Source organism: Pelophylax lessonae, assembly GCF_965119305.1.
Source record: "Pelophylax lessonae genome assembly, contig: HAP1_SCAFFOLD_258, whole genome shotgun sequence".
In the NCBI taxonomy this organism is placed as follows: domain Eukaryota; kingdom Metazoa; phylum Chordata; class Amphibia; order Anura; family Ranidae; genus Pelophylax; species Pelophylax lessonae.
In genome coordinates this window covers 110,698-254,477 of record NW_028120082.1, presented here as the reverse complement: position 1 = coordinate 254,477, position 143,780 = coordinate 110,698, and the positions used below count along the sequence as shown (strand labels likewise).

The 143,780-nt window shown below is 48.9% G+C and overlaps 2 protein-coding genes across 2 annotated transcripts; both read left to right on the top strand.

Moving 5' to 3' along the window:
• Positions 1 to 44,767: 44,767 nt before the first annotated feature.
• On the top strand, positions 44,768 to 54,879 carry LOC309543589 (uncharacterized protein; the record flags this gene model as incomplete). Its single annotated transcript, XM_082276051.1, has 4 exons — positions 44,768 to 45,008; positions 49,248 to 49,348; positions 50,064 to 50,207; positions 53,602 to 54,879. The coding sequence occupies 4 exons, from the start codon at positions 44,768 to 44,770 to the stop codon at positions 54,877 to 54,879; spliced, it is 1,764 nt and encodes a 587-aa protein (XP_082132177.1).
• A 748-nt stretch (positions 54,880 to 55,627) lies between these two features.
• LOC309543590 (ATP-dependent DNA helicase Q4-like) lies at positions 55,628 to 129,402 on the top strand. The gene is made up of 19 exons (XM_082276052.1): positions 55,628 to 55,723; positions 59,029 to 59,158; positions 60,162 to 60,272; positions 63,642 to 63,761; positions 69,318 to 69,410; positions 69,574 to 69,710; positions 71,040 to 71,123; positions 71,618 to 71,806; positions 71,891 to 72,073; positions 73,089 to 73,272; positions 73,360 to 73,637; positions 81,048 to 81,185; positions 82,605 to 82,779; positions 96,007 to 96,136; positions 99,119 to 99,291; positions 99,666 to 99,852; positions 121,694 to 121,847; positions 128,351 to 128,459; positions 129,237 to 129,402. Exons 2-19 carry the CDS (start codon positions 59,029 to 59,031, stop codon positions 129,356 to 129,358), a joined length of 2,697 nt encoding a protein of 898 aa, XP_082132178.1. The 5' UTR covers positions 55,628 to 55,723; the 3' UTR covers positions 129,359 to 129,402.
• The last annotated feature ends 14,378 nt before the right edge of the window (positions 129,403 to 143,780 follow it).

Below are 143,780 nucleotides of genomic sequence, written 5' to 3'. Positions count from 1 at the left end.
ATGTTGGGTCCATCTTACTGTAGAGGGTTTCGGGTGTCTGGTAGAAAGGTGACAATACCTCAATGTTGGGTCCATCTTCCTGTAGAGGGTTTCGGGTGTCTGGTAGAAAGGTGACAATACCTCAATGTTGGGTCCATCTTCCTGTGGAGGGTTTCGGGTGTCTTGTAGAAGGGTGAAAATCCCTCAATGTTGGGTCCATCTTACTGTAGAGGGTTTCGGGTGTCTGGTAGAAGGGTGACAATACCTCAATGTTGGGTCCATCTTCCTGTAGAGGGTTTCGGGTGTCTGGTAGAAGGGTGACAATACCTCAATGTTGGGTCCATCTTCCTGTGGAGGGTGTCGGGTGTCTGGTAGAAGGGTGACAATACCTCAATGTTGGGTCCATCTTCCTGTGGAGGGTGTCTGGTAGAAGGGTGACAATGCCTCAATGTTGGGTCCATCTTCCTGTGGAGGGTTTCGGGTGTCTGGTAGAAGTGTGACAATACCTCAATGTTGGGTCCATCTTCCTCTGGAGAGTCTCGGGTGTCTGGTAGAAGGGTGGCAATACCTCAATGTTGGGTCCATCTTCCTGTGGAGGGTGTCTGGTAGAAGGGTGACAATACCTCAATGTTGGGTCCATCTTCCTGAAGAGGGTTTCAGGTGTCTGGTAGAAGGGTGACAATACCTCAATGTTGGGTCCATCTTCCTGTAGAGGGTTTTGGGTGTCTGGTAGAAGGGTTACAATACCTCAATGTTGGGTCCATCTTCCTGTAGAGGGTTTTGGGTGTCTGGTAGAAGGGTGACAATACCTCAATGTTGGGTCCATCTTCCTGTGGAGGGTGTCTGGTAGAAAGGTGACAATACCTCAATGTTGGGTCCATCTTCCTGTAGAAGGTTTCTGGTGTCTGGTAGAAGGGTGACAATACCTCAATGTTGGGTCCATCTTCCTGTGGAGGGTGTCTGGTAGAAAGGTGACAATACCTCAATGTTGGGTCCATCTTCCTGAGGAGGGTGTCTGGTAGAAAGGTGACAATACCTCAATGTTGGGTCCATCTTCCTGTGGAGGGTTTTGGGTGTCTGGTAGAAGGGTGACAATACCTCAATGTTGGGTCCATCTTCCTGTGGAGGGTTTCGGGTGTCTGGTAGAAGGGTGACAATACCTCAATGTTGGGTCCATCTTCCTCTGGAGAGTCTCGGGTGTCTGGTAGAAGGGTGGCAATACCTCAATGTTGGGTCCATCTTCCTGTGGAGGGTGTCTGGTAGAAGGGTGACAATACCTCAATGTTGGGTCCATCTTCCTGAAGAGGGTTTCAGGTGTCTGGTAGAAGGGTGACAATACCTCAATGTTGGGTCCATCTTCCTGTAGAGGGTTTTGGGTGTCTGGTAGAAGGGTGACAATACCTCAATGTTGGGTCCATCTTCCTGTAGAGGGTTTCAGGTGTCTGGTAGAAAGGTGACAATACCTCAATGTTGGGTCCATCTTCCTGTAGAGGGTTTCGGGTGTCTGGTAGAAGGGTGACAATACCTCAATGTTGGGTCCATCTTCCTGTGGAGGGTGTCTGGTAGAAAGGTGACAATACCTCAATGTTGGGTCCATCTTCCTGAGGAGGGTGTCTGGTAGAAAGGTGACAATACCTCAATGTTGGGTCCATCTTCCTGTGGAGGGTTTCGGGTGTCTGGTAGAAGGGTGACAATACCTCAATGTTGGGTCCATCTTCCTGTGGAGGGTGTCTGGTAGAAAGGTGACAATACCTCAATGTTGGGTCCATCTTCCTGTGGAGGGTGTCTGGTAGAAAGGTGACAATACCTCAATGTTGGGTCCATCTTCCTGTGGAGGGTTTCGGGTGTCTGGTAGAAGGGTGACAATACCTCAATGTTGGGTCCATCTTCCTGTAGAGGATTTCGGGTGTCTGGTAGAAGGGTGACAATACCTCAATGTTGGGTCCATCTTCCTGTGGAGGGTGTCTGGTAGAAGGGTGACAATACCTCAATGTTGGGTCCATCTTCCTGTAGAGGGTTTTGGGTGTCTGGTAGAAGGGTGACAATACCCCAATGTTGGGTCCATCTTCCTGTGGAGGGTGTCTGGTAGAAGGGTGACAATACCTCAATGTTGGGTCCATCTTCCTGTAGAGGGTTTTGGGTGTCTGGTAGAAGGGTGACAATACCTCAATGTTGGGTCCATCTTCCTGTGGAGGGTGTCTGGTAGAAGGGTGACAATACCTCAATGTTGGGTCCATCTTCCTGTAGAGGGTTTTGGGTGTCTGGTAGAAGGGTGACAATACCTCAATGTTGGGTCCATCTTCCTGTGGAGGGTGTCTGGTAGAAGGGTGACAATACCTCAATGTTGGGTCCATCTTCCTGTAGAGGGTTTTGGGTGTCTGGTAGAAGGGTGACAATACCTCAATGTTGGGTCCATCTTCCTGTGGAGGGTGTCTGGTAGAAGGGTGACAATACCTCAATGTTGGGTCCATCTTCCTGTAGAGGGTTTTGGGTGTCTGGTAGAAGGGTGACAATACCTCAATGTTGGGTCCATCTTCCTGTGGAGGGTGTCTGGTAGAAGGGTGACAATACCTCAATGTTGGGTCCATCTTCCTGTAGAGGGTTTTGGGTGTCTGGTAGAAGGGTGACAATACCTCAATGTTGGGTCCATCTTCCTGTGGAGGGTGTCTGGTAGAAGGGTGACAATACCTCAATGTTGGGTCCATCTTCCTGTAGAGGGTTTTGGGTGTCTGGTAGAAGGGTGACAATACCTCAATGTTGGGTCCATCTTCCTGTGGAGGGTGTCTGGTAGAAGGGTGACAATACCTCAATGTTGGGTCCATCTTCCTGTAGAGGGTTTTGGGTGTCTGGTAGAAGGGTGACAATACCTCAATGTTGGGTCCATCTTCCTGTGGAGGGTGTCTGGTAGAAAGGTGACAATACCTCAATGTTGGGTCCATCTTCCTGTGGAGGGTTTCGGGTGTCTGGTAGAAGGGTGACAATACCTCAATGTTGGGTCCATCTTCCTGTAGAGGATTTCGGGTGTCTGGTAGAAGGGTAACAATACCTCAATGTTGGGTCCATCTTCCTGTGGAGGGTGTCTGGTAGAAGGGTGACAATGCCTCAATGTTGGGTCCATCTTCCTGTGGAGGGTTTTGGGTGTCTGGTAGAAGGGTGACAATGCCTCAATGTTGGGTCCATCTTCCTGTGGATGGTTCTGGGTGTCTGGTAGAAGGGTGACAATACCTCAATGTTGGGTCCATCTTCCTGTGGAGGGTTTCGGGTGTCTGGTAGAAGGGTGTCAACACCTCAATGTTGGGTCCATCTTCCTGTGGAGGGTTTCGGGTGTCTGGTAGAAGGGTGACAATACCTCAATGTCGGGTCCATCTTCCTGTAGAGGGTTTTGGGTGTCTGGTAGAAGGGTGACAATACCTCAATGTTGGGTCCATCTTCCTGTAGAGGGTTTTGGGTGTCTGGTAGAAGGGTGACAATACCTCAATGTTGGGTCCATCTTCCTGTGGAGGGTGTCTGGTAGAAAGGTGACAATACCTCAATGTTGGGTCCATCTTCCTGTAGAGGGTTTCGGGTGTCTGGTAGAAGGGTGACAATACCTCAATGTTGGGTCCATCTTCCTGTGGAGGGTGTCTGGTAGAAGGGTGACAATACCTCAATGTTGGGTCCATCTTCCTGTGGAGGGTTTCGGGTGTCTGGTAGAAGGGTGACAATAGCTCAATGTTGGGTCCATCCTACTGTAGAGGGTTCTGGGTGTCTGGTAGAAGGGTGACAATGCCTCAATGTTGGGTCCATCTTCCTGTAGAGGGTTTCGGGTGTCTGGTAGAAGGGTGACAATAGCTCAATGTTGGGTCCATCTTCCTGTAGAGGGTGTCTGGTTGAAGGGTGACAATACCTCAATGTTGGGTCCATCTTCCTTTGGAGGGTGTCTGGTAGAAGGGTGAAAATGCCTCAATGTTGGGTCCATCTTCCTGTGGAGGGTTCTGAGTTTCTGGTAGAAGGGTGACAATACCTCAATGTTGGGTCCATCTTCCTGTGGAGGGTTCTGGGTGTCTGGTAGAAGGGTGACAATACCTCAATGTTGGGTCCATCTTCCTGTAGAAGGTTTCTGGTGTCTGGTAGAAGGGTGACAATACCTCAATGTTGGGTCCATCTTCCTGTGGAGGGTGTCTGGTAGAAGGGTGACAATACCTCAATGTTGGGTCCATCTTCCTGTAGAGGGTGTCTGGTAGAAGGGTGACAATACCTCAATGTTGGGTCCATCTTCCTGTAGAGGGTTTCGGGTGTCTGGTAGAAGGGTGACAATACCTCAATGTTGGGTCCATCTTCCTGTAGAGGGTGTCTGGTTGAAGGGTGACAATACCTCAATGTTGGGTCCATCTTCCTGTGGAGGGTGTCTGGTAGAAGGGTGACAATACCTCAATGTTTGGTCCATCTTCCTGTGGAGGGTTTCGGGTGTGTGGTACAAGGGTGACAATACCTCAATGTTTGGTCCATCTTCCTGTGGAGGGTTTCGGGTGTGTGGTACAAGGGTGACAATACCTCAATGTTGGGTCCATCTTCCTGTAGAGGGTTTCGGGTGTCTGGTAGAAAGGTGACAATACCTCAATGTTGGGTCCATCTTCCTGTGGAGGGTTTCGGGTGTCTTGTAGAAGGGTGACAATACCTCAATGTTGGGTCCATCTTACTGTAGAGGGTTTCGGGTGTCTGGTAGAAAGGTGACAATACCTCAATGTTGGGTCCATCTTCCTGTAGAGGGTTTCGGGTGTCTGGTAGAAAGGTGACAATACCTCAATGTTGGGTCCATCTTCCTGTGGAGGGTTTCGGGTGTCTTGTAGAAGGGTGACAATACCTCAATGTTGGGTCCATCTTACTGTAGAGGGTTTCGGGTGTCTGGTAGAAGGGTGACAATACCTCAATGTTGGGTCCATCTTCCTGTAGAGGGTTTCGGGTGTCTGGTAGAAGGGTGACAATACCTCAATGTTGGGTCCATCTTCCTGTGGAGGGTGTCGGGTGTCTGGTAGAAGGGTGACAATACCTCAATGTTGGGTCCATCTTCCTGTGGAGGGTGTCTGGTAGAAGGGTATCAATGCCTCAATGTTGGGTCCATCTTCCTGTGGAGGGTTTCGGGTGTCTGGTAGAAGTGTGACAATACCTCAATGTTGGGTCCATCTTCCTGTAGAGGGTTTCGGGTGTCTGGTAGAAGGGTGACAATACCTCAATGTTGGGTCCATCTTCCTGTAGAGGGTTTCGGGTGTCTGGTAGAAGGGTGACAATACCTCAATGTTGGGTCCATCTTCCTGTGGAGGGTGTCTGGTAGAAGGGTGACAATACCTCAATATTGGGTCCATCTTCCTGTGGAGGGTGTCTGGTAGAAGGGTGACAATGCCTCAATGTTGGGTCCATCTTCCTGTGGAGGGTTTCGGGTGTCTGGTAGAAGTGTGACAATACCTCAATGTTGGGTCCATCTTCCTCTGGAGAGTCTCGGGTGTCTGGTAGAAGGGTGGCAATACCTCAATGTTGGGTCCATCTTCCTGTGGAGGGTGTCTGGTAGAAGGGTGACAATACCTCAATGTTGGGTCCATCTTCCTGAAGAGGGTTTCAGGTGTCTGGTAGAAGGGTGACAATACCTCAATGTTGGGTCCATCTTCCTGTAGAGGGTTTTGGGTGTCTGGTAGAAGGGTTACAATACCTCAATGTTGGGTCCATCTTCCTGTAGAGGGTTTTGGGTGTCTGGTAGAAGGGTGACAATACCTCAATGTTGGGTCCATCTTCCTGTGGAGGGTGTCTGGTAGAAAGGTGACAATACCTCAATGTTGGGTCCATCTTCCTGTAGAGGGTTTCGGGTGTCTGGTAGAAGGGTGACAATACCTCAATGTTGGGTCCATCTTCCTGTGGAGGGTGTCTGGTAGAAAGGTGACAATACCTCAATGTTGGGTCCATCTTCCTGAGGAGGGTGTCTGGTAGAAAGGTGACAATACCTCAATGTTGGGTCCATCTTCCTGTGGAGGGTTTTGGGTGTCTGGTAGAAGGGTGACAATACCTCAATGTTGGGTCCATCTTCCTGTGGAGGGTTTCGGGTGTCTGGTAGAAGGGTGACAATACCTCAATGTTGGGTCCATCTTCCTCTGGAGAGTCTCGGGTGTCTGGTAGAAGGGTGGCAATACCTCAATGTTGGGTCCATCTTCCTGTGGAGGGTGTCTGGTAGAAGGGTGACAATACCTCAATGTTGGGTCCATCTTCCTGAAGAGGGTTTCAGGTGTCTGGTAGAAGGGTGACAATACCTCAATGTTGGGTCCATCTTCCTGTAGAGGGTTTTGGGTGTCTGGTAGAAGGGTGACAATACCTCAATGTTGGGTCCATCTTCCTGTAGAGGGTTTCAGGTGTCTGGTAGAAAGGTGACAATACCTCAATGTTGGGTCCATCTTCCTGTAGAGGGTTTCGGGTGTCTGGTAGAAGGGTGACAATACCTCAATGTTGGGTCCATCTTCCTGTGGAGGGTGTCTGGTAGAAAGGTGACAATACCTCAATGTTGGGTCCATCTTCCTGTGGAGGGTGTCTGGTAGAAAGGTGACAATACCTCAATGTTGGGTCCATCTTCCTGTGGAGGGTTTCGGGTGTCTGGTAGAAGGGTGACAATACCTCAATGTTGGGTCCATCTTCCTGTAGAGGATTTCGGGTGTCTGGTAGAAGGGTGACAATACCTCAATGTTGGGTCCATCTTCCTGTGGAGGGTGTCTGGTAGAAGGGTGACAATACCTCAATGTTGGGTCCATCTTCCTGTAGAGGGTTTTGGGTGTCTGGTAGAAGGGTGACAATACCCCAATGTTGGGTCCATCTTCCTGTGGAGGGTGTCTGGTAGAAGGGTGACAATACCTCAATGTTGGGTCCATCTTCCTGTAGAGGGTTTTGGGTGTCTGGTAGAAGGGTGACAATACCTCAATGTTGGGTCCATCTTCCTGTGGAGGGTGTCTGGTAGAAGGGTGACAATACCTCAATGTTGGGTCCATCTTCCTGTAGAGGGTTTTGGGTGTCTGGTAGAAGGGTGACAATACCTCAATGTTGGGTCCATCTTCCTGTGGAGGGTGTCTGGTAGAAGGGTGACAATACCTCAATGTTGGGTCCATCTTCCTGTAGAGGGTTTTGGGTGTCTGGTAGAAGGGTGACAATACCTCAATGTTGGGTCCATCTTCCTGTGGAGGGTGTCTGGTAGAAGGGTGACAATACCTCAATGTTGGGTCCATCTTCCTGTAGAGGGTTTTGGGTGTCTGGTAGAAGGGTGACAATACCTCAATGTTGGGTCCATCTTCCTGTAGAGGGTTTTGGGTGTCTGGTAGAAGGGTGACAATACCTCAATGTTGGGTCCATCTTCCTGTGGAGGGTGTCTGGTAGAAGGGTGACAATACCTCAATGTTGGGTCCATCTTCCTGTAGAGGGTTTTGGGTGTCTGGTAGAAGGGTGACAATACCTCAATGTTGGGTCCATCTTCCTGTGGAGGGTGTCTGGTAGAAGGGTGACAATACCTCAATGTTGGGTCCATCTTCCTGTAGAGGGTTTTGGGTGTCTGGTAGAAGGGTGACAATACCTCAATGTTGGGTCCATCTTCCTGTGGAGGGTGTCTGGTAGAAAGGTGACAATACCTCAATGTTGGGTCCATCTTCCTGTGGAGGGTTTCGGGTGTCTGGTAGAAGGGTGACAATACCTCAATGTTGGGTCCATCTTCCTGTGGAGGGTGTCTGGTAGAAGGGTGACAATGCCTCAATGTTGGGTCCATCTTCCTGTGGAGGGTTTTGGGTGTCTGGTAGAAGGGTGACAATGCCTCAATGTTGGGTCCATCTTCCTGTGGATGGTTCTGGGTGTCTGGTAGAAGGGTGACAATACCTCAATGTTGGGTCCATCTTCCTGTGGAGGGTTTCGGGTGTCTGGTAGAAGGGTGTCAACACCTCAATGTTGGGTCCATCTTCCTGTGGAGGGTTTCGGGTGTCTGGTAGAAGGGTGACAATACCTCAATGTCGGGTCCATCTTCCTGTAGAGGGTTTTGGGTGTCTGGTAGAAGGGTGACAATACCTCAATGTTGGGTCCATCTTCCTGTAGAGGGTTTTGGGTGTCTGGTAGAAGGGTGACAATACCTCAATGTTGGGTCCATCTTCCTGTGGAGGGTGTCTGGTAGAAAGGTGACAATACCTCAATGTTGGGTCCATCTTCCTGTAGAGGGTTTCGGGTGTCTGGTAGAAGGGTGACAATACCTCAATGTTGGGTCCATCTTCCTGTGGAGGGTGTCTGGTAGAAGGGTGACAATACCTCAATGTTGGGTCCATCTTCCTGTGGAGGGTTTCGGGTGTCTGGTAGAAGGGTGACAATAGCTCAATGTTGGGTCCATCCTACTGTAGAGGGTTCTGGGTGTCTGGTAGAAGGGTGACAATGCCTCAATGTTGGGTCCATCTTCCTGTAGAGGGTTTCGGGTGTCTGGTAGAAGGGTGACAATAGCTCAATGTTGGGTCCATCTTCCTGTAGAGGGTGTCTGGTTGAAGGGTGACAATACCTCAATGTTGGGTCCATCTTCCTTTGGAGGGTGTCTGGTAGAAGGGTGAAAATGCCTCAATGTTGGGTCCATCTTCCTGTGGAGGGTTCTGAGTTTCTGGTAGAAGGGTGACAATACCTCAATGTTGGGTCCATCTTCCTGTGGAGGGTTCTGGGTGTCTGGTAGAAGGGTGACAATACCTCAATGTTGGGTCCATCTTCCTGTAGAAGGTTTCTGGTGTCTGGTAGAAGGGTGACAATACCTCAATGTTGGGTCCATCTTCCTGTGGATGGTGTCTGGTAGAAGGGTGACAATACCTCAATGTTGGGTCCATCTTCCTGTAGAGGGTGTCTGGTAGAAGGGTGACAATACCTCAATGTTGGGTCCATCTTCCTGTAGAGGGTTTCGGGTGTCTGGTAGAAGGGTGACAATACCTCAATGTTGGGTCCATCTTCCTGTAGAGGGTGTCTGGTTGAAGGGTGACAATACCTCAATGTTGGGTCCATCTTCCTGTGGAGGGTGTCTGGTAGAAGGGTGACAATACCTCAATGTTTGGTCCATCTTCCTGTGGAGGGTTTCGGGTGTGTGGTACAAGGGTGACAATACCTCAATGTTTGGTCCATCTTCCTGTGGAGGGTTTCGGGTGTGTGGTACAAGGGTGACAATACCTCAATGTTGGGTCCATCTTCCTGTAGAGGGTTTCGGGTGTCTGGTAGAAAGGTGACAATACCTCAATGTTGGGTCCATCTTCCTGTGGAGGGTTTCGGGTGTCTTGTAGAAGGGTGACAATACCTCAATGTTGGGTCCATCTTACTGTAGAGGGTTTCGGGTGTCTGGTAGAAAGGTGACAATACCTCAATGTTGGGTCCATCTTCCTGTAGAGGGTTTCGGGTGTCTGGTAGAAAGGTGACAATACCTCAATGTTGGGTCCATCTTCCTGTGGAGGGTTTCGGGTGTCTTGTAGAAGGGTGACAATACCTCAATGTTGGGTCCATCTTCCTGTAGAGGGTTTCGGGTGTCTGGTAGAAGGGTGACAATACCTCAATGTTGGGTCCATCTTCCTGTGGAGGGTGTCGGGTGTCTGGTAGAAGGGTGACAATACCTCAATATTGGGTCCATCTTCCTGTGGAGGGTGTCTGGTAGAAGGGTGACAATGCCTCAATGTTGGGTCCATCTTCCTGTGGAGGGTTTCGGGTGTCTGGTAGAAGTGTGACAATACCTCAATGTTGGGTCCATCTTCCTCTGGAGAGTCTCGGGTGTCTGGTAGAAGGGTGGTAATACCTCAATGTTGGGTCCATCTTCCTGTGGAGGGTGTCTGGTAGAAGGGTGACAATACCTCAATGTTGGGTCCATCTTCCTGAAGAGGGTTTCAGGTGTCTGGTAGAAGGGTGACAATACCTCAATGTTGGGTCCATCTTCCTGTAGAGGGTTTTGGGTGTCTGGTAGAAGGGTTACAATACCTCAATGTTGGGTCCATCTTCCTGTAGAGGGTTTTGGGTGTCTGGTAGAAGGGTGACAATACCTCAATGTTGGGTCCATCTTCCTGTGGAGGGTGTCTGGTAGAAAGGTGACAATACCTCAATGTTGGGTCCATCTTCCTGTAGAGGGTTTCGGGTGTCTGGTAGAAGGGTGACAATACCTCAATGTTGGGTCCATCTTCCTGTGGAGGGTGTCTGGTAGAAAGGTGACAATACCTCAATGTTGGGTCCATCTTCCTGAGGAGGGTGTCTGGTAGAAAGGTGACAATACCTCAATGTTGGGTCCATCTTCCTGTGGAGGGTTTTGGGTGTCTGGTAGAAGGGTGACAATACCTCAATGTTGGGTCCATCTTCCTGTGGAGGGTTTCGGGTGTCTGGTAGAAGGGTGACAATACCTCAATGTTGGGTCCATCTTCCTCTGGAGAGTCTCGGGTGTCTGGTAGAAGGGTGGCAATACCTCAATGTTGGGTCCATCTTCCTGTGGAGGGTGTCTGGTAGAAGGGTGACAATACCTCAATGTTGGGTCCATCTTCCTGAAGAGGGTTTCAGGTGTCTGGTAGAAGGGTGACAATACCTCAATGTTGGGTCCATCTTCCTGTAGAGGGTTTTGGGTGTCTGGTAGAAGGGTGACAATACCTCAATGTTGGGTCCATCTTCCTGTAGAGGGTTTCAGGTGTCTGGTAGAAAGGTGACAATACCTCAATGTTGGGTCCATCTTCCTGTAGAGGGTTTCGGGTGTCTGGTAGAAAGGTGACAATACCTCAATGTTGGGTCCATCTTCCTGTGGAGGGTGTCTGGTAGAAAGGTGACAATACCTCAATGTTGGGTCCATCTTCCTGAGGAGGGTGTCTGGTAGAAAGGTGACAATACCTCAATGTTGGGTCCATCTTCCTGTGGAGGGTTTCGGGTGTCTGGTAGAAGGGTGACAATACCTCAATGTTGGGTCCATCTTCCTGTGGAGGGTGTCTGGTAGAAAGGTGACAATACCTCAATGTTGGGTCCATCTTCCTGTGGAGGGTGTCTGGTAGAAAGGTGACAATACCTCAATGTTGGGTCCATCTTCCTGTGGAGGGTTTCGGGTGTCTGGTAGAAGGGTGACAATACCTCAATGTTGGGTCCATCTTCCTGTAGAGGATTTCGGGTGTCTGGTAGAAGGGTGACAATACCTCAATGTTGGGTCCATCTTCCTGTGGAGGGTGTCTGGTAGAAGGGTGACAATACCTCAATGTTGGGTCCATCTTCCTGTAGAGGGTTTTGGGTGTCTGGTAGAAGGGTGACAATACCCCAATGTTGGGTCCATCTTCCTGTGGAGGGTGTCTGGTAGAAGGGTGACAATACCTCAATGTTGGGTCCATCTTCCTGTAGAGGGTTTTGGGTGTCTGGTAGAAGGGTGACAATACCTCAATGTTGGGTCCATCTTCCTGTGGAGGGTGTCTGGTAGAAGGGTGACAATACCTCAATGTTGGGTCCATCTTCCTGTAGAGGGTTTTGGGTGTCTGGTAGAAGGGTGACAATACCTCAATGTTGGGTCCATCTTCCTGTGGAGGGTGTCTGGTAGAAGGGTGACAATACCTCAATGTTGGGTCCATCTTCCTGTAGAGGGTTTTGGGTGTCTGGTAGAAGGGTGACAATACCTCAATGTTGGGTCCATCTTCCTGTGGAGGGTGTCTGGTAGAAGGGTGACAATACCTCAATGTTGGGTCCATCTTCCTGTAGAGGGTTTTGGGTGTCTGGTAGAAGGGTGACAATACCTCAATGTTGGGTCCATCTTCCTGTGGAGGGTTTTGGGTGTCTGGTAGAGGGGTGACAATACCTCAATGTTGGGTCCATCTTCCTGTAGAGGGTTTTGGGTGTCTGGTAGAAGGGTGACAATACCTCAATGTTGGGTCCATCTTCCTGTGGAGGGTGTCTGGTAGAAGGGTGACAATACCTCAATGTTGGGTCCATCTTCCTGTAGAGGGTTTTGGGTGTCTGGTAGAAGGGTGACAATACCTCAATGTTGGGTCCATCTTCCTGTGGAGGGTGTCTGGTAGAAAGGTGACAATACCTCAATGTTGGGTCCATCTTCCTGTGGAGGGTTTCGGGTGTCTGGTAGAAGGGTGACAATACCTCAATGTTGGGTCCATCTTCCTGTAGAGGATTTCGGGTGTCTGGTAGAAGGGTGACAATACCTCAATGTTGGGTCCATCTTCCTGTGGAGGGTGTCTGGTAGAAGGGTGACAATGCCTCAATGTTGGGTCCATCTTCCTGTGGAGGGTTTTGGGTGTCTGGTAGAAGGGTGACAATGCCTCAATGTTGGGTCCATCTTCCTGTGGATGGTTCTGGGTGTCTGGTAGAAGGGTGACAATACCTCAATGTTGGGTCCATCTTCCTGTGGAGGGTTTCGGGTGTCTGGTAGAAGGGTGTCAACACCTCAATGTTGGGTCCATCTTCCTGTGGAGGGTTTCGGGTGTCTGGTAGAAGGGTGACAATACCTCAATGTCGGGTCCATCTTCCTGTAGAGGGTTTTGGGTGTCTGGTAGAAGGGTGACAATACCTCAATGTTGGGTCCATCTTCCTGTAGAGGGTTTTGGGTGTCTGGTAGAAGGGTGACAATACCTCAATGTTGGGTCCATCTTCCTGTAGAGGGTGTCTGGTTGAAGGGTGACAATACCTCAATGTTGGGTCCATCTTCCTGTGGAGGGTGTCTGGTAGAAGGGTGACAATACCTCAATGTTTGGTCCATCTTCCTGTGGAGGGTTTCGGGTGTGTGGTACAAGGGTGACAATACCTCAATGTTTGGTCCATCTTCCTGTGGAGGGTTTCGGGTGTGTGGTAGAAGGGTGACAATACCTCAATGTTGGGTCCATCTTCCTCTGGAGAGTCTCGGGTGTCTGGTAGAAGGGTGGCAATACCTCAATGTTGGGTCCATCTTCCTGTGGAGGGTGTCTGGTAGAAGGGTGACAATACCTCAATGTTGGGTCCATCTTCCTGAAGAGGGTTTCAGGTGTCTGGTAGAAGGGTGACAATACCTCAATGTTGGGTCCATCTTCCTGTAGAGGGTTTTGGGTGTCTGGTAGAAGGGTGACAATACCTCAATGTTGGGTCCATCTTCCTGTAGAGGGTTTCAGGTGTCTGGTAGAAAGGTGACAATACCTCAATGTTGGGTCCATCTTCCTGTAGAGGGTTTCGGGTGTCTGGTAGAAGGGTGACAATACCTCAATGTTGGGTCCATCTTCCTGTGGAGGGTGTCTGGTAGAAAGGTGACAATACCTCAATGTTGGGTCCATCTTCCTGAGGAGGGTGTCTGGTAGAAAGGTGACAATACCTCAATGTTGGGTCCATCTTCCTGTGGAGGGTTTCGGGTGTCTGGTAGAAGGGTGACAATACCTCAATGTTGGGTCCATCTTCCTGTGGAGGGTGTCTGGTAGAAAGGTGACAATACCTCAATGTTGGGTCCATCTTCCTGTGGAGGGTGTCTGGTAGAAAGGTGACAATACCTCAATGTTGGGTCCATCTTCCTGTGGAGGGTTTCGGGTGTCTGGTAGAAGGGTGACAATACCTCAATGTTGGGTCCATCTTCCTGTAAAGGATTTCGGGTGTCTGGTAGAAGGGTGACAATACCTCAATGTTGGGTCCATCTTCCTGTGGAGGGTGTCTGGTAGAAGGGTGACAATACCTCAATGTTGGGTCCATCTTCCTGTAGAGGGTTTTGGGTGTCTGGTAGAAGGGTGACAATACCCCAATGTTGGGTCCATCTTCCTGTGGAGGGTGTCTGGTAGAAGGGTGACAATACCTCAATGTTGGGTCCATCTTCCTGTAGAGGGTTTTGGGTGTCTGGTAGAAGGGTGACAATACCTCAATGTTGGGTCCATCTTCCTGTGGAGGGTGTCTGGTAGAAGGGTGACAATCCCTCAATGTTGGGTCCATCTTCCTGTAGAGGGTTTTGGGTGTCTGGTAGAAGGGTGACAATACCTCAATGTTGGGTCCATCTTCCTGTGGAGGGTGTCTGGTAGAAGGGTGACAATACCTCAATGTTGGGTCCATCTTCCTGTAGAGGGTTTTGGGTGTCTGGTAGAAGGGTGACAATACCTCAATGTTGGGTCCATCTTCCTGTGGAGGGTGTCTGGTAGAAGGGTGACAATACCTCAATGTTGGGTCCATCTTCCTGTAGAGGGTTTTGGGTGTCTGGTAGAAGGGTGACAATACCTCAATGTTGGGTCCATCTTCCTGTGGAGGGTGTCTGGTAGAAGGGTGACAATACCTCAATGTTGGGTCCATCTTCCTGTAGAGGGTTTTGGGTGTCTGGTAGAAGGGTGACAATACCTCAATGTTGGGTCCATCTTCCTGTGGAGGGTGTCTGGTAGAAGGGTGACAATACCTCAATGTTGGGTCCATCTTCCTGTAGAGGGTTTTGGGTGTCTGGTAGAAGGGTGACAATACCTCAATGTTGGGTCCATCTTCCTGTGGAGGGTGTCTGGTAGAAGGGTGACAATACCTCAATGTTGGGTCCATCTTCCTGTAGAGGGTTTTGGGTGTCTGGTAGAAGGGTGACAATACCTCAATGTTGGGTCCATCTTCCTGTGGAGGGTGTCTGGTAGAAAGGTGACAATACCTCAATGTTGGGTCCATCTTCCTGTGGAGGGTTTCGGGTGTCTGGTAGAAGGGTGACAATACCTCAATGTTGGGTCCATCTTCCTGTAGAGGATTTCGGGTGTCTGGTAGAAGGGTGACAATACCTCAATGTTGGGTCCATCTTCCTGTGGAGGGTGTCTGGTAGAAGGGTGACAATGCCTCAATGTTGGGTCCATCTTCCTGTGGAGGGTTTTGGGTGTCTGGTAGAAGGGTGACAATGCCTCAATGTTGGGTCCATCTTCCTGTGGATGGTTCTGGGTGTCTGGTAGAAGGGTGACAATACCTCAATGTTGGGTCCATCTTCCTGTGGAGGGTTTCGGGTGTCTGGTAGAAGGGTGACAATACCTCAATGTCGGGTCCATCTTCCTGTAGAGGGTTTTGGGTGTCTGGTAGAAGGGTGACAATACCTCAATGTTGGGTCCATCTTCCTGTAGAGGGTTTCGGGTGTCTGGTAGAAGGGTGACAATACCTCAATGTTGGGTCCATCTTCCTGTGGAGGGTGTCTGGTAGAAGGGTGACAATACCTCAATGTTGGGTCCATCTTCCTGTGGAGGGTTTCGGGTGTCTGGTAGAAGGGTGACAATAGCTCAATGTTGGGTCCATCCTACTGTAGAGGGTTCTGGGTGTCTGGTAGAAGGGTGACAATGCCTCAATGTTGGGTCCATCTTCCTGTAGAGGGTTTCGGGTGTCTGGTAGAAGGGTGACAATAGCTCAATGTTGGGTCCATCTTCCTTTGGAGGGTGTCTGGTAGAAGGGTGAAAATGCCTCAATGTTGGGTCCATCTTCCTGTGGAGGGTTCTGAGTTTCTGGTAGAAGGGTGACAATACCTCAATGTTGGGTCCATCTTCCTGTGGAGGGTTCTGGGTGTCTGGTAGAAGGGTGACAATACCTCAATGTTGGGTCCATCTTCCTGTAGAAGGTTTCTGGTGTCTGGTAGAAGGGTGACAATACCTCAATGTTGGGTCCATCTTCCTGTGGAGGGTGTCTGGTAGAAGGGTGACAATACCTCAATGTTGGGTCCATCTTCCTGTAGAGGGTGTCTGGTAGAAGGGTGACAATACCTCAATGTTGGGTCCATCTTCCTGTAGAGGGTTTCGGGTGTCTGGTAGAAGGGTGACAATACCTCAATGTTGGGTCCATCTTCCTGTAGAGGGTGTCTGGTTGAAGGGTGACAATACCTCAATGTTGGGTCCATCTTCCTGTGGAGGGTGTCTGGTAGAAGGGTGACAATACCTCAATGTTTGGTCCATCTTCCTGTGGAGGGTTTCGGGTGTGTGGTACAAGGGTGACAATACCTCAATGTTTGGTCCATCTTCCTGTGGAGGGTTTCGGGTGTGTGGTACAAGGGTGACAATACCTCAATGTTGGGTCCATCTTCCTGTAGAGGGTTTCGGGTGTCTGGTAGAAAGGTGACAATACCTCAATGTTGGGTCCATCTTCCTGTGGAGGGTTTCGGGTGTCTTGTAGAAGGGTGACAATACCTCAATGTTGGGTCCATCTTACTGTAGAGGGTTTCGGGTGTCTGGTAGAAAGGTGACAATACCTCAATGTTGGGTCCATCTTCCTGTAGAGGGTTTCGGGTGTCTGGTAGAAAGGTGACAATACCTCAATGTTGGGTCCATCTTCCTGTGGAGGGTTTCGGGTGTCTTGTAGAAGGGTGACAATACCTCAATGTTGGGTCCATCTTACTGTAGAGGGTTTCGGGTGTCTGGTAGAAGGGTGACAATACCTCAATGTTGGGTCCATCTTCCTGTAGAGGGTTTCGGGTGTCTGGTAGAAGGGTGACAATACCTCAATGTTGGGTCCATCTTCCTGTGGAGGGTGTCGGGTGTCTGGTAGAAGGGTGACAATACCTCAATGTTGGGTCCATCTTCCTGTGGAGGGTGTCTGGTAGAAGGGTGACAATGCCTCAATGTTGGGTCCATCTTCCTGTGGAGGGTTTCGGGTGTCTGGTAGAAGTGTGACAATACCTCAATGTTGGGTCCATCTTCCTCTGGAGAGTCTCGGGTGTCTGGTAGAAGGGTGGCAATACCTCAATGTTGGGTCCATCTTCCTGTGGAGGGTGTCTGGTAGAAGGGTGACAATACCTCAATGTTGGGTCCATCTTCCTGAAGAGGGTTTCAGGTGTCTGGTAGAAGGGTGACAATACCTCAATGTTGGGTCCATCTTCCTGTAGAGGGTTTTGGGTGTCTGGTAGAAGGGTTACAATACCTCAATGTTGGGTCCATCTTCCTGTAGAGGGTTTTGGGTGTCTGGTAGAAGGGTGACAATACCTCAATGTTGGGTCCATCTTCCTGTGGAGGGTGTCTGGTAGAAAGGTGACAATACCTCAATGTTGGGTCCATCTTCCTGTAGAAGGTTTCTGGTGTCTGGTAGAAGGGTGACAATACCTCAATGTTGGGTCCATCTTCCTGTGGAGGGTGTCTGGTAGAAAGGTGACAATACCTCAATGTTGGGTCCATCTTCCTGAGGAGGGTGTCTGGTAGAAAGGTGACAATACCTCAATGTTGGGTCCATCTTCCTGTGGAGGGTTTCGGGTGTCTGGTAGAAGGGTGACAATACCTCAATGTTGGGTCCATCTTCCTCTGGAGAGTCTCGGGTGTCTGGTAGAAGGGTGGCAATACCTCAATGTTGGGTCCATCTTCCTGTGGAGGGTGTCTGGTAGAAGGGTGACAATACCTCAATGTTGGGTCCATCTTCCTGAAGAGGGTTTCAGGTGTCTGGTAGAAGGGTGACAATACCTCAATGTTGGGTCCATCTTCCTGTAGAGGGTTTTGGGTGTCTGGTAGAAGGGTGACAATACCTCAATGTTGGGTCCATCTTCCTGTAGAGGGTTTCAGGTGTCTGGTAGAAAGGTGACAATACCTCAATGTTGGGTCCATCTTCCTGTAGAGGGTTTCGGGTGTCTGGTAGAAGGGTGACAATACCTCAATGTTGGGTCCATCTTCCTGTGGAGGGTGTCTGGTAGAGAAAGGTGACAATACCTCAATTGTGGGTCCATCTTCCTGAGGAGGGTGTCTGGTAGAAAGGTGACAATACCTCAATGTTGGGTCCATCTTCCTGTGGAGGGTTCGGGTGTCTGGTAGAAGGGTGACAATACCTCAATGTTGGGTCCATCTTCCTGTGGAGGGTGTCTGGTAGAAAGGTGACAATACCTCAATGTTGGGTCCATCTTCCTGTGGAGGGTGTCTGGTAGAAAGGTGACAATACCTCAATGTTGGGTCCATCTTCCTGTGGAGGGTTCGGGTGTCTGGTAGAAGGGTGACAATACCTCAATGTTGGGTCCATCTTCCTGTAGAGGATTTCGGGTGTCTGGTAGAAGGGTGACAATACCTCAATGTTGGGTCCATCTTCCTGTGGAGGGTGTCTGGTAGAAGGGTGACAATACCTCAATGTTGGGTCCATCTTCCTGTAGAGGGTTTTGGGTGTCTGGTAGAAGGGTGACAATACCTCAATGTTGGGTCCATCTTCCTGTGGAGGGTGTCTGGTAGAAGGGTGACAATACCTCAATGTTGGGTCCATCTTCCTGTAGAGGGTTTTGGGTGTCTGGTAGAAGGGTGACAATACCTCAATGTTGGGTCCATCTTCCTGTGGAGGGTGTCTGGTAGAAGGGTGACAATACCTCAATGTTGGGTCCATCTTCCTGTAGAGGGTTTTGGGTGTCTGGTAGAAGGGTGACAATACCTCAATGTTGGGTCCATCTTCCTGTGGAGGGTGTCTGGTAGAAGGGTGACAATACCTCAATGTTGGGTCCATCTTCCTGTAGAGGGTTTTGGGTGTCTGGTAGAAGGGTGACAATACCTCAATGTTGGGTCCATCTTCCTGTGGAGGGTGTCTGGTAGAAGGGTGACAATACCTCAATGTTGGGTCCATCTTCCTGTAGAGGGTTTTGGGTGTCTGGTAGAAGGGTGACAATACCTCAATGTTGGGTCCATCTTCCTGTGGAGGGTGTCTGGTAGAAGGGTGACAATACCTCAATGTTGGGTCCATCTTCCTGTAGAGGGTTTTGGGTGTCTGGTAGAAGGGTGACAATACCTCAATGTTGGGTCCATCTTCCTGTGGAGGGTGTCTGGTAGAAGGGTGACAATACCTCAATGTTGGGTCCATCTTCCTGTAGAGGGTTTTGGGTGTCTGGTAGAAGGGTGACAATACCTCAATGTTGGGTCCATCTTCCTGTGGAGGGTGTCTGGTAGAAGGGTGACAATACCTCAATGTTGGGTCCATCTTCCTGTAGAGGGTTTTGGGTGTCTGGTAGAAGGGTGACAATACCTCAATGTTGGGTCCATCTTCCTGTGGAGGGTGTCTGGTAGAAAGGTGACAATACCTCAATGTTGGGTCCATCTTCCTGTGGAGGGTTTCGGGTGTCTGGTAGAAGGGTGACAATACCTCAATGTTGGGTCCATCTTCCTGTAGAGGATTTCGGGTGTCTGGTAGAAGGGTGACAATACCTCAATGTTGGGTCCATCTTCCTGTGGAGGGTGTCTGGTAGAAGGGTGACAATGCCTCAATGTTGGGTCCATCTTCCTGTGGAGGGTTTTGGGTGTCTGGTAGAAGGGTGACAATGCCTCAATGTTGGGTCCATCTTCCTGTGGATGGTTCTGGGTGTCTGGTAGAAGGGTGACAATACCTCAATGTTGGGTCCATCTTCCTGTGGAGGGTTTCGGGTGTCTGGTAGAAGGGTGACAATACCTCAATGTCGGGTCCATCTTCCTGTAGAGGGTTTTGGGTGTCTGGTAGAAGGGTGACAATACCTCAATGTTGGGTCCATCTTCCTGTAGAGGGTTTTGGGTGTCTGGTAGAAGGGTGACAATACCTCAATGTTGGGTCCATCTTCCTGTGGAGGGTGTCTGGTAGAAAGGTGACAATACCTCAATGTTGGGTCCATCTTCCTGTAGAGGGTTTCGGGTGTCTGGTAGAAGGGTGACAATACCTCAATGTTGGGTCCATCTTCCTGTGGAGGGTGTCTGGTAGAAGGGTGACAATACCTCAATGTTGGGTCCATCTTCCTGTGGAGGGTTTCGGGTGTCTGGTAGAAGGGTGACAATAGCTCAATGTTGGGTCCATCCTACTGTAGAGGGTTCTGGGTGTCTGGTAGAAGGGTGACAATGCCTCAATGTTGGGTCCATCTTCCTGTAGAGGGTTTCGGGTGTCTGGTAGAAGGGTGACAATAGCTCAATGTTGGGTCCATCTTCCTGTAGAGGGTGTCTGGTTGAAGGGTGACAATACCTCAATGTTGGGTCCATCTTCCTTTGGAGGGTGTCTGGTAGAAGGGTGAAAATGCCTCAATGTTGGGTCCATCTTCCTGTGGAGGGTTCTGAGTTTCTGGTAGAAGGGTGACAATACCTCAATGTTGGGTCCATCTTCCTGTGGAGGGTTCTGGGTGTCTGGTAGAAGGGTGACAATACCTCAATGTTGGGTCCATCTTCCTGTAGAAGGTTTCTGGTGTCTGGTAGAAGGGTGACAATACCTCAATGTTGGGTCCATCTTCCTGTGGAGGGTGTCTGGTAGAAGGGTGACAATACCTCAATGTTGGGTCCATCTTCCTGTAGAGGGTGTCTGGTAGAAGGGTGACAATACCTCAATGTTGGGTCCATCTTCCTGTAGAGGGTTTCGGGTGTCTGGTAGAAGGGTGACAATACCTCAATGTTGGGTCCATCTTCCTGTAGAGGGTGTCTGGTTGAAGGGTGACAATACCTCAATGTTGGGTCCATCTTCCTGTGGAGGGTGTCTGGTAGAAGGGTGACAATACCTCAATGTTTGGTCCATCTTCCTGTGGAGGGTTTCGGGTGTGTGGTACAAGGGTGACAATACCTCAATGTTTGGTCCATCTTCCTGTGGAGGGTTTCGGGTGTGTGGTACAAGGGTGACAATACCTCAATGTTGGGTCCATCTTCCTGTAGAGGGTTTCGGGTGTCTGGTAGAAAGGTGACAATACCTCAATGTTGGGTCCATCTTCCTGTGGAGGGTTTCGGGTGTCTGGTAGAAAGGTGACAATACCTCAATGTTGGGTCCATCTTCCTGTAGAGGGTTTCGGGTGTCTGGTAGAAAGGTGACAATACCTCAATGTTGGGTCCATCTTCCTGTGGAGGGTTTCGGGTGTCTTGTAGAAGGGTGACAATACCTCAATGTTGGGTCCATCTTACTGTAGAGGGTTTCGGGTGTCTGGTAGAAGGGTGACAATACCTCAATGTTGGGTCCATCTTCCTGTGGAGGGTGTCGGGTGTCTGGTAGAAGGGTGACAATACCTCAATGTTGGGTCCATCTTCCTGTGGAGGGTGTCTGGTAGAAGGGTATCAATGCCTCAATGTTGGGTCCATCTTCCTGTGGAGGGTTTCGGGTGTCTGGTAGAAGTGTGACAATACCTCAATGTTGGGTCCATCTTCCTGTAGAGGGTTTCGGGTGTCTGGTAGAAGGGTGACAATACCTCAATGTTGGGTCCATCTTCCTCTGGAGAGTCTCGGGTGTCTGGTAGAAGGGTGGCAATACCTCAATGTTGGGTCCATCTTCCTGTGGAGGGTGTCTGGTAGAAGGGTGACAATACCTCAATGTTGGGTCCATCTTCCTGAAGAGGGTTTCAGGTGTCTGGTAGAAGGGTGACAATACCTCAATGTTGGGTCCATCTTCCTGTAGAGGGTTTTGGGTGTCTGGTAGAAGGGTTACAATACCTCAATGTTGGGTCCATCTTCCTGTAGAGGGTTTTGGGTGTCTGGTAGAAGGGTGACAATACCTCAATGTTGGGTCCATCTTCCTGTGGAGGGTGTCTGGTAGAAAGGTGACAATACCTCAATGTTGGGTCCATCTTCCTGTAGAGGGTTTCGGGTGTCTGGTAGAAGGGTGACAATACCTCAATGTTGGGTCCATCTTCCTGTGGAGGGTGTCTGGTAGAAAGGTGACAATACCTCAATGTTGGGTCCATCTTCCTGAGGAGGGTGTCTGGTAGAAAGGTGACAATACCTCAATGTTGGGTCCATCTTCCTGTGGAGGGTTTTGGGTGTCTGGTAGAAGGGTGACAACACCTCAATGTTGGGTCCATCTTCCTGTGGAGGGTTTCGGGTGTCTGGTAGAAGGGTGACAATACCTCAATGTTGGGTCCATCTTCCTCTGGAGAGTCTCGGGTGTCTGGTAGAAGGGTGGCAATACCTCAATGTTGGGTCCATCTTCCTGTGGAGGGTGTCTGGTAGAAGGGTGACAATACCTCAATGTTGGGTCCATCTTCCTGAAGAGGGTTTCAGGTGTCTGGTAGAAGGGTGACAATACCTCAATGTTGGGTCCATCTTCCTGTAGAGGGTTTTGGGTGTCTGGTAGAAGGGTGACAATACCTCAATGTTGGGTCCATCTTCCTGTAGAGGGTTTCAGGTGTCTGGTAGAAAGGTGACAATACCTCAATGTTGGGTCCATCTTCCTGTAGAGGGTTTCGGGTGTCTGGTAGAAGGGTGACAATACCTCAATGTTGGGTCCATCTTCCTGTGGAGGGTGTCTGGTAGAAAGGTGACAATACCTCAATGTTGGGTCCATCTTCCTGTGGAGGGTGTCTGGTAGAAAGGTGACAATACCTCAATGTTGGGTCCATCTTCCTGTGGAGGGTTTCGGGTGTCTGGTAGAAGGGTGACAATACCTCAATGTTGGGTCCATCTTCCTGTAGAGGATTTCGGGTGTCTGGTAGAAGGGTGACAATACCTCAATGTTGGGTCCATCTTCCTGTGGAGGGTGTCTGGTAGAAGGGTGACAATACCTCAATGTTGGGTCCATCTTCCTGTAGAGGGTTTTGGGTGTCTGGTAGAAGGGTGACAATACCCCAATGTTGGGTCCATCTTCCTGTGGAGGGTGTCTGGTAGAAGGGTGACAATACCTCAATGTTGGGTCCATCTTCCTGTGGAGGGTGTCTGGTAGAAGGGTGACAATACCTCAATGTTGGGTCCATCTTCCTGTAGAGGGTTTTGGGTGTCTGGTAGAAGGGTGACAATACCTCAATGTTGGGTCCATCTTCCTGTGGAGGGTGTCTGGTAGAAGGGTGACAATACCTCAATGTTGGGTCCATCTTCCTGTAGAGGGTTTTGGGTGTCTGGTAGAAGGGTGACAATACCTCAATGTTGGGTCCATCTTCCTGTGGAGGGTGTCTGGTAGAAGGGTGACAATACCTCAATGTTGGGTCCATCTTCCTGTAGAGGGTTTTGGGTGTCTGGTAGAAGGGTGACAATACCTCAATGTTGGGTCCATCTTCCTGTAGAGGGTTTTGGGTGTCTGGTAGAAGGGTGACAATACCTCAATGTTGGGTCCATCTTCCTGTGGAGGGTGTCTGGTAGAAGGGTGACAATACCTCAATGTTGGGTCCATCTTCCTGTAGAGGGTTTTGGGTGTCTGGTAGAAGGGTGACAATACCTCAATGTTGGGTCCATCTTCCTGTGGAGGGTGTCTGGTAGAAGGGTGACAATACCTCAATGTTGGGTCCATCTTCCTGTAGAGGGTTTTGGGTGTCTGGTAGAAGGGTGACAATACCTCAATGTTGGGTCCATCTTCCTGTGGAGGGTGTCTGGTAGAAAGGTGACAATACCTCAATGTTGGGTCCATCTTCCTGTGGAGGGTTTCGGGTGTCTGGTAGAAGGGTGACAATACCTCAATGTTGGGTCCATCTTCCTGTAGAGGATTTCGGGTGTCTGGTAGAAGGGTGACAATACCTCAATGTTGGGTCCATCTTCCTGTGGAGGGTGTCTGGTAGAAGGGTGACAATGCCTCAATGTTGGGTCCATCTTCCTGTGGAGGGTTTTGGGTGTCTGGTAGAAGGGTGACAATGCCTCAATGTTGGGTCCATCTTCCTGTGGATGGTTCTGGGTGTCTGGTAGAAGGGTGACAATACCTCAATGTTGGGTCCATCTTCCTGTGGAGGGTTTCGGGTGTCTGGTAGAAGGGTGTCAACACCTCAATGTTGGGTCCATCTTCCTGTGGAGGGTTTCGGGTGTCTGGTAGAAGGGTGACAATACCTCAATGTCGGGTCCATCTTCCTGTAGAGGGTTTTGGGTGTCTGGTAGAAGGGTGACAATACCTCAATGTTGGGTCCATCTTCCTGTAGAGGGTTTTGGGTGTCTGGTAGAAGGGTGACAATACCTCAATGTTGGGTCCATCTTCCTGTGGAGGGTGTCTGGTAGAAAGGTGACAATACCTCAATGTTGGGTCCATCTTCCTGTAGAGGGTTTCGGGTGTCTGGTAGAAGGGTGACAATACCTCAATGTTGGGTCCATCTTCCTGTGGAGGGTGTCTGGTAGAAGGGTGACAATACCTCAATGTTGGGTCCATCTTCCTGTGGAGGGTTTCGGGTGTCTGGTAGAAGGGTGACAATAGCTCAATGTTGGGTCCATCCTACTGTAGAGGGTTCTGGGTGTCTGGTAGAAGGGTGACAATGCCTCAATGTTGGGTCCATCTTCCTGTAGAGGGTTTCGGGTGTCTGGTAGAAGGGTGACAATAGCTCAATGTTGGGTCCATCTTCCTGTAGAGGGTGTCTGGTTGAAGGTAGACAATACCTCAATGTTGGGTCCATCTTCCTTTGGAGGGTGTCTGGTAGAAGGGTGAAAATGCCTCAATGTTGGGTCCATCTTCCTGTGGAGGGTTCTGAGTTTCTGGTAGAAGGGTGACAATACCTCAATGTTGGGTCCATCTTCCTGTGGAGGGTTCTGGGTGTCTGGTAGAAGGGTGACAATACCTCAATGTTGGGTCCATCTTCCTGTAGAAGGTTTCTGGTGTCTGGTAGAAGGGTGACAATACCTCAATGTTGGGTCCATCTTCCTGTGGAGGGTGTCTGGTAGAAGGGTGACAATACCTCAATGTTGGGTCCATCTTCCTGTAGAGGGTGTCTGGTAGAAGGGTGACAATACCTCAATGTTGGGTCCATCTTCCTGTAGAGGGTTTCGGGTGTCTGGTAGAAGGGTGACAATACCTCAATGTTGGGTCCATCTTCCTGTAGAGGGTGTCTGGTTGAAGGGTGACAATACCTCAATGTTGGGTCCATCTTCCTGTGGAGGGTGTCTGGTAGAAGGGTGACAATACCTCAATGTTTGGTCCATCTTCCTGTGGAGGGTTTCGGGTGTGTGGTACAAGGGTGACAATACCTCAATGTTTGGTCCATCTTCCTGTGGAGGGTTTCGGGTGTGTGGTACAAGGGTGACAATACCTCAATGTTGGGTCCATCTTCCTGTAGAGGGTTTCGGGTGTCTGGTAGAAAGGTGACAATACCTCAATGTTGGGTCCATCTTCCTGTGGAGGGTTTCGGGTGTCTTGTAGAAGGGTGACAATACCTCAATGTTGGGTCCATCTTACTGTAGAGGGTTTCGGGTGTCTGGTAGAAAGGTGACAATACCTCAATGTTGGGTCCATCTTCCTGTAGAGGGTTTCGGGTGTCTGGTAGAAAGGTGACAATACCTCAATGTTGGGTCCATCTTCCTGTGGAGGGTTTCGGGTGTCTTGTAGAAGGGTGACAATACCTCAATGTTGGGTCCATCTTACTGTAGAGGGTTTCGGGTGTCTGGTAGAAGGGTGACAATACCTCAATGTTGGGTCCATCTTCCTGTAGAGGGTTTCGGGTGTCTGGTAGAAGGGTGACAATACCTCAATGTTGGGTCCATCTTCCTGTGGAGGGTGTCTGGTAGAAGGGTGACAATACCTCAATATTGGGTCCATCTTCCTGTGGAGGGTGTCTGGTAGAAGGGTGACAATGCCTCAATGTTGGGTCCATCTTCCTGTGGAGGGTTTCGGGTGTCTGGTAGAAGTGTGACAATACCTCAATGTTGGGTCCATCTTCCTCTGGAGAGTCTCGGGTGTCTGGTAGAAGGGTGGCAATACCTCAATGTTGGGTCCATCTTCCTGTGGAGGGTGTCTGGTAGAAGGGTGACAATACCTCAATGTTGGGTCCATCTTCCTGAAGAGGGTTTCAGGTGTCTGGTAGAAGGGTGACAATACCTCAATGTTGGGTCCATCTTCCTGTAGAGGGTTTTGGGTGTCTGGTAGAAGGGTTACAATACCTCAATGTTGGGTCCATCTTCCTGTAGAGGGTTTTGGGTGTCTGGTAGAAGGGTGACAATACCTCAATGTTGGGTCCATCTTCCTGTGGAGGGTGTCTGGTAGAAAGGTGACAATACCTCAATGTTGGGTCCATCTTCCTGTAGAGGGTTTCGGGTGTCTGGTAGAAGGGTGACAATACCTCAATGTTGGGTCCATCTTCCTGTGGAGGGTGTCTGGTAGAAAGGTGACAATACCTCAATGTTGGGTCCATCTTCCTGAGGAGGGTGTCTGGTAGAAAGGTGACAATACCTCAATGTTGGGTCCATCTTCCTGTGGAGGGTTTTGGGTGTCTGGTAGAAGGGTGACAATACCTCAATGTTGGGTCCATCTTCCTGTGGAGGGTTTCGGGTGTCTGGTAGAAGGGTGACAATACCTCAATGTTGGGTCCATCTTCCTCTGGAGAGTCTCGGGTGTCTGGTAGAAGGGTGGCAATACCTCAATGTTGGGTCCATCTTCCTGTGGAGGGTGTCTGGTAGAAGGGTGACAATACCTCAATGTTGGGTCCATCTTCCTGAAGAGGGTTTCAGGTGTCTGGTAGAAGGGTGACAATACCTCAATGTTGGGTCCATCTTCCTGTAGAGGGTTTTGGGTGTCTGGTAGAAGGGTGACAATACCTCAATGTTGGGTCCATCTTCCTGTAGAGGGTTTCAGGTGTCTGGTAGAAAGGTGACAATACCTCAATGTTGGGTCCATCTTCCTGTAGAGGGTTTCGGGTGTCTGGTAGAAAGGTGACAATACCTCAATGTTGGGTCCATCTTCCTGTGGAGGGTGTCTGGTAGAAAGGTGACAATACCTCAATGTTGGGTCCATCTTCCTGAGGAGGGTGTCTGGTAGAAAGGTGACAATACCTCAATGTTGGGTCCATCTTCCTGTGGAGGGTTTCGGGTGTCTGGTAGAAGGGTGACAATACCTCAATGTTGGGTCCATCTTCCTGTGGAGGGTGTCTGGTAGAAAGGTGACAATACCTCAATGTTGGGTCCATCTTCCTGTGGAGGGTGTCTGGTAGAAAGGTGACAATACCTCAATGTTGGGTCCATCTTCCTGTGGAGGGTTTCGGGTGTCTGGTAGAAGGGTGACAATACCTCAATGTTGGGTCCATCTTCCTGTAGAGGATTTCGGGTGTCTGGTAGAAGGGTGACAATACCTCAATGTTGGGTCCATCTTCCTGTGGAGGGTGTCTGGTAGAAGGGTGACAATACCTCAATGTTGGGTCCATCTTCCTGTAGAGGGTTTTGGGTGTCTGGTAGAAGGGTGACAATACCCCAATGTTGGGTCCATCTTCCTGTGGAGGGTGTCTGGTAGAAGGGTGACAATACCTCAATGTTGGGTCCATCTTCCTGTAGAGGGTTTTGGGTGTCTGGTAGAAGGGTGACAATACCTCAATGTTGGGTCCATCTTCCTGTGGAGGGTGTCTGGTAGAAGGGTGACAATACCTCAATGTTGGGTCCATCTTCCTGTAGAGGGTTTTGGGTGTCTGGTAGAAGGGTGACAATACCTCAATGTTGGGTCCATCTTCCTGTGGAGGGTGTCTGGTAGAAGGGTGACAATACCTCAATGTTGGGTCCATCTTCCTGTAGAGGGTTTTGGGTGTCTGGTAGAAGGGTGACAATACCTCAATGTTGGTCCATCTTCCTGTGGAGGGTGTCTGGTAGAAGGGTGACAATACCTCAATGTTGGGTCCATCTTCCTGTAGAGGGTTTTGGGTGTCTGGTAGAAGGGTGACAATACCTCAATGTTGGGTCCATCTTCCTGTGGAGGGTGTCTGGTAGAAGGGTGACAATACCTCAATGTTGGGTCCATCTTCCTGTAGAGGGTTTTGGGTGTCTGGTAGAAGGGTGACAATACCTCAATGTTGGGTCCATCTTCCTGTGGAGGGTGTCTGGTAGAAAGGTGACAATACCTCAATGTTGGGTCCATCTTCCTGTGGAGGGTTTCGGGTGTCTGGTAGAAGGGTGACAATACCTCAATGTTGGGTCCATCTTCCTGTAGAGGATTTCGGGTGTCTGGTAGAAGGGTGACAATACCTCAATGTTGGGTCCATCTTCCTGTGGAGGGTGTCTGGTAGAAGGGTGACAATGCCTCAATGTTGGGTCCATCTTCCTGTGGAGGGTTTTGGGTGTCTGGTAGAAGGGTGACAATGCCTCAATGTTGGGTCCATCTTCCTGTGGATGGTTCTGGGTGTCTGGTAGAAGGGTGACAATACCTCAATGTTGGGTCCATCTTCCTGTGGAGGGTTTCGGGTGTCTGGTAGAAGGGTGTCAACACCTCAATGTTGTGTCCATCTTCCTGTGGAGGGTTTCGGGTGTCTGGTAGAAGGGTGACAATACCTCAATGTCGGGTCCATCTTCCTGTAGAGGGTTTTGGGTGTCTGGTAGAAGGGTGACAATACCTCAATGTTGGGTCCATCTTCCTGTGGAGGGTTTCAGGTGTCTGGTAGAAGGGTGACAATACCTCAATGTTGGGTCCATCTTCCTGTAGAAGGTTTCAGGTGTCTGGTATAAGAGTGACAATACCTCAATGTTGGGTCCATCTTCCTGTGGAGGGTGTCTGGTAGAAGGGTGACAATGCCTCAATGTTGGGTCCATCTTCCTCTAGAGGGTTTCGGGTGTCTGGTAGAAAGGTGACAATGCCTCAATGTTGGGTCCATCTTCCTGAAGAGGGTTTCGGGTGTCTGGTAGAAGGGTGACAATACCTCAATGTTGGGTCCATCTTCCTGTGGAGGGTGTCTGGTAGAAGGGTGACAATACCTCAATGTTGGGTCCATCTTCCAGTGGAGGGTGTCTGGTAGAAGGGTGACAATACCTCAATGTTGGGTCCATCTTCCTGTGGAGGGTTCTGGGTGTCTGGTAGAAGGGTGACAATGCCTCAATGTTGGGTCCATCTTCCTGTGGAGGGTTCTGGGTGTCTGGTAGAAGGGTGACAATACCTCAATGTTGGGTCCATCTTCCTGTGGAGAGTCTGGGGTGTCTGGTAGAAGGGTGACAATACCTCAATGTTGGGTCCATCTTCCTGCAGAGGGTTTCAGGTGTCTGGTAGAAGGGTGACAATACGTCAATGTTGGGTCCATCTTCCTTTGGTGGGTGTCTGGTGGAAGGGTGACAATGCCTCAATGTTGGGTCCATCTTCCTGTAGAGGGTTTTGGGTGTCTGGTTGAAGGGTGACAATACCTCAATGTTGGGTCCGTCTTCCTGTGGAGGGTGTCTGGTAGAAGGGTGACAATACCTCAATGTTGGGTTCGTCTTCCTGTGGAGGGTGTCTGGTAGAAGGGTGACAATACCTCAATGTTGGGTCCATCTTCCTGTAGAGGGTTTCGGGTGTCTGGTAGAAGGGTGACAATACCTCAATGTTGGGTCCATCTTCCAGTGGAGGGTGTCTGGTAGAAGGGTGACAATCCCTCAATGTTGGGTCCATCTTCCTGTGGAGGGTTCTGGGTGTCTGGTAGAAGGGTGACAATGCCTCAATGTTGGGTCCATCTTCCTGTGGAGGGTTCTGGGTGTCTGGTAGAAGGGTGACAATGCCTCAATGTTGGGTCCATCTTCCTGTGGAGGGTTTTGGGTGTCTGGTAGAAGGGCGACAATACCTCAATGTTGGGTCCATCTTCCTGTGGAGGGTTCTGGGTGTCTGGTAGAAGGGTGACAATACCTCAATGTTGGGTTCATCTTCCTGTAGAAGGTTTCAGGTGTCTGGTAGAAGGGTGACAATACCAAATGTGGGGTCCATCTTCCTGTAGAGGGTGTCTGGGTGAAGGGTGACAATACCTCAATGTTGGGTCCATCTTCCTGTGGAGGGTGTCTGGTAGAAAGGTGACAATACCTCAATGTTGGGTTCATCTTCCTGTAGAGGGTTTCGGGTGTCTGGTAGAAAGGTGACAATACCTTAATGTTGGGTCCATCTTCCTGTGGAGAGTCTCGGGTGTCTGGTAGAAGGGTGACAATGCCTCAATGTTGGGTCCATCTTCCTGTGGAGGGTTTTGGGTGTCTGGTAGAAGGGTGACAATGCCTCAATGTTGGGTCCATCTTCCTGTGGATGGTTCTGGGTGTCTGGTAGAAGGGTGACAATACCTCAATGTTGGGTCCATCTTCCTGTAGAGGGTTTCGGGTGTCTGGTAGAAAGGTGACAATACCTCAATGTTGGGTCCATCTTCCTGTGGAGGGTTTCGGGTGTCTGGTAGAAGGGTGACAATACCTCAATGTTGGGTCCATCTTCCTGTAGAGGGTTTCGGGTGTCTGGTAGAAGGGTGACAATACCTCAATGTTAGGTCCATCTTCCTGTAGAGGGTGTCTGGTAGATGGTTGACAATACCTCAATGTTGGGTCCATCTTCCTGTAGAGGGTTTCGGGTGTCTGGTAGAAGGGTGACAATACCTCAATGTTGGGTCCATCTTCCTGTAGAGGGTTTCGGGTGTCTGGTAGAAGGGTGACAATACCTCAATGTTGGGTCCATCTTCCTGTAGAGGGTTTCAGGTGTCTGGTAGAAGGGTGACAACACCTCAATGTTGGGTCCATCTTACTGTGGAGGGTTTTGGGTGTCTGGTAGAAGGGTGGCAATACCTCAATGTTAGGTCCATCTTCCTGTGGAGGGTGTCTGGTAGAAGGGTGACAATACCTCAATGTTGGGTCCATCTTCCTGTAGAGGGTTTCGGGTGTCTGGTAGAAGGGTGACAATGCTTCAATGTTGGGTCCATCTTCCTGTGGATGGTTCTGGGTGTCTGGTATAAGGGTGACAATACCTCACTGTTGGGTCCATCTTCCTGTGGGGAGTCTCGGGTGTCTGGTAGATGGGTGACAATACCTCAATGTTGGGTCCATCTTCCTGTAGAGGGTTTTGGGTGTCTGGTAGAAGGGTGGCAATACCTCAATGTTGGGTCCATCTTCCTGTAGAGGGTTTCAGGTGTCTGGTAGAAGGGTGACAATACCTCAATGTTAGGTCCATCTTCCTGTAGAGGGTGTCTGGTAGATGATTGACAATACCTCAATGTTGGGTCCATCTTCCTGTAGAGGGTTTCAGGTGTCTGGTAGAAGGGTGACAATACCTCAATGTTGGGTCCATCTTCCTGTAGAGGGTTTCGGGTGTCTGGTAGAAGGGTGACAACACCTCAATGTTGGGTCCATCTTCCTGTAGAGGGTTTCGGGTGTCTGGTAGAAGGGTGACAACACCTCAATGTTGGGTCCATCTTCCTGTAGAGGGTTTCGGGTGTCTGGTAGAAGGGTGACAATACCTCAATGTTGGGTCCATCCTACTGTAGAGGGTTCTGGGTGTCTGGTAGAAGGGTGACAACACCTCAATGTTGGGTCCATCTTCCTGTAGAGGGTTTCGGGTGTCTGGTAGAAGGGTGACAACACCTCAATGTTGGGTCCATCTTCCTGTAGAGGGTTTCGGGTGTCTGGTAGAAGGGTGACAATACCTCAATGTTGGGTCCATCTTCCTGTAGAGGGTTTCGGGTGTCTGGTAGAAGGGTGACAATACCTCAATGTTGGGTCCATCTTCCTGTAGAGGGTTTCAGGTGTCTGGTAGAAGGGTGACAACACCTCAATGTTGGGTCCATCTTCCTGTAGAGGGTTTTGGGTGTCTGGTAGAAGGGTGACAACACCTCAATGTTGGGTCCATCTTACTGTGGAGGGTTTTGGGTGTCTGGTAGAGGGGTGACAATACCTCAATGTTGGGTCCATCTTCCTGTAGAGGGTTTCGGGTGTCTGGTAGAAGGGTGACAATACCTCAATGTTGGGTCCATCTTCCTGTAGAGGGTTTCAGGTGTCTGGTAGAAGGGTGACAACACCTCAATGTTGGGTCCATCTTACTGTGGAGGGTTTTGGGTGTCTGGTAGAAGGGTGGCAATACCTCAATGTTAGGTCCATCTTCCTGTGGAGGGTGTCTGGTAGAAGGGTGACAATACCTCAATGTTGGGTCCATCTTCCTGTAGAGGGTTTCGGGTGTCTGGTAGAAGGGTGACAATGCCTCAATGTTGGGTCCATCTTCCTGTAGAGGGTTTTGGGTGTCTGGTAGAAGGGTGACAACACCTCAATGTTGGGTCCATCTTCCTGTAGAGGGTTTCGGGTGTCTGGTAGAAGGGTGACAATACCTCAATGTTGGGTCCATCCTACTGTAGAGGGTTCTTGGTGTCTGGTAGAAGGGTGACAACACCTCAATGTTGGGTCCATCTTCCTGTAGAGGGTTTCAGGTGTCTGGTAGAAGGGTGACAACACCTCAATGTTGGGTCCATCTTCCTGTAGAGGGTTTCGGGTGTCTGGTAGAAGGGTGACAATACCTCAATGTTGGGTCCATCCTACTGTAGAGGGTTCTGGGTGTCTGGTAGAAGGGTGACAACACCTCAATGTTGGGTCCATCTTCCTGTAGAGGGTTTCGGGTGTCTGGTAGAAGGGTGACAACACCTCAATGTTGGGTCCATCTTCCTGTAGAGGGTTTCGGGTGTCTGGTAGAAGGGTGACAATACCTCAATGTTGGGTCCATCTTCCTGTAGAGGGTTTCGGGTGTCTGGTAGAAGGGTGACAACACCTCAATGTTGGGTCCATCTTCCTGTGGAGGGTGTCTGGTAGAAGGGTGACAATACCTCAATGTTGGGTCCATCTTCCTGTGGAGGGTGTCTGGTAGAAGGGTGACAATACCTCAATGTTGGGTCCATCTTCCTGTGGAGGGTTTCGGGTGTCTGGTAGAAGGGTGACAATACCTCAATGTTGGGTCCATCTTCCTGTGGACGGTTTCGGGTGGGAGGTTGGTCTACATTCAGGATTTGTGACTCCATTGATCAGCTGTTTTTTTCTATCCAGGTTTTTGGGGTCCGATCAGCCCTGGTGAAACTTTCCTTTACCTCCTGCAATAATCCAGGGACCCCTTTGTCATGAGTCTGCTGGGTGTGATTGGTAGCCATGGATCGCTATGCTGAGGTGAAGCTTCTTCTGAAGCGCTGGGAGGGAGACTTCCTGAAGGAACATGAGAGACGACCCACCAAGGTGAGGATGGAAACCTCCACTCCCCCTTTTTTCCCAATTTTCTGAATGTTTTAGTTTGTATAATGATTCTCCAATAATGGAGCCTACAGTGCCAATGTTGGGGTACATGGCCATAGATGGAGGGTACATGTTGGGGGGTACAGGTGGTCCTGGTAGACCGATGGGTATAGAACATTATAAATGACTGTGTTCCTTCTCATCTCTTGGACAGGGTGACATCGAGAACGCACTGGAGGAAACGCAGAGTAAGTGAGCGATGAAATGTTAACTGTCCTCCATGCTTCTCCACCCTGACCTCCCATTCAATGTTCTCATTGTCCTCCATGTTTCTCCACCCTGACCCTCCCATTCAATGTTCTCAATGTCCTCCATGTTTCTCCACCCTGACCTCTCATTCAATGTTCTCATTGTCCTCCATGTTTCTCCACCCTGACCCTCCCATTCAATGTTCTCATTGTCCTCCATGCTTCTCCACCCTGACCTCCCATTCAGTGTTCTCATTGTCCTCCATGCTTCTCCACCCTGACCTCCCATTCAATGTTCTCATTGTCCTCCATGCTTCTCCACCCTGACCTCTCATTCAATGTTCTCATTGTCCTCCATGCTTCTCCACCCTGACCTCCCATTCAGTGTTCTCATTGTCCTCCATGTTTCTCCACCCTGACCTCCCATTCAATGTTCTCATTGTCCTCCATGCTTCTCCACCCTGACCTCCCATTCAGTGTTCTCATTGTCCTCCATGTTTCTCCACCCTGACCTGCCATTCAATGTTCTCATTGTCCTCCATGTTTCTCTACCCTGACCTACCATTCAATGTTCTCATTGTCCTCCATGTTTCTCCACCCTGACCTCCCATTCAATGTTCTCATTGTCCTCCATGTTTCTCCACCCTGACCTCCCATTCAATGTCCTCCATGTTTCTCCACCCTGACCTCCCATTCAATGTTCTCATTGTCCTCCATGTTTCTCCACCCTGACCCTCCCATTCAATGTTCTCATTGTCCTCCATGTTTCTCCACCCTGACCTCCCATTCAATGTCCTCCATGTTTCTCCACCCTGACCTCCCATTCAATGTTCTCATTGTTCTCCATGCTTCTCCACCCTGACCTCCCATTCAATGTTCTCATTGTCCTCCATGTTTCTCCACCCTGACCCTCCCATTCAATGTTCTCATTGTCCTCCATGTTTCTCCACCCTGACCTCCCATTCAATGTCCTCCATGTTTCTCCACCCTGACCTCCCATTCAATGTTCTCATTGTCCTCCATGTTTCTCCACCCTGACCTGTCATTCAATGTCCTCCATGTTTTTCCACCCTGACCTCCCATTCAATGTTCTCATTGTCCTCCATGTTTCTCCACCCTGACCTCTCATTCAGTGTTCTCATTGTCCTCCATGTTTCTCCACCCTGACCTACCATTCAATGTTCTCATTGTCCTCCATGTTTCTCCACCCTGACCTCCCATTCAATGTTCTCATTGTCCTCCATGTTTCTCCACCCTGACCTCCCATTCAGTGTTCTCATTATCCTCCATGTTTCTCCACCCTGACCTCTCATTCAGTGTTCTCATTGTCCTCCATGCTTCTCCACCCTGACCTCCCATTCAATGTTCTCATTGTCCTCCATGTTTCTCTACCCTGACCTACCATTCAATGTTCTCATTGTCCTCCATGTTTCTCCACCCTGACCTCCCATTCAATGTTCTCATTGTCCTCCATGTTTCTCCACCCTGACCTCTCATTCAGTGTTCTCATTGTCCTCCATGCTTCTCCACCCTGACCTGCCATTCAATGTTCTCATTGTCCTCCATGCTTCTCCACCCTGACCTCCCATTCAATGTTCTCATTGTCCTCCATGCTTCTCCACCCTGACCTCCCATTCAATGTTCTCATTGTCCTCCATGTTTCTCCACCCTGACCCTCCCATTCAATGTTCTCATTGTCCTCCATGCTTCTCCACCCTGACCTCCCATTCAATGTTCTCATTGTCCTCCATGTTTCTCCACCCTGACCCTCCCATTCAATGTTCTCATTGTCCTCCATGTTTCTCCACCCTGACCTCTCAATGTTCTCATTGTCCTCCATATTTCTCTTCCCTGACCTCCCATTCAATGTTCTCATTGTCCTCCATGTTTCTCCACCCTGACCTCTCATTCAATGTTCTCATTGTCCTCCATGTTTCTCCACCCTGACCTCTCATTCAATGTTCTCATTGTCCTCCATGTTTCTCCAGCCTGACCTCCCATTCAATGTTCTCATTGTCCTCCATGTTTCTCCAGCCTGACCTCCCATTCAATGTTCTCATTGTCCTCCATGTTTCTCCACCCTGACCTCCCATTCAATGTTCTCATTGTCCTCCATGTTTCTCCACCCTGACCTCCCATTCAATGTTCTCAATGTCCTCCATGTTTCTCCACCCTGACCTCCCATTCAATGTTCTCAATATCCTCCATGTTTCTCCACCCTTACCTCCCATTTAATGTTCTCATTGTCCTCCATGTTTCTCCACCCTGACCTCCCATTCAATGTTCTCATTGTCCTCCATGTTTCTCCACCCTGACCTCCCATTCAATGTTCTCATTGTCCTCCATGCTTCTCCACCCTGACCTCCCATTCAATGTTCTCATTGTCCTCCATGTTTCTCCACCCTGACCTGCCATTCAATGTTCTCAATGTCCTCCATGTTTCTCCACTCTGACCTCTCATTCAATGTTCTCATTGTCCTCCATGTTTCTCCACCCTGACCTCCCATTCAATGTTCTCAATGTCCTCCATGTTTCTCCACCCTGACCTCCCATTCAATGTTCTCATTGTCCTCCATGTTTCTCCACCCTGACCTCTCATTCAATGTTCTTATTGTCCTCCATGTTTCTCCACCCTGACCTGCCATTCAATGTTCTCATTGTCCTCCATGTTTCTCCACCCTGACCTCCCATTCAATGTTCTCATTGTCCTCCATGTTTCTCCACCCTGACCTCTCATTCAGTGTTCTCATTGTCCTCCATGTTTCTCCACCCTGACCTCCCATTCAATGTTCTCATTGTCCTCCATGCTTCTCCACCCTGACCTGCCATTCAATGTTCTCATTGTCCTCCATGTTTCTCCACCCTGACCTCTCATTCAATGTTCCCATTGTCCTCCATGTTTCTCCACCCTGACCTCCCATTCAATGTTCTCAATGTCCTCCATGTTTCTCCACCCTGACCTCTCATTCAATGTTCTCATTGTCCTCCATGTTTCTCCACCCTGACCTCTCATTCAATGTTCTCATTGTCCTCCATGTTTCTCCACCCTGACCTCCCATTCAATGTTCTCATTGTCCTCCATGTTTCTCCACCCTGACCTCCCATTCATTGTTCTCAATGTCCTCCATGTTTCTCCACCCTGACCTCCCATTCAATGTTCTCAATGTCCTCCATGTTTCTCCACCCTGACCTCCCATTCGATGTTCTCAATATCCTCCATGTTTCTCCACCCTTACCTCCCCATTCAATGTTCTCAATATCCTCCATGTTTCTCCACCCTTACCTCCCCATTCAATGTTCTCATTGTCCTCCATGTTTCTCCACCCTGACCTCCCATTCAATGTTCTCAATGTCCTCCATGTTTCTCCACCCTGACCTCCCATTCAATGTTCTCATTGTCCTCCATGCTTCTCCACCCTGACCTCCCCATTCAATGTTCTCATTGTCCTCCATGTTTCTCCACCCTGACCTCCCATTCAATGTTCTCAATGTCCTCCATGTTTCTCCACTCTGACCTCCCATTCAATGTTCTCAATGTCCTCCATGTTTCTCCACCCTGACCTCCCATTCAATGTTCTCATTGTCCTCCATGCTTCTCCACCCTGACCTCCCCATTCAATGTTCTCATTGTCCTCCATGTTTCTCCACCCTGACCTCCCATTCAATGTTCTCAATGTCCTCCATGTTTCTCCACCCTGACCTCCCATTCAGTGTTCTCATTGTCCTCCATGTTTCTCCACCCTGACCTCCCATTCAATGTTCTCAATATCCTCCATGTTTCTCCACCCTGACCTCCCATTTAATGTTCTCATTGTCCTCCCATGTTTCTCCACTCTGACCTCCCATTCAATGTTCTCATTGTCCTCCATATTTCTCTTCCCTGACCTGCCATTCAATGTTCTCATTGTCTTCCATGTTTCTCCACCCTGACCTCTCATTCAATGTTCTCATTGTCCTCCATGTTTCTCCACCCTGACCTCTCATTCAATGTTCTCATTGTCCTCCATGTTTCTCCACCCTGACCTCCCATTCAATGTTCTCATTGTCTTCCATGTTTCTCCACCCTGACCTCCCATTCAATGTTCTCATTGTCCTCCATGTTTCTCCACCCTGACCTCCCATTCAATGTTCTCATTGTCCTCCATGTTTCTCCACCCTGACCTCTCATTCAATGTTCTCATTGTCCTCCATGTTTCTCCACCCTGACCTCTCATTCAATGTTCTCATTGTCCTCCATGTTTCTCCACCCTGACCTCCCATTCAATGTTCTCATTGTCTTCCATGTTTCTCCACCCTGACCTCACATTCAATGTTCTCATTGTCCTCCATGTTTCTCCACCCTGACCTCCCATTCAATGTTCTCATTGTCCTCCATGTTTCTCCACCCTGACCTCTCATTCAATGTTCTCATTGTCCTCCATGTTTCTCCACCCTGACCTCCCATTCAATGTTCTCATTGTCCTCCATGTTTCTCCACCCTGACCTCCCATTCAATGTTCTCATTGTGCTCCATGTTTCTCCACCCTGACCTCCCATTCAATGTTCTCATTGTCCTCCATGTTTCTCCACCCTGACCTGCCATTCAATGTTCTCATTGTCCTCCATGTTTCTCCACCCTGACCTCCCATTCAATGTTCTCATTGTCCTCCATGTTTCTCCACCCTGACCTCCCATTCAATGTTCTCATTGTCCTCCATGTTTCTCCACCCTGACCTCTCATTCAATGTTCTCATTGTCCTCCATGTTTCTCCACCCTGACCTCTCATTCAATGTTCTCAATGTCCTCCATGTTTCTCCACCCTGACCTCTCATTCAATGTTCTCAATGTCCTCCATGTTTCTCCACCCTGACCTCCCATTCAATGTTCTCAATGTCCTCCATGTTTCTCCACTCTGACCTCTCATTCAATGTCCTCATTGTCCTCCATGTTTCTCCACCCTGACCTCCCATTCAATGTTCTCATTGTGCTCCATGTTTCTCCACCCTGACCTCCCATTCAATGTTCTCATTGTCCTCCATGTTTCTCCACCCTGACCTGCCATTCAATGTTCTCATTGTCCTCCATGTTTCTCCACCCTGACCTCCCATTCAATGTTCTCATTGTCCTCCATGTTTCTCCACCCTGACCTGTCATTCAATGTTCTCATTGTCCTCCATGTTTCTCCACTCTGACCTCCCATTCAATGTTCTCATTGTCCTCCATGTTTCTCCACCCTGACCTCCCATTCAATGTTCTCATTGTCCTCCATGTTTCTCCACCCTGACCTCCCATTCAATGTTCTCATTGTCCTCCATGTTTCTCCACCCTGACCTCCCATTCAATGTTCTCATTGTCCTCCATGTTTCTCCACCCTGACCTCTCATTCAATGTTCTCATTGTCCTCCATGTTTCTCCACCCTGACCTCTCATTCAATGTTCTCAATATCCCCCATGTTTCTCCACCCTGACCTCTCATTCAATGTTCTCATTGTCCTCCATGTTTCTCCACCCTGACCTCCCATTCAATGTTCTCATTGTCCCCCGTGTTTCTCCACTCTGACCTTTCAGTGTTCTCAATGTAGAAACAGAAAAGCGATGGCAGAAAAAGACCAAGTAGTAGTCCATCGAGTCTACCCATTTTTTTTTTTTATGTTTTATTTTTGTTAACTTTATTGTCTGACTATAGATCTCTGTTTATCCCAAGCATGTCTGAAGCCATTTACTGTCTCACTAGCTCTGCTGGAAGTTTATTCCAAGCATCAACTATTCTTTTAGTAAAATAATACTTTCTCAAGTCGTCTTCCAGGACAGCCCATGAGACCCTAGGGCTCCTCCTACCAGGACAGCCTATGAGACCCTAGGGCTCCTCCTACCAGGACAGCCCATGAGACCCTAGGGCTCCTCCTACCAGGACAGCCCATGAGACCTAGGGCTCCTCCTACCAGGACAGCCCATGAGACCTAGGGCTCCTCCTACCAGGACAGCCCATGAGACCTAGGGCTCCTCCTACCAGGACAGCCCATGAGACCTAGGGCTCCTCCTACCAGGACAGCAAACACGTTCACTCTACCAGATAAAAGGTGGTCATCTAGTCCTCTCCCTTCAGTATTAGTGCTTACTCCGGACAGGGGGGTAACATGTTCCTGGAACCCGGTTCTTTGAGTCTCATGGTCTGTCCTATGTAGACTTGGTAGGGAATCCTATACATCCTTCTCCTGCCCAGTGCGATTCCTCATACCTGCAGGTTTGTGGTGGCTGCTTATCTCCTGTCCTCAGTGCCTGGGGAGGGCTAAAACTGCTATTGATGTCAGGGGAGCAAGAGGGATGGTCTCTGTCCACCTTGTGCACCCCGGAAAGATAGCGCCCTTGCTAGCAGCGTGGCTGGCGAGCCGGGGGGAATAATAGCGCATTTGACGATCTAACTGCGTGTAGGGCGGAAGGGGCAGAGCTCTTGTGTTCCATGCTGCCCAGAGGAAATGGCGTAGCGTCATTTCCAGTCGCTGTGACATCATCAGCGGGTGCCGGAAACGCTGGTTCTCGTCTACTTAAAGGCGCGAACAGGGGACTGCTGGGTGGCTGGTGTAGTTTGACACCCAGCAGAGGCTGTGGAACACAAACAAGAGCAGGATGGACTCCTCTGCAGCTACTGCTCAGGCAGCGGACACAGGCTCCGGCTCCAGCACCTCTCGGGTAAGCCTAGGGATTCTTCACGTTTGCATATCCTGTGGGGCTCTTTGTCCTCTGTCATATGCTTTGTGGGGCTTGGTGAAGGAGCGCCTTTCCTCTCTCCCGATGGAGTGTGTTTTGGAGAACTGGGTGGCCTGATTCTCTAACAAGGCTTTCTTTTATGTTCTGTTTGCAGTCCAAGGCCCTGGACAAGGTCCAGGCGCAACCACCCAAGAGAAAATGTGTAGTTTGGGGAGTAAAGTGGTCTACCACACGTGCATAGACAGTTTAGTGAAGGATGATCCCAACTGTATCCTCTCAAAAGATACTGACTTCAGTTAGAGATGAGCTTTCCTCCACCTTTAGTTCTTTCAAGACCCTGATTGACAAGCAGCAGACTCCCACTCAGAGTTAGGCTTCAGATAGGACTGTGGCTGGAGCTCTGCCACAGGGTGCGTAAAGGTGAGGATCCAGAGGAGACTAGGTCTCCCCATTCCTCACAGGAGGAATCGGGATCGAGGGAAGAGCCTAAGGATAGGGATTCCGTCAAGGGCTCTAGGTACAAGTTGTCACTAGAAGATGTTGATGATTTGTTAAAAGCTGTTTGTCACGCTTGAAATTGAAGAGGAGACGGTTCAACTATCAAAACACAATCTTATGCATGAAGGAATGCATAAGAAGGCGGCCAGGGTTTTTCCTGGGCACAACTCCCTTCTAGATACAATTAGATTAGAATGGGAGAATCCTGAGAGGAAACCATTTTTTTCCAGCAACCTGAAAAGGTTTCCTTTTGATGACGACACGGCACAGCCTTGGAACAAGTACCTTAAGTTGAACGTGCCTCTTTCAATAACTTCCAAGAATATGGATCTATAGCTTTTGATGGGTATGCTTAGAGACCCTATGGATGAAAGAGGGGGATATCTTTTTGTATAGGGCCCGGGGGGGCATTCATTATTGGTTTTAAATCTGCCTCTACTTGTGTAGCCAGAAACCTTGAGTTATGACTTTCACAGATACAGACTGACCTTTCTGCCAGGACACCAAGGGAGCAGATCATTAAATGTTTCCCACTTCTTTTTCAGGCAGTTGGTTTTCTGGCAGATTCCTCCGCTGAGTCATTTAGGATGGCAGCTAGGACCTCAGCTTTGATCAATACAGCCAGAAGAAGTCTCTGGCTTAAGACATGGTCAGGAGACTCTTCTTCTAAGTTGGGCATATGTGGTCTTCCCCGAACAGACGACCATCTCTTTGGCCCTGGGTTACAAGAAGCTCTGGAGCGTACGGCTGACAGAAAGAATTCGTTCTCCCAGAAAAGAAAAAGAATCTGCCTCCCCGAAAGTTTTTTAAGAGGGCGGGGGCAGACAGCAGAGCCCACGAGAGGAGGCCAGACCCAAGAAGCATTGGATAGGCCACAAAGGCAGAGGTGGGGGTCTTGTTCAACCCTCCTTAACAGCCCGCCAAACTACAATGACTCCTACCACAGAGTGGGAGGAAGATTGAGGGCCTTCCTCCCACAGTGGACGGGGATCACTTATAGGCCTTTTTAATTTGGATCTGGTGACCAGGGGGCACAGACTGGAATTTGATTCCCAACCGCCAGAGAGATTGTTAGTCATCAGCTTGCCCAGAGATCAAGTAAAGGCAACTGCCTTGAGTCTCCAGTCGGGTAGATCAGAACGTTCTGGTCCCGGTTCCGAGGGCAGGGCAGGGGGCTTTACTCCCACCTGATATTGAAACTTTGTTCTCTAAATCACTCGATCAAATACAAACACTTTAGCATGGAATCAATATTTTCCATAAGGAATCTGCTTTACCCGGGGTGCTTTATGGCAATGCTGGACTTAAAGGATGCCTACTTGCACATCCCTATTTACCCAGCATACCAAAAGTTTTTACCACTAGCAGTAAAGTTGGAATCGGAGATGCTGCATTTTCAGTTCCAAGCTCTGCCCTTTGGGTTGTCATGGGCCCCACGCATCTTTACAAAGGTCCTGGGGGAAGCGTTGGCCCAGTTTAAAATTAATTCTGATCATCCCCTACCTAGAAGACCTCCTAGTAGTAGCAGAGTCGTGTCAGAAACTAGAGAGGGATCTCCAGATGGTTCAGGAGTTTCTCTAGTCGCTAGGCTGGATAGTCAACAAAGAGAAGTCTTCTCTGAAGCCTTCCCAAAGAGTGACCTATCTCGGATACGAGATTTCCTCACTGGATCAAAAGATTTTCCTTCCGGGGGAAAAAAGTTTCAAAAACAACTCAAATGATGGCATCCTTGCAAACCAACCAGTGGGTCTCGCTCAGAGATGTCTCAAGAGCCGTAGGGTTTATGACCTCTTGCTTTCTGGCTGTGCCTTGGGCGCGTTTCTGCCAACGTCCTCTTTAGTTATTCCTTCTAAGGAACTGGGACGGGTCTCCAAGTTCTTTAGACTTGAAGGTATGAATTCCCTCCAAAGTAAAGGGAACCCTGTGGTGGTAGAGGTCGCCACCGCACCTGACCAGAGGGCTGGAATGGGTCATTTCGATATCTCAGAGAAAAACGACGGATGCAAGCTCTTATGGGATAGGGAGCCCATCTATAAAAATCGATAGTGCAGGGAGAATGGTCCCCGGTGGAAACAAGAGCATCATCAAATCAAAGGGAGCTTCTGGCAGTGCAGAGGGCCTTAGAGGTTTTTCATGCAGAGGTCAGCAGTCACCATCTACAGATTCGATCCGACAACATTGCAACAGTAGCGTATCTTAATAAACCAGGGGGTACAAGAATTCGGACTTTGCAATTCACAGCCCAAAAGATTCTATCTTGGGCCGGGGTGAATCTAGCCTCTATTTCAGTACTTCATCTGAAAGGGACTCAGAATTGTTTGGCAGATTACCTCAGCCGCTACCAGGTGTGTCAGGACAATTGGCTCCTCAACCTGGAAATTTTTGCGGAAATTGCCAGCAGGCGGGGTTCCCTAGAGGCGGACCTTTTTGCCACCCAAACAGCAAAACTGATTATTTTCTCTGAATCCAGGGGATCAGTCTCTGGGGATCAACGCTTTTGCGAATTCCTGGTCATTCAGCCTCTGCTAAGCCTTCTTTCCTATCGGACTAAGCCCGGAAGTTTCTTCTGGAAAACACCAATTTGATCCTGATATGGCCCTTTGGGCCAAAAATGGTCTGGTTTTCACGATTGCAGGCCCTAGCCTCGAAACCTTCAGTGACTCTCCCTATGAGACATGAGAATGATGTCCCTATGAGACAGGACCTGTTGTCTCCGGGTCCGGTATCTTATCCTCAGGTGGCATCATTAAACTTAACAGCTTGATATCTGAAGAGCAGATACTAAGCTCCCAGGGGTTCTCAGACAAGACCCTAGTTAATTCCCAGACGCCTGTCACAAGAGCTATGTTCTACAAAATTTGGAAGAAATTTAACTTTTCGTTGTCTGATAATCGAAGATTTACTCCCGATGTTCCATCTATTCTGGAATTTTTTCAAGAGGGTGCCGACAAGGGTCTATCCCTTAGTACTTTAAAGGTTCAGGCTGCGGCCATAAGTGTTTTCCTCTAGTACTCCCTTTTGGAAAAGCCTGTCATAGCGAGGTTTTTCAAGGCAATGGTTGTCAGAACATGTCCTTCTTGGGACCTGTCTCTAGTCCTTCAAGCTTTAGTGACTGTTCCCTTCAAGCCCCTGAGGGATTTGTTAGTGAAATTGCTAAAAACTACATTCCTGGTTGCAGTTACGTCCACTCGCAAGGTCAGCGAATTGCAGGCTCTCTCAATAAGGGAGCCTTTCCTCACAATTTTGGACGATAGATTTGTGTTAAAAACCGACCCAGAGTTTTTGAGAGAAAATGAACTAAAGTTCAGAAGGTGGGACTTTATATGAGGCTCTGCCCATTGGGGCTAGATGCCTCCATCCCTGGTCATATGAATATAAGGGGAAAAAAATAACAATAAATAGAAAAGGGGTACGTCAGGCAGTGGGCTTATACAAAGATAATAAGGTAGAAACATAGTAATTTGGCAGTAATTATTAGGGATGTAACGATATCGAAGATATCGTGATATCGTATCGTCGTGGTCGTCTCGATATCGTCGTGGTCGTGTCTCGATATCGTCGTGGTTGGGTTACAATATTAAAAGGACAGGTGTCCGTCAAAAAGCAAGAGGAATAAACACAGTCCCGCGGAACAAATCATTGTTAACTACATAGACCAGAGTTTAAGGATTTTTTTTACTGTTTTTTTCCTTGCAATGTAGATATTTTGATCTTTCTGATGAAAAACGTGAACATAAGCTAAATGATAGGTCAGTGTTTTTTTTAAAGGCTTTTTGACTGACTATTTTATTTAAGTTTAAGTTATGTTCCTAAATACCAGTTTTAAAAGGCTGCCTTTATTTGCCTTGCACATTTAAACCTGACTTAACTTGATCTTTGTTTGCACTTAAAGGGAATTGCCTATTGTTTGTTTACAATTGTTCTAGCTGCTTCTTAACTTGAACATTGCACAGAAGAATCAGTTATGCAACCAAATATTACTATACAGAATATTGATGTTCCTGACTACAACTTGCACTTTAAAAGCACTATGTGATCAGTGTTTTATGTTATCATGGATCCATAAATACAACAATAAATTGCCTGTTGACTGGCAAAAGCAGAATAAATGTCGGTATTTTTTCGCTATTATCATCACAAACACTATCATGAGCTATTTAACAATACCATGAGCTTTTCCACAATATCGCAATAAATATCGTACCGTGAGGTCAATATCGAAATTGTATCGTACCGTGAGATTTTGATATCGTTACATCCCTAGTAATTATTATACATTAATATAATGTAGCCCATTGCCAAAGAGGGGGCAACTAACAGGGGAAAGAGTAAAATGGAGGGGGAACATGGGACTTTATATGACGTGTGTGGGCAAGCGGTTGGTAATAAAAATAGTAGGATCATTGGTAAAGGAAAACGGGTTTAATGATACATGTAAACTTGTATAACATTGCATCAGTTGCATAGTATATACATATAGTATTCAAAACCATGATACAGTACAGGGCATATTCATATAAGCACATAATGCGATGATAAAAATTGTGCTTAAAATCAGAAGTAACTAAAGATAAGCAGTTCTAAGGTCCAAATGAGTGATATGGTAGATGCATCGGTAATACGCTTCGTGGGCAATTCCACTTTCTCAAGTGCATCATACAGAAGATTAAATGTTAGAATCAGTATACAAAGATGTAAGAATATCCTGAAGCATAGGTTCAGAAGGCAAAACATCCATGCCGGAAGCTGTGGGAGCCCACCGAGCAGCCAACACAGGGCCCATCAAGAGGACACTCAAAGTAACGAAGTCTGGCCAAGATAATGAGTGGGTGGCGATATCAAGATCGCAATCACCAGAGATATCCGAATTAGCCATGGGGAAACTCCCAGCGTTACGTCTGCGCTCGATATGGGAAGGAAACCGCCGCCTCCCGGGTGAAGAAACATCCAGCACCAGACCCAGGGTTTTTGCCAACGGTAGCTGCTTCCTTTCATAGATCACTGGATATTGTGCTACCAACCTTTTGTAATTTTCCTAAAAATGAGAAAAAAAGGGATTTTAGTATTTTGGATGTCAGAAGGGTTCTTCTCTCATACCTAGAGGTAACCAAAACCTTTAGGAAATCTGAGGCCTTATTTGTTCTTTTTTTCTGGGACACACAAGCGTAATGGAGCCTCTAAGGCCACCATAGCGTAATGGAGCCTCTAAGGCCACCATAGCGTAATGGAGCCTCTAAGGCCACCATAGCCAGGTGAATAAAGCAGACAATTGCCGAAGCCTATAGAGTTAGGAATGTTTCTCCCCCATTTGTCAATGCGCATTCAACGAGAGCCTTTTCCACGTCCTGGGCTGAAAAAGCTGGAGCCTCACCAGAACAAATATGTAAGGCGGCCACTTGGTCTAATTTTTCGACCTTTGTTGAAAATTATCGCCTGGACCTCCACTCACCCCAGGAGCAGGCGTTTGGTGGAAAGGTTCTCCAGGTAGAAGTCTCTCCCTAGACTGGTAAGTTCTGGCTCATCATCTCATGGGCTGCCCTGGAAGACGACTTGAGAAAGGCTGAGTTAGACTTACCGTTAATTCCTTTTCTGAGATTCTTCCAGGACAGCCGGATTCCCACCCGGTGATGTCTTGTATTATGCATATGTTTTGAAGAGACGTCCTACGGTTCTGGAGATATACTGAAGGGGGGAGGACTAGGGGACCGCCTTTCATCTGGTGGGGTTAACATTTTTCCTGTCCTGGTAGAGGGAGCCCTGGGTCTCATGGGCTGTCCTAGAAGACTCGGAAAAGGAGTTACCGGTGAGTCTAACTCCGCTTTTCTATCATTTGTGTTGAACTTCCCTCCAATTAGTGTAAGGTCATGTCCCCGATTTTGGTTTCATATTGAAAAAACTGCCCTCCTGTACCTTATTCACCCCATTGATGTATTTAGAGGTTTCAGTCGTGTCTCCTCGTTCCTTTCCTTCCTCCAGACTGTACATAGACTGTTCCTGAAGTCTCTCCTCATCTGTTTTATACCCTAAACCTTCCACCATTTCTGTTCCCCATCTCTGGACTTGTTCTATATTACTAATATCTTTCTGTAAGTGAGATCTCCAGAACCGGGCACAGTATTCTAAATGGGGTCTCACGGATAAATATCTATATAGAGGAATGGGGACCTCCTTCCCCTGCCGGGAACCTCTCTAGTGATATAAAGATCTATATAGAGGAATGGGGACCTTCCATCCTCCTACTGGTGATCCCTCTAGTGATATAAAGATCTATATAGAGGAATCAGGACCTCCTTCCCCTGCCGGGGACCCCTCTAGTGATATAAAGATCTATATAGAGGAATCAGGACCTTCCATCCTCCTGCTGGTGACCCCTCTAGTGATATAAAGATCTATATAGAGGAATCAGGACCTCCATACTCCTGCTGGGGACCCCTCTTGTGATATAAAGATCTATATAGAGGAATCAGGACCTCCTTCCTCCTGCTGGGGACCCCTCTAGTGATATAAAGATCTATATAGAGGAATCAGGACCTCCTTCCTCCTGCTGGGGACCCCTCTAGTGATATAAAGATCTATATAGAGGAATCAGGACCTTCCATCCTCCTGCTGGTGACCCCTCTAGTGATATAAAGATCTATATAGAGGAATCAGGACCTTCCATCCTCCTGCTGGTGACCCCTCTAGTGATATAAAGATCTATATGGAGGAATCAGGACCTCCTTCCTCCTGCTGGGGACCCCTCTAGTGATATACAGATCTATATAGAGGAATCAGGACCCCCTTCCTCCTGCCGGGGACCCCTCTAGTGATATAAAGATCTATATAGAGAAATCAGGACCTTCCATCCTCCTGCTGGTGACCCCTCTAGTGATATAAAGATCTATATAGAGGAATCAGGACCTCCATACTCCTGCTGGGGACCCCTCTAGTGATATAAAGATCTATATAGAGGAATCAGGACCTCCTTCCTCCTGCTGGGGACCCCTCTAGTGATATAAAGATCTATATAGAGGAATCAGGACCTTCCTTCCTCCTGCTGGTGACCCCTCTAGTGATATAAAGATCTATATAGAGGAATCAGGACCTTCCATCCTCCTGCTGGTGACCCCTCTAGTGATATAAAGATCTATATGGAGGAATCAGGACCTCCTTCCTCCTGCTGGGGACCCCTCTAGTGATATACAGATCTATATAGAGGAATCAGGACCCCCTTCCTCCTGCCGGGGACCCCTCTAGTGATATAAAGATCTATATAGAGGAATCAGGACCCCCTTCCTCCTGCCAGGGACCCCTCTAGTGATATAAAGATCTATATAGAGAAATCAGGACCTTCCATCCTCCTGCTGGTGACCCCTCTAGTGATATAAAGATCTATATAGAGGAATCAGGACCTCCTTCCTCCTGCTGGGGACCCCTCTAGTGATATAAAGATCTATATAGAGGAATCGGGACCTTCCATCCTCCTGGGGACCCCTCTAGTGATATAAAGATCTATATAGAGGAATCAGGACCTCCTTCCTCCTCCTGGGGACCCCTCTAGTGATATAAAGATCTATATAGAGGAATCAGGACCTCCTTCCTCCTGCTGGGGACCCCTCTAGTGATATAAAGATCTATATAGAGGAATCAGGACCTTCCTTCCTCCTGCTGGGACCCCTCTAGTGATATAAAGATCTATATGGAGGAATCAGGACCTCCTTCCTCCTGCTGGTGACCCCTCTAGTGATATAAAGATCTATATAGAGGAATCAGGACCTCCTTCCTCCTGCTGGGGACCCCTCTAGTGATATAAAGATCTATATAGAGGAATCAGGACCTTCCTTCCTCCTGCTGGGACCCCTCTAGTGATATAAAGATCTATATAGAGGAATCAGGACCTTCCATCCTCCTGCTGGTGACCCCTCTAGTGATATAAAGATCTATATGGAGGAATCAGGACCTCCTTCCCCCTGCTGGGGACCCCTCTAGTGATATAAAGATCTATATAGAGGAATCAGGACCTTCCATCCTCCTGCTGGGGACCCCTCTAGTGATATAAAGATCTATATAGAGGAATCAGGACCCCCTTTCTCCTGCTGGTGACCCCTCTAGTGATATAAAGATCTATATAGAGGAATCAGGACCTCCCATCCTCCTGCTGGTGACCCCTCTAGTGATATAAAGATCTATATGGAGGAATCAGGACCCCTTCCTCCTGCTGGTGACCCCTTTAGTGATATAAAGATCTATATAGAGGAATCAGGACCTTCCATCCTCCTGCTGGTGACCCCTCTAGTGATATAAAGATCTATATGGAGGAATCAGGACCTCCTTCCTCCTGCTGGGGACCCCTCTAGTGATATACAGATCTATATAGAGGAATCAGGACCTCCTTCCTCCTGCTGGGGACCCCTCTAGTGATATAAAGATCTATATGGAGGAATCAGGACCTCCTTCCTCCTGCTGGTGACCCCTCTAGTGATATAAAGATCTATATAGAGGAATCAGGACCTCCTTCCTCCTGCTGGGGACCCCTCTAGTGATATAAAGATCTATATAGAGGAATCAGGACCTTCCTTCCTCCTGCTGGGACCCCTCTAGTGATATAAAGATCTATATAGAGGAATCAGGACCTTCCATCCTCCTGCTGGTGACCCCTCTAGTGATATAAAGATCTATATGGAGGAATCAGGACCTCCTTCCCCCTGCTGGGGACCCCTCTAGTGATATAAAGATCTATATAGAGGAATCAGGACCTTCCATCCTCCTGCTGGGGACCCCTCTAGTGATATAAAGATCTATATAGAGGAATCAGGACCTCCCATCCTCCTGCTGGTGACCCCTCTAGTGATATAAAGATCTATATAGAGGAATCAGGACCCCCTTTCTCCTGCTGGTGACCCCTCTAGTGATATAAAGATCTATATAGAGGAATCAGGACCTCCCATCCTCCTGCTGGTGACCCCTCTAGTGATATAAAGATCTATATGGAGGAATCAGGACCCCTTCCTCCTGCTGGTGACCCCTTTAGTGATGCATCCTAGAATTCTATTCGCTTTTCCCACTGCCTGGTCACACTGTTTGCTCATTTTGCAATCATCTAAATTGTCCTCCATGTTTCTCCACTATGACCTCTTTGTCCTCCATGTTTCCCCACCCTGATCTTTGTCCTCCATGTTTCCCCACCCTGATCTTTGTCCTCCATGTTTCTTCACCCTGACCTCCTTTCTCCTTCAGACCTGTACAGGGAGTACCGAGCCCTGAAACAGAAGCAGCAGGCCAATGAATCTGTGCCATGTGTACAGGATGGAGCCGCAGACCAGGTTCCAGAGAGGGAGGTGAGTCCAGACTGTAGGTGGGGGAGGAGGTGGTACCAGCCTGGGTATTGGCCAGTGGGGGAGGGTTCATTCATGCCCAATGTATTGCTCCAGGCTAAGATTTTCTGGATTCCCTTACAGATAGAAAAACCTTTATATCTTGTCCCCTGTGAAGTGAGGTCTTACTCTCATCTCTGGGAGTACCAACGCTGGGATAAGACTTAGCTGGAGGTTCACCTCTGGACACTGCAACACCTGAGACCTTCAGATGGGTGCGGGGCAGCCAATGGTGTGTTCACCAATCACAGCACAAAGAGAAAGTGGCAGCTAGTCAGACCCTTTAAGACAAGCCGCCCGTTCCTTATTGTTCCCTATTGTTATGGTAGGAACCATCATCCCTCTTCAAATCTCACTGATAAATGTCTTATGTACTTGTATTGGCTTCCTCATACAGAGGAGAGGCAATCTACCTGGTACCAGTTGGGGTCACCTGTCCTGTACTAGGGGGGGGGACTGTTCTGTACTGGGGGGGGACTGTCCTGTACTGGGGGGGGGACTGTCCTGTACTGGGGGGGGGGCTGTCCTCAGTGCAGTGTTTGCTGTAGAACCCCCAGCGTTGGTACTCTCATAGATTGTAGTAGCAGAGGACATACAGTGACACCTGGATGTGGTTGTAATAGATTAGAATCTGACACCGGTTCTTCCCATGAATAACATTTTGTGTTTTACTGGTCAGCAGGGACCCGACTCCTGGGGGAACCACCTGAACCGCGCCGCCAGTCTGACTCCGAAGATGACCTCATTGGAACGCGACTCCCTCAAAGCCTCTGCGCAGTACTATGGAATGAAACTGAAATCCAACCTGGGAGGAGCTGGGAAGGTCAGCTGTCCGTCTAACTCCTCTCCACATATGTACCATCTGTCTGCCTTCCCTCGTGGGCGGGGCCATCTGTCTGCCTTCCCTCGTGGGCGGGGCCATCTGTCTGCCTTCACTCGTGGGCGGGGCCATCTGTCTGCCTTCCCTCGTGGGCGGGGCCATCTGGCTGCCTTCCCTCATGGGCGGGACTATCTTCCCCTTTTTGCCATAGGTGGGGCTGTCTGTCTCCATATGTGGGCGGGGCCATCTGTTTACTCCTTCATGAGTGGGGCCATCTGTCCCTTCTTCTTGGACTGGCCGGCTTTCTGCCAATATTTACAGAAAAAAAAGAACCCTAAAAATCTGAGTAATCACCATGACATTTTTTTGTTTTTACCCCGAAAGTTTAATATAAAAGTCCCCAAACACCTTTCATTTAAGCCTGACCCCCACTGAGAGGAATTTGGGGGTCACCTCTGCACTGACTTCACTATTCCCTGAACTGCAGACCCAAACTTATCATCTGTATACAGAACATTATTGGATCAGTATGGCAGCCAGGGATCTGGCATTTTCAGACAGGTCAGCTCTGGCAGCCTCCATACTGCTTCAGTATGAGATTTCTTAGGTAAATTAATTCCTAAATGTACCTCTGTGTGTACCCTAAAATGAACCCCCTAAATGTACCCCAAACGAAACTCCCTAAATATACCTCTGAATGTACCCCAAACTGAACCCCCTAAATGTACCCCAAATTGAATCCCTAAATGTACCCCAAATTGAATCCCCTAAATGTACTTCTGACTGTAACCCAACTGAACCCCCTAAATGTATCTCTGAATGTAACCCAAACTGAACCCCTAAACCTAATAGCTACCAATAACCCCCTTCATCACCCAACTGACCTATCTCTGCCAGCTCTCACCATTGGGGTGGAATTTGCCGCTCCTCTGTGACTGGACAGCAACTTGCTGGAAATTGCCGTTCTTAGTGGAGCTCAGTGGTCAGATGAGATTTCTGTCCCAGGATAAGGGGCCTCTGTCCCAGGATAAGGGGCCTCTGTCCCAGGATAAGGGGCCTCTGTCCCAGGATAAGGGGCCTCTGTCCCAGGATAAGGGGCCTCTGTCCCAGGATAAGGGGCCTCTGTCCCAGGATAAGGGACCTCTGTCCCAGGATAAGGGGCCTCTGTCCCAGGATAAGGGGCCTCTGTCCCAGGATAAGGGGCCTCTGTCCCAGGATAAGGGGCCTCTGTCCCAGGATAAGGGGCCTCTGTCCCAGGATAAGCGGCCTCTGTCCCAGGATAAGGGGCCTCTGTCCCAGGATAAGCGGCCTCTGTCCCAGTATAAGGGGCCTCTGGACCATTGGCGTATAGTGTATTGTGACATGAGGCTGGAACTGGCGAGGGATTGCAGGTAGGAGATGTTTCAGGCACTGGAAGCTGGGGAGGGGTTTAGGCATTGGAGGGAAGAGATGTTTCAGGCACTGGGGGAGGGGTTTAGGCATTGGAGGGAAGAGATGTTTCAGGCACTGGGGGCTGAGGAGGGGTTTAGGCATTGGAGGGAAGAGACGTTTCAGGCACTGGGGGCTGGAGAGGGGTTTAGGCATTGGAGGGAAGAGATGTTTCAGGCACTGGGGGCTGAGGAGGGGTTTAGGCATTGGAAGGAAGAGATGTTTCAGGCACTGGGGGCTGGAGAGGGGTTTAGGCATTGGAGAGAAGAGATGTTTCAGGCACTGGGGGCTGGGGAGAGGTTTAGGCATTGGAGGGAAGAGATGTTTCAGGCACTGGGGGCTACGGAGGGGTTTAGGCATCGGAGGAAGACTGCAGAGCTGTGATTGGTTGTCTCCTGCTGGTTATGTAGATGTGAGGATTTGATGCCATTTGTTGGGTCATTCCAATTCTAACGATCTCAGTGCAGAGTTGAAGGAATTCATTCAATGCATTCTGACGTCTAATTCCTGAGAAGAGAAGTTCAGTCTAAACCACAAATAAAATTGTCAGAGGAGAGTGAAAGATCGGAAGGACGGCTCGGGTAGAAGAGCTGAAGGATGGGTCGGGTAGAAGAGCTGAAGGATGGGTCGGGTAGAAGAGCTGAAGGATGGGTCGGGTAGAAGAGCGGAAGGATGGGTCGGGTAGAAGAGCGGAAGGATGGGTCGGGTAGAAGAGCGGAAGGATGGGTCGGGTAGAAGAGCGGAAGGATGGGTCGGGTAGAAGAGCGGAAGGATGGCTCGGGTAGAAGAGCGGAAGGATGGCTCGGGTAGAAGAGCGGAAGGATGGCTCGGGTAGAAGAGCGGAAGGATGGCTCGGGTAGATGAGCGGAAGGATGACTCGGGTAGATGAGCGGAAGGATGGCTCGGGTAGAAGAGCGGAAGGATGGCTCAGGTGAGGGTCCTGCAAAGCCGGAATGATAATAAGAGGATGGAGGAGTCCAGGTCAGCATAAAGTCCTTTAAAGTCAGTCAGATTTTCGGGGGTCATCCTCCCACTGACAGTAGTAATGAGGGGTCTCCTGTAGATCTGTTCTATATGTAGGGTTATGCCCCTGTTGGTGGGAATTGTTGGGTGTTTTGCTGACCTTTCCATATATTCCAGGTTGTAACGACACCCCAATGTATGAAAGGGGTTACAGTCGTCTAGGATAATCCGCTCCCGAACACCAGGACAGCTATCGACCACTCCAATCCGCCATACATGAAGCCCATACAAATAATCCCCCCCAAGTACAAGACAAGGCTCCGTATTGAGGTCAAGTGAGAATAACTCTCTTCTGCTCCTTTTATTGAAAGAAACACAGCATTTATATACACTTTCAGAGTACCACATGAACAATGGCTGTGTAATTACATCCCTTAGTAGACAGTCAGGTGAGCTCATTAACATACTTATCAATAGTCTCAGACCCAATTAACATACTGTCCTATTTTAGACAAAAGCACTTAGTTAATCAGTAGACATTCTTTAGGAGGGGCTGCTGGAAACAATCCCCCCTCTCTCTGCAGCTAATATACATTGATTAGCAGACATGGTGTCTCTCATAGTTCCTGGACGCCCAAATTAGGAGTTGCACTTCCTGTGCCTTACAGTGTATAGGAATAAGGTAGATCTCCATTTGAATAGCCCAAACCATATTCTCCGTGTACTCCACCCTCCCGGTCACCCTGCATCCATAAAAGATGCAGGGTGACTTAAACCTAAGAAAGCCACACAAGGCTGGACATGGTGCCTCCCAACCTCTTTAAAGGAATTTGGGGTCCACAACCCCCATGCCCAAAGTGATTCCTGTCACACAGGTCATATTTTGTAAAGGAGTTCCAGTGTGTCTCTAACACGGGGAGGGTGGTGCAGCGTTACATGAGGAGTTCACTTGATTTAGATTATTACAGCTCTGGCTTTGACCACTTTCTATTTGTTTCTTCCCCAGAACCGTCCTTGGTCCTTGAAAAAGCCGCTTAATCCTCGCTCGCCTGCTAATGCAGAGAAGAAGACTGTGCCATCGCCCACCTGCGTCCCACCTGAGCCATCGCCCACCTGCGTCCCACCTGAGCCATCGCCCACCTGCGTCCCACCTGAGCCATCGCCCACCTGCGTCCCACCTGAGCCATCGCCCACCTGCGTCCCACCTGAGCCATCGCCCACCTGCGTCCCACCTGAGCCATCGTCCATCTGCGTCCCACCTGAGCCATCGTCCATCTGCGTCCCACCTCAAGCCTCCACTGATCCTACTCCTGACCATCCTCCAGACCCCACGGAGGATTTTCCTTTTCTTACACTGGGCCTGAGAGCACACAAGGTTAATTTAACCCCTTCCCGTCATAATGGTGTTGGGAAGAAGCTTCACCAGCTCCAGTCTAAAGTTGGGCAGCGCCTGTCCTCACTGGACCCAGACTGGTTGCAGAGATGTGAGCTCCGAAAGGCGGGACAGGGAGATAAACCAATTGTGGAAGAGAGGGGAGGAAGAAAGTCTGGGATGGGGCTGATGGACTTCCAGTGGTCTCCTGTAGATGGACATTCTCCTTACTCCGGGAGGGGTCAGGGTGAGGTGAGGCATGAAGTGAAGTCAGTAGATGACACAAAGGTAAGTGTTGTGTCTACAGAGGATATTCCACGCATGACCACCAATGCTGCAGAGAAGATAAGTGAACCGGTAACAACCAGATGGTCAAACCATCGCCTGAAGGAGGTGGAGACCAGCCCTGAAGAACAAAGAAAGACGATCCTTCCAATCCCAGAGAGGAAGAAGGAAGTCCATCAACCACCAGGACCGAACATAGAAACTGCATCATCAGCCAGCAATCCATCCTCTGTACAGGGACAATATAAAGAGCTGGCAGGAGGCACAGAGGACACTAAGGGGAGAGATCTGACCCCACAGGATGGAAAAGTCTCACGAAGGAAAAGGGGAAGGGACGCAACAAATGATCCAGATCCTGAGGAGGTCCGCTCACAAAAGAGACAACGCAAAACAAAGCTGACCACAGGGGAGAAGAGTCCCAAGAAGCGAGGCAAGAAAAAGTCTACCTTAGATGAAGACTCTGAGGATCCGCCCAGAACTGAGGTCTCCAACCAAATGACAGAGAACCTTCTGGGGGAAATTATGGAAGAAGAATACAAGCCGAGAGCCACTGTACATACGCCACAAAGGTACGAGCTAAGAGCTCTGGGGGCGTATCCTGGAAAGGGTGGGTGGGTCTTGTATTAAGGGGCAGGGCTGAGCTCCGAAGTGTTGAATGTGGAGCACATAGTAATAGAATGAATCCAATTTTTAGAGCGGTGTACAGGAGATGCTGTTCTGGCCAATGACGGTGCTGGCCATGTTCTTATGACCTTTGTAGATCTGCTCCCCCTATGGGAGGGGGGGGGGATTTGTCTGAAGGGTTGGTCCTATATTAGAGATGAATTGTTCCTGAGATAGGACAACTTGGAGGAAACACTGACCATTGACACGCAGTGGGGTTATTTACTAAAACCGGAGAGTGCAAAATCTGGTGAAGCTCTGCACGATAACCAATCGCTTTCCAGGTTTTTCTGCCAAAGTTTCATGGAAGAAGCTGAGATTAGAAGCTGATTGGCTGCCATGCACAGCTGCTCCAGTTTTAGTAAATCTCTTCCCTAAGTATACCCTGCAGGATCATTTACCAATACACCAATCATTGGTCCATATGATGAGGCTTAGAAGTCATATTGAGGACTTCCTGATGGGGGCAGAAGGTGCCTTTTATTGGCCAGTACTAGGTGGACTAGAAATGTCTGGAGGCTCCAGGAGAGTTTCTGATTGGATGTGATAGTCCCGGAAGGAGACATGTTGACCATGGTACATTGGACTAACTGGGATGAATGACAGTAGATTGGGCCATTATTCTGGGATGGGTGGGGGAGGGTATGTCTCACCTTAGCACAGCGGAGATGGGGATGATCTCTGACTTATACCTCGTTTTTCTAACAGGGAACCACAGAGGAGAACGGAGAACTTTGTCCGCATTAATCTGAAGAAGAAATCCCATGTAAAAAGTTTTGTGTTGAATGGCAGCAGACTGAGAAAACAGGTAATGTCTTGTATTGGTGTGGGGCTGTCAGGCCAGGCCCTCCTTGTCTGGCTTGGGATAGGGCTGTGAATGGGCCAGCATCCTCCCTAGGTATGGGGCTGTCAGGCCAGGCCCTCCTTGTCTGGCTTGGGATAGGGCTGTGAATGGGCCAGCATCCTCCCTAGGTATGGGGCTGTCAGGCCAGGCCCTCCTTGTCTGGCTTGGGATAGGGCTGTGAATGGGCCGGCATCCTCCCTAGGTATGGGGCTGTCAGGCCAGGCCCTCCTTGTCTGGCTTGGGATAGGGCTGTGAATGGGCCAGCATCCTCCCTAGGTATGGGGCTGTCAGGCCAGGCCCTCCTTGTCTGGCTTGGGATAGGGCTGTGAATGGGCCGGCATCCTCCCTAGGTATGGGGCTGTCAGGCCAGGTCCTCCTTGTCTGGCTTGGGATAGGGCTGTGAATGGGCCAGCATCCTCCCTAGGTATGGGGCTGTCAGGCCAGGTCCTCCTTGTCTGGCTTGGGATAGGGCTGTGAATGGGCCAGCCTCCTCCCTAGGTATGGGGCTGTCAGGCCAGGTCCTCCTTGTCTGGCTTGGGATAGGGCTGTGAATAGGCCAGCCTCCTCCCTAGGTATGAGGCTGTCAGGCCAGGTCCTCCTTGTCTGGCTTGGAATAGGGTTGTAAATGGGTCGGCATTCTCCCTAGGTATGGGGCTGTCAGGCCAGGTCCTTCTTGTCTGGCTTGGGATAGGGCTGTGAATGGGCCGGCATCCTCCCTAGGTATGGGGCTGTCAGGCCAGGTCCTCCTTGTCTGGCTTGGGATAGGGCTGTGAATGGGCCAGCCTCCTCCCTAGGTATGGGGCTGTCAGGCCAGGTCCTTCTTGTCTGGCTTGGGATAGGGTTGTAAATGGGTCGGCATCCTCCCTAGGTATGGGGCTGTCAGGCCAGGCCCTCCTTGTCTGGCTTGGGATAGGGCTGTGAATGGGCCAGCATCCTCCCTAGGTATGGGGCTGTCAGGCCAGGCCCTCCTTGTCTGGCTTGGGATAGGGCTGTGAATGGGCCGGCATCCTCCCTAGGTATGGGGCTGTCAGGCCAGGCCCTCCTTGTCTGGCTTGGGATAGGGCTGTGAATGGGCCAGCATCCTCCCTAGGTATGGGGCTGTCAGGCCAGGCCCTCCTTGTCTGGCTTGGGATAGGGCTGTGAATGGGCCGGCATCCTCCCTAGGTATGGGGCTGTCAGGCCAGGCCCTCCTTGTCTGGCTTGGGATAGGGCTGTGAATGGGCCAGCATCCTCCCTAGGTATGGGGCTGTCAGGCCAGGCCCTCCTTGTCTGGCTTGGGATAGGGCTGTGAATGGGCCGGCATCCTCCCTAGGTATGGGGCTGTCAGGCCAGGTCCTCCTTGTCTGACTTGGGATAGGGCTGTGAATGGGCCGGCATCCTCCCTAGGTATGGGGCTGTCAGGCCAGGTCCTCCTTGTCTGGCTTGGGATAGGGCTGTGAATGGGTCGGCATCCTCCCTAGGTATGGGGCTGTCAGGCCAGGTCCTCCTTGTCTGGCTTGGGATAGGGCTGTGAATGGGTCGGCATCCTCCCTAGGTTTTGGGCTGTCAGGCCAGGTCCTCCTTGTCTGGCTTGGGATAGGGCTGTGAATGGGCCAGCATCCTCCCTAGGTATGGGGCTGTCAGGCCAGGTCCTCCTTGTCTGGCTTGGGATAGGGCTGTGAATGGGCCAGCATCCTCCCTAGGTATGGGGCTGTCAGGCCAGGTCCTCCTTGTCTGGCTTGGGATAGGGCTGTGAATGGGCCAGCCTCCTCCCTAGCTATGGGGCTGTCAGGCCAGGTCCTTCTTGTCTGGCTTGGGATAGGGCTGTGAATAGGCCAGCCTCCTCCCTAGGTATGAGGCTGTCAGGCCAGGTCCTCCTTGTCTGGCTTGGAATAGGGTTGTAAATGGGTTGGCATCCTCCCTAGGTATGGGGCTGTCAGGCCAGGTCCTTCTTGTCTGGCTTGGGATAGGGCTGTGAATGGGCCGGCATCCTCCCTAGGTATGGGGCTGTCAGGCCAGGTCCTCCTTGTCTGGCTTGGGATAGGGCTGTGAATGGGCCAGCCTCCTCCCTAGGTATGGGGCTGTCAGGCCAGGTCCTTCTTGTCTGGCTTGGGATAGGGTTGTAAATGGGTCGGCATCCTCCCTAGGTATGGGGCTGTCAGGCCAGGCCCTCCTTGTCTGGCTTGGGATAGGGCTGTGAATGGGCCAGCATCCTCCCTAGGTATGGGGCTGTCAGGCCAGGCCCTCCTTGTCTGGCTTGGGATAGGGCTGTGAATGGGCCAGCATCCTCCCTAGGTATGGGGCTGTCAGGCCAGGTCCTCCTTGTCTGGCTTGGGATAGGGCTGTGAATGGGCCAGCCTCCTCCCTAGGTATGGGGCTGTCAGGTCAGGTCCTTCTTGTCTGGCTTGGGATAGGGTTGTAAATGGGTCGGCATCCTCCCTAGGTATGGGGCTGTCAGGCCAGGTCCTTCTTGTCTGGCTTGGGATAGGGTTGTAAATGGGTCGGCATCCTCCCTAGGTATGGGGCTGTCAGGCCAGGCCCTCCTTGTCTGGCTTGGGATAGGGCTGTGAATGGGCCAGCATCCTCCCTAGGTATGGGGCTGTCAGGCCAGGCCCTCCTTGTCTGGCTTGGGATAGGGCTGTGAATGGGCCAGCATCCTCCCTAGGTATGGGGCTGTCAGGCCAGGCCCTCCTTGTCTGGCTTGGGATAGGGCTGTGAATGGGCCAGCATCCTCCCTAGGTATGGGGCTGTCAGGCCAGGCCCTCCTTGTCTGGCTTGGGATAGGGCTGTGAATGGGCCAGCATCCTCCCTAGGTATGGGGCTGTCAGGTCAGGTCCTTCTTGTCTGGCTTGGGATAAGGCTGTGAATGGGTCGGCATCCTCTCTAGGTGTGGGGCTGTCAGGCAAGGCCCTCCTTGTCTGGCTTGGGATAGGGCTGTGAATGGGTCGGCATCCTCCCTAGGTATGGGGCTGTCAGGTCAGGTCCTTCTTGTCTGGCTTGGGATAGGGATGTGAATGGGTCGGCATCCTCCCTAGGTATGGGGCTGTGGCTGGCTTGATGTCCTCTTTTTCTGGCTTTGTATTGGACCATGGCTGGGCCAGTGCCTTCCTGGGTATGGAGCTGTGGCTGTCCTCCTTGGTATGGGACTGTAGCTGGGCCAGCGTCCTCCTTGTCTCTACATTTATTGGGACTGTGGCTGGGCCAGCGTCCTCCTTGTCTCTACATTTATTGGGACTGTGGCTGGGCCAGCGTCCTCCTTGTCTCTACATTTCTATCTCCTTGTTTTCCAGATGTGGAAGCAGAAGTGGCAGAAGAAAGGAGAGCAGTTTGGTGGAGGAGGAAAACACTTTAACCACAGTGAGGACACCTGCTTCCATTGTAACAGGAAGGGTCATTGGGCGTCGCAGTGTCCCGGCAAAGGTATATTGGTAGAACGTATTGTAGCAGACTTCATTAATAAGCTGTGATGGTTGCTAGCGGTTACAGCACTTTTCCTATGGCTAGAACAGTCCCATAGACACACATGGAAAAATAATTACAATTCTTTCTTTCATTAAAACATCAGAAAATGAAATCCAGACTAAACCCAAAACCAATGTTTTAATATATTTCTCGGGCGCTCGGGTAAAAAAATTGTGTGGTTGAGTTCTCAGGTCTTTGTTGCTGGCACGGCCATTACGAGGAGTCTCCTTCTCCCTGCTGAAGTTTTATTTGTTAGGGGAATGTAACGAGGTGTGGGACCCCCTAGGTGGATGTTAACTCCCCATGGTGGGTGGGAATACCCCAAGGTGTGTGGGAATACCCCAAGGTGCGTGGGAATACCCCATGGTTGGGTGGGAATACCCCAAGGTGTGTGGGAATACCCCATGGTTGGGTGGGAATACCCCATGGTTGGGTGGGAATACCCCAAGGTGTGTGGGAATACCCCATGGTTGGGTGGGAATACCCCATGGTTGGGTGGGAATACCCCACGGTGGGCACACCACCCTACATGCTATGGTGCATAGGAGAAGGGACAGAAAAATTGGCTCTGAGACCTCCTCACTGAGCTGTGTAAGAGGTAGAAGATGTTAGTACATTGAGCTGTGTAAGAGGTAGAAGATGTTAGTACATTGAGCTGTGTAAGAGGTAGAAGATGTTAGTACATTGAGCTGTGTAAGAGGTAGAAGATGTTAGTACATTGAGCTGTGTAAGAGGTAGAAGATGTTAGTACATTGAGCTGTGTAAGAGGTAGAAGATGTTAGTACACTGAGCTGTGTAGGAGGTAGAAGATGTTAGTACATTGAGCTGTGTAAGAGGTAGAAGATGTTAGTACATTGAGCTGTGTAAGAGGTAGAAGATGTTAGTACATTGCTCACTCTGCCATGCTTTGTCGGTGGGTTTTGGTCTCTTTGTAGTAACATTCGGTCTTCTCTCCTTCCAGTACTTCCGGTCATAAAGCCTGAGGAGGCGGAGCCTGTGGAGGAGGAGAGGGTGTTGCCGTCATTAGAGGACGTGGCCAGGATGACCAACACTCAGATGGCGACCATAACGGGTGAGGGGCTGTAAGGTTCTGGCACTCTCAGTGCCTCCTATCACATCATTTCCGGGTGCTTTCCATCTACCTAGATAGATGAAGCACATATAGGTGTGTTTACCTTTTAAGAGTGCTGACATCATCACTGAGCGCCGGACTGAACAGCTATTTAAATCACCAGCTCTCACTCACATGTGTTCGTTCAACCTGCTGTGTGCCTAGATGTACCTTGATGCTAACCTGTCTTGAAGCTCTCATGCTTGCAAGCATGCCTCGCTAGTCGGAACCACTCTGCGCTGATCCCTATATCCCGCTACCGGATCAACCACTCTTGTCGAACCTCTCCTCTGCTACATTGCTACTAGTGATAAGTACCCCACAGGGGAAACCTCAATAACCTTCATACTAGAGCTTGCACTGTCTAGCTCTGCATACTGGGGACTGTTACTACATCTGCACTATCTGGATTGCTGGCTCTTGAGCCTACTGTCATCTGCTCTTGCGCTGGGTTGGTCTCTCCTGTATGTCGTCTGCTATCCTATCATCTACTGCCATACATGATTGCTGACCTATCTGCATCCCACCTGTCACCTATCGTCTCTACTCAACCTGTCTCTTCAGCCTATCACCTCTATACTACTATATACATAGATCACTCCAGGAACTTATTATTGAGTGTGTATATTTGTATTTACTTGCTGAATTGAGATCATCCACACATGATGAGTCTTTGGGAGTTGGGATTGGTGTCTCAGCGTTTCTCTACATGACTACTGAAGTGGAATATTTCTGCAGCTGTAAATCCACATCATACATAAAACGCAGGAGCGTTACAGATTGAACGAACCAGATAAAATGGATTCAGCAGAAATGACCACTCAGGTGACACAGTTAACACAACAAGTAACTGCGTTAATACACGCACTTACTGAATTAAAAGAAGACAATCAGGCTCTGACGCAGCAGGTGGCCAGACTGACACAGCCTACTGCTGCTCAACCCCCAGAACCTCTTGTCCTTCTACCAGACAGGTTTGATGGTTCCCGTTCCTCTTTTCTTTTTTTTCGTATCGGCAACAAGTGATCCGATTCTCACATCGGTTACCAACCTGATCCGATTTTCATATCGGCAACAAGTGATCCGATTCTCACATCGGTTACCAACCTGATCCGATTCTCATATCGGCAACAAGTGATCCGATTCTCGCATCGGTTACCAACCTAATCCGATTTTCATATCGGCAACAAGTGATCCGATTCTCAGATCGGTTACCAACCTGATCCGATTCTCATATCGGCAACAAGTGATCCGATTCTCATATCGGCAACAAGTGATCCGATTCTCACATCGGTTACCAACCTGATCCGATTCTCGTATCGGCAACTAGTCTTATCCGATTCTCGTATTGGCAACCAGTATTATCCGATTCTCGTATCGGCAACCAGTATTATCCGATTCTCGTATCGGCAACCAGTCTTATCCGATTCTCGTATCGGCAACCAGTCTTATCCGATTCTCGTATCGGCAACCAGTCTTTTCCGATTCTCGTATCGGCAACCAGTCTTTTCCGATTCTCACATCGGCAACCGCCTTTTTCCGATTCTTATATCGACAACCAGCCTTAGAGGCCTTCCGGAGCCGGCCTTACTGGGGGGGGTACTGTAAGGTTCTGGCACTCTCAGTGCCTCCTATCACATCATTTCCGGGTGCTTTCCATCTACCTAGATAGATGAAGCACATATAGGTGTGTTTCCCTTTAAGAGTGCTGACATCATCACTGAGCGCCGGACTGAACAGCTATTTAAATCACTAGCTCTCACTCACATGTGTTCGTTCAAACTGCTTTGTGCCTTGATGCTAACCTGTCTTGAAGCTCTCATGCTTGCAAGCATACCTCGCTGTCGGAACCACGCTGTGCTGATCCCTGTATCCCGCTACCGGATCATCCGCTCTTGCCGAACCTCTCCTCTGCTACATTGCTGCTAGTGATAAGTACCCCACAGGGGAAACCTCAATAACCTTCATACTAAAGCTTGCACTGTCTAGCTCTGCATACTAAGGACTGTTACTACATCTGCACCATCTAGATTGCTGGCTCTTGAGCCTACTGTCATCTGCTCTTGCGCTGGGTTGGTCTCTCCTGTATGTCGTCTGCTATCCTATCATCTACTGCCATACATGATTGCTGACCTATCTGCATCCCACCTGTCACCTATCGTCTCTACTCAACCTGTCTCTTCAGCCTATCACCTCTATACTACTATATACATAGATCACTCCAGGAACTTATTATTGAGTGTGTATATTTGTATTTACTTGCTGAATTGAGATCATCCACACATGATGAGTCTTTGGGAGTTGGGATTGGTGTCTCAGCGTTTCTCTACATGACTACTGAAGTGGAATATTTCTGCAGCTGTAAATCCACATCATACATAAAACGCAGGAGCGTTACAGGGGCACATAATGGCATTCATTGAGGGCAAAATTTCCCCTCTTCCTGCAGTTTTCTGAAATGTTTAATTCCAGTCCTGACAGAGAGATTCCAAATCCGGACAGAGATTCCAATCCTGACATAGGGTTTCCGAATCCTGACAGAGCGATTCCAAATCCGGACAGAGATTCCAATCCTGACATAGGGTTTCCGAATCCTGACAGAGAGATTCCGAATCCTGACAGAGAGATTCCGAATCCTGACAGAGAGATTCCGAATCCTGACAGAGAGATTCCGAATCCTGACAGAGAGATTCCGAATCCTGACAGAGAGATTCCGAATCCTGACAGAGAGATTCCGAATCCTGACAGAGAGATTCCGAATCCTGACAATGGGATTCCAACTCCTGACAATGGGATTCCAACTCCTGACAATGGGATTCCAACTCCTGACAATGGGATTCCAACTCCTGACAATGGGATTCCAACTCCTGACCAAGGGATTCCAACTCCTGACAAAATCTCAGGGCATGCCCCCCTAGAGGCTATTGCAGGATATGACGTCCAGCTACCTGATTTCATGCAATAGATCCAACCTGCCGCAGTAAATGTTCATTACTTGGTCGCCAAGGGGTTAATTATACCCTCCAAAATAGTCTGGATTGGCCCATTCAGTGTGCTATAAATATATCCCCCCTCCCCCACATGGTATGCCCCACCCAGGGGGAACTTATTCTATCTAGTTTTGGCTTCCACATGGGACATAAACTCACCCCCATACAGGGAATTGTCCTCCCATAACAACCAATCGGAGAGGAGGAGTTGTGATTGGTCGGTATGGGCTGCTGTACACAAACAGGACGCGGCTCTGCAACCTCGTGTTCTGCTAATCATGGTATACACCGGAGTTCTGCAGATAGCACTGACATGGATTTTTGTGTGCTTTGTTTTCAGAAACCTGTGAAGATCCCCACAATGTGAACCATGAAGTGGTCAGACCAGTATATGAACCAGTCCCACGCCCCCCTGCCATGACGCCTCTATATGAGCTGGAACCATCGGGGGCAGTCCGAGGTATGAATGTCTCTCTGGGTGAGGCCCGTTATCCACAGGGGTATGACTTTATTTCTGAGATAGGGTTTGTTATCCTTGGAGGTACGACTTCCTTTTATAATGAAGACTGCGTATCCATGGAGGTATGAATGTCTCTCTGGGTGAGGACTCCTTATCCATGGAGGAATGACTTCCTCTCTGGGTGAGGACTGCATATCCATGGAGGTATGACTTCCTCTCTGGGTGAGGACTCATTATCCATGGAGGTATAACTTCCTCTCTGGGTGAGGACCCATTATCCATGGAGGTATAACTTCCTCTCTGGGTGAAGGCCCATTATCCATGGAGGTATGACTTCCTCTCTGGGTGAGGACCCATTATCCATGGAGGTATGACTTCCTCTCTGGGTGAAGGCCCATTATCCATGGAGGTATGACTTCCTCTCTGGGTGAAGGCCCATTATCCATGGAGGTATGACTTCCTCTCTGGGTGAGGACTGCGTATCCATGGAGGTATGACTTCCTCTCTGGGTGAGGACCCATTATCCATGGAGGTATGACTTCCTCTCTGGGTGAAGGCCCATTATCCATGGAGGTATGACTTCCTCTCTGGGTGAGGACCCATTATCCATGGAGGTATGACTTCCTCTCTGGGTGAAGACCCATTATCCATGGAGGTATGACTTCCTCTCTGGGTGAAGGCCCATTATCCATGGAGGTATGACTTCCTCTCTGGGTGAAGGCCCATTATCCATGGAGGTATGACTTCCTCTCTGGGTTAGGGCCCATTATCCATGGAGGTATGACTTCCTCTCTGGATGAGGGCCCATTATCCATGGAGGTATGACTTCCTCTCTGGGTGAGGGCCCATTATCCATGGAGGTATGACTTCCTCTCTGGGTGAAGGCCCATTATCCATGGAGGTATGACTTCCTCTCTGGGTGAGGACTGCGTATCCATGGAGGTATGACTTCCTCTCTGGGTGAGGACCCATTATCCATGGAGGTATGACTTCCTCTCTGGGTGAAGGCCCATTATCCATGGAGGTATGACTTCCTCTCTGGGTGAGGACCCATTATCCATGGAGGTATGACTTCCTCTCTGGGTGAAGGCCCATTATCCATGGAGGTATGACTTCCTCTCTGGGTGAAGGCCCATTATCCATGGAGGTATGACTTCCTCTCTGGGTGAAGGCCCATTATCCATGGAGGTATGACTTCCTCTCTGGGTGAAGGCCCATTATCCATGGAGGTATGACTTCCTCTCTGGGTTAGGGCCCATTATCCATGGAGGTATGACTTCCCCTCTGGGTGAGGACCCATTATCCATGGAGGTATGACTTCCTCTCTGGATGAGGGCCCATTATCCATGGAGGTATGACTTCCTCTCTGGGTGAGGGCCCATTATCCATGGAGGTATGACTTCCTCTCTGGGTGAGGGCCCATTATCCATGGAGGTATGACTTCCCCTCTGGGTGAGGACCCATTATCCATGGAGGTATGACTTCCTCTCTGGATGAGGGCCCATTATCCATGGAGGTATGACTTCCTCTCTGCGTGAGGGCCCATTATCCATGGAGGTATGACTTCCTCTCTGGGTGAGGGCCCATTATCCATGGAGGTATGACTTCTCTCTGGGTGAGGACCCATTATCCTTGGAGGTCTGACTTTGTTTCGGGATGAAGACTGCGTATCCATGGAGGTATGATTTCCTCTCTGGGATAGGGCTTATCTATGGAAATATAACATTCCCTCTGGGTGAGGACCCATTATCGGTGGAGGTATGACTTCCTCTCTTGGTGAGGGCTTCATATCTAGAAAGGTATGACTCCTCTCTGAGTGAGGACTTTTTATCCATGGAGATACAACGTTCCCTCTGGGTGAGGACCCATTATCCTTGGAGGTCTGACTTCCTTTCGGGATGAAGACTGCGTATCCATGGAGGTATGATTTCCTCTCTTGGTGAGGGCTCCATCTCCATATTGGTATAACCTCCTCTCTGATTGAGGACTTGTTATCCATTGAGATATAACGTTCCCTCTGGGTGAGGACCCATTATCCATGGAGGTATGACTTCCTCTCTGGGATGAGGGCTCCACATCCACAGGCCTTCCTTTATCCAGATACACCACATCCACAGACCTTCCTTTATCCAGATACACCACATCCACAGGCCTTCCTTTATCCAGATACACCACATCCACAGACCTTCCTTTATCCAGATACACCACATCCATAGGCTTACCTTTATCCAGATACACCACATCCACAGACCTTCCTTTATCCAGATACACCACATCCACAGGCCTTCCTTTATCTAGATGGCAGCTCACTTCCTCGTAGTACGTTAACAGATTGGTTTGGCACGAATGATCCTTCAGGAATCCATACTGATTACTACTAATGATACTGTTTTTATCAGCAAATTAATGGATATAGTCCCTTATCATCCCCTCCAATAATTTACATACTATTAATGTTAGGCTGACTAGTCTGTAGTTTCCTGTTTATATATCTTGGCCTTTTATAAATATTGGTACCAAGTGGGCTTTTCTCCAATCAGCTGGTACAAATTAGAGATCAACCGATTATTGGCAACACCGATATATCGAGGGTCGATATGCACTTTCTCCCGATATATCGGAATCGACCTTTTGATTTACCGATATTGCCGATATTTTTGTGATGTCATTCCGTATGTTTGCGCGCACACGTTCCGCCTTCTAAAACCGCCTCCCATGCCTGCGTGGCCCGTAAGTGACGCCATTTCACCGCGCGCACTGCACTTAAGACTGCCTCACACAGCCTCTTGTTACAGCCAGCTGCAGTCCAGTCCGGTCACGCTGCCAGCCATCCATCCACCCACAGGCCCTGGCCTCAGCCACCTACCACAACAGGGTGCCAGCTAAAGCGAGCAAGCAAGCAGCCACCCAGATGACGCCAAGCCCGCCACTGTGACCAGTGTTCCGGGAAGCCAGCTACCCGCCACAGGATTTAAGTGGTTGATGTCAATGCTTGAGCCAAGCTACACACTGAAGAGTGAGATGTATTATCGACCCGAATTGCTGGCAAAGCTTCACCAAAAGGTAGTTGACAAAGTAAACACTGTGCTGCAACCAGAGAACGCTGGCAACTCACTCTCATTCACGACGGACTGCTGGTCACAAACAGAGTCCGAGTCACTACTCATTCTTACATGCCACTTCATTGACAGCGGATGGACAAAAAGGCAATTGGTGTTGAATACAAAAGTGATGCAAGAATCCCACACAGCTGAGTACAGTAGAGAAATGTTTCTAGGCATGCTTGAAGAATGGGGAATCAACAAAGACCGAGTGATGCTTGTGCTCCTTTGAGACAGTGGAGCAAACATGCGGAAAGGAATGAGGCTTGCTGATACGTCAGACCTCTGTGTCATGGCACACAACACCCTCCAACTTTCAAATGATGGTCTGTCAAGCCATATAGCATTGATTGATATATGTTTTGAGAAGCATGAAGAGATTAAACATGTTGTGCTTGCAAGTCTTTTGAATCCTCGATACTAGAACCATGCTTTCTCTTCTGATGATGTATTGGCTAAGGCAAAACAATGGCTGACAGAAGATATGGAGGTGCAGGAGGTTCCTGCCGTAAAGAAAATTCCAGAACAATACTTTTATGAAGAGCAGCATGCTGCAAAAACAGACAAATGTCCACAAATACGTCAACGAACAGAAGAGAATCTTCTTCGTCGTCAAATTGATCAGGACATTTTCTGTGTTTTATTGGGGCCTCAAATTCTGAATCTGCAATGAGGAGATTGGATGATGAACTTCATCTCTATTTGAAGGAACCAGTAATTGACAGAAGTGGCGATCCTCTTCAGTGGTGGAGAGAAAATGAGGCACACTACAAAAGACTTTCTTCTCATGCTAGAAGATACCTCTCTCTCTCTCTCTCTCTCTCTCTCTGCTCCTCTGTCCTCCTCTCCTCCTGAGCATGTTTATGAAGTGGCAGCATTGTATGAACAAAACAGAAGACCTTTAACTGGTGACCATGGACATGCTGAAATGTTCTGCTTTCTGCATTATAATATTCTTCTACTTAACTGGGAATATTGAAAAGAGTAGTGTCCACTCCACTCCACTCCACTGTCTAGCTTGTTGCCTACCTTTTTTCTAGCAGTTTTGCACTGACTGCTGTAGTTGCAGTGAGTGCCCTACTGCAGAGGTAGTCCACTGACTCCAATCCAAACCAGTCTGTCTAGCTGTTGTCTTGATTTTTTTCTAGCAGTATTGCACTGACTGCAGTAGTTGCAGCGAGTGCCATACTGCAGACAGAGGAAGTCCTCCACTGACTCCAATCCACTGTGACGTGTAGCTGTTGCCTTGCTCTTTTTCTAGCAGTTTTGCACTGACTGCACTGTATTAGTTGCAGTCAGTGCCTTACTGCAGAGGTAGTCCTCTTCCACTGACTCCAGTCCATGCATTCCACTGTGTATGTGTATTTTGTGTAGCTGTTGTTGTTGCCTAGCTTTTTTTCTAGCTGTTTTGCACTGACTGCACTGCAGTAACATATTGCAGAGTGTGAGTCCACAACTGCAGCACTTTATTATGCATTAATGCACAATCAGATGATGTGAAATGTAAAGCAAATCTCCCTGCAATTGAAGTTTTCATATCCGTTTTTATGCAGTTAAGGTGTGAAGAACGAGCACTTAATGTTAAAAATGTTAAAAATAAATAAAGATTAACATGTTTATGAAGAGATTTGTCAAATTTTTTGGGTAATTTTTACATGTGTTAAAATATCGCTGCCAATACCGATATGCGATCAGCAAAATATTGGTATCGGCAACGAAAAAACGATATTGGTCGATCACTAGTACTAATCCAGTTAGTAAACTTTCCAAAAAATTTGGAACTACTATCTGGCTATCATCTGACTAAGTTCTTTGATGACTCTCAGGTGTAAGCCATCTGGTCCTGGTGATTTTTTTTGTTTTAGGATTTCAAGTTTTTCGGGCACTGACTTCTGTTAGTCACAAGGGTATATTTTGTGATGTATTACTAACAATACAGTCTTGGTTGTTATACCACCCCCCCCCCTCCCTCCTTTTCCTTTGTAAAAGGAAATGCATTTAGCACAGTTGCATTCTCCTTGTCACTTGTAACCAACTTTCCCTGATCATCCCTTATGGGACCAATATGGTCTGATTTCCCCTTTAATATACTTAAACAGTTTTTGTGAGTTTGTTTTTACTTTTCTCTATGTGTCTCTTGTGGTCTATTTTTAGCTGCCCTGATTGCACTCTTCCATATTTTATTGCATTCCTTGTAGTGTTGGAATGCTGACAATAACTCCTCATCCTTATATTTTTATTTTTAAGGGCCATTTTTATGAATTTTTATGCTACAGCTTGGTCCCCCAGATTGAACCTTGGCTCTTTTTTTTTTATTTGTTTCCCATTGGAATACACTGGCCAATCCCAGTGCTAGGACTGGCAGTGATGTGTACATAGAATGTATGTGTTAAGGTTATTTAGGAAGACAGATTCCGAGAACCTGAAATATTAATGTAATCTTTTTGGCTGACAGATACACCCCCTGAGGTATATGCCGCACTTGCCGAGTTGGGTTATCGCAGTTTTCGTCCAGGGCAGGAAGAGGCCGTCATGAGGATCCTGTCCGGTAAGACGGGTACCTGCACTGGGGGTTTTGCAGCATTTTCCTGTCCTCCTCTGTCTTGGGGAACAAGCTGCAGAATTATCCGTGGCAATATTCTTCCATCAGTTTGCATAAAGTTGCCTCCCTTCTACTCCTGTCTTCTCACTAACCATCTCTGTTATTTCAGGTCTGTCTTCCCTGGTAATCCTCTCCACAGGAATGGGGAAATCTCTGTGTTATCAGCTACCAGCATATTTGTATGCAAAGAGGTCTCCATGCATTACACTGGTTATATCTCCGCTAGTGTCACTGATGGATGACCAGGTAATGTTTTCCACTGAGCATTGTCCTAAAAGGGAATAGTTACTCCACCTTCCAGCTGTGTTATACACTGCACAGTATGGCAGGGGTTTACCAGGGTGTATTTTCTGTTATGTTTTGGAAAGTATTAGCAAGGGAGCATGGGCTCCGAGTCTGGAGGGATGGAGAGGTGAAGGGGCCCTGGGCTTATAGGGGTGAAGGGGCTCTGGGTCTCGAGGGATGATAGGGGTGAAGGGGCTCTGGGTCTGGAGGAATGATGGAGGTGAAGGGGCTCCAGGCCTGGGGGGGGGGGGATGATGGAGGTGAAGGGGGCTCCTCCAGGCCTGGGGGGATAATGGAGGTGAAGGGTCTCCTCCCAGGTCTGGAGGGATAATGAAGCTGAAGGGTCTTCTCCAGGTCGGGAGGTATGATGGAGGTGAAGAGGCTCTGGGTCTGGATGGGGTGATTAGAGACAATTGAGCTCCAGATCTGAATGTGGTGTATAGGGGCGATGGGGCTCTAGATCTGATTGGTGTGTATAGAGGTCATGGAGCTCCAGGTCTGGATGGGGTGAATAGAGGCGATGGGGCTCCGGGTCTGGATGGGGGTGAATAGAGGTGATGGGGCTCCAGGTCTGGACGGGGTATATAGAGGCGATGGGGCTCCAGGTCTGGACAGGGTGTATAGAGGCGATGGTGCTCCAGGTCTGGATGGGGTGAATAGAGGCGATGGGGCTCCAGGTCTGGACGGGGTAAAAAGAGGCGATGGGGATTCAGTTCAAGGCACAGTGATTGGGGACATTGGGGCCCCAGGTCTAGATGGGGTGAATAGACGTGATGGTGCTCCAGGTCTGGAGGGGGTAAATGGAGGCGATGGGGTTCCAGTTCAAGGCACATTGATTGGGGATGTTGGGGTTCCAGGTCTGGAGGGGGTAAATGGAGGCGATGGGGTTCCAGTTCAAGGCACATTGATTGGGGATGTTGGGGTTCCAGGTCTGGACCAGGTGAATAGAGGTGATGGGGTTCTAGTTCGAGGCACAGTGATTGGGGATGTTGGGGTTCCAGGTCTGGATGGGGTAAATGGAGGCCATGGGGCTCCAGTTCAAGGCACAGTGATTGGAGATGTTGGGGTTTCAGGTCTGGACCAGGTGAATAGAGGTGATGGGGTTCCATTTCGAGGCACAGTGATTGGGAATGTTGGGGTTCCAGGTCTGGATGAGGTGAATAGAGGTGATGGGGTTCCATTTCGAGGCACAGTGATTGGGAATGTTGGGGTTCCAGGTCTGGATTAGTGACTTGCATGCGCTGATGATTGTTGCAGTTCTTGCTAATACTGTTCATTCCACCCCTTTAGGTTTCTGGTCTTCCCTCTAACCTGAAAGCTGTGTGTATTCACTCCAACATGACAAAGACTCAGCGAGAAGCAGCTGTAGAGAAGGTGAGGTCTCCTATGTATTGTACCCAGTTATGTCCGTTGCCCTCGCCTTCCTCCTTGTAGGGTGTTCTAGTCCTCCTTGTAGGGTGTACTAGTCCTCTAGAAGAGTCCTCTTCTGTGGAGGTGGAGGAGACGAGCACTTGTGGAAGTGGAAGATTCCAGATAAATCAGCTTTTTCATAATAATATAATGGTAATGTTACAGGGACAGACCTTTTAGGATCCTTTTTTATATACAGGAGGTGTTTTTCTGAAGAGGACCCCCTAGGGCAGTGATGGGGAACCTTGGCACCCCAGATGTTTTGGAACTATATTTCCCATGATGCTCAACTACATTGCAGAATGCATGTGTATCATGGGAAATGTAGTTTCAAAACATCTGGGGTGCCAAGGTTCCCCATCACTGCACTAGGGGTTCGCTGTACCATGGTCCTGTTATGTTGCTGGTCGGGTATACAGAACTGATTTTCCTCCCTGTAAATCATTTGGTCTTTTCAGGTAAAACAAGGCAAGGTGCATGTGCTGCTCCTTTCACCAGAGGCTCTGGTTGGTGGAGGTCTGTCGGGATCCAGTTGTTTGCCCCCTGCTGACCAGCTCCCCCCAGTGGCCTTTGCATGTATAGATGAAGTTCACTGTGTCTCGGAGTGGTCCCACAACTTCCGGCCTTGTTACCTTCGGCTGTGTAAAGTGAGTATGAACGTCTCCGAGATGGGAAAGGAGTCCTGGAACTCCTCAGTGAGGAGCTCACACGCTGTTCCTCCTCTTTTCTAGGTTCTTCGGGAACGCCTCGGTGTTCATTGTCTTCTTGGCCTTACAGCCACAGCCACCCTGAGTACCGCTCAAGATGTAGCTCGTCACCTGGAGGTGTTGGACATCGGCAAGGTGCCTCTGCGGCTGGCAGCTGTACCTCCTAATTTACACCTATCTGTGTCCATGGACCAAGATCGGGACCAGGTGACCTCATTGTGTTCTTGTTCTCGCTAGGCTTTTGTGGGGAAGAGGGGGGGGGGGGCGATACAATTATATTGAATATATATATATTTATCGATAATGACTGGGAGAGGCTTCTTCTTTTTTTTTTTTTTTTTTCTCTCGCCCGATTATCCTTTTGCTTCTTCCCTCTTTTGCCTTACCTTGTGCCTCTCCCGCCTCATTTGGTGTACCTCTACTTTCTTGACACACCTTGTGCCTCTGTCCTCTCCTGCCTAATCTGGAACCTCTCCTGGCTCACCTTTATGCTTCTCCGCTCTCCCGCCTCACTTCATGCCTATCCCCCTCCTGCATCACTTCATGCCTCACCTGGCTCACCTGGTGCCTCTCCTTTCTCCCGCCTCACCTTGTGCCTTTCCTGGCTCACCTGGTGCCTCACCCCTCTTCCTACTCACTTCATGCCTATCTCTCCTCCTGCCTCCCCCAGACGGTTCTACCAATCTCACAGGCCTCCTGCCCCCTCACCCACCTCACCTGGTGCCTCTCCTTTCTCCCGCCTCACCTTGTGACTTTCCTGGCACACCTGGTGCCTCACCCCTCTCCCTACTCACTTCATGCCTATCTCTCCTCCTGCCTCCCCCAGACGGTTCTACCCATCTCACAGGCCTCCTGCCCCCTCACCCACCTCACCTGGCTCACCTGGTGCCTCTCCTTTCTCCCGCCTCACCTTGTGACTATTCTGGCTCACCTGGTGCCTCACACCTCTCCCTACTCACTTCATGCCTATCTCTCCTCCTGCCTCCCCCAGACGGTTCTACCCATCTCACAGGCCTCCTGCCCCCTCACCCACCTCACCTGGCTCACCTGGTGCCTCTCCTTTCTCCCGCCTCACCTTGTGACTATTCTGGCTCACCTGGTGCCTCACACCTCTCCCTACTCACTTCATGCCTATCTCTCCTCCTGCCTCCCCCAGACGGTTCTACCCATCTCACAGGCCTCCTGCCCCCTCACCCACCTCACCTGGCACTTTTTGTTTCAGGCTCTCGTTACACTCCTAAAAGGTGATCGTTTTGGTTGCCTGGATTCTGTAATCATCTATTGCACACGAAGGGAGGAGACCCAGCGCTTGGCAGCGTTGCTTCGTACGTGCCTGCAGGGGGTGATAGTGAGTCGCACAGCGGAGGAGAATGAGTCAGTGGAGTGTGACAGGAAGAAGGCGCTGGGTAGGAATAAGATGGTTTCCAGTCACTATCATTAATATGAGGTAATCAAGGAATCTAATATAGACGTTATCATTTCTTCTTCTGCAGCAAGAAAGAAGATTCGCCGCCCACTGAAGTGGATGGCGGATTCGTACCACGCAGGGTTGTCGGCTGCCGAGCGCCGGCGGGTACAGAACAACTTCATGAGCGGTCAGCTTCGAATCGTCGTGGCTACTGTGGCATTTGGGATGGGTTTGGATAAATCTGACGTCAGAGGGATCATCCATTACAATATGCCTAAAAACTTTGAGAGCTACGTCCAGGAGATTGGCAGAGCTGGGCGAGACGGCAAGGATGCCCATTGTCACCTCTTCCTAGACCCCAATGTAAGTCTTCCAATACAAAACGCATACAAAGATTCCTGCTGGGCCTCATTCACATTACAGACATTCCTGAGTCACTGCTGCTTTCTCTCGGACTGACCCATAGCTATGACTGGAAAATTCATTGCCTTCAGAAGGGTTGGAGGTCCACCAGATATTGTAGTGCAGGTGTGGAAAATTCATGGTATTCAGAAGGGGTCGAGGTCCTTTAGGTATCACAATGTAGCGGAGGATCAGAGATTTTATTGTATTCAGAATGGTTGGCGGTCCATCAGATATCGCACTGTAGCAAAGGACTGGAGAATTCATTGTCTTCAGAAGGGGTGGAGGTCCTTTAGGTATCACGTTGTAGTGAAGGATCAGAGATTTCATTGTCTTCAGAAGGGGTGGAGGTCCTTTAGGTATCGCGTTGTAGTGAAGGATCAGAGATTTCATTGTCTTCAGAAGGGGTGGAGGTCCTTTAGGTATCACGTTGTAGTGAAGGATCAGAGACTTCATTGTCTTCAGAAGGGGTGGAGGTCCTTTAGGTATCAGATTGTAGTGAAGGATCAGAGACTTCATTGTCTTCAGAAGGGGTGGAGGTCCTTTAGGTATCACGTTGTAGTGAAGGATCAGAGATTTCATTGTCTTCAGAAGGGGTGGAGGTCCTTTAGGTATCGCGTTGTAGTGAAGGATCAGAGACTTCATTGTCTTCAGAAGGGGTGGAGGTCCTTTAGGTATCGCGTTGTAGTGAAGGATCAGAGATTTCATTGTCTTCAGAAGGGGTGGAGGTCCTTTAGGTATCGCGTTGTAGTGAAGGATCAGAGACTTCATTGTCTTCAGAAGGGGTGGAGGTCCTTTAGGTATCAGATTGTAGTGAAGGATCAGAGACTTCATTGTCTTCAGAAGGGGTGGAGGTCCTTTAGGTATCACGTTGTAGTGAAGGATCAGAGATTTCATTGTCTTCAGAAGGGGTGGAGGTCCTTTAGGTATCGCGTTGTAGTGAAGGATCAGAGACTTCATTGTCTTCAGAAGGGGTGGAGGTCCTTTAGGTATCGCGTTGTAGTGAAGGATCAGAGACTTCATGGTATTCAGAAGGGGTGGAGGTCCTTTAGGTATCGCGTTGTAGTGAAGGATCAGAGATTTCATTGTCTTCAGAAGGGGTGGAGGTCCTTTAGGTATCGCGTTGTAGTGAAGGATCAGAGACTTCATTGTCTTCAGAAGGGGTGGAGGTCCTTTAGGTATCGCGTTGTAGTGAAGGATCAGAGACTTCATTGTCTTCAGAAGGGGTGGAGGTCCTTTAGGTATCGCGTTGTAGTGAAGGATCAGAGATTTCATTGTCTTCAGAAGGGGTGGAGGTCCTTTAGGTATCACGTTGTAGTGAAGGATCAGAGATTTCATTGTCTTCAGAAGGGGTGGAGGTCCTTTAGGTATCACGTTGTAGTGAAGGATCAGAGATTTCATTGTCTTCAGAAGGGGTGGAGGTCCTTTAGGTATCGCGTTGTAGTGAAGGATCAGAGATTTCATTGTCTTCAGAAGGGGTGGAGGTCCTTTAGGTATCGCGTTGTAGTGAAGGATCAGAGATTTCATTGTCTTCAGAAGGGGTGGAGGTCCTTTAGGTATCGCGTTGTAGTGAAGGATCAGAGACTTCATTGTCTTCAGAAGGGGTGGAGGTCCTTTAGGTATCGCGTTGTAGTGAAGGATCAGAGACTTCATTGTCTTCAGAAGGGGTGGAGGTCCTTTAGGTATCGCGTTGTAGTGAAGGATCAGAGACTTCATTGTCTTCAGAAGGGGTGGAGGTCCTTTAGGTATCGCGTTGTAGTGAAGGATCAGAGACTTCATTGTCTTCAGAAGGGGTGGAGGTCCTTTAGGTATCGCGTTGTAGTGAAGGATCAGAGACTTCATTGTCTTCAGAAGGGGTGGAGGTCCTTTAGGTATCGCGTTGTAGTGAAGGATCAGAGATTTCATTGTCTTCAGACGGGGTGGAGGTCCATCAGATATTATGTTGTAGCGGATGACTGGAAAATTCATGGTCTTCAGAAGGGTTGGAGGTCCGTTGGATCTCCATGTTGTAAGTGGAGGACTGGAGAAGTCCTTGTCTTCAGAAGGGTTGGAGGTTAATTTGATCAGGGCTCAAAATTTCAAGTTCTGAGCTACTAGCCAGGTCTTAAGAGTTACTCACTTCCAGTTGCCTCACCCAACCCCCACCCTGTCCTAACCCAAAATCCACCCCTAAACACGCCCTCATAAATTTTCTCATGAAATTACACTATTAAATGTTTTATGCAGTAATTAAGTTACTAAAATATTAACCACAACTTTAACAATATTAACATAAAGCATATCAGTGCAGTCTCATCAGTGCCGCCTATTAGTGGCCATCAGTGCAGCCTCATCAGTGCAGCAGGGATCACAGGGAAGAATCGAAAGGATTGCTGACCGGATCACACAGAACAGGGATCTCCTGCTGTTACGCACTTTGGAGATGAAACACCGGCTGTTGTCAAACAAAGTCCCGCCTCCTGGACCGGCATTGAAACTGTGTGCTGTCTATCACCGGCGGGACTTTGTTGGACAGCGGCTGGCGTTTCCTATCCAAGCTGTGTCACAGTGAGTGATCCCCGCTCTGTGTGATCCGGCCGGCTCTCCTCCTGATAGTTTCCTGGACGATCGCTTCTGACAGAAGCTCTGATGCCTTGTAAAAAAATCTGCACTGCTTCTGCCAGAAGCGATCAGCCAGGAAAGTGTCGGCCTAGTCTACCCTCTGCTCCACACTCGCCCTCAGCTAATTTCCACTCGCCAAATGCGAGCAAGCGAGTGGAAATGGTGAGGGCTGCATTAAATATGTTGTGGTGGAGGACTGGAAAGGTCCTTATCTACAGAAGGGTTGGAGGTCCATCAGATATCATGTTTTAGTGGAGGACTGGAGAGGTCCTTATCTACAGAAGGGTTGGAGGTCCATCAGATAGCATGTTTTACTGGAGGACTGGAGAGGTCCTTATCTACAGAAGGGTTGGAGGCTCATTAGATATCACGTTGTAGTGGAGGACTGGAGAGGTCCTTGTGTACAGAAGGTTGGAGGCTCATTAGATATCACGTTGTAGTGGAGGACTGGAGAGGTCCTTGTGTACAGAAGGGTTGGAGGCTCATTAGATATCACATTGTAGTGGAGGACTGGAGAGGTCCTTATCTACAGAAGGGTTGGAGGCTCATTAGATATCACGTTGTAGTGGAGGACTGGAGAGGTCCTTGTGTACAGAAGGTTGGAGGCTCATTAGATATCACGTTGTAGTGGAGGACTGGAGAGGTCCTTGTGTACAGAAGGGTTGGAGGCTCATTAGATATCACGTTGTAGTGGAGGACTGAAGAGGTCCTTATCTACAGAAGGGTTGGAGGCTCATTGGATATCACGTTGTAGTGGAGGACTGGAAAGGTCCTTATCTACAGAAGGGTTGGAGGCTCATTAGATATCACGTTGTAGTGGAGGACTGGAGAGGTCCTTGTGTACAGAAGGGTTGGAGGCTCATTAGATATCACGTTGTAGTGGAGGACTGGAGAGGTCCTTGTGTACAGAAGGGTTGGAGGCTCATTGGATATCACGTTGTAGTGGAGGACTGGAGAGGTCCTTGTGTACAGAAGGGTTGGAGGCTCATTAGATATCACGTTGTAGTGGAGGACTGGAGAGGTCCTTGTGTACAGAAGGGTTGGAGGCTCATTAGATATCACGTTTTAGTGGAGGACTGGAGAGGTCCTTATCTACAGAAGGGTTGGAGGCTCATTAGATATCGCGTTGTAGTGGAGGACTGGAGAGGTCCTTATCTACAGAAGGGTTTGAGGTCCATCAGATAGCATGTTTTAGTGGAGGACTGGAGAGGTCCTTATCTACAGAAGGGTTGGAGGTCCATCAGATAGCATGTTTTAGTGGAGGACTGGAGAGATCCTTATCTACAGAAGGTTGGAGGCTCATTAGATATCACGTTGTAGTGGAGGACTGGAGAGGTCCTTGTGTACAGAAGGGTTGGAGGCTCATTAGATATCACTGTGACGGAATCCGGACACCAACGAATGGGTATCTCCGCCAGTAACCTGCTTCCTAAGTTCTGGAACACGGGATCCGTGATTCTGGCTATAGTTACCCCAAGAACTAGACAGTACAAGTTTTGGAGTGAAACCAGAATGAACTGTTTTATTAAAACCAACTCACAGACTTTTATACATTGGAGAAGTATGTCATTGGCCAGTCAAATATTTACACAAAATATCACACAATAGCTACGATAACGAGGTAGGGCTGACCATGATATCATTAACATACCAATTAACTGAGCACTTAAATCAGCCTAGGCGGAATGCACAGAATGCTAGCAGGCAAACAATAGATGTCACAAACACCTGAACATTCAGGAATCTCATTCCAGGCCAGACACACCGGCATCGAGATCCCAAAGAACAATAGACAGCATTAAAGTGTAACACACCCCCCCCAGCAAGAGTCTGATTAGTGCAGAGCTGGCCTGATTAGGGTTTTTGGTCACCCTGTGCCCCTTATAGACACAGGGTGATTTACACATAAGAGGGACTGGGGATGTTGGACAAGGGGTCTCCCAACCTCCCTAAAGCAATTGGGGTTCCACAAGCCCCCCAACCAAAGTGTCTCACGTCACATATCTCCCCTTTTGGCAGGAGACTAACACAGAAGGAGACCCCAAACGGGTTGACTTTGAAGTTAGTCCGTAGTTCCAGTCCCCCAATGTCTGCACCCACACAGTACCCCAAACAAATTGTCCGGAACAGATCGTTACTCACCCAGCCAACCTCTGCCTCTCTTGTAGAACAAAACCCCTGCTGGGGAGAAGTGTGGACTGGTCCTTCTCCCTGGAGTCCATTTAGCCGCTGGAGAGAAGACAGGGTGACTGGGATCACTCCATCATGCTGTTGGGGATCTGGGCCGACTGCCCAGCATCCCTGGGGTATGCAGGTGGAGACTGTAGTCTCATATACTTTTTCTGTATGAAAATCCACCAGTGATTGCACAACAAGGCTGACATCCTCCTGTCCCAATGCCAGACCTTTTTCTGGGGTTGTGTACGTGGGAACCAAAGTCTCATCCACTACCACAGGGAATCCATCTTCTATTAGTTGGGGGCAGAGGCCAGCAGCGCTCTGCTCTGTTGCCAGCCCTTCTGCTGGGTTGGGGTTGGCGAATACTACCCCCAGAACCTGGTTGGGGGTCTGCTGTAGAGAGGAGGGATCACTTACCTCCTCCTCCTTGTATTCCTGCGGGGTAGGTGGGGGATCTGGACCGGCCATCCACCATCCCTGTAGGTCTGGTGCAGAGACCGCGGTCCCATCTCCACCAGCCATCGGTGGGTCTTCACAGTACCCCCAGTCTGTACTGTCTCTCCAACCAAGGAGAGACTGTTGTGGGCAGAGACCAGTAGCGTTCTGCCCAGCTTCCAGCTTTTCCACTGGGAAGTAAATTGAAACATCGGTGACCTTGCACACATCCTTCAGGGCCACCGATTGTTGTATGCAGGGGTCCACAGCGCCATGCTCTGAAGTGAGCTGTTCTGCAGGAGTCTCACCGGGTTGTTCCTCCTCAATAGAAAAGTCTATTAAATCCCCAGTCTCTGGTGGTGTCTGGGGATCGAGGTTCACCATCTCCTTTCTGTGGAATCCAGAAGATGTTACTGGTGCTGGGCAGAGGCTAGCAGAGCTCTGCCCTGTTGTCAGCACTTTAGCTTTGGGAACAGCAATCTCCGGAGTTTCCACTGCCGACTCATAGGCATGCTGCTGAACGTGTCCTAGCAGTTTCCTGTATGCCCTTTCCAGATGCTGTTCTTTCCTTACCAAGTGTTCTAGATCAGGTTCAAGCTCTGAGACCCCTGTGAGACGGAGCATAGCCTCTCTGTATTCTTGCAGGTTCTCAAGGGTAGGTTCCCCTTCATCCCCAAACACAAAGACATCTGTAAGGCTCTCCCACAGCAATCCAGGGCCACCAAAGTCATATCCCTCCGGAGAGCATTCTGATGTCTCTCCTAAATATTTCTGCTCTGCGTGCCATTGCAGAGCCCGATATTGATTGTCCAGCTCTATCTCCTGCTGGACCAGCCTGTCCAACTCCGATACCCATTGCTCCTGGGGCCGCTCTCCCAGGAATGCCATCCGCAACTTCCGTTGATCACTGGCCTGTTCCCCTGGGGTTGGAAAGCACTTTCCCTGGTATATACCAGCAAGCTGGAGGGCTCCAAGCCAGAGCCCCACCCGAATATGCTGCCTGAGCTCCAGGTATTGATCCGCAGAGACCGTCCTGGGGTATACTGAAAGGGCGATCCGCAGCACCCCCTCAAACTCTGATGCCAGGTCCATATCTCCGTTGGGTTGACCAAAGTCTGCTATCCCTATCTTGGATCCCGGTGGAGGTTTGGATGTCCCAGACTGCAGGAAGCGTCCCACCGCTTGCCACCAATGTGACGGAATCCGGACACCAACGACTGGGTATCTCCGCCAGTAACCTGCTTCCTAAGCTCTGGAACACGGGATCCGTGATTCTGGCTATAGTTACCCCAATAACTCGACAGTACAAGTTTTGGAGTGAAACCAGAATGGACTGTTTATTAAAACCAACTCACAGACTTTTATACATTGGAGAAGTATGTCATTGGCCAGTCAAATATTTACACAAAATATCACACAATAGCTACGATAACGAGGTAGGGCTGACCATGATATCATTAACATACCAATTAACTGAGCACTTAAATCAGCCTAGGCGGAATGCACAGAATGCTAGCAGGTAAACAATAGATGACACAAACACCTGAACAATCAGGAATCTCATTCCAGGCCAGACACACCGGCATCGAGATCCCAAAGAACAATAGACAGCATTAAAGTGTAACACACCCCCCCCAGCAAGAGTCTGATTAGTGCAGAGCTGGCCTGACTAGGGTTTTTGGTCACCCTGTGCCCCTTATAGACACAGGGTGATTTACACATAAGAGGGACTGGGGATGCTGGACAAGGGGTCTCCCAACCTCCCTAAAGCAATTGGGGTTCCACAAGCCCCCCAACCAAAGTGTCTCACGTCACAATCACGTTGTAGTGGAGGACTGGAGAGGTCCTTATCTACAGAAGGGTTGGAGGCTCATTAGATATCACGTTTTAGTGGAGGACTGGAGAGGTCCTTATCTACAGAAGGGTTGGAGGCTCATTGGATATCATGTTGTAGCAGGGACTGATTCTGGGGTGGGGGTTGTTTGTGCTCCCCTGGGTCTGCAGCTAATGGGGTTTTGGTGCAGAAAGAATTATTTCCTGTCCTGTTACTTCTGTTACTTTTATGGAAGGGTGGAGGGTGACATCTGATTGGTTGCTGTGGCAGTTGTTTGTCCTTCTAAATCTTGTGTTTAGTTGAGTCACTCTTGGTGTTTTCAGGCGCAGGATTTGGATGAGTTGCGCAGACATGTGTTCGCCGATTCCGTGGATTACATTACGGTGAAGAAACTCGTCCAGAGAGTGTTTCCTAAGTGCAAGTGCCGTGACCTCCAGAAGAAGCGCGATGCTCTGCGGGGGGTGAGATCTGCCTAACATGTTTCTCTCCCTTCTGCTGTATATAATAATGCTCTTTATTCTGTGAAATATAAGGTCCCATTTATAGGACCACCACCCTGGTGGCAGCAGACCTGGAGGAGAGGGACCGTGTGATTCTATTATAAAGAAGAGTAGATTGCGCTAGGACATAAATATATAAAACAATGTAAAAGAGAATATAAGAAGAGTCCAAGAAGGGTAAAAAAGCAGCAGTCCTCTTGGTAAAGGATAATCAGGAATTCAATATAAGTTACATACATATATGAGATACAAAGTTCCAAACCGATCCCCCAGTGAAGATAAAAAACAAAACACGTGCTGTCGGTATTTCCACCACCAGGAAGGTATAAACATGCAGCCTCTTACCAGATGGTCTAAAGAAAACCGCGTTCAATCAGGGTAAACCAAAAGAAGCCGGCATCTGTCACAGACCAACAGGCAAATCCAAGCAGGTAGCATAGATGTCAAAAAACTGTTTGTCCAGGGGAATGGACCCAACACATAGAAGAGTTCCTCGTGATAAAATAACAATATCATTGCACAGATATCCTTGAAAGGGCTTTATTAAACATATAATAAAACTCTGCACACAGGGTACTCACATTACATCCACAGATAAAAGGCATATGTCTGTTTCTTATCCAAAAAAATGGCCGACCTCCAACAACATACCAGCATCATGTGGTTAGGCTCCTCCCAACATCCCAACATGTTTTGTCACACTTGACATCATCAGGGGGCTGATTCTATTGCTCTATTTCCTTGTCCTGTGTCCTCGGTTTTCTGACCTTTGTTTTGGGGTACAGGCATCCTTTATAGGGAGCCCTATTGGCTGCAGTAAAAGCCCAGGTGGTGACCATTGGACCTCTGCGTAGCTCCTGTTATTTGTGGGTCTTGGTAAATCCAGCATTGCTTACCATGCATCTGCCGGGTGCTAAATGGGTTGGTGACACAAGAAGGGCGCCTTTGCCAGCTCTCCTTTTACTGTTGTCACCTAGTGAGCGGATATGAGACATTACCCAATGGTTCATTGTCTGCTGCCTCCATGTGTTGTGTTGCTGCTTCCTTGCCGGCAAAGACCCTTCCCGGGCTGTGGCACCATTGCAAAGGCCCCCGTTGTCCAAGCTTGATTGCTGCTCTGTATAGATGAGGACGTTGGGGGGGGGGGGGTTGGAATGTTCTGCAGAGGTTAGTTGTGATCACAGCTACTGTAAGTGCCGATATCGTTCAGTTCATCAAGTGATTGCTGCTATTGAGTGCGGCTCTCCTATAGTACTAGATATCTCTATATATCACTTTGTGCATTATCTGATCAGTAGAACATGACCTCTAGACCTTTGTATGGTGTCTTCATAACCGGTGTCCTCCTCCTCCTTCTACTCCCCGTCTTCTGGTCTGCAGGGCTGTGAGCTGGAGGATGATGAAATGTTGGATTTCCTGGAACAATGTGATGGTGAGGAAGAGGCCGGGAACAAACCTCCATGTGTGGAGAAAGTGGTGGAGCGGGCGTGCCATAGACATGAGCGAGTTCTTCCTATAGAGGAGACGGTGCAGGCGCTGGATGTCCGGGAGGAAGGTGAGATCCGTACAGAATTTTATGGTTACATTCTTCTTTCTTACCAGCAAATTAATCGGTAAAATTATTTGATACTCTGCCGATTTTACAGGTTTTCCTACTTACAAAGCATGTAGAGGTCTGTCATTTTTTTATCATAGATAATCTTCAACTGCGAGAGACGGAATCTAAAACAAAAGTCCAGAAAATCACATTGTATGATTTTTAACCACTTAAGCCCCGGAAGATTTTACCCCTTCCTGACCAAGGCCTATTTTGCGATTCGGCACTGTGTGACTTTAATGGACAATTGCGCGGTCGTGCAACGCTGTACCTAAACGAAATTGACGTCCTTTTTTTCCCACAAACAGAGCTTTCTTTTGGTGGTATTTCATCACCTCTGCGATTTTTTTTTGATCATGCGCTATAAACAAAAAAAGAGCAACAATTCTGAAAAAATAACAATATTTCTCTGTCGCTCATTGACAGACGTAGTCCTTGATTAATATCAACTCAGGTTATACTGCCCTCTACAGGAGTAGGACTAGAAAGGAAAGAAAACATTCTGGCCACACCCTAGGGGCAGTCCCAGAGGGTATATCCTCTCACTTCCTGCTACAGCAAATCAGTTTTTTTCTGTCTAGTTAGGAGTAAGGACCTAGATTCCTTGCTAGGATCTTCGGTCCTGGCAGGATTTTTTTTAGAAATACTTTTTTAGGCAGCTTTTTTCTCCAGTGTTCCTGTGAGATCTTCAAGCAAGAAAGCTGAAACTGGGCGATGGGCTGGATGCTGAGATCCAGTGGTCACCCCAGTTCAGCCTACGAGCGCGTGCAGGCCATAGCTCCGCGCTGGGTCAGCCGCGACATAGTCCCACTGGACGGGGACTGACCCTGCGAGTTAAACGTCTCGCCTGGACGCCAATGACCATGAGTCACGGCGTCCGTATTGGTCGACAGCCCCCCCACCTCGGTGGAGAGGGGTTCTGTCAGGAGTTGGCGCCCGCCTGGTTCCGGTATGGTGAGTAGAATGTTCCCCCTCTCCCCCTGGCGGGTTTGTTGGTGGACGCGGGCCCCTCTCTGGGATGGTCGGACACTCAGTTTCTGGGTCTCCCCTCTATCCTATAACAGGTCACAGATCCCCCAATTTGAGTGTGATTTTTGTGAATAGAAACCAGGAGACTTGGTTTGGGAGCTGACTATCTAAAGTCACTATATGACTGTAAGGGTGACTGAAGTCAGTGGCAGACTACTAAAAGGCATTACTATTGAGGTATAGAGGTATCCTACCTGTCATAGTGTGTACACAGGCCGATGCCTATGCCTGAGTTACTGCAGCCACAGATCGCCATCCCTCCAGAAAGCCGGTCACTTCCACAGGCCGCACAGCCTCCCGCAGGCCGAGGCATTCCTGTAGGCCGCACAGGCCGAATGCACACCTCCCGCAGGCTGCTGCTAGCTTGCAAGCCGCCGCTATCCTACACAGGCCGCCGCCATTTTCCTGCAGATCGCAGGAGGCCGCCATATTGGCGTAGCCTCGTGTCTCCAGCATGGGGGCGGCCATGTTTGAGGTGACCAAACACCTCGTGGAGTAATTGGGAGGCGCCGGAAGGCGTGTAAAGGGGAGGAGCCGCCTCCTTGGCCCAGGAAAGCAAGCCAAAGACTTCCTGTCTGTAACAGACAGTGCTGGAAGCAAGTTGATAAGAAACTTCTGTGCATCAGGTGAGCTTGGGGTCTCTCTCTCTCTCTCTCTCTCTCTCTCTCTCTCTCTCTTTCTGAGGGGTCCAAGCAGGTAGACTGAGGGGCGCTATTGCGCTGGGGGTCTAAGTAGAAAAAAAAAAAAATGTTTTGTTTTTTTTTCTTGCAATTAATTTTTTTGTGTTTGCTGGCAAAAGTCTTGTTACATGAACCCTGCCACACATGTATCCCCACCTGATCCCCTCAGGGTGGCCGCAGGACCCTCCAGTACCCCACTTGTGATGATGCATTATCAGCAGTTTTGGAGTCTTTGGTATCCCGGGTGGAGGTAGCCTGTCAGGGACGGGGGTCCCTATGTCATCTGATACTTCAGATACGGATTCTGAGCTGGTCATTGCAGCCCCTTTCCTGGGGTTGTTGTCTCGGGTACGGTCTCCTCAGACAGTGAGGAGGACGCTTCTGCCTCCGCCATAGCACAAGAAGCGTTGGTGGATGCACTAGTTGTGTCTGTCCGGGAAACCTTAAATCTTGAGGTTACACCGGCAGAGGTAGCTGAGACTCGTATTCCTTTTTTGGTACTAGCAAGCCTACCAAAATGGGGAAGGGTTTCCCTTGCCCAAATGGGGTCGTCCGAAAACGAACCCCTGCTATTTCCAAACGCATTGCTAGGCGCTATCATTTTGAGGAATCCCTCATTATAAAGATGGACGGTACCACCAATAGTGGACTCACCGATTTCCAGACTAAATAAAGCCACTGTTATCCCGTTGGATTGACAGAATGGGCCCCCACCCATCTCTAGGGTGGGGGGGACGTCTTCACCGGTTTCTGGATCCATGGCTTTCCAGAATCCCGGATAAAGGGGTTCGCAAGGTCATATGGTCGGGATACAAGATCGAGTTTCGATCACTTCCACCGGTGCGATTCTTCCCTTCCAATATTCGACATCCCCGGGTCGCTTAAAAAGCTTTGCGGGGGGCAGTAATGGACTTGATGCAACAAGGAGTGGTAGTTCTCGTTCCTTGGACAGTTTCAGGGGTTCTATTCGAACCTGTTCACAATGCCCCGGAAAGAGGGCTAGGTGCATCCAATTCTGGTCTTGGGAGAGATGGAGTCCATCCGAACAGTGGTGGCCTCCCTGCATCAGGGGGATTTCCTGGCGTCCATAGACATTTAGGATGCCTATCCTTATATCCCCATCTTCGCAGGACATCAGCGTTTTCTTTGCTTTTCCCAAAGATCATCCCTGGTTCCCACCAGGAGACTGAACTATCTGGGCCTAATTTTGGATACATCCTTGGCAAGAGTGTTTCTCCATGCGGAGAAACTCCAGAAGATTCAGTCAATGATTCGGATGTTGCTGTCCGTCAACTGGCTGGGACTGATGGTCGCCCCCTTAGAGGCAGTACCGTATACCCAGTCTCATACCCGAATTCTCCAAAGAGGAGATTCTTCTCATATGGAATCGGAATCCCGATTCCCTGGACAATCGGATCCGACTGAGCGAGCGGACCAGGGAGGCTCTGGTCTGGTGGCTTCGGTCTCCGATGCTCAGCCAGGGGAAGTCATTTCTTCTGATAAATTCCAGGTTACCGATAAATGTGTTGGAACTGAGAGCGATCAGACTTTGTCTGATTTACTGGACCGAGCAGCTCCAGGGCAGTCCGGTTCCGATCCAATCGGACTATGCCACGGTCATGACTTATGTCGATCACCAAGGGGCACCAAGAGTGCTCTGGCGGCCATAGAAGTGGCCAACATTCTTATTGGGGGAACAGTTGTTCCAGTTCTCTCCGCGATATTTATCACGGGGTTGGACAGGCAGATTATTTCAGCCGTCAGATTCTGAATCAAGAGGAATAGTCTCTTCATCCAGAGGTATTTCACCAGCTGTCCCTTCATTGGGGCACCCCGGATATGGATCTGTTGGCAGGTTGGCTCAACAGGGCTCGCGCCCGCGATCCTCTAGCGGACGCAGCAGACGCGCTGAGCGCCAAGTAGGGGAAGTATCAGCTACTGTATGTCTTCCCCCCTCTCAAATTACTGCTGAGATTTCTCCGCAGGATAGAGGTGGAGGGAACTCCAGTTATCCTGGTAATTCCGAGCTGGCCTCGTCAAGCCGGGTACGCCGACTTGGGCAGGCTGGTCGCAGACGCTCCTTGGAGACTTCTTCTCAGGGAGGATCTGCGGTCTCAAGGACCGATCTTCCATCGTGCTTTACAGTCGCTGGTTTTAATGGCCTGGCTATTGAGACCCAGGTACTGAAGGACAGAGGATTGTCAGCTTCAGTTATTCCTACTCTAATTAAAGCAAGGAAAGCGACTTCTAGCAAAGTCTATTATCGCACATGGAAGATTTATATTGCGTGGTGTGAATCTTTGGGATTTCCCCCACGTACCTATTCGGTGACCCGAATCTTGGCTTTTCTGCAAAAGGGGGTTGAGCAGAAACTATCCTTGAGCACTATCAAGGGTCAGGTTTCAGCGTTAGCAATCTTCTTTCAGAGGCCTCTGGCTACTCATTCCCTGGTGCGGAATTTCATCCAGGGGGTGCGGCACCTGGCTTTGCCAGTGCGCACGCCCTTCCCGCCCTGGGATCTTAATTTGGTTTTGACGGTTCTTCAGAAACCTCCCTTTGAAAATATCAGGGAGATTCCCTTGCTTACTTTATCCCAGAAGGTGGCCTTTTTGGTGGCTATCACTTCTGCACGCAGGGTGTCAGAACTGGCCGCATTATTGTGTCATTCCCCATATCTGGGGATTCATAGGGAGAAGGTAGTTCTTCATCCGAAGCCATCTTTTTTCCTCAGGTGGTTTTCAGACTTTCATCTGAATGAAGATATTGGGCTACCTTCCTTGTGTCCTAAACCCAATCATCCTCGGGAGTTTGCGTTGCATTCCTTAGATGTGGTTCGGGCAATCAGGGTATACCTGAAAACTACGGAATCGTTCCGTAACACGGGTTCACTTTTTGTGATCACGGATGGCCCCAGAAAGGGGTTGCCTGCATCTGCCGCGACTATCTCCAAATGGATCAGACAGACGGTGGTACAGGCTTATTCTATTAAGGGTCGGAATCCTCCGTTCCCTGTTAAGGCGCACTCCACTCGAGCGCTCAGTACTTCCTGGGTCTTCCGCCATCAGGCGTCAGTGGTCCAGGTGTGCAAGGCGGCCACCTGGTCGTCGGTGCATACCTTTACAAAATTTTATAAAGTTGATGTGATGGCATCGGCGGATGCCTCATTTGGCCACAAGGTTTTGCAGGCCGCAATTTGAGGAGACCGTGGTCTACCTCGAGGGTTTTTTTCCATTGGAATTTCAGTTGAGTCTCATCTTTTGATTGATGAGCTTCTAAAACTTCTAGTTGGCACCGGTTGGGCCTTCTAGATTGGATTTTGATTTCCATTTTCCCACTCCTCATTTGTGGCACTGCTTTGGGACGTCCCGAGTTGATATTAATCAAGGAGGACTACGTCTGTCAATGAGCGACAGAGAAAAATGGATTTTTGTAAAATCTTACCGTAAAATCCTTTTCTCTTAACCACTTTACCACCGGAGGATTTTCCTGCTAAAAGACCAGGGGTTATTTTGCGATTTTTTACTGCGTGACTTTAACGGACAATCGCGCGGTCGTGCGACGCTGTACCTAAACGAATTTCACGTCCTTTTTTTCCCACAAACAGAGCTTTCTTTTGGTGGTATTTGATCACCTGTGCGATTTTTTGATCACGCGCTATAAACAAAAAAAGAGCGTAATTTTTGCAAAAACAACAATATTTTTCACTTTTTTTTATATGAAATTCCCCCAAAAAAAAATGTAAAAATCAAAATTTTTTAAAATTTTCGGCCAATTTGTTTTACGCTACCTATGTTTGGTAAAAAAAATCGCAAAAAGCGTATTTTGATTGGTTTGCGCAAAAGTTATCGCGTTTACTAACAAAGGGAAAGATTTTTGTCATTTTTGGTGTTTTTTTTTTTAACGAGTAATGGCGGCGATCTGCGATTTTTTTTGCGGTACTGCGACATTGCGGCAGACAGATCGGACCCTTGACTGACATTTTTGACACTTTTGGGGGTACCAGTGACATTACTGCAGTAATCAGTGCTATATATATGCACTGTTACTGCAAAAATGACACTGGCAGGGAAGGGGTTAACAGTATTGGACAGGGAGGGGTTAAGTGTGTCCTAGGGGCGTGATTCTAACTGTGCAGGGACAGGTCTACTAGTGTAAAAACAAAGATCAACAGTTCTACATAGTAGAACTGTTTGATCTTCACTTTTACACAGGGAGAACTGACAGGTGGCTTGTTTACACAAGCCGCTCTGTCTTTCTCCCGCTGTAGCGGCGATCGTAGTGTGACCGGCGGACATCGGGTCCGCCAGTCACACTCCCGCACTCCTCCGTGAACGAGCCGAGGCGGGCGCGCGCCTCGGCGGGCGCGCGCCCGCCCGCTATTGGCTCTGGAAGGAGTGACAGGCGAGCGACGTAGACCTACGTCACTCTGCCTGGCCGGGGCCGACTGCCGCAGTAAATATACTGTGCGCAGTCGGCAAGCGGTTAAGCTCATTGACAGACGTAGTACCCGCCCCTCTGTTTTTGAGTTGGGTTGGGTTAAATTCTCTGACACTGCTTTGTGACATAACTGACATCCTGTAGCAGAGAGAGAGGATATACCCTCTGGGACTGCCCCTAAGGTGTGGCCAGAACGTTTTCTTTCCTGTCTAGTCCTACTCCTGTAGAGGGCAGTATAACCCGAGTTGATATTAATCAAGGAGGACTACGTCTGTCAATGAGCTTAAGAGAAAAGGATTTTACGGTAAGATTTTACAAAAATCCATTTTTTTCAAATTTTTTTATATGAAATTCCCCCCCAAAAAATGTAAAAATAAAAAAAAGTATTTTGATTGGTTTGCGCAAAAGTTATCGCGTTTACTAACTAAGGGAAAGATTTTTGTAATTTTTGTTGTTTTTTTTTTTTTTTAATGTGTAATGGCGGCGATCTGTGATTTTTTTTTTTTTTTTTTTTTTTGCGGGACTGCAACATTGTGGCAGACAGATCGGACCCTTGACTGACATTTTTGACACTTTTGGGGTTATCAGTGACATTACTACAGTAATCAGTGCTATACATATGCACTGTTACTGTAAAAATGACACTGGGAGGGAAGGGGTTAACTGTATTGGAGAGGGAGGGGTTAAGTGTGTCCTAGGGGCATGATTCTAACTGTGATTGGCTGTGGCTTGATGTGTAAGAACAGAGATCAATGATCCTACATAGTAGAACCGTATGATCTCCATTCTTACACAGGGAGAACTGACAGGCGGCTGTGTTTACATCAGCCGACTGCCTTTCTCCCGCTGTCACGGACGATCGCGAGTGGCACACGCGCGGGGGGGTCCGTGACCAAGTGGGAGCGCGCCTCCGGTGGCGCACACTCGCTCCCCACACCCTTACAGGCTAGCGACGTAGCCCTAAGTCGCTCTGCCTGTTAGGGGCTGACTGCCAACGTAAATATTCATGCGGCAGTCGGCAAGTGGTTAAATAATTAATTTGCATTTTATTGCATGACATAAGTGTTTGATGCATCAGAAAAGCAGAACTTAATATTTGGTACAGAAATGTTTGTTTGCAATTACAGAGATCATACGTTTCCTGTAGTTCTTAACCAGATTTGCAGACACTGCAGCAGGGATTTTGGCCCACTCCTCCATACAGAGCTTCTCCAGATCCTTCAGGTTTCGGGCTGTTGCTGGGCAATACAGACTTTCAGCTCCTCCAAAGATTTTCTATTGGGTTCAGGTCTGGAGACTGGCTAGGCCACCACTCCAGGACCTTGAGACGCTTCTTACGGAGCCACTCCTTAATTGCCCTGGCTGGGTGTTTCGGGTCGTTGTCATGTTGGAAAACGCAGCCACGACCCATCTTCAATGCTTTTACTGAGGGAAGGAGGTTGTTGGCCAAGATTTCGCAACACGTGGCCCCATCCATCCTCCCCTCAATACGGTGCAGTCGTCCTGTCCCCTTTGCAGAAAAGCATCCCCAAAGAATGATGTTCCCACCTCCATGCTTCACGGTTAGGATGGTGTTCTTGGGGTTGTACTCAACCTTCTTCTTCCTTCAAACACGGCAAGTGGAGTTTAGACCAAAAAGCTCTATTTTTGTCTCATCAGACCACATGACCTTCTCCCATTCCTCCTCTGGATCATCCAGATGGTCAATGGCAAACTTCAGACAGGCCTGGACATGCGCTGGCTTGAGAAGGGTAACCTTGCGTGCGCTGTAGGATTTTAAACTATAACAGCGTAGTGTGTTACTAATGGTTTTCTTTGAGACTGTGGTCCCAGCTCTCTTCAGGTCATTGACCAGGTCCTGCCATGTAGCTCTGGGCTGATACCTCACCTTCCTCATGATCATTGATGCCCCACGAAAACGTTGTTTTTATAGTTAAGGTTGCTGAGAGAAGCAATTGAGTTTTCAGTCAGGATTGCAGTTGGCATCCCATCGCGTTGAGCGGCATGTTAAGACATCACTATGGCAACATGACACAGGAGCCGGTGACTATTTAATCTGGCTTTGGGAGTCATCTAGCTCCAGCCTGAGGAAGTCGCGTGTCTGTGACGTAACGCGTAGGAGGAGCTGGTGACGTGCAGCTTGCGTCTCACTCGCTGTGTTTCTAACAGCTGAGTGTCTGGCATGAGATGATACGGAAAGAGCGGTCTGTGTGAAAGAATTTACCTGCAGCTGCTTACTGTCATTATCTAGGCATAGCCTGTATGGGCTGCAGATCCCAGGAGAGCGGTCAGTGTGGGCTGCAGATCCCAGGAGAGCGGTCAGTGTGGGCTGCAGATCCCAGGAGAGCGGTCAGTGTGGGCTGCAGATCCCAGGAGAGCGGTCAGTGTGGGCTGCAGATCCCAGGAGAGCGGTCTGTGTGTGCTGTGGATCCCGGGAGAGCGGTCTGTGTGTGCTGTGGATCCCGGGAGAGCGGTCAGTGTGGGCTGCAGATCACAGGAGAGCGGTCTGTCTGTGTGGGCTGCGGATCCCGGGAGAGCGGTCAGTGTGGGCTGCAGATCACAGGAGAGCGGTCTGTGTGGGCTGCAGATCCCAGGAGAGCGGTCTGTGTGTGCTGTGGATCCCGGGAGAGCGGTCTGTGTGTGCTGTGGATCCCGGGAGAGCGGTCAGTGTGGGCTGCAGATCACAGGAGAGCGGTCTGTCTGTGTGGGCTGCGGATCCCGGGAGAGCGGTCTGTGTGGGCTGCGGATCCCGGGAGAGCGGTCTGTGTGGGCTGCAGATCACAGGAGAGCGGTCAGTGTGGGCTGCGGATCCCAGAAGAGCGGTCTGTGTTGGCTGCAGATCCCGGGAGAGCGGTCTGTGTGGGCTGCGGATCCCGGGAGAGCGGTCTGTCTGTGTGGGCTGTAGATCCCAGGAGAGCGGTCAGTGTGGGCTGCGGATCCCGGGAGAGCGGTCAGTGTGGGCTGCGGATCCCGGGAGAGCGGTCAGTGTGGGCTGCAGATCCCAGGAGAGCGGTCTGTGTGGGGTGCAGATCCCAGGAGAGCGGTCTGTGTGGGGTGCAGATCCCAGGAGAGCGGTCTGTGTGGGGTGCAGATCCCAGGAGAGCGGTCTGTGTGGGCTGCAGATCCCAGGAGAGCGGTCTGTGTGGGCTGCGGATCCCGGGGGAGAGCGGTCTTTGTTGGCTGCAGATCCCAGGAGAGCGGTCTGTGTGGGGTGCAGATCCCAGGAGAGCGGTCTGTGTGGGGTGCAGATCCCAGTAGAGCGGTCAGTGTGGGGTGCAGATCCCGGGAGAGCGGTCAGTGTGGGGTGCAGATCCCAGTAGAGCGGTCAGTGTGGGGTGCAGATCCCGGGAGAGCGGTCAGTGTGGGCTGCAGATCCCGGGAGAGCGGTCTGTGTGGGCTGAAGATCCCAGGAGAGCGGTCTGTGTGGGCTGCGGATCCCGGGGGAGAGCGGTCTTTGTTGGCTGCAGATCCCGGGAGAGCGGTCAGTGTGGGCTGCAGATCCCAGGAGAGCGGTCTGTGTGGGCTGCGGATCCCGGGGGAGAGCGGTCTTTGTTGGCTGCAGATCCCGGGAGAGCGGTCAGTGTGGGGTGCAGATCCCGGGGGAGAGCGGTCTGTGTGGGCTGCAGGTGAGCGGATATTATAGCCGGAGCTCCTGCTGGAAGATTTCTGTGACATTCCTGTGGTCCCTCTAAACGGACCGGCGCTCCATCGACTATCGCTGGGTTTTTTCACGATTGAATTTTATTCATGAAATTTGAGGGATTTTTTTATTGTGGCAATATTGCTCTATTATTTTATTTATTTTTATCTTTTATATATTTGGAATCATGGATGTGAGATTTAGCAACGATAAATTTAGCACTTATTTAGTCTTCAGGTGAGCGGCGTAGTGGAAGATTTGGGATTTTTTTCAAGAATTTTCTTTTGATCAACTCCTTTACACTATATTTTATTATATTTTATTATATAATTTCTGATGAACTGAATTTTATTATTATTTTACTGTCTGCACATCATTTGCTGTTTGCAGATTTATTTATTTATTGAGCTTTGACAATATTTACCTTTTTGATTAGCGTGCCACTTTTTGGTATGTATATGTATATGTATGTATATATATATATATATATATATATATATATATATATATATATATATATATATATATATATATATATATATATATACCGTATTTTACAAACCACGCCCACACAATGGTGCAAATATACACTAATATGACCGGATCCTACCTTTATCAGGGGAACATTGGGAGGATTTCTATCATTGCGGGCATCACTGGAAAGTGGGTGGAGCATTAGAAAGAGGGGTGTGACATGTCAGTACTGCACAACCTTTCTTTTGTGTTGTTTCCCATCAATAATTGTATCCTCATACTATAGATATTGGGTCTATATCCCATCAATAATGGTATACTCATACTATAGATATTGGATCTATATCCCATCAATAATTGTATCCTCATACTATAGATATTGAGTCTATATCCCATCAATAATGGTATCCTCATACTATAGATATTGGATCTATATCCCATCAATAATGGTATCCTCATACTATAGATATTGGGTCTATATCCCATCAATAATGGTATCCTCATACTATAGATATTGGATCTATATCCCATCAATAATTGTATCCTCATACTATAGATATTGGATCTATATCCCATCAATAATGGTATCCTCATACTATAGATATTGGATCTATATCCCATCAATAATTGTATCCTCATACTATAGATATTGGGTCTATATCCCATCAATAATGGTATCCTCATACTATAGATATTGGATCTATATCCCATCAATAATGGTATCCTCATACTATAGATATTGGATCTATATCCCATCAATAATTGTATCCTCATACTATAGATATTGGATCTATATCCCATCAATAATGATATCTTCATACTATAGATATTGGGTCTATATCCCATCAATAATGGTATCCTCATACTATAGATATTGGGTCTATATCCCATCAATAATGGTATCCTCATACTATAGATATTGGGTCTATATCCCATCAATAATTGTATCCTCATACTATAGATATTGGGTCTATATCCCATCAATAATTGTATCCTCATACTATAGATATTGGATCTATATCCCATCAATAATGGTAGCCTCATACTATAGATATTGGATCTATATCCCATCAATAATGATATCTTCATACTATAGATATTGGGTCTATATCCCATCAATAATGGTACCCTCCTGTAGATATTGGATCTACAGTTGTGATCGAAAGTTTGGGCACCCCAGGTAAAAATTAGTATTAATGTGCATAAAGAAGCCAAGGAAAGATGGAAAAATTACAGATTAGACATTCTTATATGTCACCAAAAGTTAGATTTTATTTCCATCATTTACACTTTCAAAATTACAGAAAACAAAAAAATGGCGTCTGCAAAAGTTTGGGCACCCTGCAGAGTTAATATCTTGTACTGCCCCCTTTGGCAAGTATCACAGTTTGTAAACGCTTTTTGTAGCCAGCAAAGAGTCTTTCAATTCTTGTTTGAGGTATCTTTGCCCATTCTTCCTTTCAAAAGTCTTCCAGCTCTTTGAGATTTCTGGGCGGTCTGTCACGCACTTCTCTTTTTAGGTCTATCCATAGATTTTCAATTATGTTGAGGTCAGGAGATTGTGAAGGCCATGGCAAAACCTTCAGTTTACGCCTCTTGATGTAATCACCCGTGGATTTTCGAGGTGTGTTTAGGATCATTATCCATTTGTAGAAGCCATCCTCTCTTTAACTTCAGCTTTTTCACAGATGGCATCAAGTTACCATCCAAAATTTGCTGAAATTTTATTGAATCAATTTTTCCTACTACTTGTGAGATGTTCCCTGTGCCACTGGCTGCAATACAACCCCAAACTATGATTGATCCACCCCCATGCTTCACAGTTGGACAGAGGTTCTTTTCATTAAATTCTGTGCCCCTTCTTCTCCAAACGTACCTTTGCTCATTGCGGCCAAAAAGTTCAATTTTAACCTCATCGGTCCACAGAACTTGTTTCCAAAATGCATCAAGCTTGTCTATATGTTCATTTGCAAAGTTCAAGCACTGATTCTTGTGGTGAGGACGTAGAAGAGGTTTTCTTCTGATGACTCTTCCATGAAGACCATATTTGTACAAGTATCTCTTTATAGTGGAATAGTGTACCACAACTCCAGTGTCTGCCAGATCTTTCTGGAGGGATTGTGCAGTCAGACGTGGGTTTTGAATTGTTTTTCTCACAATCCTGCGAGCTGTTCTGTCTGATATTTTTCTTGGTCTTCCAGATCTTGCTTTAACTTCCACTGTTCCTGATGACTGCCATTTCTTAATTACATTGCAAACAGAGGCTATTGACATCTGAAAATGCTTTGCTATCTTCTTATAGCCTTCTCCAGCTTTGTGAGCGTCAACTATTTTCAGTTTCAGTTTTCTAGACAACTGCTTAGAAGATCCCATGGTGCTGATTGTTGGGGCAAGGTCAGATGAGTCTGGGCATTTAAAACCTTTGAGATTGACATCACCTGGTCTTCCCAGACGATGATTAAGAACAATCCATGACACTGGCAGGTCTCAGCCTTGCAAAGGGGGCAGTGAATGCTATAAATTCTGCAGGGTGCCCAAACTTTTGCAGATGCCATTTTTTTGTTTTCTGTAATTTTGAAAGTGTAAATGATGGAAATAAAATCGAACTTTTGTTGACATATTATAAGAATGTCTAATCTGTAATTTGATGCCTTTTGAGATTTTTCCATCTTTCCTTGGCTTCTTTATGCACATTAATACTAATTTTTACTTGGGGTGCCCAAACTTTCGATCACCACTGTATATCCCATCAATAATGGTACCCTCCTGTAGATATTGGATCTATAGCCCATCAATACTGGTACGCTTGGTTTTCAGTGTTTGGTGTATTTTTCAGGTATTAGTGGTCAGGGTCAGTCATAGTTTAGTGGTCAGGGTCAGTCATATTTTAGGTAGTAATGTTTTGCCTTCTCTATCATTCTTCAGGTATTGAGACTCTTCTTTGCTATCTGGAGCTCCATTCTTCTCAGTGGTTGGAGCTGCTGCACCCCACGTTATCCGTCTGTCGGGTGACCTGCTACAGTGGCCCTCAGCAGCTGCGGAGCCTTGCACACAGGTAGAGTTGTGTCCTCCTATTGTATCTTCATCTCTTCTTTTGTCAAAAATAAATAGTGTTAAAAATGATTTCATAGAATGAAGGAATGAGGGTTGGCGGTCGGCTTGTGTGGAGTGTACTTGTAATTAGGATCTCCAAGACCACTGGAATAAAATGTATAACAAAGACTATGTGTCATCATGTACTTATTGAGGGACAGAACTCTTATTGGGGGACAGAACTCTTATTGGGGACAGAACACTTATTGGGGGACAGAACTCTTATTGGTGGACAGAACACTTATTGGGGGACAGAACTCTTATTGGGGGACATAACTCTTATTGGGGGGACAGAACTCTTATTGGGGGACAGAACACTTATTGAGGGACAGAACTCTTATTGAGGGACAGAACTCTTATTGGGGGGACAGAACTCTTATTGGGGGACAGAACACTTATTGGGGGACAGAACACTTATTGGGGGACAGAACACTTATTGAGGGACAGAACACTTATTGAGGGACAGAACACTTATTGGGGGACAGAACACTTATTGAGGGACAGAACTCTTATTGGGGGACAGAACTCTTATTGGGGGACAGAACACTTATTGGGGGACAGAACACTTATTGAGGGACAGAACTCTTATTGAGGGACAGAACACTTATTGGGGGACAGAACTCTTATTGGTGGACAGAACACTTATTGGGGGACAGAACTCTTATTGGGGGACAGAACTCTTATTGGGGGACAGAACACTTATTGAGGGACAGAACTCTTATTGGGGGGACAGGACTCTTATTGGGGGGACAGAACTCTTATTGGGGGGACAGAACTCTTATTGGGGGGACAGAACTCTTATCGGGGGACAGAACTCTTATCGGGGAACAGAACTCTTATCGGGGGTCAGAACTCTTATCGGGGGTCAGAACTCTTATTGGGGGACAGAACTCTTATTGAGGGACAGAACTCTTATTGGGGGACAGAACTCTTATTGAGGAACAGAACTCTTATTGAGGAACAGAACTCTTATTGGGGGTCAGAACTCTTATTGGGGGACAGAACTCTTATTGGGGGACAGAACTCTTATTGGGGGACAGAACTAGACTCCAAAATATACAAGTAGTCCAGACAATCAAAGGAATTGGTAATCAATGATTTAGTGCTTGTCCAAGAAAACTAAAAAAGTTCCTGCTTGCAGTTCTGTAAAAACTGAGGGACATACAAAGGACCTCAAAAACTGAATTTGGGTCCCTAAAACAATCAACGTGTAGCACCCTCCTAGTTGGGTGCTAGGTGTAAAAGCATTATTATGCTCCATCTGCTTATCAGGGGAGCCTGATCTGTTAGTTTAGCCTGTTGTATGTTTCCAGGTGTGAGTCACTTGGTCTGAGGGGGTGTCCCCACTGTATCCAATGGGCTAGTAGCGGGCCTGTTGGACAGTGGAGGAAACCCTGCCAGTGACACACAAGGGTTTGTGGCAGTCCCAGTGGGAGGGCACCACTGCAGTGCATCCTGGGATTGACCATAAATACTGAGGGGACATGTGACAGGGCATCTTTGGTGGGAAGCAGAGTCCCAGGAGAAGGCTGACGACTGTCTCTCCTCCTGCTGTCTGAGGAAAGTGGTCACAGGCCTAGTGAACCAGGTGTGGAGCTGAGCCTAAAGGATCCTGTATAGCCGACAGTGGAGCTGCTGGCAGAGTCATCTGGGAAAACAGTGTATGTTAGTACCAGGGGGCTTGCCTAAGGGTCTGCCCAGGAAGGGGGACCACTCCAGTGGAGTCAGAGGATAGATAGTTGGCTTACACAGTACGTCAGAGTAAAGGGGGGAGAAAGTAGAACCCTGAAGATTAGGGGTAAAGGGGGTGCCGAGTATGGCCCTGAAGAGAGATTCACTGAATAGTTCACTTATTACCTACTTCATCACAATGGCAAGGTGAAGCAGCGGCCTTGCCGCATTCAACTCAGTTAGAAGTCCTGACATTGTGCATAGTTGGTTCAGTTGGAGTATCCCACTCATCCCTTCTCCTATCCCAGTTCTCAAAAATAACAAAAACCAAATCCCCTGAACTGATTTCTGACTGAGCCATCCACTTCAAGTACTCTGAATTATCAAGTTGTTGCTATGGGTAACCCAGGGGAGTCCGTATCCAGCAGCTCCCATAGGATTAGTGCTACAAACGTTAAATGGAGATCTTATGGGGTACAGCGGAGTCATGAAATCACCTACAACGGTGATAAACGTCCTTTCACGGCACTCTTCTCCATTCAAATCACCTACAATGGTGATAAATGTCCTTTCACCGCACTCTTCTCCATTCAAATCACCTACGACGGTGATAAACGTCCTTTCACCGCACTCTTCTCCATTCAAATCACCTACAATGGTGATAAATGTCCTTTCACCGCACTCTAATCCATTCAAATCACCTACGACGGTGATAAACGTCCTTTCACCGCACTCTTCTCCATTCAAATCACCTACAATGGTGATAAATGTCCTTTCACCGCACTCTAATCCATTCAAATCACCTACGACGGTGATAAACGTCCTTTCACGGCACTCTTCTCCATTCAAATCACCCCCAATTTTACGATCTCAGAAACAGTGACTGGAGGGACAATTATTAACCCCCTCATTCACTGCACCCCCTCCATATGCAAAAACTGGACTACCATAAATTCAGCAAGGAGTCAACCAGTCCCCTCCCCAACAAACCATGTGTACCCCCAAAGAAATATTCAAAAGGTGCTCCCAAAATCTCTGCACCAGAGGAGCTTACAATTTTAATGTCCCCCCACAGTTACACTATTACAAATTTACTGTATATCTTCTCCTAAATGTGTATATTGTATGAACCCCCTGTGTCTGTATAGACGTGTATATATCTTCTTCTCAATGTGTATATTGTATGAACCCCCTGTGTCTGTATAGACGTGTATATATCTTCTTCTCAATGTGTATATAGTATGAGCCCCCTGTGTCTGTATCTTCTCCCCAGCTGCCCCCCTGTGGCCGTGGCTCTGGCTTGGGAACGTCGGTCGGGTATTGATCACACACACGCCAGTTCTGTGGAGTTCAATGTGGTGGAGGTTGCAGATTCCATGGGCTGGGAAGTCATTCCAGTGAAGAGGGCTCTCCGCAATCTGCAGTGGAACTCTTCTTCCTCCGGAGGTAATGTGTGACCGGGACTCTTCTATAAAAAGTGTATCTAAAGCCAAACTTGGGGAGGGGGTTTACCCTCCAATTTTGTTTTTTCTCTTTTGGAGATTGCTTTTTTCAGGGGGGGGGGGGGGGGGGGCAAATCCAAATTTTGAGTTATCACCAGAAAAAGTCTTTCAAATGGGGAAATTTTGTTTTGGTGACATCTAAGAGGGCCTTTCCCTCACTTTCCATGGTGGTGATGTTTCCTTTTCTTCCCCTTTATTGGGACGTGTCCCCGTTATTTTATACTTATAAGAAACTCTCATATATCCTAGTAATCTATTTGATGGGTCCTGTGATTGGTTGTTGGTGTATGACGCAGCCGTCATTTCTCTTTGTTTCAGGTTTCCGGGGTACAGGCCGCAGCGGTGTCCTGGTTGAGTTTGGCACGCTGTCCTTTCACTTTCGTTCTTACGGAGATCTGACAGACGAGGAATTGGAGGACGTCTGTGACTTTCTCCATCACAAAGTCTCTTCACGAGAGGCGACGGCACTGAGGCAGCTGAAGTCCTGTTACCGGGTCTTCCAGAGGTTTGTGGTCCATTATGTCCCAGGTTTAGGTTGTACGATATCTGAGCGGTCACATGGTGAAAATCGCGGACAGAGACCTCTGACTCACCAAGTCTGATGAAGCCCTCAGATTGTATCTTTCTATGTTCCAGGTCTTCATCTCTATCTCTGGATTATGGAAAATGACTTTGCTGGAATAGGGGAGATGTATGGACAGGACATTGGAGGGAAAACTATTCTCCATAGCACCAATCTGCTCTCGTCTCTACAGTCCAGATCTAGAAATAGTGGGTAGTGGCTAGTTTCCCTAGAACAGGGGCAGGGAACCTTTTTTCTGCCAAGGGCCATTTGGGTATTTATAAAATCATTCAGGGGCCGTACAAAATTATCAGCTTAAAAATGCGCCTGTTATATTTGGTCAAACATTTAATTAACTCACCCCTAATGTGATGGCTGCAACTGCTTCTCTTTGGTGAGGTGTGTGATGTTAGCGGGTATTGATGATGATGATACTCGCAACTGGTTTTCAAGGTTTGCGTCAGTCAGTCTGGAGCACAGTCGACTTTGTGGTGGTAAGTTTTGAAAAGAACTGCTGGCAGGTAATGCTGGTGGGCATAGCTGGCTGGTACTGCTGGTGGGTACAGCTGGCTGGTACTGCTGTGGGTACCTCTGGTTCAGGCTGGTAGTGCTGGCTTGTACTGTGCTGTGGGTACTGCTGGCTGGTACTGCTGTGGGTACTGCTGGCTCAGGCTGGTACTGCTGTGGGTATTGCTGATTCAGGCTGGTACTGTGCTGTAGGTACTGCTGTCTGGTACTGCCTTGGGTACTGCTGGCTCAGGCTGGTACTGTGCTGTGGGTACTGCTGGCTGGTACTGCTGGCTCAGGCTGGTACTACTGGCTGGTACTGCTGGCTCAGGCTGGTACTGCTGGCTGGTATTGCTGTGGGTGCTGCTGGCTGGTACTGTGCTGTAGGTACTGCTGGCTGGTACTGTTGTGGGTACTGCTGACTCTGGCTGGTACTGCTGTGAGTACTACTGGCTCTGGCTGGTATTGCTTTAGGTACTGCTGGTTCTGCTGTGGGTACTGCTGACTCTGGCTGGTACTGCTGTGGGTACTGCTGGTTCTGGCTGGTACTGCTGGCTCTGGCTTATACTGCTGTGAGTAATACTGGCTCTGGCTGGTACTGCTGGTTCTGGCTGGTTCTGCTGGCTCTGGCTGGTACTGCTGTGAGTACTGCTGGCTCTGGCTGGTACTGCTGTGTGTGCTGCTGGCGGGAAATGCTGGCTAGCAGCGGTGCCGCGCTGGAGGAAGCGGCGATGTTTCCTGTATTGGTCACAGGCGGAGTGCATTTGATATCACTCCGCCTGTGACTCACTCAGACTGTCAGAACAGAGCCAGAACTATACAGGCAGCATCGGCTCCATTCTGACAGATCAGCTGAGAGACACAGACTCAGCTGCATGGGGGGCCGGACCAAATGACTTTGAGGGCCGCATACGGCCCCCGGGACATAGGTTCCCCACCCCTGCCCTAGAGGGTGGATTTAACTCATCGGGCTCCTTTATGTTTGTTGTTTTCTATCTCTTTGCAGACCTCTGAACGCTCCGTCTGTGAGCGATGTCTGACTGTGGGGCTCTGGTGGAACCACACTGATAAATGGGGGGCTCGTCCTTCTCCTGGACATGTCTCCATCTCCCAGCAGATGTACTGGATCCCAGAAGCACCCTATGGCTGAGCTATGTTACTGGGTTGGGTTCAGTGGCTGCAATGTTCCTCCAGATCTCAGATCACTTGACGTATTTCCATTGTGACTCCAGTATGTATATTCTCTATTTTTCTTGGCCAACCTTCATTGATCTATAACATCACCCAGTGAGGAATTCGCTGTCACATGTTGGTTTAGCACTTCATCTCTCTTACAGAGATTTCCTCTTCTTTGTGGCATCCTTATTTCTCTGTCGCTCATTGACAGACGCAGTCCTCTTGATTAATATCAAATTGGGTTATACTGCCCTCTACAGGAGTAGGACACTAGGCAGAAGAAAACGTTCTGGCCACACCTTAGGGGCAGTCCCAGGGGGTATATCCTCTCTCTCTCCCTGCTATAGGATGTCAGTTTTTTTCTGTCTAGTTAGGAGTAAGGACCTAAGTTCCTTGCTGGGATCTTTGGTCCTGGCAAGATTTTTTAGAAAATTTTTTTCTTTTTTAGGCAGCTTTTTTCTCCAGTGTTCCTGTGAGATCTTCAAGCAATTTTGCTGGAACTGGGCGACGGGCTGGATGTTAAGATCCAGTGGTCACCCCAGTCAGCCTACGAGCGCGTGCAGGCCCTAGCTCCGCGCTGGGTCGGCCGCGACATAGTCCCACTGGACGGGGACTGGCCCTGCGAGTTAAACGTCTCGCCGGGACGCCGACGACCAGTTGGAAACTGAGTCGCGGCGTCCGTATTGGTCGACAGCCCCCCCACCTCGGTGGAGAGGGGTTCTGTTAGGAGTGGGTGCCCGCCGGTTCCGTTATGGTGAGTAGTATGTTCCCCCTCTCCCCTGTCGAGTTTTGGGAATAGACACGGGCCCCCTGTGGATGGTCTGACCCTCTTGATCCTGGGTCCCCCCTCTATCCTATAACATGTGTCACAGATCCCCCTCTTGAGTGTGATTTGGTGAATAAGAACCAGGAGGCTTGGTTTGGGAGCTGACTATCGGATAGTCACTGTAAAGAGTGGGCACTGTAAAGGGACCATGACTGAAGTCAGGGGCTGGCATTACTATTTAGGATGGCCATGTAAGAGGGTGATATGATCCTACCTTATGCATAAGGTTGCAGTTACCTGGACTACCGCCATCCGCCGCCGCCATCCTCCCGCAGGCCGCACAGGCCGCTGCCTTCCTTCCGCAGGCCGCACGTTTTAGCAGGGCGCCGCCATCTTTCCACAGGCGCAGGCCGCCGCCATCCTCCCGCAGGTCGCGCGGGGCCGCCATTTTGGCGTAGCCTCGTGTCTCATGCATGGGGTCGGCCATTTTGGAGACGCCCAGCTACCTCAAGGAGTAGCAGGGGCAGCGCCGGAAGGCGTGTAAAGGGGAGGAGCCGCCTCCTTTACCCGGGAAAACGATCCACAGACTTCCTGTTCTGTAAAGGACAGCGCTGAGAGCAGTTTGGTAGAAGCTTCGGTGCATCAGGTGGTGAGCCCTTGGGGTCTCTCTCGCTCTCTGTGGGGGTCCGAAACAGGTAACACTGAGGGGCGCTATTGCGCTGGGGGATTACAAAAAAAAAAGTTTTTTTCTTTTGCAACTCTTGTTTGCTGGCAAGTGTCTTGGATTAATCATGGACCCTGCCACACATATATCCCCATCTGATCCCCTCGAGGTGGCCGCAGGACCCTCCAGTTCCCCACTTAGGATTGATGCATTGTCAGCGGTTTTGGAGTCTTTTGTATCCCGGGTGGAGGTGGCCTGTCAGGGACGGGGGGCAAGAAAGCGACCCCCGCCTACCCCTATTTCATCTGATACTTCAGATGCGGATTCTGAGCCTGTCACTGCAGCTGCAGGTCCCTCTTCTGGGGATTGTGTCTTGGGTACGGTCTCCTCAGACAGTGAGGAGCACGTTTCTGCCTCCGCCATAGCACAAGAAGAAGCGTTGGTGGACGCACTAGTTGTGTCTGTCCGGGAAACCTTAAGTCTTGAGGTTACACCGGCAGAGGTAGCTGATACTGAAATTCCTTTTGGTACTAGCAAGCCTACCAAAGTGGCAAAGGTTTTTTCCCTTGCCCAAATGTTTTGGTAATCTAATTAAAGAAGAATGGGACAGAAGAGGAGTGAATGGTATCACTAACCCTGCGGGCTCTATTGGCGCCCCAGAGAGGCCGCAATAGGTGGGCGTGAACCAAATGGTGGGATTTTAAAGGTGAGGCTTGCTAGGGTATATATTTTAGATAAATAATGAGACAAAGTAAAATAACAGAATTTTATTACAAAACCGATAAAAACAATCACATACAGTGATATATATTCATAGCATAAAGATACTTAATGTACAGAGAACCATTGAAGTGTGCTAGGGGCCACTTGTGTCCGACATGTTTCGCCAGCAGGCTTCTTCTGGGACAATGCAAGAATGGTGACCTCTACTCAGGTTCTAAGTATGAATAACATACAATCAATTTACATAAGTACACATGGTTAATTACAGTCAATTATTGATATAGCAATATATTAGGGCTCACCAAAAGTTGTATCTAGAGCATAGCAGCAGTATCAGTATCCGTATATCAGAGATCATTGCGATTTATCCAATGGTTGGTAACCACCCTGAACTATATAGTCCAGCCAGACCTGGCCCCGCTACTTTGACAGGAACCGGACCGAGCTCGGTCGAACCAAAGCAAATCTGAAAAAACCAACAATCCATAAAAAAGAGGAGCTAATTACTAAGAATCCCATATACCACTAGAGTAAAAGGAAGGAACTCAGGTGTACATGAGTATAGTATCGATAGGTCTCCGAAAGCGGGGCCAAAAAAGTGAAGAGAGATTAGAAGAAAATAAAGAAATCAACCTGAAGTTGTGAGAGTGAAGAGAGGTTGAATAGAGTGAGCAAGTAAGATTCCAGGAGGGGTAGATAAGGCCGAATATGCAGAAAAGCTACATTAAAAGTAAAAATGTAGCGTGTAGATAAAAACCAGGTGCATGCTAAATAGTGCAGAAAGAACTCCGAGTGTCCAAGACTTGTAGGAGTATGTTTAGAAATAAATTCAGAGCCGACCCAGTAAGTGATGGTGAATAAGAGGGAAGGGGTGTGACAAAAATTGAGAAATAGCCACAAAAGAAGAGGCTGGTGAAGAATAATCCCAACAAAGCCGTGCAAGCAGGAGACCGATATAGTAGAACGCTTACCTTAGATGCTCCGATCATCTGGTGACAGACAGCCGCGCCACTAGTCGTGGCCTGTCTGTACCATGCCGAGTTCGGCGTTATAAGCGCGGTCCCACCGGAAGTGATGAGGTACCTCATGACCTCCAACTAATCACTTCCGGTGCGGGCGCCATCTAGCGGTCCCAGTCAGAGCTGCACCACGAGGGAGAAGGCACAGATGAATCGGAGCGCTGCACATCCGCCATAAAAGACAGGCGGACTCGGGGGAAAAAACGTGGCAGGAGAAGAATAGTACAAATCTCAACAACACCACCCCCGGCTTGGCGCCCGAGCCCCTGTCAAAAAAGAGAAAAGCAAGGAAAGTACTGGCACATTGGATTTGGTCACAAATTGATCCCCTATTGATATACGGATTCCGATCTAATGGAAATACTAAAAGGAAAAAAAAAGAAAAGAAGTGTAAATCAACATATTGTAATAAATGAAATAGTTTACATTGGTATCTTGCAGCGCATAACCGCCATATGTTATGAATTCATTGGTAATGGACACCCATAAAAATAATCAAATGGAAGGTATACAATAGTATCCTATCCTAAATTATGGCAAATTGGTAGGTTACTGTGATGTTAATACAGTATTTTAGTTATTTTAGGCTGCATCGAAATAGGTAAACGGATAGTATAAACGGCACAGAGTATAATCAGATGTGTCATGAGATAATAAAACAGAGAGGAGACGAGCCTAAGGAAAAGGGGGGGTGGGGGTTTTTTTTTGTTTAAATGTAATTACCCCTATTAACATTCATATGGTCCTGGATTTACTCCAGAAACGGTTTGAATGACAAAGCTGTGTTTAATCCAGGTGGTCTAGTGGCCTGTAATTTATAGATCCACTTAGCTTCTGCTTTGAGGATTGCATTATCATAGTTTCCACCTCTCTGGTTTTTCTTAATTGCTTCTAATACAATGAATTTAATGGTATGAGGGTCAAAATTATGTTTTAAGCCCACATGCTTACAAATGGGTGTAAACATGAGTCCAGTGTCCATGTAATAGAGGTGGTCTTGAATACGTTTCGCAAAGGGCCCCGCAGAGGCATGTAGCTAGATATACAACCCCCTCAGTGAGGCAAGTAGCCCTAAATCTCGGTTTCAAGATCCCTCCCCGAGGTAGAGAAAAGGTATAGCCCTCTCCCACCCAGGGGCATTCTGAACATTGACCACATTTATAAGTGCCCAAACCCCCCACTGCTCCGTGATAATCCTCCTCCTCAATAGATTTGTGATGACTATGTACAAGTCTGTCTCTAAGTGAGGCAGACTTACGATAAACTATCTCTGGATAGGGTTTAATGTATTTAGAGACCGTGGTATCGTCTGCTAGGAAGTGCCAGTTGTTATCCAAGATTTTCCGTATAGTTTGATGTTGGAAACTATATTTAGTGATTAATTTGGTAGTGTTCATGGGTTTAATCTGACGTGAACCAAAAATAAGCTTATCCCGTGGTTGGAGATTGGCTCTTTGATAAGCTTTTTTGAGTAGTTTCTTACTGTAGCCACGGGCCAGGAGCCTTTGCTGTAGGGCCTTGGCTTCTTGTTTGTAATCCTCATCCAAAAAGCAGTTGCGTCGTATTCTAAGATATTGTGAATACGGAATACTGCGTATTAGAGATCGTGGGTGACTACTTGTATAATGAAGTATAGTGTTTCCCGCAGTATTTTTGCGGTACAGAGAGGTGTAAATACTACCTTCAGGTGTAAGATACACCATAGTGTCAAGAAAGGCTATTTTTTGAGTGTCATATTGAATGGTAAATTTCAGATTATAATTATTGTTTGATATGAAATCCATAAATTCCAGAAGAGTGGACACCGAGCCTGTCCACACAACGATGACGTCGTCGATATACCTGCGCCACAACGCTAAGTGGCGCAGGTATATCGAGGCGGCATCATTGGCGAACAACTCCCTTTCCCACCCCCTCAGGTACAGGTTGGCATACAATGGGGCACAAGATGTCCCCATCGCTACCCCCTGTACCTGGAGGTATGTGGTTTCGCCAAATACAAAAATGTTGGATCTGAGGATATGGTTCAGCAATTGAAGGGTAAAGTCTGCCAACGCCCAAGTGCGATGGGTCTGTTCCTTGAGGAAGGTGGTAATAACCTCAATACCCCTAGTATGGGGGATACTGGAATAGAGGGCCTCAATGTCAAGGGTGACCAAAAGAGAGCCCCCAGGGACATTGAGACCCTCCAGAACTCTCAAGAGCTCCAGAGTATCCCTAAGGTATGAGGGCAGACCCATGACATGTGGGCGTAGTTGATCATCAACAAACCTACTTGAAGGCTCAGTAATAGATCCCATACCCGATACAATCGGGCGCCCTGGGGGTGTCTCGAGGCTTTTGTGTACTTTGGGTAAAGTGTAAAACGTTGGCAAAATTGGCCATTTAACATTTAAGTAGTCATAAAGCTCTTGATTAATCACATGTGATTGTAAGGCATTGAAAATTATAGATTTAAACTTTCCCTTCATAATATCAAATTCCTCGATAGACACTGGTCTATACCATACTTCATTATTTAAAATATCGAAACACATGGTTTCGTACTGATGCCTGTCCATGACGACCACGTTGCCACCCTTGTCCGAGGGTTTGATGACAACGAGGTCGTCATGGATAAGGTCATCTAAAGCAGCCCTTTGGGAGGCCGACAAATTCGAGGCCCCAAGTGGGGGGGCCTCCAATTTGTCGATCTCCTTCTGGGTGTGCTTCACAAAAGCCCAGATGGCTGGGCAAGTCTGGAGTTTGGGAAATCGTGTAGATCTGGGTTTAAATTTATTAGTTTCATCGTGTGGCTCCTCCTCATCGTCAGAAGAGGAGTCAGACGATGAATAATCTGGATGTTGTTTGTTTTCCTCAATTAACTGCATCATTGTTTTAAGATTTCTGAAATCTTGGGCCTTGAATCCTTTGTATAGATCCTCATCCCGTATGTTGTTTTGGCCTTTGTTTTTATCAAAGATATATTTGTATGTCAAATTCCTTGCAAATAAATGAAGGTCTTTGACTACTTCAAATTTATTTAATTGTTGATCTGGGCAAAAACTCAGGCCAAATTGTAGTACTTCTTTCTCAACTTTTGAAAGTGGTCGGGAGGAAAGATTAATGATATCCAGAGGATTCTTTTTTTCTTCTACCTTTTCATTGAATGCCATTTGCTGAGTGGCATTGGGCAGTCCATCATCAGTCCCCTCAAGTGATAACATCACAGGGGTCGATGTAGGATTGTCCGTGTGTATATGTCCTATTCCAGGTCTGTTATTTGTCCTCTTATTACAAAGGTGTCTATGGGTCCTCTTTTTTCGTCTACCGGTTGTGCGGGAAGGGGGGTCCCTAAAGGGAGTCCCTGGGATATTTCATCATTCGTTGCTGTTGACATTGACTCATTCCTGGAAGTTCTAGGAATGGCTCCCAAATCCCTAACAATTCCCATAGATGGGGTTGTTTTGGCGTTCGGTGTGGATTGTGGAGATAAATTGCGCTTCCTATTTGGTTTGTCCGTGTCTCCTACCAAGTTTTGAGGTTGATTGCCTTTATTGCTCCGTTTCCCCGATTTACCACTATTTCCCTGACCCTGTTTTATTTGACCCCTCTGCGTCGATCGAAGTGATGAGGCAGAAGACGCAAGAGACAATTCGGAATCAGATGGGTATTGATAGCCTATTTTATCAGGCATTGTTCTTGGGGCTCTATTTTTACGTGTATAGGTGGATTTTTGCCATTTGTAAGCATAGCCTCCCGTGAAGGCCAGCTTATCCTTGTAGAATTTCAAATCTTTTCTCAATTTTTGTCACACCCCTTCCCTCTTATTCACCATCACTTACTGGGTCGGCTCTGAATTTATTTCTAAACATACTCCTACAAGTCTTGGACACTCGGAGTTCTTTCTGCACTATTTAGCATGCACCTGGTTTTTATCTACACGCTACATTTTTACTTTTAATGTAGCTTTTCTGCATATTCGGCCTTATCTACCCCTCCTGGAATCTTACTTGCTCACTCTATTCAACCTCTCTTCACTCTCACAACTTCAGGTTGATTTCTTTATTTTCTTCTAATCTCTCTTCACTTTTTTGGCCCCGCTTTCGGAGACCTATCGATACTATACTCATATACACCTGAGTTCCTTCTTTTTACTCTACTGGTATATGGGATTCTTAGTAATTAGCTCCTCTTTTTTATGGATTGTTGGCTTTTTCAGATTTGCTTTGGTTCGACCGAGCTCGGTCCGGTTCCTGTCAAAGTAGCGGGGCCAGGTCTGGCTGGACTATATAGTTCAGGGTGGTTACCCACCATATACGGATACTGATACTGCTGCTATGCTCTAGATACAACTTTTGGTGAGCCCTAATATATTGCTATATCAATAATTGACTGTAATTAACCATGTGTACTTATGTAAATTGATTGCATGTTATTCATACTTAGAACTTGAGTAGAGGTCACCATTCTTGCATTGTCCCAGAAGAAGCCTGCTGGCGAAACATGTCGGACACAAGTGGCCCCTAGCACACTTCAATGGTTCTCTGTACATTAAGTATCTTTATGCTATGAATATATATCACTGTATGTGATTGTTTTTATCGGTTTTGTAATAAAATTCTGTTATTTTACTTTGTCTCCTTATTATTTATCTAAAATATATACCCTAGCAAGCCTCACCTTTAAAATCCCACCATTTGGTTCACGCCCACCTATTGCGGCCTCTCTGGGGCGCCAATAGAGCCCGCAGGGTTAGTGATACCATTCACTCCTCTTCTGTCCTATGTTTAAACAGGGATGTGGTGTTAGCTTGCTGGGTACATTGGCCAGTTTAGGCATGGCGTCTTTCCTTTTATAAAGAAGAATGGGGTCGTCCGAAACGAACCCCTGCTATTTCCAAACGCATTGCTAGGTGCTATCCGTTGGAGGAATCCCTCCTTAAAAGATGGACGGTACCACCATTGGTGGACTCACCGATTTCCAGACTAAATAAAGCCACTGTTATCCCGTTGGAGGACGCTCCGTCCTTTAGGGATCCGGTGGATCGTAAGGTGGAAGCGGTATCCCGCTCCATTTTTTCCCTGATAGGGTCAGCCTTTAGGCCAGTGGTTACCATTGGTTTCGTTTCACAAACTTTGACAGAATGGACCAAGTTGTTACGCCGTGACCTAGAGGGGAGAAGTATCCCCCCGGCAGTATCAGATTTGCTGGAGCATATGATACAAGGGCTACAGTTCATCTGTGACGCCGCCCTGGACGCCACTCCATTGTTGGGGCATGCATCGGTTTCAGCAGTGGTCCTCAGAAAGTCTGGCTCAGCCAAACCTGAAGATAAGACCAATACAGCCTGAAGTGCGCCCCCACCCATCTCTGGGGTGGGGGGACATCTTCACCGGTTTCCGGATCCATGGCTTTCCAGAATCACGGAAAAATGGGTTCGCGAGGTCATACGGTCAGGATACAAGATGGAGTTTCGATCACTTCCACCGGTGCGATTCTTCCCTTCCAATATTCGACTATCCCCGGATCGCTTAAAAGCTTTGCGGGGGGCAGTAATGGATTTGATGCAACAAGGAGTGGTAGTTCCCGTTGCTTGGACAGAACATTTTCAGGGGTTCTATTCGAACCTGTTCACAATACCCAGGAAAGAGGGCAAGGTGCGTCCAATTCTGGACTTGAGAGCACTCAAGTGTTTTGTCCGGGTACAAAAATTCAAGATGGAGTCCATCCGAACAGTGGTGGCCTCCCTGCATCAGGGGCAAGGATGCCTATCTTCGTATCCCCATCTTCGCAGGACATCAGCGTTTCCTTCGCTTTTCCGTGGGAGAGAACCATTATCAGTTGCGGCGTTACCCTTTGGTCTCGTCTCTGCTCCCCGGGTCTTCACAAAGGTGTTAGCCCCAGTTTTGGCGCTGTTGCGACAGTGGGGCATATCGATTCTAGGTTCCTAGACGATCTTCTTCTCCGTGCGGAGTCTCCGCAGGCTCTGTTGCTAAACTTGGAGATCACGATGATCTCTTTGGAAGAGTTTGGATGGCTGGTGAACCGGCAAAAATCATCCCTGGTTCCCACCAGGAGACTGAACTATCTGGGCCTAACTTTGGATACATCCTTGGCAAGAGTGTTTCTCCCTGCGGAGAAACTCCAGAAGATTCAGTCAACGATTCGGATGTTGCTGTCCGTCAACTAGCCTTCCATTCGGACTTGCATAAGGGTCCTGGAACTGATGGTGGCCTCCTTCGAGGCAGTACCGTTTGCCCAGTCTCATACCCGAATTCTCCAAAAGGAGATTCTTCTCAGATGGAATCGGAATCCCGATTCCCTGGACAGTCGGATCCGGTTGAGCGAGCGGACCAGAGAGTCTCTGGTCTGGTGGCTTCGGTCTCCGATGCTCAGCCAGGGGAAGTCATTTCTTCCGACAGAATCCAGGTTACCGATAAATGTATTGGATCTGAGAACGATCAGACTTTGTCTGATTTACTGGACCGAGCAGCTCCAGGGCAGCCCGGTTCGGATCCAGTCGGACAAGGCCACGGCCGTGGCTTTTGTCAATCACCAAGGGGGCACCAAGAGTGCCCTGGCGGCCATAGAAGTGGCCAGCATTCTTCATTGGGCGGAATGGTTTGTTCCGGCTCTCTCCGCGGTATTCATTCCGGGGGTGGAAAATTGGCAGGCAGATTATCTCAGCCGTCAGATTTTGGATCAAGGGGAATGGTCTCTTCATCCAGAGGTATTTCACCAGCTGTGCCTTCATTGGGGCACCCCGGATGTGGATCTGTTGGCATCTCGGCTCAACAGGAAGGTGCGGAGGTTTGTAGCCCGCTCCCGAGATCCTCTAGCAGACGCAGCAGACGCGCTGGTCGCCCCGTGGGGACAGTATCAGCTACTGTATGCTTTCCCTCCTCTCAAGTTGCTGCCGAAACTTCTTCGCAGGATAGAGGTGGAGGGAATTCCAGTTATCCTGGTAGCTCCAGACTAGCCTCATCGACCCTGATACGCCGACTTGGTCAGGCTGGTCGCGGACGCTCCTTGGAGACTTCCTCTCAGGAAGGATCTGCGGTCTCAGGGACCGATCTTTCATCCTGCTTTACAATCGCTGGCTTTAACGGCCTGGCTATTGAGACTCAGGTGCTGAAGGACAAGGGATTGTTAACTTCAGTTATTCCTACTTTAATTAAAGCAAGGAAAGCGACTTCTAGAAAAGTCTATCATCGCACATGGAGGTCTTGTATTGCGTGGTGTGAATCCTTTGGATTTCCTCCACGTACCTATTCGGTGACCCGAATCTTGGCTTTTCTGCAACAGGGGGTTGAGCAGAAGCTGGCCTTGAGTACTATCAAGGGTCAGGTTTCAGCGTTAGCAATCTTCTTTCAGAAGCCTTTGGCTACTCATTCCTTGGTGCGGAATTTCATCCAGGGGGTGCGGCACCTGGCTCCGCCAGTGCGCGCGCCCTTATCACCCTGGGATCTTAATTTTGTGGTGTCGGTTCTTCAGAAACCTCCCTTTGAAAATATTAGTGGCCTTCTTGGTGGCTATCACTTCTGCACGCAGGGTGTCAGAAATGGCCGCATTGTCCTGTCGTTCCCCATATCTGGGGATTCATAGGGATAAGGTGGTTCTTCGTCCGAATCCATCCTTCCTTCCTAAAGTGGTTTCAGAGTTTCATCTGAATGAAGATATTGTGTTACCTTCCCTGTGTCCTAAGCCCAGTCATCCTCGGGAGTTTGCGTTACATTCCTTGGATGTGGTTCGGGCAATCAGGGTATACTTGAAAACTACGGACTCGTTTCGTAAAACGGATTCAATTTTTGTGATCACGGATGGCCCCAAAAAGGGGTTGCCTGCATCTGCCGCGACTATCTCCAGATGGATCAGACAAACGGTGGTACAGGCTTATTCTATTAAGGGTCGGAATCCTCCGTTCCCTGTTAAGGCGCACTCCACTCGGGCGCTTAGTACTTCCTGGGCCTTCCGGCATCAGGCGTCAGTGGTTCAGGTTTACAAGGCGACTACCTGGTCGTCGGTTCATACCTTTATAAGGTTTTATAAAGCTGATGTGATGGCATCGGCGGATGCCTCTTTTGGCCGCAAGGTTCTGTTTTTTTCTGTTGGGAGTCTCATCCTTTTGTCTGATGAGCCTTTAAAACTTCTAGTTGGCACCGGTTGGGCCTTCTAGATTGGATTTTGATTTCCATTTTCCCACCCCTCATTTGTGGCACTGCTTTGGGACGTCCCAATTTGATATTAATCAAAGAGGACTGCGTCTGTCAATGAGCGACAGAGAAAAATGGATTTTTGTAAAATCTTACCGTAAAATCCTTTTCTCTTAAGCTCATTGACAGACGCAGTACCCGCCCCTCTATTATTGAGTTGGGTTGGGTTAAATTCTCTGACACTGCTTTGTGACATAACTGACATCCTGTAGCAGAGAGAGAGAGGATATACCCTCTGGGACTGCCCCTAAGGTGTGGCCAGAACGTTTTCTTCTGCCTAGTGTCCTTCTCCTGTAGAGGGCAGTATAACCCAATTTGATATTAATCAAAGAGGACTGCGTCTGTCAATGAGCTTAAGAGAAAAGGATTTTACGGTAAGATTTTACAAAAATCCATTTTTATTCTCATCCATTGAGGTACTCAGGTAGTATTAAACCCTCAGGTTATGGAAGAAGGGAAGAAGCATTCCTTTTGCTTCAGGTCACCCTCAACTAGCACTCTCCCAAAGAAGATCCGGCTTCTAACCCTATCCAGCTGCAAGGTCTGGCTCTCCAAAGCTGCAATATCAAAGTGGAGGGACACTTGTTGACTTTTGCAGCCACCTGGATATGGGGTATTCCTGCATCCACCCCAGAAACTTGCTGATTTAAGCAGGCACTCTCTTGACTGCTGGACCAGTCTCTGCTGCAGGGTGGTTTTAAGAGTTTTACTGGCCTTCACCAGGCAGACTTTCTGGTCTCGGTGGGCATAAAAGATACCTCCTTCCTTGTGCTAATCTTTCGGCTCACCAGTGCCTTCTGCATTTTGCTGCAAGGCCTCTGCACTTCCAGGACTGGCCTGGAATTCATCCAGGTCCGGCCTTTCCATTCATCCTGTCCTCTGTATCTCATGTTCACCAGGTTCCTGGCTCTATTGGGCTTTCAGGGTATACCTGTTGTGGGATATAAGAGACAACCTGCAGTTACATGAACGGTCGGTGAGGCTTATCGAGGACAACATGCCTTTGACTATCCAGATGTTGCAGAGATTTGGGTGGATCCTAAACCTTCAGAAATTATTTCTGATCCAAGCTCAACATTCCAAGTATCTACGGCTGGTTCTGGACACTTCCAAATCCAAAGGGTTCTTCCCCAGAAAAAACTTGACACTCCCCAGTCTCGAGATTGTGAACCCCAATTTCTAAGAGTCAGGGAGTCTGTGATGCCTGCAAAGATTGTGGCTAGTTACTCACACCATGTAAAATACACCTTCCACATCCGATTGAAATACGTGGTGGAAAGTGGACCAGGGGCTTCCCCTCTGCCCCACCCACTCACCCATATGAGTTTCTCTGTAGTACAGAACCTCTTTCCCCTAATCTGGACTGGACTAATGTTTGACTTTTAGCACATATCTCTGCACTTTCCATTCTGCTCCAGAGCCCATTGGCTTCTCACTGTCTGATTACCACCAATATGCTTCCCCCAGTCCAGCCCCTATAACTCTGTCATATTTATTCTGGTTCTTTCGCCTCTTAAGAAGCCCCTGTGTGATCCTATCGGAGACCTTCCCCCTCTGCTCTGACTTACAAGCTTGTCCTCCTTGTGGTCTTCACCTCGGCTAAGAGAATGTCAGCAGATTTCTCAGGTTTGGTCTTGTCTAAGGATAAGGTGATCTTCATTCCTCCCCAGGATAGTCTCCAATTTCCACCTTAATCAGGACATTGTTCCTCTGCCCCATTGTCTGGCTCCATTCCCTCCATTGTTGGATGGGGTCCAGGCTGTGTGAGCCCACACTATCTTCACCTATTGCTTCCTGCTGGAGGACTGATCCCATTTATGTTGCCCTGTATGGGCTCAGCAGAGTTGACCTGTGTTGTCATTGGAACCATCTCTAAGTGGCTCAGACAGACTATCCTCGGGGTTCCCCCTTTCCAGGCTCACTCCGCTAGGGCTTCATTGGAACCTTTCGTGATTTTTGGCATCAGGCCCGTTTTCCGGGTTTGTAAAGCAGCCGCCTAGTCTTCTGTTCACCCGTTCTCCAAGTTCTACCAGGTGGATGTTTCTACCTCATCTGATGAGTGCAAATTCCTCGAGGTGACTGCAGGTCGTCCTCAGTAGTTGTGTTTTGAGATCGATCAATTATCAGCAACACCGATATATCGGGGGCCGATATGCACTTTCCGTGATATATCAGAATCGGCCTTTGGATTTTCTGATATTGCCGATATTTTCGTGACATCACTGCGTATGTTGCGCGCACACGTTCTGCCTTCTAACACCGCCTCCCACTCCTGCGTGGCCCAAACGTGACGTCATTTCACCGGGCGCTGCACACATTCTCTGCCTTAAGACTGCCTCGGACAGCTTCATGTGCAGCCAGCTGCAGTCCGGTCCGGTCACGGTGCTCAAGGTGCCAGCCATCCACCCACAGGCCCTGGCCTCAGCCACCCACCACAGGGTGCCAGCCATCTGACCCAAAACAGAACAGGGTGCCAGGCCGGCATCCAGCCACCCACTACATCAGGGTTCCAGCGAGCAAACCAGCTGCCCAGATGACACCAAGCCCGCCACCGTGACCAGTGACCACACAGTGTTCCAGCAAACCAGCCACCCACAACAGGCCAGCGTGAGTTAGTGACACCAAGCCAGCCACCCACAACAGGATGACACCAAGCCACCCACCCACCACAGTGTTCCAGCAAGCCACCCACAACAGGGTGACACCAAGCCAGCCACCCACACAACAGGGTGACCCCAAGCCAGCCACCCACAGTGTTCCTGCAAGCAAGCCACCCACAACAGGATAACACCAAGCCAGCCACCCACCACAGTGTTCCTGCAAGCCAGCCACCCACAACAGGGTGACACCAAGCCAGACACCCACCACATTGTTCCTGCAAGCCAGCCACCCACAACAGGGTGACACCAAGGCAGCCACCCACCACAGTGTTCCTGCAAGCCAGCCACCCACAACAGGGTGACACCAAGCCAGCTACCCACCACAGTGTTCCTGCAAGCCAGCCACCCACAACAGGGTGACACCAAGCCAGCCACCCACCACAGTGTTCCTGCAAGCCAGCCACCCACAACAGGGTGACTTCAAGCCAGCCACCCACAACAGGATGACACCAAGCCAGCCACCCACCACAGTGTTCCTGCAAGCCAGCCACCCACAACAGGGTGACTTCAAGCCAGCCACCCACAACAGGATGACACCAAGCCAGCCACCCACCACAGTGTTCCAGCAAGCCAGCCACCCACAACAGGGTGACACCAAGCCAGCCACCCACAACAGGGTGACACCAAGCCAGCCACCCACAACAGGGTGACCCCAAGCCAGCCACCCACCACAGTGTTCCTGCAAGCAAGCCACCCACAAGCAAGCTACCCACAACAGGATGACACCAAGCCAGCCACCCACCACAGTGTTACAGCAAGCCACCCACAACAGGGTGACACCAAGGCAGCCACCCACCACAGTGTTCCTGCAAGCCAGCCACCCACCACAGTGTTCCTGCAAGCCAGCCACCCACCACAGTGTTCCTGCAAGCCAGCCACCCACCACAGTGTTCCTGCAAGCCAGCCACCCGCCACAGGATGACACCAAGTCAGCCACCCACAACAGGGTGACACCAAGCCAGCCACCCACAACAGGATGACACCAAGCCAGCCACCCACCACAGTGTTCCTGCAAGCCAGCCACCCACAACAGGATGACTCCAAGTCCGCCACAGTGTTCCAGCAAGCCACCCACAACAGGGTGACACCAAGCCAGCCACCACAGTGTTCCAGCAAGCCAGCCACCCACAACAGGGTGACACCAAGCCAGCCACCCACCACAGTGTTCAAGCAAGCCAGCCACCCACAACAGGGTGACTTCAAGCCAGCCACCCACCACAGTGTTCCTGCAAGCCAGCCACCCACAACAGGGTGACACCAAGCCAGCCACCCACCACAGTGTTCCTGCAAGCCAGCCACCCACCACAGTGTTCCTGCAAGCCAGTCACCCACAACAGGGTGACACCAAGCCAGCCAGCCACCACAGTGTTCCTGCAAGCCAGCCACCCACCACAGCGTTCCAGCAAGCCAGCCACCCACAACAGGGTGACTTCAAGCCAGCCACCGACCACAGTGTTCCAGCAAGCCAGCCACCCACAACAGGGTGACACCAAGCCAGCCACCCACCACAGTGTTCCAGCAAGCCAACCACCCACCACAGGGTGACACCAAGCCAGCCACCCACTACAGTGTTCCAGCAATCCAGCCACCCACAACAGGATGACACCAAGCCAGCCACACTGCCAGGCGTCAGCCACCGACCCACAACAGGGTGCCAGCCAGCCACCCAAACTGCCAGACATCAGCCACCGACCCACAACAGGGTGACAGCAGCCCTGACCCACAACAGGGTGACAGCAGCCACCAACCCACAACAGGGTGCCAGCAACTTCAGCAAGCCATTTTTTTAATCGTTTTTGTGTTTTTCAGATTGCAATGGAGATGGATGAGGAGAGAAAAAGTAGAAGTGTGGTCTGGGACTATTTCTCGTCTCAACCGTCTCCAGGAAAAGAAGCAGTGTTCAACACATGCAAAAACAACATAAGCATGGGATCAGTAACTGCAAAAAACAAAAATACCTCAAATCTTTGGGCCCATCTAAGAGTTCATCATATTGAATTGTATCATGCAGCATAAAAAAAACAAAATGAATATCAATGTGATTTTGATTCCATACCTCCTCCACTATCCCAGGCAACAATAACAGATATGTTTGTGGGAAAAAAAAGGTGCACTGTCTAGATTCAGATGGAAGATCCCAACTGCTGGACAGAGTAATCAGAGATGATTGTCACTGATAACCAGCCATTTACAATTGTGTCTGACTCTGGATTTGAGTGGTTGATATCCATGCTTGAGCCAAGCTACACACTGAAGAGTGAGAAGTATTATTGAACCAAAATGCTGGCAAAGCTTCACCAAATGGTCATTGACAAAGTAAAGGCTATGCTGCAACCAGAGAATGCTGGCAACTCACTCTCATTCACGATGGACTGCTGGTCTGGACAAACAGAGTCAGTCACTACTCATTCTTACATGCCACTTCATTGACAGCGGATGGACAAAAAGGCAATTGGTGTTGAATACAAAAGTGATGCAAGGACCCCACACTGAGTACAGTAGAGAAATGTTTCTAGGCATGCTTGAAGAATGGGGAATCAACAAAGACCGAGTGATGCTTGTGCTCCTTCGAGACAGTGGAGCAAACATGCGGAAAGGAATGAGGCTTGCTGATATGTCAGACCTCTATGTCATGGCACACAACACCCTCCAACTTTCAAATGATGGTCTGTCAAGCCAACTAGCATTGATCGATATATGTTTTGAGACGCATGAAGAGATTAAACATGTTGTGCTTGCAAGTCTTTTGAATCCTCAATACAAGAACCATGCTTTCTCTTCTGATGATGTATTGGCTAAGGCGAAACAATGGCTGACAGAAGATATGGAGGTGCAGGAGGTTCCTGCCGAAAAGAAAATTCCAGAACACTATTTTTATAAAGAGCAGGATGCTGCAAAAACAGAAAAATGTCCAAAAGTACGTCAACGAACAGAAGAGAATCTTCATCGTGGTGGGCGAATTGATCAGAACATTTTCTGTGTTTTTATTGGGGCCTCAAATTCTGAATCTGCAATAATAAGTCTGGATGATGAGGACCCAGTAATGGACAGAAGAAGTGGTGGAGAGAAAATGAGACACGCTATAAAACAAGAGTCTCTCTCTGTCTCTCTCTCTCTCTCTCTCTCTCGTAGTCTCTGCTGTGTAGCTGTTGCCTAGCTTTTTTTTTTTTTTTAGCAGTTTTGCACTGACTGCACTGCAGTAGTGAATTAAAATGATTGCAGTGAGTGCAGTACTGCAGCAGTTTATACATTAATGCACAATCCGATGTCCCTGTAAGTGCACTTTACCTATCAGTTCTCATGCAGTTAAGGTGTGAAGAACGAGCCCTTAATGGTAAAAATGTTCAGTAACAAATTTGTGTTTATTTTGCAAAATTTGAAATGTGCAAAAATATTGGCCAATACCGAAATGCGATCGCCAAAATATCGGCAACGAAAAACCGATATCTGTCAATCACTAGTTGTGTTTCCTTCACTGAAAGTTTTCAGCCTCTCTGTGTCCCTCAATGGGTGAAGAAAATAAGATCTTTGTACACGCTGTAAAATGAGAGATGCACCGATACCCGTCTTTGCTAAGACCACGTACGGGTACCAGTTACCGATTAGCTATATTTAGTGTCATGTGACAGTTTTTTTTTTCCTCCAAACATTGAGTTTATTGAGATTTCAGTACAGTACAAGATAAAAGAACAGCAGAAAGAAATTGAGCAAGCACATCATGACCGGCATCTTACATAGTGGACAGCTAGGTGCATGGGTCCAGAATACAAGCAGTAAACATAGGAGGTAAAGGTCCAGTAACAGTACAGGGCGGAATAATGCATTTCATCGTGCCTATACACACGTAGCAGGGCATTGTACCCATCTATCCCAGATCTTATCGAACTTAACCACTTGCCAACTGCCTAACGACGATTTACGTTGGCAGTCAGCCCCTCACAGGCAAAGTGACGTAGGTCTACGTCGCTAGCCTGTAAGGCTCTAGGGAGTGAGCACGCGCCACCGGAGGCGCGCTCGCTCACGGATCCCCCGCGCGTGTGCCCGGCGGACCCGATGTCCGTCGGGCACTCACGATCGTCGGTAGAGAGGGAGAAAGGCAGGCGGCTAATGTAAACAAAGCCATCTGTCATTCTCCCTGGTGTAAGAATGGAGATCACACGGTTCTATTCTACTATGTAGGACCATTGATCTCTGTTCTTACACATCAAGCCACAGCCAATCACAGTTAGAAGCACGCCCCTAGGGACACACTTAACCCCTCCCTCTCCAATAAAGTTAACTCCTTCCCTGCCAGTGTCATTTTTACAGTAACAGTGCATATTTATAGCACTGATTACTGTAGTAATGTCACTGGTACCCCCAAAAGTGTCAAAAATGTCAGTTAGGGGTCCGATCTGTCCGCCGCAATGTCGCAGTCCCGCAAACAAATCGCAGATCGCCGCCATTACTTGTTAAAAAAAAAAAATTACAAAAATCTTTCCCTTAGTTAGTAAATGCAATAACTTTTGCGCAAACCAATCAAAATACGCTGCTTGTGATTTTTTTTTACCAAACATATGTAGCAGAAAACAAATTGGCCTAAAATGTTAAAAAATTTTGATTTTTTACATTTTTTTTTTTTTTTTTTTTTTTGGAATTTCATATAAAAAAAAATGTGAAAAATATTATTTTTGCAAAATTGTCGCTCTTTTTTTGTTTATAGCGCATGATCAAAAAATCGCAGAGGTGATCAAATACCACCAAAAGAAATCTCTGTTTGTGGGAAAAAAAGGACGTCAATTTCGTTTAGGTACGGCGTCGCACGACCGCGCTATTATCCGTTAAAATCACGCAGTGCCGAATCGCAAAATAGGCCCTGGTCAGGAAGGGGGTAAAATCTTCCGGGGCTTAAGTGGTTAAGGGGACACCCCCTGTGTTTGTAGAGCAGTTTATAAAAGGGGATAATATTATTTACTTCCCGTATCCACACGCCAATGGTTGGGGGGTTCTTCTGCATGCAGTTCCTGGCTATTAATTTCCTGGCCACAAATAGCGTCTCCTGTAGGAAGGCGGTCGTGAATTTGTCCATGTCCCCATCCGGGTAAATACCGAGGAGACACTGCTTAGGAGCCAGTTGTAGTGGAGATCCCATTTTATCATGGAGGAAAGCTACCACCTGTTGCCAGTAGCCCCAGAGCTGAGGGCAGCTCCAGAGCAAGTGAAAAAAGGTGCCATCGTCCACACGGCACATCGGACACCCGGGGTCCCGGTCAGTCCGATATCTGGCCACCCGCAGGGGTGTGAGGTAGGCCCGATGAACGTCTGGGTAAGTCTATTGGACAGTTTAGGGGACACCTTCTGACAGGTCTCCAGAGCCTCCTCCCACTCCTCATCCTCTATGGCCCCTACGTCCGGTATCCATCGGGTCTGAAGCGCATTGGCTATCTCAGTGGAGTTCAGCATAGAACAGGGAGATTAAATGCTTTGATTAATTCTAGAATTGGCACCATGTGACAGTTTTTGTAGGGCTCATTCACACCATGCATGAAAACCGCACAGCTTTCACTTGCAGAGTTTTCATATTGGTTTTCATGTGCGTTTGAGTTTTTACAGTCTATACACAATGTGCGGGCAGCGCTGCAGTGCGATTTTCAGAGTCCTGCATCTGGTTCAGGTGTAATGACTCTTCTCCTACACTAAAATTCGCATTGGAATGTCACCTGAACTGCTGAACAAAATCGCACTGGAAGGGGCTTTGAAATGGCATCGCAACCTGGCCGAGTCTGAAGGTATCGGTTTTAGTATCGGCACCCAAACTGGTATGGGTACCAAGCTATGTAAATTCCTTATCTTAGAGTCCATCCAGGGTTCCACTCATTTCTTTCTGATCATGTTCTTGGTACTGCTTTTCTACAAAACTGAGGCATGCTGGGAGTGGGAGGGGCTGGCCTTCAGGTTTCTGTTTCCCAGTGTCCGATCATCCTGTAGGTGGCATTATAACTTCCTGTGTCCCTCAATCAGCTCCAAGATTATTTTTCGTGTTTATCTCAGATTGCCGATTCCGTAACCCATTTCTTCCATGATGTTTGATACAGCGTGACGTACAGGAGCAGCGCAGGCTGCGCAGAGCGAGTCAATCTGGAGCGCAGCGCTCAGCTGAAGGCCCACATCCTGGAGTATTTTGAGGGGAAAAATCCTCTGAACGATGAAGGACGGGACAACACAGAGGAAGAGCTAAGCAAAGAGAAGGTACCCTGCATGTTTTCACCCCCTCCCCCCCATCTCTGATCGGATCCCACAGCCACTTCTCCAACAAACCCGAAAACAAATCTCTGCCAATTCCAAATGTCCAATGAGCAAGTTACATCCAGAGAAGAAGAGCTGACACTCAGATTGTGTCAAACCCTGGACCAGTTCTAGAGGTTGTACGAATAGTCAGCCCTATCTCCCTAAACCTGGGTGGACACACACCAGGGGACATCTACCCGTATGTGCCGGGGGGGGGGGGGGGCATCTACCCGTATGGGGAGGAGGGGTGCCATCTACCTGTACATGCTGGGGAGGCATCTACCTGTACAGGTCGGGGGGCATTCATTCGTACACGTGGGGGGAGGGGCATCTGCCCGTACATGTCAGTGTCGGGAGGCATTCACCCGTAAACCCCAGGGGTCGTACCCCCATACACGCAGGGGGGCATACACCATAGTAATAAAGTGTTCCGCCCCTTCACTTTTTTTCACGATTTTATGCTGCAGCCTGATGATACTACAGATGTTTACATTCATTCCTGTTCTCGGCATCCCATAATGACAAAGTGACACAGAATGGTAGAAATGTCGGGGAATTCTGAACTCTCACATGTGGCTCCTTTCCTCAGTACTTTGGTGAAGCCCCTTTGGCAGCAATTCCAGCCTTGAGATTTTTTGGGGATGAGACCACAAGCTCTGCACACCGGGATTGGGGGATTTCCTGCCATTCTTCTCAGTCAGGTTGGATGGGGGGCCGTCGGTGGACAGTCAGGTTGGATGGGTGGACAGTCAGGTTGGATGGGTGGGCATCGGTGGACAGTCAGGTTGGATGGGTGGGCATCGGTGGACAGTCAGGTTGGATGGGTGGGCATCGGTGGACAGTCGGGTTGGATGGGGGCCGTCGGTGGTCAGTCAGGTTGGATGGGGGCCGTCGGTGGTCAGTCAGGTTGGATGGGGGCCGTCAGTGGACAGTCGGGTTGGATGGGGGGCCGTCGGTGGACAGTCGGGGTGGATGGGTGGGCATCGGTGGACAGTCAGGTTGGATGGGGGGCCGTCGGTGGACAGTCAGGTTGGATGGGTGGGCATCGGTGGACAGTCAGGTTGGATGGGGGCCGTCGGTGGACAGTCAGGTTGGATGAGTGGGAGTCGGTGGACAATCAGGTTGAATGGGGGCCGTCGGTGGACAGTCGGGTTGGATGGGGGCCGTCGGTGGACAATCAGGTTGGATGGGGGGCTGTCAGTGGACAGTCAGGTTGGATGGGGACCGTCGGTGGACAGTCAGCTTGATTGGGGGCCATCGGTGGACAGTCAGGTTGGATGGGTGGGCATCGGTGGACAGTCAGGTTGGATGAGTGGGCATCGGTGGACAGTCAGGTTGGATGGGGGCCGTCGGTGGACAGTCAGGTTGGATGAGTGGGAGTCGGTGGACAATCAGGTTGAATGGGGGCCGTCGGTGGACAGTCGGGTTGGATGGGGGCCGTCGGTGGACAATCAGGTTGGATGGGGGGCTGTCAGTGGACAGTCAGGTTGGATGGGGACCGTCGGTGGACAGTCAGCTTGATTGGGGGCCATCGGTGGACAGTCAGGTTGGATGGGTGGGCATCGGTGGACAGTCAGGTTGGATGAGTGGGCATCGGTGGACAGTCAGGTTGGATGGGGGCCGTCGGTGGACAGTCGGGTTGGATGGGGGCCGTCGGTGGACAATCAGGTTGGATGGGGGGCTGTCAGTGGACAGTCAGGTTGGATGGGGACCGTCGGTGGACAGTCAGGTTGGATGGGGGCCGTCGGTGGACAGTCAAGTTGGATGGGGGCCGTAAGTGGACAGTCAGGTTGCATGGGTGGGCATCGGTGGACAGTCAGGTTGAATGGGGGCCGCCGGTGGACAGTCAGGTTGGATGGGGACCGTCAGTGGACAGGTTGGATGGGGACCGTCAGTGGACAGTCAGGTTGGATGAGTGGGAGTCGGTGGACAGTCAGGTTGGATGGGGGCTGTCGGTGGACAGTCAGGTTGGATGGAGGCCGTCGGTGGACAGTCAGGTTGGATGGGGGCTGTCGGTGGACAGTCAGGTTGGATGGGGGCCGTCGGTGGACAGTCAGGTTGGATGGGGGCCATCGGTGGACAGTCGGGTTGGATGGGTGGGCATCGGTGGTCAGTCAGGTTGGATGGGTGGGCATCGGTGGTCAGTCAGGTTGGATGGGTGGGCATCGGTGGTCAGTCAGGTTGGATGGGTGGGCATCGGTGGTCAGTCAGGTTGGATGGGTGGGCATCGGTGGTCAGTCAGGTTGGATGGGGGCCGTCGGACAGTCAGGTTGGATGGGGGCTGTCGGTGGACAGTCAGGTTGGATGGGGGCCGTCGGTGGACAGTCAGGTTGGATGGGGGCCATCGGTGGACAGTCGGGTTGGATGGGTGGGCATCGGTGGTCAGTCAGGTTGGATTGGTGGGCATCGGTGGTCAGTCAGGTTGGATGGGTGGGCATCGGTGGTCAGTCAGGTTGGATGGGTGGGCATCGGTGGTCAGTCAGGTTGGATGGGTGGGCATCGGTGGTCAGTCAGGTTGGATGGGGGCCGTCGGTGGACAGTCAGGTTGGATGGGTGGGCATTGGTGGACAGTCAGGTTGGATGGGGGCCGTCGGACAGTCAGGTTGGATGGGGGCTGTCGGTGGACAGTCAGGTTGGATGGGGGCCGTCGGTGGACAGTCAGGTTGGATGGGGGCCATCGGTGGACAGTCGGGTTGGATGGGTGGGCATCGGTGGTCAGTCAGGTTGGATTGGTGGGCATCGGTGGTCAGTCAGGTTGGATGGGTGGGCATCGGTGGTCAGTCAGGTTGGATGGGTGGGCATCGGTGGTCAGTCAGGTTGGATGGGGGCCGTCGGTGGACAGTCAGGTTGGATGGGTGGGCATTGGTGGACAGTCAGGTTGGATGGGGGCCGTCGGTGGACGGCCATTCTCCGGTGTCTCCAGAGACCTATTGGGGTTGAAGTTGGGGCTCTAGCTGGGCCACTCCAGTTCATTCAGAGTTGTCCCTGAGCCACTCCTGTGTTGTCCTGGCCGTGTGCTTAGGATGGTCGTCATGTTGGAAGTTGAACCTTCAGCCCAATCTGAGATCCTGAGCGGTGGAAGAGGTTTTCATTGAGGATGTCTCTGTACCTTGCTCCATTTGGCTTTCCCCCAACCCTGGCCAGTCTTCCAGCCCCACCCCCACAGTATAAGGCTGCCACCTCCATGCTTCACAGTTGGGATGGTACTGGGCAGTGCCTGGTTTCCTCCAGACATAATGTTTAGAATGGAGGCCAAACCGTTCAATCTTGGCTTCGTCAGACCAGAGAATCTTCTTCCTCAAAGTCTGAGAGTCCTTCAGGAGCTTTCATGTGTATTGTAGGAGGAGCTTCCGTCTGCCACTCCTCCATACAGCCCAGATCGGGGGAGGGCTGCAGTGATGGTTGTCCATCTGGACCTTTTGTCACATCTCCACACAGGGATACCTGGAGCTCAGTCATAGTGACCATCGGGTTCCTGGTCGCCCTTCTCCCCAGACTGCTCAATTTGGCCGGGTAACCAGCTCTTGGAAGAGTCCTGGTTGTGCCAAACTTTCTCCATTTGAGAATTATGGAGGGCGCTGTGCTCTGGGGATCCTTCAGTGCAGCAAAAATGTGTGTGTAGCCTTCCCCAGATCTGTGCCTTGCAATAATTCTGTCTCTGAGCTCTGCAGGCAGTTTCTTTGCTCTGATACAGTATGCATTGTCAGCTGTGAGGCCTTTTATAGAGAGGTGTGCCTTTCCGAATCACACCCAATCAGTTTACCACAAGTGGCCTCCAATCACTGGAATCTACCACCGGTGGCCTCCAATCACTGGAATCTACCACAGGTGGCCTCCAATCACTGGAATCTACCACAGGTGGCCTCCAGTCACTGGAATCTACCACAGGTGGCCTCCAGTCACTGGAATCTACCACAGGTGGCCTCCAGTCACTGGAATCTACCACAGGTGGCCTCCAGTCACTGGAATCTACCACAGGTGGCCTCCAGTCACTGGAATCTACCACAGGTGCCCTCCAGTCACTGGAATCTACCACAGGTGGCCCTCCAATCACTGGAATCTACCACCGGTGGCCTCCAATCACTGGAATCTACCACAGGTGGCCTCCAATCACTGGAATCTACCACAGGTGGCCTCCAGTCACTGGAATCTACCACAGGTGGCCTCCAGTCACTGGAATCTACCACAGGTGGCCTCCAATCACTGGAATCTACCACAGGTGGCCTCCAATCACTGGAATCTACCACAGGTGGCCTCCAATCACTGGAATCTACCACCGGTGGCCTCCAATCACTGGAATCTACCACAGGTGGCCTCCAATCACTGGAATCTACCACAGGTGGCCTCCAGTCACTGGAATCTACCACAGGTGGCCTCCAATCACTGGAATCTACCACAGGTGGCCTCCAATCACTGGAATCTACCACCGGTGGCCTCCAATCACTGGAATCTACCACAGGTGGCCTCCAATCACTGGAATCTACCACCGGTGGCCTCCAATCACTGGAATCTACCACAGGTGGCCTCCAATCACTGGAATCTACCACAGGTGGCCTCCAATCACTGGAATCTACCACAGGTGGCCTCCAATCACTGGAATCTACCACAGGTGGCCTCCAATCACTGGAATCTACCACAGGTGGCCTCCAAGTACAGTGCAGGAACATCTCAGGACCAGCAGGAGAAATAGGAGGAGTAGCCTGAGCTAAACTCAGATTGTCTGAAGACTTCGGCCGATGTGAGATTTCTGATTCTCCTTTTCCATAAATTTCCGACATTCCGACCATTCTGTGTCATTATGGGATGCCGAGTGCAGAGTAATGAGAATCCGACTGCAACATTACATTGATAAAGTGAAGGGGCCCCCCGTACACGCCAAGGGGGGGGCGTATCCACACCAAGGGGGGCGTATCCCCCGTACACACCAGGGGGGGGCGTATCCCCCATACACACCGGGGGGGGCGTATCCCCGTACACACCGGGGGGGGCGTATCCCCGTACACACCGGGGGGGGCGTATCCCTCGTACACACCGGGGGGGGCGTATTCCCCATACACGCCGGGGGGGGGGGGGGGGCATATCCCTAGTACACCAAGAGGGGGTCGTACCCCAGCCAAGTGGGCGTATCCCCCGTACACGCCAGGGGAGGCTGAACAAAGAGAGTGTAGAAAATAAAGTAACGTGATATCCAGCGCTGATAGAGGAATCTCCTCTGTAGTTACACACTCCTCTCCTCCCCGCCCTCTTCTCCTCCCCGCCCTCTTCTCCTCCCCGCCCTCTTCTCCTCCCCGCCCTCTTCTCCTCCCCGCCCTCCTCTCCTCCCCGCCCTCTTCTCCTCCCCGCCCTCTTCTCCTCCCCGCCCTCTTCTCCTCCCCGCCCTCTTCTCCTCCCCGCCCTCTTCTCCTCCCCGCCCTCCTCTCCTCCCCGCCCTCTTCTCCTCCCCGCACTCCTCTCCTCCCCGCACTCTTCTCTGTCTATTCTCCTCTCCTCCCCGCACTCTTCTCTGTCTATCCTCCTCTTCTCTCCGCACTCTTCTCTGTCTATTCTCCTCTCCTCTCCGCACTCTTCTGTCTATTCTCCTCTCCTCTCCTCTCCGCACTCTTCTCTGTCTATTCTCCTCTCCTCTCCGCACTCTTCTCTGTCTCTCCTCCCCGCACTCTTCTCTGTCTATTCTCCTCCCCGCACTCTTCTCTGTCTATCCTCCTCTCCGCACTCTTCTCTGTCTATTCTCCTCTCCTCTCCGCACTCTTCTCTGTCTATTCTGCTCTCCTCTCCACACTCGTCTCTGTCTATTCTCCTCTCCTCTCCGCACTCTTCTCTGTCTATTCTGCTCTCCTCTCCGCACTCTTCTCTGTCTATTCTCCTCTCCTCTCCGCACTCTTCTCTGTCTATTCTGCTCTCCTCTCCGCACTCTTCTCTGTCTATTCTCCTCTCCTCTCCGCACTCTTCTCTGTCTATTCTCCTCTTCTCTCCGCACTCTTCTCTGTCTATTCTCCTCTCCTCCCCGCACTCTTCTCTGTCTATTCTCCTCTCCTCCCCGCACTCTTCTCTGTCTATTCTCCTCTCCTCTCCGCACTCTTCTCTGTCTATTCTCCTCTCTTTTCCGCACTCTTCTCTGTCTATTCTCCTCTCCGCACTCTTCTCTGTCTATTCTGCTCTCCTCTCCGCACTCTTCTCTGTCTATTCTCCTCTCCTCTCCGCACTCTTCTCTGTCTATTCTCCTCTCCTCTCCGCACTCTTCTCTGTCTATTCTCCTCTTCTCTCCGCACTCTTCTCTGTCTATTCTCCTCTCCTCCCCGCACTCTTCTCTGTCTATTCTCCTCTCCTCTCCGCACTCTTCTCTGTCTATTCTCCTCTCTTTTCCGCACTCTTCTCTGTCTATTCTCCTCTCCGCACTCTTCTCTGTCTATTCTGCTCTTGTACCCTGTGTATGATATTCCATAAGTGGGTTCTTCTCTCCGCAGGCTGCTGATTGGTTGGCTCAGCTGTCATGTGACGTTCGTCATTTCCTCTCCATTCACCAGGATGAGCGTTTCTCTGGCCGCGCCCTCGCCCGGATCTTCCATGGGATTGGTAAGATTCCCTCTTCTCCTCCCCCCATGGACACCCCCCAAGCCCAGAACCTCTTCTCCCCCATGGACACCCCAAGCCCAGAACCTCTTCTCCTCCCCCATGGACACCCCCCCCCAAGCCCAGAACCTCTTCTCCTCCCCCATGAACACCCCCCAATCCCAGAACCTCTTCTCTTCCCCCATGGACACCCCCCAAGCCCAGAAACTCATCTCCTCCCCCATAGACACCCCCCAAGCCCAGAACCTCTTCTCTTCCCCCATGGACACCCCCCCCAAGCCCAGAACCTCTTCTTCTCTCCCATGGACACCCCCCCAAGCCCAGAACCTCTTCTCCTCCCCCATGGACAACCCCCCCCCCCCCCCAAGCCCAGAACCTCTTCTCTTCCCCCATGGACATCCCCCAAGCCCAGAACCTCTTCTCCTCTCCCATGGACCCCCCCGAAGCCCAAAACCTCTTCTCCTCCCCCATGGACAACCCCCCCCCCCAAGCCCAGAACCTCTTCTCTTCCCCCATGGACATCCCCCAAGCCCAGAACCTCTTCTCCTCTCCCATGGACCCCCCCGAAGCCCAAAACCTCTTCTCCTCCCCCATGGACACCCCCCCCCCCAAGCCCAGAACCTCTTCTCCTCCCCCATGGACCCCCCCCCAAGCCTGCGCCCCTTCATCCCATCACACCTGCACCCCTTCTCACCACCTGGAAGGGTGGCTGACTCTGCAGCCTGGGGGGAGGGGATTGTGGGAGTTCCCATTTCCTAACGCGGTGTGTTTGCTCCACAGGAAGTCCATGTTACCCGGCGCAGATTTATGGGCGGGATCGGCGCTTCTGGAGGAAATATCTCCACTTGGATTTTAATAAAGTGATGCAGATCTGTAAAGAGGAAATAATCCGGCTGCGGTGAGACGCAGAGATCAGCAGGCGGAGCCTCGATGTGACAAACCGGAACCCGGCTGTATATTTGTCAAATTCTTATTTAATGAAATAAAGTTTTTTAGAAGAAGCCAGTGGAATGGTGTGATTTGCTCAGTGAGGGATAGAAGTGATTGTACCCCGGGGATCGTCAGTGGTAAATTGTGTGAGCTGAAAGACAATGCCAAATCTCCTTATTTTGGTTATAATTAGTACTGTGTGATATGGTGCCCCCTACAGGCAGAAAGGTGACCTGCAAATCACATGACACTGGAATTCCTTGGAGCCTGTGATCATAGTGACTTGGACTCTTCCAGTGGGCCTCAAATATAAGAATGAAGGGTAAACCTGGGTGGCTAAACTTTTAAAGTAAAAAGGCATATATAACAAAATGAAATGACCTTCAAAAAATATAAAGCCAGAGGGGTCATTGTCATCATTCCAACATTACAAGGATTGCAGCAAGAAGTGTAAGAGCGCAACCAGGGCAGCTAAAGTCTGAGTGCGAAGAATCCCAAAAAGGGGATTTACTGAAGAGATAAAACGATAATTCTATCACTCTGATTCTGACCAGTTCTGGTCACCGGTCCTCAGAAGGGATGTGCTGGACCCGGAGAGAGTCCAGAGAAGGGCAATATAACTAATAAGGGGGATGGAGCAGGGTCTCCGCTATGGGTGGATGGAGGAGCTCAGTTATTGGGGGGATGGATGAGCTCAGTTATGGGGTGATGGATGGGCTCAATTATGGGGGGATGGAGGGGCTCAGTTATGGGGGGATGGAGAAGCTCAGTTATTGGGGGATGGAGGAGCTCCGTTATTGGGGGGATGGATGGGCTCTGTTATGGGGGGATGGATGGGCTCAGCTATGGGGGAGAAGGAAGAACTCAGTTATATGGAGGTGGAGGAGCTCAGGTATGGGGGGGATGGAGGGGTTCAGCTATAGGGGGCAGGATGGACTCAGTTATGGGGGATGGATGGGCTCAGTTATGGGGGAGGTGGAGGAGCTCAGGTATGGGGGGGGGTGGAGGGGCTCAGGTATAGGGGGATGGATGGATTTAGTTATGGGGAGAATTGATGGGCTCTGTTATGGGGGGATGGATGGGCTCAGCTATGGGGGGAGGGAGGAACTCAGGTATGGGGGGGGTGGAAGGGCTCAGTTATGGGAAGAGGGAGAACTCCGCTATGGGGGGGATGGATGGACTAAGTTATGGGGGGAGGGATGGACTCAGTTATGGGGGGATGGATGGGCTCAGCTATGGGGGGAGGGAGGAACTCTGGTATGGGGGGATGGAGGGGCTCAGCTATGGGGCATAGAGGAGCTCAGTTATGGGGGGGGGGGGGTGGAGGTGCTCAGTTAAGAGGAACAACTACAAGCATTAAATGTATTCTCCCTGGAGAAGAGACGCCTGAGAGGAGATATGATGGCAATATACAAATACCTCAAGAGCAGTGAGGATGTGGAACTCCCTTCCACAATCAGTGGTGTCAGTGGGGAGTTTTGATAAAGTTCAGCACATCCATAGGACGCACTGCCCGCCTCCTGTCAGCCCTCCTTGTTGCGGTCACCCGGCACACATCTACCTGACATTGGGTAAGAGTGCCAGGCCCGCGGCTGAGCGGTGTGACAGGCGGGGGAGTGGTGTGACAGGTGGGGGAATGATGGGCCGGGCTCTGCACAGAATTTCATGTGTCAGCCGCTCCCTGTCCCACTGCTCCAGCATGCCTGCCTGCCTGGGTGTCACTGCTTCCTCAGCCCCTGGGCGGAGGGGGGGGAGTGCAGACTGAGCCCATCCTGCCATGTCTGGGGGGAAGGGCACCACCTCCAATTACAATTAGTTGGAGGGTCACAGTTTACTCTTTACTGGCCGGATGTGGGAGCCCCCTATAGACACGTGTGGGGGGGGGGCAGAGCAGGCCGTTTTCTGGGTGTAGGTGAGGAAGGTGGGGGTGGGAGAGGTCCACACTCCTGGAGGATTCCTCTGTACACACCATAGAGCTGAGGGGACCTCACTGTACACCTCTGACTGAGTCTCCCTCTTCTTTCTCTCACTTTCTTTTTTTTTTGTACTCTAAATTTTTAGAAATATTTTGATGACGATGCATTATAAACATTGGAAATTAAGAGTCAAAGTTACAACAGTGTAATAAATCTGAAGAGCGGAATTAGTATGGACCATAGAGGTGGTCAGTAGTGCCCAGGTGAGAGAAGTCTCATATGAGGACCATGAAAATGTATATGCTAAGAAATGGTGGGAAGGGGTGGGGGGAGGGTGCCAGTAAGAAAAGCCGAAAATAGAAGGAAAAAGATGGGTAGGGAGTTGAAAATTACAACCAAAATCTGGAGGCAATCCCCATATTTTCTGCTATCCGGATATAACGAATAAACAGATAAGGGGATCGTTCTAGCGATGCCATGAAAGTGAAGTTTGAAGAGTAATGTGTATGGAGAATATTAGGATAGGGGAGGAGCTCTGGAATCTAGGAGCCAAGGATGCCGATTATGTAGGAATCTGGATGTAGCGAAGTGGGCTTTAGTAAAAAAGGAATTCTAAAAGAAGTGGTCGTAGAGCATAGCAACCATTTCAGAGATGGACGGGGCCATCAGGTTTTTCCAGTGTCTAGCGATGGATAGGCGGGCCGCTATTAACCACTTAAGCCCCGGAGGATTTTCCTGCTAAAAGACCAGGGGGTATTTTGCGATTCGGCACTGCGTGACTTTAACAGACAATTGCGTGGTCGTGCAACGCTGTACCTAAACGAATTTGACGTCCTTTTTTCCCCACAAACAGAGCTTTCTTTTGGTGGTATTTGATCACCTGTGTGATTTTTACTTTTTGCGCTATAAACAAAAAAGGAGCGTAAATTTTGCAAAAATAACAATATTTTTCACATTTTTTTATATGAAATTCCCCAAAAAAAAATGTAAAAATCAAAATTTTTTAACATTTTCGGCCAATTTGTTTTATCCTACCTATGTTTGGTAAAAAAAAAATCACAAAAAGCGTATTTTGCCGCCTGACTTTCTCCCTCTCCCCCGCCGATCGCCGAGTGACCGGCGGACATCGGGTCCGCCAGTCACACGCGCGGGGGGTCCGTGACCGCGCGGGAGGGGGAGCGCGCCGGCGCGGGCTCGCTTTCCAGACCCTCCCAGGCTAGTGACTTTAATTAACGTCACTCTGCCTGGCAGGGGCTGACCGCCGCAGTAAATCTACTTGCGGCGGTCAGCAAGCGGTTAAGGTACGAGTTAAGGTGTGAAAATGGGTTGGCCACTGTTCAATGCCAACAACAAGTAGAGAAAGTTTGGGATTCGAAGAGCAGGATATACAGTGCATTGCAAAAGTATTCGGCCCCCCTTGAACTTTTCGACCTTTTGCCACATTTCAGGCTTCAAACATAAAGATATACAGTGGGTACGGAAAGTATTCAGACCCCCTTAAATTTTTCACTCTGTTATATTGCAGCCATTTGCTAAAATCATTTAAGTTCATTCTTCTTCCTCATGAATGTACACATAGCACCCCATACTGACAGGAAAACACAGAATTGTTGACATTGTTGCAGATTTATTAAAAAAGAAAAACTGAAATATCACATGGTTCTAAGTATTCAGACCCTTTGCTCAGTATTTAGTAGAAGCCCCCTTTTGATCTAATACAGCCAGGAGTCTTTTTGGGAAAGATGCAACAAGTCTTTCACACCTGGATTTGGGGATCCTCTGCCATTCCTCCTTGCAGATCCTCTCCAGTTCTGTCAGGTTGGATGGTAAACGTTGGTGGACAGCCATTTTTAGGTCTCTCCAGAGATGCTCAATTGGGTTTAAGTCAGGGCTCTGGCTGGGCCATTCAAGAACAGTCACAGAGTTGTTGTGAAGCCACTCCTTCGTTATTTTAGCTGTGTGCTTAGGGTCATTGTCTTGTTGGAAGGTAAACCTTCGGCCCAGTCTGAGGTCCAGAGCACTCTGGAGAAGGTTTTTGTCCAGGATATCCCTGTACTTGGCCGCATTCATCTTTCCCTCGATTGCAACCAGTCGTCCTGTCCCTGCAGCTGAAAAACACCCCCACAGCATGATGCTGCCACCACCATGCTTCACTGTTGGGACTGTATTGGACAGGTGATGAGCAGTGCCTGGTTTTCTCCACACATACCGCTTAGAATTAAGGCCAAAAAGTTCTATTTTGGTCTCATCAGACCAGAGAATCTTATTTCTCACCATCTTGGAGTCCTTCAGGTGTTTTTTAGCAAACTCCATGCGGGCTTTCATGTGTCTTACACTGAGGAGAGGCTTCCGTCGGGCCACTCTGCCATAAAGCCCCAACTGGTGGAGGGCTGCAGTGATGGTTGACTTTCTACAACTTTCTCCCATCTCCTGACTGCATCTCTGGAGCTCAGCCACAGTGATCTTTGGGTTCTTCTTTACCTCTCTCACCAAGGCTCTTCTCCCCCGATAGCTCAGTTTGGCCGGACGGCCAGCTCTAGGAAGGGTTCTGGTCATCCCAAACGTCTTCCATTTGAGGATTATGGAGGCCACTGTGCTCTTAGGAACCTTAAGTGCAGCAGAAATCTTTTTGTAACCTTGGCCAGATCTGTGCCTTGCCACAATTCTGTCTCTGAGCTCTTCAGGCAGTTCCTTTGACCTCATGATTCTCATTTGCTCTGACATGCATTGTGATCTGGAAGGTCTTATATAGACAGGTGTGTGGCTTTCCTAATCAAGTCCAATCAGTATAATCAAACACAGCTGGACTCAAATGAAGGTGTAGAACCATCTCAAGAATGATCAGAAGAAATGGAAAGAACCTGAGTTAAATATGAGTGTCACAGCAAAGGGTCTGAATACTTAGGACCATGTGATATTTCAGTTTTTCTTTTTTAATAAATCTGCAACAATGTCAACAATTCTGTGTTTTTCTGTCAGTATGGGGTGCTATGTGTACATTCATGAGGAAGAAGAATGAACTTATATGATTTTAGCAAATGGGTGCAATATAACAAAGAGTGAAAAATTTAAGGGGGTCTGAATACTTTCCGTACCCACTGTAAAACTGTAATTTTGTGTGAAGAATCAACAACAAGTGGGACACAATCATGAAGTGGAACGAAATTTATTGGATATTTCAAACTTGTTTAACAAATAAAAAACTGAAAAATTGGGCGTGCAAAATTATTCAGCCCCTTTACTTTCAGTGCAGCAAACTCTCTCCAGAAGTTCAGTGAGAATCTCTGAATGATCCAATGTTGACCTAAATGACTAATGATGATAAATAGAATCCACCTGTGTGTAATCAAGTCTCCGTATAAATGCACCTGCACTGTGATAGTCTCAGAGGTCTGTTTAAAGCGCAGAGAGCATCATGAAGAACAAGGAACACACCAGGCAGCTCCGAGATACTGTTGTGGAGAAGTTTAAAGCCGGATTTGGATACAAAAAGATTTCCCAAGCTTTAAACATCCCAAGGAGCACTGTGCAAGCGATAATATTGAAATGGAAGGAGTATCAGACCACTGCAAATCTAGGAAGACCTGGCCGTCCCTCTAAACTTTCAGCTCATACAAGGAGAAGACTGATCAGAGATGCAGCCAAGAGGCCCATGATCACTCTGGATGAACTGCAGAGATCTACAGCTGAGGTGGGAGACTCTGTCCATAGGACAACAATCAGTCGTATACTGCACAAATCTGCCCTTTATGGAAGAGTGGCAAGAAGAAAGCCATTTCTTAAAGATATCCATAAAAAGTGTCATTTAAAGTTTGCCACAAGCCACCTGGGAGACACCAAACATGTGGAAGAAGGGGCTCTGCTCAGATGAAACCAAAATCAAACTTTTTGGCAACAATGCAAAACGTTATGTTTGGTGTAAAAGCAACACAGCTCATCACCCTGAACACACCATCCCCACTGTGAAACATGGTGGTGGCAGCATCATGGTTTGGGCCTAGAGATGTATAGAACTGTTCGCCGGCGAACAGTTCCCGGCGAACTTAGCATGTTCGCGTTCGCCGCTGCCGGCGAACATATGCGATGTTCGGTCCGCCCCCCATAAGACATCATTGAGGCAAACTTTGACCCTGAACTTTACAGTCAGCAGACACATTTCCAGCCAATCAGCGTACCTCCCTCCCACACCCTCCCACCTCCTATAAATAAGCAAGGGCAGCATCCATCTTAGATCATTCTGAAGCAGTGTGTGTAGTGAGAATAGGGAGAGAGCTGCTGCTGCTGCTGCTGCTGTTAAGCTAGGGACAGTTAGTCAGTGTTCCTGGTCTTGCAGTGTTCTTGGTCCACTACTGCTGTAATATCAGCACCCCAAAAAGCCCTTCTAAGGGCTGGTATTTGTGTTTTTTTTTTTTTTATATATATATATATATATATATATATATATATATATATATACCTAGCGTCCCCAAAAGCCCTTTTAAGGGCTGGTAATTGAGTTGTTTCTTCTTATATATATATATATATATCTATATCTATCTAGTGTCCCCAAAAGCCCTTTTAAGGGCTGGTAATTGAGGATTTTTTTATTTTTATATATATACATATATATATATATATAGTGTCCCCAAAAGCCCTTTCAAGGGCTGGTAAGGTAATAGATTTTTTTCTTCATATATATATATATATATATATATCTATTGTACACTGCAGTTGCCTGCCCGCTGTGTGTGAGAGGCCACAGACCTACCACAGACTGTACTGTGTGCACACCACACTCATTTCGGGTGGCACAGGCACAGTACCTTGCATTTTAAAAAATATTTTTTTTTTCCTCTGTCATAATTGCAGTGAGTGCTGTGTCAGGTCCACAGAGTGCACTGTACCCACTGCAGTGCACTGCCCACCACTGATATATATACGTTGGCACAGCATCTTGTTGCAATAAATTGAAAAAAAAAATATTTTTTATTATTGCAGTTTCCTGGGCTGCCAGTGACTGTCAGGTCCACAGAGTGTACTGTGCCCACTGCAGTGCCACTGTGTGCCCACCCACCACTGATATATAAGGTGGCACAGCAGCTTGCAAAGTAAAAAAAAAATATATATTTTTTTAAATTGCAGTTGCCTGGGTGCCAGTGACTGCTGTCAGGTCCACAGAGAGTGTACTGTGCCACTGCCCACCCACCACTGATATATAAGGTGGCACAGCAGCTTGCACTCATAGTACAACAGTAACAACACATTAAAAAAAAAATGACAGGCAGAGGCAGGCCACCCCGCAAGGGCCGTCGTGGTCGTGGTGCTGTGATTTCCTTAGGCTCTAGAATAATGCCCAGTGTTCAGAGGCCACCACAGACCCTGAACTCAAAAAATTCTGAGGCCATAGTTGACTGGCTTACACAGGACACCCAATCGTCTACAGCTTCCGCTCGGAACCTTAATGCACCATCCTCCTCCAGCTCAGCTTCGGGCACCTCTCAATTTACCACTCGCCAGCCCGCCGGCACCACCACCAACACTAGCACCACAGCCGCTTCACTTGATCCGTCAGAGGAGTTATTTTCACATCAGTTTGAAGAAATAAGTGATGCGCAACTATTAGTGCCAGAGGATGTAGATAACGGGGATATGTCTCAGTCAGGCAGCATTATACACATGGACGTACATTGTGATGATGATGATGTTGTACCTGCTGCTGCTGCCTTTGCTGAGTTGTCAAGTGAAGCGGCTGATGATGACGATGTGTCTGTGGATGTCACCTGGGTGCCTGCTCGAAGAGCAGAAGAAGAGGGGGAAAGTTCAGATGGGGAGACAGAGAGGAGGAGGAGACGAGTTGGAAGCAGGGGGAGGAGGTCATCGCAAGGAGCTAGTGGCGCAGTCAGACAGCATGTAGATTCGGCACCCGGGGTCAGCCAGACAGCACGCCAATCAACGCAAGCTGTTGCCACCACCAGAATGCCGTCCTTGCAAAGCTCAGCAGTGTGGCATTTTTTTTGTGTGTCTGCCTCTGATATCAGCGATGCCATTTGTAACCTGTGCCAAAAGAAACTGAGTCGTGGGAAGTCCAACACCCACCTAGGTACAACTGCTTTGTGAAGGCACATGATCTCACATCACAAACGCCTATGGGATCAACACATGAGTAAAAGCAGCACACAAACTGAAAGCCACCATCCTCCTCCTGGTCCAGCATCTTCAGCCACGTCAACCACTGCTGTCCTCCATGCCCCCTATCAACAACCCGCCCCTCCGCCTCTCACCTTCAGCAGTTCCTGCTCGTCACCTGCCCACAGTCAGGTGTCTGTGAAGGAAATGTTTGAGCGCAAAAAGCCAATCTCGCAGAGTCACCCCCTTGCCCGGCGTCTGACAGCTGGCTTGTCGGAACTCTTAGCCCGCCAGCTTTTACCATACAAGCTGGTGGAGTCTGAGGCCTTCAAAAAATTTGTCGCTATTGGGACACCGCAGTGGAAGGTACCCGGCCGAAATTATTTTTCACAAAAGGCAATCCCCAACCTGTACTCTATTGTGGAAAAAGAAATCATGTCACGTCTGGCACACAGTGTTGGGGCAAGGGTCCATCTGACCACTGATAGCTGGTCTGCAAAGCACGGTCAGGGCAGGTATATAACGTACACTGCGCATTGGGTAAACCTGCTGGCGGCTGCCAAGCATGGAATGCGTGGCTCTGCTGCAGAGGAGTTGGTGACACCGCCACGACTTGCAGGCAGGCCTGCTGCCACCTCCTCTACTCCTCCTACTCCATCCTCTTTGCTAACCTCCTCGGCTGAGTCCTCTTCTGCTGTTGCGTCTTGCTCCACACCAACTGCACCCCCCCAGCTCCCCAGGGGCTATTCCACATGCCGGATACGACAGTGTCACGCTGTCTTGGGGTTGACTTGCCTGAAAGCAGAGAGTCACACCGGACCAGCACTACTGTCCGCCCTGAATGCACAGGTGGATCAGTGGCTGACCCCGCACCAACTGGAGATCGGCAAAGTGGTGTGTGACAACGGGAGCAATTTGTTGGCGGCATTGAATTTGGGCAAGTTGACACATGTGCCGTGCATGGCACATGTGTTGAATCTGATTGTGCAACGTTTTGTGCAGAAGTACCCAGGCTTACAGGACGTCCTCAAGCAGGCCAGGAAGGTGTGTGGCCATTTCAGGCGTTCCTACACGGCCATGGCGCACTTTGCAGATATTCAGCGGCGAAACAACATGCCAGTGAGGCGCTTGATTTGCGACAGCCCGACACGTTGGAATTCAACACTGCTAATGTTCGACCGCCTGCTCCAACAAGAAAAAGCGGTCAACGAGTATTTGTATGACCGGGGTGCTAGGACAGCCTCTGCGGAGCTGGGTATTTTTTTGCCACGCTACTGGACGCTCATGCGCAATGCCTGTAGGCTCATGCGTCCTTTTGAGGAGGTGACAAACCTAGTGAGTCGCACTGAAGGCACCATCAGCGACATCATCCCATATGTTTTTTTCCTGGAGCGTGCCCTGCGAAGAGTGCTGGATCAGGCCGTAGATGAGCGTGAAGAGGAAGAGGAAGAGTTGTGGTCACCATCACCACCACCAGAAACAGCCTTACCATCGATTGCTGGACCTGCGGCAACACTGGAAGAGGAGTGTGAGGAAGAGGAGTCAGAGGAGGAATGTGGCTTTGAGGAGGAGGAACACCAACCACAGCAGGCATCCCAGGGTGCTCGTTGTCACCTATCTGGTACCCGTGGTGTTGTACGTGGCTGGGGGGAAGAACACACCTTCAATGACATCAGTGAGGACGAGGAATTGGACATGAGTAGCTCGGCATCCAACCTTGTCCAAATGGGGTCTTTCATGCTGTCATGCCTGTTGAGAGACCCTTGTATAAAAAGGCTGAAGGAGAACGACCTGTACTGGGTGGCCACGCTACTAGACCCCCGGTATAAGCAGAAAGTCTGTGACATGTTACCCAATTACCGGCAGTCGCAAAGGATGCAGCAGCTACAAAATAAGTTAAAAACTATGCTCTACACAGCGTATAAGGGTGATGTCACAGCACAACGGGAATCCAACAGGGGAAGAGGTGAAAGTAATCCTCCTCCTACCACCACAACCACGCCGGCAAGGACAGGACGCTTTACAGACGTCTTGTTGATGGAGGACATGCGGAGCTTTTTTAGTCCTATGCATCGCCACAGCCCTTCGGGGTCCACCCTCAGAGAACGACTCGACCGACAGGTAGCAGACTACCTTGCCTTAACTGCAGATATCGACACTCTGAGGAGCGATGAACCCCTTGACTACTGGGTGTGCAGGCTTGACCTGTGGCCTGAGCTATCCCAGTTTGCCATTGAACTTCTGGCCTGCCCCGCTTCAAGTGTGCTGTCAGAAAGGACCTTCAGCGCAGCAGGAGGTATTGTCACTGAGAAGAGAAGTCGCCTAGGTCAAAAAAGTCTTGATTACCTCACGTTTATTAAGATGAATGAGGCATGGATCCCGAAGGGACTGACAGTGGGGGATGCATTTGACTAAAAAAGGCCTGGTGATGACTGAGATGCCTTGGCCTAAAAATGGTCCACACGCTGCTGTATATAATCATTCTCTGCATGCCGGATGACTTACGTGACGTCTCCGCCACCAACTACGGTTCAAGCAGCAATGTTTTAGTGCACTTTCTGCCTTAAAACCTCAATTTTTCAGGCCGCTGCTACAGCAGCGGCTGCAACAATACCTACTTTTTCATGCATGTGTACATGCCTAATTTTTCTGGACTCTGGTGCTACACTGTGGCTGCAAAAAAACAAAAAACAAAAAAAAAGGCACATACATGTGTCAATTCCCCTTCGTGATCGTTACCTTGTCGTGGTGAAGGGGCTTGCGTATCACAATGAAGCGATCACCTCTAGGATTGTGTTGGCACACCCCAGATGATAAGGTCGTTGCTTCATTGTGTACAGACCAAAAGCGATCCGCAGGATAATTTTTCATAAAAAAAAACATTCATTTTCTTTCATTCTTTCTGCGGAACTGGGTATTTTTTGGCCGCGTTACTGAATGCTCATGAACAATGGCTGTAGGCTCATGCGTCCTTTTGCGGAGATGACAACCCTGGTGGTCAGTCGAACCCAAGGCAACATCATCGACCTCATCCCATATGCGTTTTTTCTGGAGCGTGCCCTGCGAAGAGTACTGGATCAGGCTGTAGATGAGCATGAAGAGGAAGAGTTGTGGTCCTCATCACCACCAGAAGCAGCCTTGTCGTTGTCAATTGCTGGACCTGTGGCAACGCAGAGAGAGGAGTCTGAAGAAGAGAAGTCAGAGGAGGAAGGTGGCTTTGAGGAGGTGGAATACCAGCCACAGCAGGCGTCCCAGGGGGCTTGTTCTCACCTTTCGGGGACCCTTGGTGTTGTATGTGGCTGGGTGGAGGAAGAGACCTTCAATGATGTCAGTGAGGACAAGGAACGGGACATGGCTAGCTTGGTATCCAACCTTGTGCAAATTGGGAGTTTGCGGTTGTGCAAATGGACTGACTGACTGTTAAACGGGGAGTTTGGTCTGTCAGAGTTTGGTCTGTCACTGTGAAGCGGGCGACGGGCGTAACCCTTACACTACTTGACCGATAAAACATCATACCTGATCGTATTCACACACTGGATGTTTTAGTGCTGGTTTACACTGCCGCTACCACTAAAGTAGCGTCGCTTCCAGTGCGACTTTGGCGCGACTTAGCGCGACTTTGGCGCGACCTCATCGCGAGGTGACTTTTTATTTGGCCAATCACAATATCATGTTTTGTTACCGTCACCTAATTTCCTTTTCCTGTTTTTTGTTTTACATATTTCCCCATGTGTGCAGTGTTGTCTGTGTCATAGCTCAACTGATAGGCATGTTTGCCTTGGCATATCATATTTCAGCTTGCCAGAAAGAAAAAAAGACAGCTGGAAAGACACTGCATTAGTTTTCTACTAAAAATCATAAGAAAAATGCTGTTTTTTTTGGGTTGTGGACATACTACAGAGCTGAAACTTGACAGGTACACTTTTTAGACCCCCCAGACACTAAATACAAAAAATGACATGCCTGCCTAAAAAAATGCCCGATAAATGCCTGCAAGAGAAAAAGACAGCCGCAGAGAAGCCGTATTCCTGAAAATATAAGAAAAATGCTGTTTTTTAGGGGTTCTGGACATGCTACAGATCTGAAACTTGACAGGTACACTTTTGTGACCCCCCAGACACTAAATACAAAAAATGACATGCCTGCCTAAAAAAATGCCCGATAAATGCCTGCAAGAGAAAAAGACAGCCGCAGAGAAGCCGTATTCCTGAAAATATAAGAAAAATGCTGTTTTTTAGGGGTTCTGGACATGCTACAGATCTGAAACTTGACAGGTACACTTTTGTGACCCCCCAGACACTAAATACAAAAAATGACATGCCTGCCTAAAAAAATGCCCGATAAATGCCTGCAAGAGAAAAAGACAGCCGCAGAGAAGCCGTATTCCTGAAAATATAAGAAAAATGCTGTTTTTTAGGGGTTCTGGACATGCTACAGAGCTGAAACTTGACAGGTACACTTTTGTGACCCCCCAGACACTAAATACAAAAAATGACATGCCTGCCTAAAAAAATGCCCGATAAATGCCTGCAAGAGAAAAAGCCAGCCGCAGAGAAGCCGTATTCCTGAAAATATAAGAAAAATGCTGTTTTTTAGGGGTTCTGGACATGCTACAGAGCTGAAACTTGACAGGTACACTTTTTAGACCCCCCAGACACTAAATACAAAAAATGACATGCCTGCCTAAAAAAAATGCCCGATAAATGCCTGCAAGAGAAAAAGCCAGCCGCAGAGAAGCCGTATTCCTGAAAATATAAGAAAAATGCTGTTTTTTAGGGGTTCTGGACATGCTACAGAGCTGAAACTTGACAGGTACACTTTTGTGACCCCCCAGACACTAAATACAAAAAATGACATGCCTGCCTAAAAAAATGCCCGATAAATGCCTGCAAGAGAAAAAGACAGCCGCAGAGAAGCCGTATTCCTGAAAATATAAGAAAAATGCTGTTTTTTAGGGGTTCTGGACATGCTACAAAGCTGAAACTTGACAGGTACACTTTTGTGACCCCCCAGACACTAAATACAAAAAATGACATGCCTGCCTAAAAAAATGCCCGATAAATGCCTGCAAGAGAAAAAGCCAGCCGCAGAGAAGCCGTATTCCTGAAAATATAAGAAAAATGCTGTTTTTTAGGGGTTCTGGACATGCTACAGAGCTGAAACTTGACAGGTACACTTTTTAGACCCCCCAGACACTAAATACAAAAAATGACATGCCTGCCTAAAAAAATGCCCGATAAATGCCTGCAAGAGAAAAAGCCAGCCGCAGAGAAGCCGTATTCCTGAAAATATAAGAAAAATGCTGTTTTTTAGGGGTTCTGGACATGCTACAGAGCTGAAACTTGACAGGTACACTTTTGTGACCCCTCAGACACTAAATACAAAAAATGACATGCCTGCCTAAAAAAATGCCCGATAAATGCCTGCAAGAGAAAAAGCCAGCCGCAGAGAAGCCGTATTCCTGAAAATATAAGAAAAATGCTGTTTTTTAGGGGTTCTGGACATGCTACAGAGCTGAAACTTGACAGGTACACTTTTTAGACCCCCCAGACACTAAATACAAAAAATGACATGCCTGCCTAAAAAAATGCCCGATAAATGCCTGCAAGAGAAAAAGCCAGCCGCAGAGAAGCCGTATTCCTGAAAATATAAGAAAAATGCTGTTTTTTAGGGGTTCTGGACATGCTACAGAGCTGAAACTTGACAGGTACACTTTTTAGACCCCCCAGACACTAAATACAAAAAATGACATGCCTGCCTAAAAAAATGCCCGATAAATGCCTGCAAGAGAAAAAGACAGCCGCAGAGAAGCCGTATTCCTGAAAATATAAGAAAAATGCTGTTTTTTAGGGGTTCTGGACATGCTACAGAGCTGAAACTTGACAGGTACACTTTTTAGACCCCCCCAGACACTAAATACAAAAAATGATATGCCTGCCTAAAAAAATGCCCGCTAAATGCCTGCAAGAGAAAAAGCCAGCCGCAGAGAAGCCATATTCCTGAAAATATAAGAAAAATGCTGTTTTTTAGGGGTTCTGGACATGCTACAGAGCTGAAACTTCACAGGTACACTTTTTAGACCCCCCAGATGCTAAATACAAAGAAATTTTTTATTTTTATTTTTTTTTAATTTTTCCAATAATTGGCTCTCTATCAAAAAATTATAATTTTTAAGAACTTTTTTTTGCGTGATCCCTCTCCGGCATGCCACAGTCCAGGTGTTAGTCCCCTTGAAACAACTTTTCCATCACTATTGTGGCCAGAAAGAGTCCCTGTGTGTTTTAAAATTCGCCTGCCTATTGAAGTCTATGGCGGTTCGCCCGGTTCGCCGGTTCGCGAACATTTGCCGATGTTCGCGTTCGCCGTTCGCGAA

Bases quoted from the DNA above. Each gene is read 5' to 3' on its own strand.
- LOC309543590 (XM_082276052.1), top strand. From the start codon at position 59,029: ATGTGGAAGCAGAAGTGGCAGAAGAAAGGAGAGCAGTTTGGTGGAGGA. The intron at 60,273-63,641 runs GTGAGGGGCTGT...CTTTGTTTTCAG, and splicing joins TCAGATGGCGACCATAACGG to AAACCTGTGAAGATCCCCAC. The intron at 69,411-69,573 runs GTAAGACGGGTA...CTGTTATTTCAG, and splicing joins CGTCATGAGGATCCTGTCCG to GTCTGTCTTCCCTGGTAATC.